Consider the following 121,896-nt stretch of genomic DNA (forward strand, 5'->3'; position numbering starts at 1 on the left):
GAGGATTTTGTAGGTGAACTAGACCTCGAGGTCTTATTGACAAGGATTCACCATTTAGATTAGGGTCCAGAACCTATGCTAAAAATAAAAGAGGATGGACGGATGACATACCTTGATCCTGCTATACCCTGCATGGTTAGTATATTGGAATTTAAAGCATTCATGGCAATATGGGAATGTAAGTCCTACGCTAAGCATGTTGGAAATCACGTACATACATGCTAGAAATTACAGAATTGACATCCATAATACCAAAGCATGGAAATAGGCATTGACAAGCATAGAGCATGGAAATCGTGGCAGGCATAGTAGAAATGAATATGAGCATTCTAAACATGATAAAAAGAATGTAGAACATCAAGAATAATGGGGTTAAATTCATGCATGGAAAATTACTTATATACCCCTAGTGCTAAATTATCATTAGTCATATGAGGACTTTTTGGCTAATGAGCGCCTTCAGCATAAGGCAATTCATGATAAATGGCTGAACGATAGCATTCAAATGGTTACTCAGATCCTCCATTTACAAAGAATGAAAAAGCAAATGCAAAAGTAATTGCTTAAGTAAAGGCGAGTGCGCTTGAGTTGATTAAAAAAAGTATGAGGAAGAACAAAGTAAGCACTTGCCCCGGCGTGTTGGGTTTCCTTTCCTTCAGCCTCCCCCCAGACGTTCCCAAACCGATCGAATTCCTTATTAATTCAGTGAGATTAGGGTAATGAAGCGTCGATCACCAACTCAACCTCAAGTTCAGCCGCCTCATCCAACATGGACGGCTCTTTCAATCTCAGCTGATCAACATTGAAGATGGGATGGCGGTTGTCTGTTGATATTGATTGAGGAGTTTGATGGAGTTTAGCTTAGAGAATCCATAAACCCTCAAAGTCACTGTAAGTCCAACTTTGAGAAGTACCTAGCTCCTCCAAGTCGGTCGAAGAGATCAGCTATCAAACCCTCTGGATCCCCCGATAGAGTACTAGGGGAGCTTAGATACAAGTGTATTTCTATTGCTGAAAGGTACGCACTTGTTATGTTCACCATTCCTATGGATGTTGGCTTCAGATGGTGACCTCAATGGTCATCTTCTCCTGTTAGGAGTTTGACTTCTGGCAAGATTCACAAGTTATGGACTCCCCTACACCGCATGGAGTGGGATATTTTCTCTCTATGCGTGTGGGGTTGAGACATGCTTTTAGGCGCGGATGGTATGACTCAAAATGACTTTCTATCTCGCCCTTGGCCATTTAAGCATGAATTACTTGAGTGGGCAATCAACTTCTTCACTCCACTGTTCGCTTATTTCTTCTTTCCTTGGATCATCTACCCTCAAAAGGGTGAGATGGATCCTGATGATGTAAACTTTCCATGGTCAATGTATACTCAGGTTACAAACCTGGAATCAGTTTACTGTTGCAGCTGCTGCTCAAGCAGGTATTTTTGAGTATATTTGGAAATCCTGTAGGAGAGTAGCCGAGGTCATCAGGAGATCGCTAATCGCATTACCAATCAGTTGCAACAAACTACAAGTAGTCAAGATCGTGAAAAGGAGCTAAAGGAAATCCTACTAGTTGTTTTAGTTGTGGAAACCAAGGGCATCGAGCTTACGAATGTCCTAAACGTCGACTAGAAGCTCAAGTCCACCTAGCTGAAGTAGGTAGAGAAGGGAATGGTTTGGAAGAAGAAGATCCCCGCAAATACATATTGTGGTGGACAGGAGTGTACACTGATTTAACAATTCTTGTCAGTGTAATACGTCACCCTCCGCTTGTCTCTTTCGAACCCAAACACATGGATTAGATGCGCGAGCTATAGCGCCATGGTTTAATGTATAGGGTTTATGGTATGATACGAGCGCAAGAGGCCCAAGCCCGATCAAGCCTTTGGGTTGACCTATTACCGACGTTGTCAGTGTTGATCTTTGGTTATATCGCTGAGTTGGTTACTCGGTGAGACGGTAACCACGTGCTTCATGGGGTGCTACCTTCTGTTGACTATAACACACCTGCACTATGAGCATGCTATGCGAAAAAAAAAGAAGCATTTAGCAAGGCAAGGAGTCTAGACATTGTTAGCTACAATCTCTGCCCTTCTCCCACGGCCAAAGGCATCTTTCAGTTAATGCTTCGACCATGGCCTTCTTTTCCTCCAAGCTTTCATCCGCTTCTACTTCAACCTCCTCCCCAGGAGAAGGGCACAGAAGAGTTCATGTGGTGGGGCAGGGGCACCAACGGTAGATCAGCAAAGGCAAGCGGAGTGAGTTCATTTTTCACAAAAACCTTGTCTCGATGCACCAGCATAGAGGTTATTTTTTTTGTTTTGTAAAGGAATCAATTTATCTTAACAAAAAATGGATTTTGATCGATCTCATCTTCACCTGAAAAGCATGATCAACATGGTAACAAAGCCCCCTATCTTGCTACCCTTTGGAGAGCATTTTCGAGTTTGTCGCGTAGCAAGAGATCGAAAGCATGAGGTTTGATCAACCAATGAAGCAAGCCAAGCTTTTAGTCCACGTAGACTTGACGAGAACTTGTTAGACGAGTTCCATGTATCCGGTGAGTATGAGTATAGCCTATGAAACAAGCTTTGAGTTCCGTTGTTCAGGGTACTCTAGAATAGCAAAATGGTTTGGGCTAACTAAGTCCAGTTGGGTCATTCCACTAGCACAACTAGTGTCTAGGCCCCCCCCTTTGCCATTGTCACTACTGGTACCTGACCCCGTTGGCTCGACATTCGAAAAACCACAATGATTCCAAACTTGACTTCAATAGTCTCGTATCCATGTTGCCCTGACTCCAAACTCGATGTTTGTTAACAAAGTGGGACACTCCCAAACTCTTTCTTATGAAACCTCCATTGCCCTAATCAACAAGAATTTCGCTTTTTTTACCAACTTGATGTTGAAAAATCCATGGTCTAGAAATTCATTTCGGACAATTGAACCTTCTCAAATTGTTTCTTTTTAAGAACAATCTAAAAAGCATGAAAAACATGAAAAAGTAAGGGGTGAGGGGTCTAAATCCTAAAATGAAGAAAAACGATTGCAATGATAAAAACATTTAAAATCAATCCAAACAAATTGGGAACAATAAAATCAAAAGATGCAAAAAGTGCTAAAAACGGTGGAAACTCTAATAATGAAAATGGTGGAAAAAAATTGAAGACAATCATAGTTGCAATGAAAAATCAAAGAAAAGTGACAAGCTAATCCTAGAGGAACAAAAATGGATGGGAAATATTCCTAACCTATTGGAGAAGAGGGTGATGGATAGGGTTTATGAAGAAAACTAACCCAAAAATCATATGGCTTGCACAATACCGTTGCTCCATGGAGGGCAGCAGTGAGGTGTGCTCAGAATAAGAAATATAAAAAATCACAAAAAAAATCAGAACAATACAAAGTAAAAACAAGATGAAAGAGGATTTATTTACTTACAACTTTTGTGAAGGAAGGAAAATCGTTTGAGTGGCCTAGACATAGGTTAGAGGGCTTCAAGTCAGAGTTGACATAGTAGCACAACAACTTATGCTCCAAAATACTTCAATACTCTTGGGACTGATTGATCTCCATATCGGAATTTGTTGGAATTGTATAGGAATCCCCCAAAACGTGTAAGGGATCACCTATTTATAGTGCAAGGGGTCCCAAAATCGTGCAAGTTATGGGTTCTCAACTTCTATTAAAGGGAAATCTTCTTACCATAAGAGAAGGATTTGATCTTGCTTGGGATGGAAGAAAATCACTTTGATCAATCCAAGGAAGGTTTCTAGAGTCTTGTGAAGGTCTTTTGAGTCCTAAAAGGTGTCTAAGATTGTGCTAAGGTCGAAAGATTGGGGATCAAATTGAATCTGCACTGAGATTGACCAAATCCCTGGGTTTTTGCCAAAACAGCATAGGATGGGAGTTCAAATGGCACCGACTGAGATGCATCGGATGCCATTTTGATGGCATCAGGTTCTATTTTGGAGTAGGATGTACCTAGTCCATATGCAGTACCAGGGGGTATTGTAGCTGGTTCTAAGCCTATTCCAGCTAAGGTCTAGGTTTGTAGGGTTAGTTTGGGTCTACCTAAGTGTGTCAAAATCGTTGATCATTATTTTAAAAATCATTTGGGTTCATTTAACCACTTATACCAAAATGAGGTGTCTACACTCATGTACGTGGGTAGATTTTCAATCACATCCTAGGAATTCACTGTTCTCGCTATCTTGAGTTAATCAGTTACTAAATGGGGGATATGTGTGAGCTTGGAGACGTTGATGACCAACATGACTATATGTGAAGTTACTTGAAATTATTGATTCTTGTGACATTATTATATATGTTTATTTCTGATATGACTGTATCTTGGATTTCTCTTACTAGGCTAGTGAGCTCATTCCTTACTTTATTTTATAGAGTTGTTGGGTGTACATTCAAGTTTATCATTTGCATTGTACAAACTTGCATAATTTTACTTATTGTTGTTTGTCTTTCGAAGGTTTATCAAGGTAAAATTTTTATATTAATTTATCTATCATTTAGAAGAATGAGCACCTTATATTATTGAAAACGCTTCCGCACTCTTGACCTCACTTTTTGCCTAATTGGTAAATGTGTTTCTTTGCGCACTCTGATGTACATGTAATTTTGTATTGAGTCGATTGTGATTTGAACCACTGCATTGAGATCTTGGTGATTTTTTAGGATGGCACGTGTCGTCCTAGTCATACCACATGCTTACTATTATCTTATCCCTTGTTGGGATGGGGGTGTGACAAATTCTCGGGCTTGATGTCCTACATGTTGATACATTGATTTATGTATTTTTGGTACAGTCTCATTTTCATGTATTAATTCTTGAATGTAATTAATACATATATTTGTAATTAAACATTTATATGAACTTGGATAAATTGACACAGTACAATATATGATATAACACTTAGCTTCCGCTTTCTGATTTTGTTATAAATGTTCTATCTTCTGCAACTCTAATTGATTTAATGATTGTTAACTGTGGGGGCTATACACTACATCTATAATCCTAGTGGTTGAGTAGGGTGTCAGTGTACATCCTAGTCACACTGCCATAGTAATAGGGAGTGGGGTGTGACAAAAAGGAGTGTTTGGAAGCACAATTTTGAGAGGGAAAACATATGTTGCTGCCATAGAACTCAATTGGTTTCTAACCTAGGGGTTAGATAGTAATTTTAATGGTTGTGAGGAGTAATTTAGAGCTCAACATACATCATTGTAGTCTTGCTTTCGAAAGAAACAAGAAGGGATGTGAAACTCATAGTTAGGGTTTGATAATAAGTTCCAACACAAGGAGAAATCCTTGGGTTGAAGGTTAGATTTAAGTTCCTTTACTTGATTAATGTTTTAAAACATGTATGTGTGTGTGTGGTGTATTTCGTATATAAGGTGTGGGAATATCATGTTTAAGGGTTTGGAGTGACAACCCCCCAAAATCTCTCAGCTGAATTGCTCTCGACTAGCTGCTAGGCTACATCTGGTGAGCTGGCAAAATCATCTGGTGTGCCGTTTGTTAGTCAACGACACCGGTTGTGAATGGAATCTTTTATTATGTTTAGACTTTAATCGGTAATGTCTTCCGGTATAGGTGTCGACAAGGTTGGCAAAGAGACTGACTGTGATCCGGCGAGCCCGACAGGGATTCGGCGAGCCTGGATCACCTCTATTTGTATATTTTTCCTATTTTGACTGGCTGGACCCAATGGGAATGAGATCTTTGACTTATTTAAGTGTTGTGACACATTTTCGGTGGTTGTTTGACTACAGGTGTCGAATCGGTTGAAAAACCTCGAACGTTCAAGCATGGACAACCTATCTTTAGAGATGTAAACGGATCAAATACGAATCAGATACAATTCGGATGTGATCGGATCCGAATATTCCATAGCCAAATACGGATATCCCTAAATGGATAAAAATGTGATTCAGATTTGGATTTTCAACTATCCGTTTACATCCCAGACTTGTGTAACCCATACCTTCCTCCCTCTGACATATATGATTCACTCTCAATCCATGTATTTCAGTTGTTGAAGTCTCAGGATTCTCATTTCCTCATTCCTTAGAACTTGATGAATCTTAAAAAACCCTCAAGATCTTTAGGTATTTAATTTTTTTTACTATTAATTGGATATTTATTCGGATCGGATAAAACTTTCCTGGATTATTTGAATATTTTTTCCAGATATCCTTAAATAGATATAGATACCACCAAACGAATACAAGTGCGAATCGAATTCGGATTTTCAAATATCCATTTACATCCCTACTAGGGTTCTTGGGTTTTGTAATATTGTGAGTGGATTCTACTTTGGGACCTCTCATCAAATCTGAATGATATCATGTTTATTTATCCGAGATGTTAAAATTTTTGAAATTACAAATTGTGTGAATTCATATTTGTTAGATGGTAGTATCGGAATGATTGTAATTGCTATTATGTGATTTAGAGTGCAATTGTAAGTACACTTTTTAATGCGTGAAAAGTGGTGAATGAATTCATGTGCGTGATTACTACTACTATGGTGTGTTATGACCTAGTGAAATAGGGAATGTAATGACAGTGATTACGAAACTTAAATGATTGTGCCAAACATATGAATGCTAATTTATGAAAAGGTATGACATTGGGAAAATTGAGTGATGCGATTGAAAATGTTGCGTTATGTATGGTAAATGTGGTAAGATGTGAAATATAGGTGTTTGTCTATGTGGATTATGTGTGTGGAGTACCTCATTTAGCCAGGGGGAGAAGGAGTGAGTGTGTGAGATATATTTTGGTGTCTCACTTAGCGGGGGGATAAGGAGTGAATGTATGAGATGATTATGGCGTGCCTCACTTAGCAGGGGGATAAGGAGTGAATGTATGGGTTACCCCATAGTTACCCATGGGACCCTACGGATAATCCCATAGTTGTCCATGGGAACCCTAAACGAAAAACTGGGTTTTCCATGGTTGCCCATGGGAATCCTATTGAATCCCAATTAGGGTTTGGTATAAAAATTTTACACCAAATCCTCTCTTTTCTTGTCCCATAATATGGGATCCACAAGAATAGAAGAGGTCATCTCCTTTCCATCCCATACCCGAATGCGCAGCGAAAAATAGATTGATTCAGGTTTCTTTCACATCCCATGATTACCAAATAATTAATAACTTAATGAATGAAAATAATCATCAAGATTGACTAACCTTTTGAGCCTCAAGTGTTGCTCCTCCAACAAATAATGGTTCTTCCCCTAACAAGCTCTTCAAGGTAGCCCCAACTTGAATCTCCTTGATGCAGTAGAAGATCCTCAAGCTAAACCAGAATTTCTTCTCCAAAAAACACTGGATCCAATCCAAAAACCTAGGGTTTCCAAACCCTAACCAGTCTCACAACTCTAGAGAGTAAGAGAGAAGAGAGGGGAGAGATAGAGGCAGTGGGCAATTTTTTTGTTGTGGGGGAGCAGAAATTTCGTCCAGGGTGCAGTGCTTTCTATGCTCCCCTTGGTGGTCTTATTATATAAGCCACACTCCCAGTGAGAGTCTGACACTCTCTCTCCTATTTGACTTAAAACCCTGATGGGCTTCTAATTAGTGAAGAAGCATAATCTAAAACGAAAAATTATAATTAATAAATTTAAACATTAATGGGTCTTAAATAATTAGCACAAGTCAATACTAGTTTAAGTAAATTAATTATTAATTACTAAATCCCAAAAATACCCCTACATAATAAATATGCACTAACCCTCCACTAAACAACATTGCCATCATGGAATCTAGCGCATGTACACTTGTACTGCCAAATCCCATTCCTTGGTACATGTCTGTATTGGAGCGTTTGTGTACGTGATCAGAATCCGCAAAACATAATTAAATTCTTTAATCAAATACATAAATATAATACATCATTTTATGTGAAAATAAGTTTTGCAAAACCATTTACGAAATGGTACAGGATCCTGATTCTTATTCGACCATTCATAGACTCACTCCCCTTGATGTTCCTCAATCGAGCATTAGAAACCATGTCGAGTGACGCTTTTTTTTTTTTTTAACCCTAACTTAACTGGGACCCGGGGCAGCCCCTAGAGTTTTATTAAACAATTCAAAGAATCAAAGAATACAAAAAGGGGGGGACATCCCGCCTTACCCCTTTCCCGATCATATAAACACTCAAGTACGACCTCATTGGACCAGCCCATACAAGCAAACAGTAGACCTGCTAGGACCTGAACACCGGCAACCCAGCCTTGTCTTCCCTAATGATCCTTGCAATGCTCCCCCCAGGTAGGCTGTCCTGGAAGAAAGTGCGAGAAGCGCTTGTATCACAAGCTTCTCTAGCCAGCCAATCTGCCGCTCTATTGCTTTCCCGAAAGGCGAAGGACACTGTGGCCCGAGTCTGAATGACCAGTACCAAAATCTCCTGGAACCAGTACCATCCTTTCCATAAGTTACATCTCTTGAGGCTAACCATACTTATAGTAGAAGCCGAGTCGGAGTTTAGCACCACGTCTGCATGTCCTAGCTCCTGGCATAATTTCAAGCCATCCCTTAAAGCTCTGAGCTCTGCTATGGCATTAGTGCACTCCCCATAGAAATTTGCAAAGGCAGCTAGCACCACACCATCGTGGTCCCTAATCACCCCTGCTCCCACACCAAGCCCCAGGTTTCCTTTACAAGCTCCATCTACATTTAATTTCACAGACCGCAAAGGGGAACGCCAATAGATCGGAAGGGGCTGTTTCAACCTTGCCCCAGGGGCCACTAGACCAAAGCACTGGAGAATTAAGGTATCCCTAGGGGACCCCAATCCACCAATCTTAGGGGGATATTGAACCTCCCTTACCCATCCCTTGATACGCTCAATGATGGAGGCTGCACTATGACGTTTCTCCTCATGCCTTCTGTTATTCCTCTCTTTCCAAAGCTCCCAGACAAGCAGCGCCGGCAAAATGCCAATGATGTAGTCACTGAGGCTCTTGTGACTTCCTGCGCCTCGCCAGAATAAAATCCGACTTCTGACCTCCTGTGTGGGCAAATAAGGGAGGTCCAAAAGCCATGAGAAATACTTCCACACCTTCGTTATCGTTCCGCCAGCACCCAAACAGTGGTCTACGGTTTCCCTCCTTGGCTGTCCACAACAATTGCATCTTGATGCTAAGGGGATGCCCAGGGCCATAAGAGCATCATCAGTGGGAATTTTACCAATAAGAAGCTACCACACAAAAAACCCCACTTTCAAAAGCACCAATTGATTCCAGATCCATTTAGCAAAGGATCTATCAGGGTCCCTCTGCCTGACTTCATTCCATGCTGATCTAAAAGAGAAATGACTATCACTCACCAGAGTCCAAACCAACAAGTCATCCCTGTTAGAGAGCGTAAAGTCCCCAGACCTGAAGCTATCCCTGATTGCCTCTGAATCGATGAGGTTCAAGATTTCCTCCTTCTAAGCCCCGTCCTCATTAACTGCATCTTTAACACTCAGGTTCACATCCACAAGCAAGCCGTTATCCACGAAGTCTATGAGAGGGCCAACTCCCACCCAGTTATCTAGCCAGAAGGAGATGTTGCCAACCCCAATTAACCACCTAGACCTCTTGATAACAAACCCCTTGAACTCCATGGTGCTGCGCCAGGATTTAGACCCTGTCCCAATCCGCCCTGCCAAGGTGACATGCAAATTTTTGAAGTACTTGGCCTTGAAAATTTCACTCCATAGTGTTTGCTCAGATAAAACCTTCCAAAACCTTTCATCCTGAGAGCAGTCCCTGCATCCTGTAGCAGTCTAACACCAAGACCCCCTTCTGCCATAGGCCTACAAACCTTCTTCCAACTTACCAAGTGCCTGCGATTGCCCCATTCAGAGCTACCCCAAAGGATGTTAGCAAAGATCTTGTACAGATTGCGTAAGACCGCTTTCGAAGGGTTCAGAGTAGCCAAGACATAAATTGGAATGGACGAGAGCACATGCTTCAAGAGCGTCACACTGCCTCCAGAGGACAGCAACCTACCCTTCCACCCCTCCACCTTACTTCTGATCTTCCCTATTAGCCCATCAAAGAGGTTAATCTTCATTCTTCCCGAACACAGGGGGCTCCAAGGTAGTTGATCGGAAGGGACTTCCTGGGGAACCCAGTTACTACCCCCAGCATATGTGTTGCAGCCATCGAAGCTTTGTCGCCCAGGACATAGCAGCTCTTCTGCCTATTGACCAGCTGGCCAGAGAACCCTTCATACCTGGTGATGAAGCCCATAATCTGCTTGAGCGAGCTCTTCAATCCCCTGAAAAAAATAATGGTATCATCAGCAAAGAGACTATGTGAAATTCCTGGACATCCCCTCGGAAGCCTATAATAGGCTGCCAGGCCATCAACAACCAATCCCTTTAAACCCCTGCTAAGCACCTCCTCTGCAAGAATAAAAAGTGTGGGGGAAAGGGGGTCTTCCTGTCGCACCCCCTGGAAGATTAAAGAAACCCGACTGTTTGCCACCCAAAATAATTGAGAACCAGCAGTTCTCAACCGTCTTCTTAATTAGGGATATCCACGTCTCATTAAAGCCAAACCTTTCCAAGATAAGCCAGAGGAACTCCCACTCCAGGCGATCATAGGCCTTGGCCATATCCAGTTTAAGAAACACATTGCCACCCCTTGCTTTTCGGTTCAAGTCCTGAACCATCTCCTGGACAATTGCAATGTTGTCATGAATGCATCGTCCCTGCACAAAAGTACCCTGCTCCTCTGACAGCAGAGCTGGAAGTAGCCCTGCTAGTCTGGTGGTAATAATCTTTGCCAGGATCTTGTAGGAGAAGTTACACAAACTAATCGGCTAAAAATCTTCCATCACCTTCGGATTCTCCTTTTTAGGGATGAGCACCAAATTGGCAGACGTAAAGCTTCTTGGGAGGACCCCGCCAGTGAAAAAATCTCGAACAGCCTCCCACACATCATGCCCCACTAACTCCTAGCAGGTTGAGAAGAAAATCCCTGAGAAGCCGTCGGGGCCTGGAGCACTGTCCCCAGACAATGCAAACATTGTCGTCCTCACCTCCTCCACTAAAGGGATCCCCAAGAGGAAGGAGTTGTTCGCATCAGAGAGCACCCTGGAAATTAGAGCCAACAACCCCTCATCCACCACACACCCCTGAGAAGCAAAAATCCCCGAGAAGTGTTGCACAACCTCCGCTTGAATCACATCAGGGTCTGAGATCCACTCACCCCCACCTCCTATAATTTTGTGGACACCAACTTTCCTTCATCTTAGCTTCACCAAAGAATGGAAGAACTTCGTGTTTCAATCTCCCTCCTTCAACCAGGTTGCCCTAGAATTTTGCCTCCAAAAAATTTCCTCTTGTAACAGAACCCCCTGAAGAGCCTCCCTGTCTGCCTGCAAAGCCCCCCTAGCCTCCTCACTGTTGCACTGGTCTGATTCTGCCTCTGCCCTGCTAACACAGTCCTCCGCCTCCCTGACCCTTTGTTGGATGTTGCCAAACACCTCTTTGTTCCAACGGCACAGTACACTGCGAAGACCTTTAAGCTTCAGAAACAAAACACAGAGTGGAGAACCCACAACTGGCATCTCCCACTAGCTCTTGACAAACTCCATGAAATTCGGATGCAACAGCCACATATGCTGGAACTTAAAAGACGAGTAGCCCCGATCGCCACTGGCTACAAAGGACACACCCCAATAGGGGCATGATCAGAACAAGTCCAATTAAAATGAGTAACCTCAGTCATTAGGAAAGTCCCAACCCACTCTGCATTAACAAGAAAGCGATCCAACCTGGCCAAAACCCTCCTGGTGCCCTCCTGGTTATTTGACCAGGCGAAAATACTGCCCGTGTGCATCTATGAGACCAGCCCCACTAACAAAGCTGCCAAACTCCTCCAGGGAATGAGAACAAGCAAGGCGACCCCCCGTTTTTCCATCGGAGCAGCCACAACATTAAAATCGCCCCTACCACCCAAGGCTCAGCAATAGATCTGGAGAAAGTATCCAAGCTAGACCACAACTCCCTCCTCTCAACTGCCGTGCATAGCCTATGGACAAAGGAAATGAAAAACCTTCCCACCTCTACATCCACACACCTAAGAGTGACATACTGGTTGTGCTCCTCCACCACTGTTACCTGCACAGACCCCCTCCAAAAAATCCATAGTCTGTCCTGGATATGCATGGAATCCAACCCAATCCTTCTCATAACCTTCTGGCCCTTAGTCTTCTGCCCTTTAGGTTCTGCAATTGCAACCACGTCAAACTTGTGCTGACTCACTAAAGCTTTCAGCTGCCTTGAAGTTGGCTTGTTTCCTATTCCTCGAGCATTCATAAACAAGCAATTCATTGGGAAATAGTTTGGATTGGCTCTACCGATCCCATAGACCTTGTGATACGTTGGCTTGGCTCCACCCTGCCTGGCCTACCCCGCCTTGTCTTCTTGATTTTCTTCCTCTTGTAAAGCTTTTCCGCCCCGAGCAGCGTAGCACGAGTAGATACCTGCCTTGTACGTCTCCCTGCCCATGCCCCCGAAGGCTATCTATTCTCCTCCCCCAGTTTCTCAACTGTTCGTTGAACTCTGCTTTCGAGCACAGCGTTAAATCTTCAAAAACTTTCCAACAGGGCCTCACGATCCAAAGTGGGAGCAGGCAGCTCCTCTACCTGGGAATCGTCCCTGGTGTGCCTAGCCAGATCCCTATGTCAAAATAAAATTACAGAGAGCTCCCCCCTAGATTGCGAACAACCTCCACTAGCATCTGACCCCCTGGCAGCCCACTCCGAGACACCTTCAAGCACCCCTAAGTCCTCCTGAGATTACATCTCCAACCCTACCTCACTGTCCAACTCACACTGCCCATCAATGACAACTCCAGCATTACCGATTGGAGCCCCCTCTAAGGGAATAGCACCCTTCTCAAAAGGCTGAACCCCCGTTACCTCCTTCGGCGCTGGCAGCTCAATAATCCCTTCTGTCATTCCTTCCTCGGCCACCCTTGGCTCTGTACTGGTCGGGACACTCACCAGAAGTGCACTACAATCCTCCTCAACACCACCCATTGCACCCTCCCTGGCTGTTGCAATGGCACCAGGTTGCCTCCATCGGCTAGATCGTCGTTGAGGTCCTTGTCGCTGGGCAGTCATCGACGGCCTCCTCTCCTCTTCCTATGAAGTTTCTTCCCTAGCCGGAACATAAACTCCATTGTTGTCCCTGATTCTTGTCTGAGCAAGGAGCGTTGGACCCTCCTCACGCTGTTCCTACAAGCTCGCAGTGACTACCGGCTGAGTTACAACCCCTCCTGAATTTTGACCTTTCCTGCATACTTCCTTTACGTGGCCCAACTTTGAACACATAGCGCAGTACACAGGCAGCTTCTCATAAACCACCCTCTGGTAGAAGCCCTCTGCTCCACACCCGATCCACACCTTTGACGGCAGCTCATGCTTGAGATCAACCTCCATGCAAAACCTAGCTTCCACTGTCCTTGTAACAGCAGCGGTTGCGCCATCTACCTTCAATAGCTTCCTTATTGCACCAATGATTGAAGCCAAGAAATTTCCTTAGTAGAAGTTAATGGGCAGGCTTGGCAGCGAGATCCACACTGGAACCAGGGGTGACTCCCAACTAGAAACGAAGGAAGATGACCACTTCAGGAATCGAAAAAGAAACCCCTGAATGTACACTTGCTCCTTTAGCCATACCTTCACGAAGTCTGCCATCGTCGAGAACCGTAGCAAAATGTGACACCTATCCAAAGTCAAGACTACCACATTACCCTGCACAAAAAGGATTTTATGGAGGAAGGACTGAATCGCGTGAAGGGAAGGTCTTCCATGGCTGCATTTGGCGATCAGAGAAGTCGAGAAAGCCTGCCCTGAGAGATCGACTTCCTCCTTCGAGAAGAACACCGCAGGCTCTCCTTAGTATAACGATGGCTGCTTCAAAGAGATGTCCACTTGGGGTTTTGCAGAGAAAGATGGGGCCAATGAGCGAGACACCACTGTCGCGAAAAAGAGAGCAGACCCATTCGAGATGACCCCACGACGAGAAGGATCAGGTGGGTACTCCTCCTGAGGAGAGGGACCCTCCATAACGTAGATCGCAAAACTCCAAACCCTAGCCTACACCACCAGAGCCTAACGTGCGCACCCCTTGTTCTTGATGCATATTGTCGAGTGACCCTTTTACTCACATAATATTTATGAATTTCTAGAACACCGGCTTTAGCTCTCTTGAACCGCAGTCATTGGTAAACCAAAGAATACACTCACACCATGCAGTAATAAGGCCCTCTCAGGCATTAGGTCTTGGTGACACATGTCTATCCCAAACCTACATTTGGCAATAATACATGAGGGAATCAACAAAATAAGATTCTTCAGCAATACACACATCAACATGTGCATACTTGCATTCGTACCCCCAACATCAAACATGTCTAGGCATACCCAATGCGATGACCATATGATTCCCAACCCAAACCCTAGTCGTGACTACCAATTTAAAGTAATACTTATGGATATTGCTCAAAAGTTTATATCGCATGTGATCATATTAAACAAAAATGTATGAAATATTTAATACATAATAAATCGAGTCAAACCGACATGAACTGGGTTTGATGGACACCCATATCCAACAGGGTATAGAATGGATTATGGATGCCTCACTTAGCGGGGGAGGAGTGGGGGTATGAAATGAGTTATGATTATAGTGTACCTCACTTAGCGGGGGGAGTGGGGGGTACAATGATGTAGTTGATCTCAATTAGCTGGGGAGGAGTGGAGATTCAATGTGAAGGCCAAGTGTGTTGGCATTTGATAAGATTGGAATAGAAGTGAAGTGATTGAGTCCATTCCACCTTGTGCTTGTTGATATGGTAATGATGGTAATGAGAGATGTGTATGTGATACCATTGTGAGTCCATTCCACCGTGAGTGAGAGTATGATATTAAATTGGGTCATGGTACCAAATTGTGGTGTGAAATGTGCATAATATTATTGTAAGTCCATTTTACCCCGTGTGAGTGTGAGTATGATAATGATGGTATTAGGAGTTGTCTGTGATATCATAGTGAGTCCATTCCACCATAAGTGTGGGAATGGTATCGATTTGGGTTGTGGCATAGAATTAGAGAATGAACAATATGGATTTCTATATGAAATAATATTATTATGAAATTGGCATGAGCATGAGTATGTTAATGTTAGTGTGTATATTATGAGATAACCATGTCTAGTGACATGTGTGATGATGGTAAATGTGTTTTGAAGTAGTTTTTACTCACTAGGCTGTTGTAGCATATCCCTTTGTGGACAATATTTTTCAGAGTCTGCAAGACAGAGATATGGAGTGTTTGTTGACCGAGGAACATCGAAAGAGATGTTTATAGTGATTTTGTGCAGGTCTTACAAATGCTAGCAAGGGGAGCATCTATGTTGTACATGTTTGGGTTCTCATTTTGGAAATGCCATTAGACAGGAAATTTATGTAATGCTTTCAGACTTGGTGCACTCTGACTATTGTATTCGCTATCAGATGATGGGATGTAGTATGTTTTTATGTCGCAGTTCAATTATAACTAAATCAGGTTATTCAAAGATCTTACGATCTCTGCTCGTGGGGGTTGCACCCTCCCTTATCCCCTGATGTGTGGCGTGTTGGATGTAACATTTATGTGTCCATCAAACCCAATTTAATTTGATTAAATTAATTAATTTAGTTTTATTTAATTATGTGCTTGTCATAATTGTATATTGCATCTGCCCAATTCAAACCATTTTGTTCACAACTACAGATAGATTTGAGCAATTTGTTCTATGGTTGCTATATTTTACATTTGTACAATAGTGATTGGACCAAAATGTAAATATAGGTAGATTTCATGTTGAACATGATCCACGAGGATTCCTGAATTATTCACCGTCAAGTTATAGTTGCAATGGGAATCTCCAATAGTTATTTTCTTTATACTTGAGAGACACTTGCCATTTTATTTATGTTCTGTACATTTGTGGTGTGTCAATGGTTGATGTCTACCAAAAGGGCTGACTAAATATCAGTTGCTCAGTGCGCATAATGTAAATAGTTATGGATGTGATGCTCAATAAAGTTTCCACTGCCCGTAAAGGGAGAACACCAAAAAGAGAGTGAACAGAATTGATTGTGCCAAATCCAAGGCCTTGGTATTTTGTAAAGTGTTTGCAAAGAGTATTTTATTTTATTAATATTAAATTAAATGTATTTTGGAAAAGAGTTTTCAAAGAGTTTTATGGCCAATCAAAGTCCTCCATACTCTTGTGATAAATTATAATGGACCGGAATTGTGGCGGTGACATTTATTCTATAGTTGCAATGGCCCATTATAGGTGTTAGTAGTGTGAGGAGAAAATGTAATAAAATTACCTACCACAAGGGGTTTTTCAGGTTACGCCCTGGTAGGATCGTCCTTTACTATGATTTTGGATAAGTTTTATCCTTATGTGCCATTTAGGATAATCTTATGGGCTACCCTCTAAGATCACACCACTTGGGTAGATCTAGACCGTTGGTTTGCCACCTCCTCAATTAGGTCTTTATATATATAAAGAGACCTAAGGCCAAAGATGATTGATGATGATAGAGAAAAAATCATTAGAACAATTTACACAAAATTGTGAGAGAGCTTAGAGAGAGAAAAAGAGAATCTTCTTCTTCCTCAAGCACTATTGGCCATTAGAGGTAAAGCAAACTTGGGAGATCTTCTTCAAGTGTTGCATTCCTTTAGAGGAACACATTATTTGAGGGTTCTAGGTGACCTTGCTCTCCCCTTGAGGTTAGTATATTAATGTGTTTATTAAGATCCTTGCATGCTCATAAAATTTTGTGATTACATGAGAATCCCATCGCTTCTGCCGCCACTAACATGGTGTTATACTAGAAATGTAATGGTTCAACCATAATTAATTTCTATTCTCTACTACTAATAGTGGAGACGAGATCTTGGAGAGACGAGAAGTGAGGAGAGTAGAGAGCAAGGATTCAAAACATAAAATCAAGGACAAAATCAATCGAAATCTGTCCCCAAAACCCTAGAATTGGCCCTTAGATATGAAAACTCAACGATTCTAGGGTTTTAGATCAACAATCAGCTGTAATCAGATTGGTCACGAGACTCACGAACGGTTTTGATATGAATTCAAGATATGAATTCCAGTTTTTGAAATGATGGTAGAGAGAAAGCGATTAAAACATGGTATGAGAAAAAGGATGGCGATAAAGCCAAAATTACAAAAGGGAAAAGGCTAGGCACACCACCCATGTACCATAAGCTAGTGTCTGTGTCTATCTCTCTCTTCACCTTTGAAATGACTCCCTTGCCCCTCTTATATGATAACCTGTCCCACGCCCCTATTGGTGTCGTCCGCTAACTAACCGCACAGGGGCGATGCGCCTATCCCTGTCCCATTACAAAATTTCTTTCACAAACTAACAACTATTGATGGTAAAAATGTAAAGGACTAAGTTTTCCTTCACCCACGATGAATCAGAATCCATTCACCACGGGCTTAGGATGGGTGGGAGAAGGTATGGGGAGGGCATTTTTGTCTTCGTCATAGGCTTTAGGACCCTCTGTTGTGATTAAGATCACTAATCAATCATATACAATCACATATAGATTTGGAAGACAATGAAAAAGCAAAAGAATAAATGATACACCCTTTTGGTTGATAGCTGTAGTTGATCCCCAAGCTTTTCGAGCTTCCCAATAGCCTTCCATAGCCTTTCTCTTGAATCTCCAGTAAGTAGGAATTTTAGCAAAAATCAAATGACGGTTGTGGGGACCTTAGGTTGAATATATAATATTCAACTTGACCCAAACATACTCCCACAATGTGTAAGGTCAGAAATACCCTTGAGTAACTTAGAGTGGGTAACCTATATTGTGGGCCCAATAATTGAAGTGTGTATTAATGTAGCCCAAAAACCCAACAATCTCCCACTTGGGCAAAATTAATACACATATCTTTTATTGGATTTGGCCAGAGTCCCAATCTTCCACTCGAAATTACTTTGATTCTATTAACAGCCATTGGTGTCGAACGACAGCAGAAGACATGCCTCAACATACAGCATACAACTTTCTGTCATCACAGCCACAAATGATCTATCAACGCGAACTGTTTTGGGTATATGTATAAATAAGGAAACAGAAGCATAACAAGTGATCACCAAGTAAATGTTCTTTCCTTGTAGGTCCTCTACCTTGAAAATCCTCATAGGTAGTACACTTTGACATTAACTCATACTTGGGCAAAACTACCGTGAACTTGAGTTAATACCATACTTTGGCTCACCGCCCATGGCTTACCGCCATTTTAGAATCTTTGGCTAAATACCGCCTATGGCTAATTGCCATTTTAGAATCCTTAACTAAATACCGCCTATAATTAACCGCTATTTCGTAAGACATGTCATATAAGAATAAATAATGAAACCATAACCAGTAAATGTATTAAGATGGCAAAAGAATACAAAAACCACTAGTCAAACAAAGAGCTCAAATAATAGTCAAAAAGGGAAAAAACAAACTCCCACTAAACAAAATATCAAAAGACTATATGAGTCCCATGCTAGTAACATGACCCCTGAAAACGCCCACTAAAAGAGCCTTAGTGAGAGGATCGGCCATCATTTTCTCAGTAGAGATGTATACAACATCAACCTCTCCCTCAGTTACCTTCTCTCTGACAAGAAGATACTTTATCTCAATGTACTTTAAGTTGTTGGACTTTTTTTTGTTCTTTGAGAAGATGACTATAGAATTGTTGCCACATCATAGCCTCAAGGGTTTAGAGATGGAGTCAACAACCTTCAGTTCCGTAATAAAATTTCTCAACCATACTGCCAGCTTGGTCACCTCAAAAAGTGCCACAAATTCCGCCTGCATGGTGGATGAAGGTATGATCTCTGCTTGACACTTTTCCATGTAACGGCTCCTCCACCCATCAAGAAGACATAACCTGAAGTTTACTTCATGTCATCAGTATAACCACTGAAGTCTGAATCTAAGTATCCATCCACTTCAAGTTTGTCATCTCTTCTGTAGACTAGCCTAAAGTCCCTAGTCCTCAGTAAGTACCACATTACCTTCTTAGCTACAGTCCAGTGAGCCAATCCTGCATCAGAATGATATCTCCCAAGCACACTAACTGCAAAAGCAATGTCAGGTCGAGTGCACACCTGTGCATACATCAAGCTTCCCATAGCTGAAGCATAGGGCTTGTCCTTCATAGAGTCTCTCTCAAGGTTATTCTTCGGACATTGCTGCTTGTTCAACTTATCCCCTTTGTTAATGGGTGCATCATTCCCAGAACATTGGGACATGTTAACCTCTTCAAGATTTTGTCAATATAAGCCCTCTGTGATAAACCAAGAAGACCTCGCTTTCTATCACAACTTATCTCAATGCCAAGGACATAGGTGCTCTCACCCATCTCCTTCATCTCAAAATTACTGGACAGAAACTGCTTGGTCTCCTGAAGTAGACCAAGATCACTACTGACTAGCAGAATATCATCTACATAAAGTACCAAGAAGATGAACCTGCCCCTAGTAGTCTTTAGATAGATGCAATTGTCAATTACATTCTCAACAAACCATATGAAGTCACTATCTGATCGAACTTCAAGTACCACTGTCTTGAAGCCTGTTTCAGTCCATACAGTGATTTCTTCAGCTTGCAAACTTGATGCTCCTTCCCTTTCTCCTCAAAACCCTCGGGCTGACGCAAGTAAACTTGCTCAGCTAGATCACCATTCAGAAAGGTCGTCTTCACATCCATCTAATGTAGTTCAAGGTCAAAGTGTGCTACAATGGCCATGATGATTCTGAACGAGTCTTTCGAAGACACTGGAGAAAAGGTCTCCTTGTAATCTATGCCTTCTCTCCGTGTGAAACCCTTCGCTACAAGTCTGGCCATGTAGCACTCTATCTTTCCTTGAGAATCAGTCTTGGTCTTGAAGACCCATTTTGATGCAAAGGCTTTGTAATCCTGTAGAATATACACTAGCTCCCAAACACCACTGTTGTGCATGGATTGTAACTCTTCCTTCATAGCTTTCACCCATTTGTCAGAATCCCTACTGTTGATTGCCTGCAAAAAGGTAACAGGATCTTCCTCCTTACTGATGTCGAACTCACATTCATTCAGATATGTGACATAATCTGAGTGAATGGTAGACCTACGAGTTCTGGTAGATCTCCTTAAAGGCTCAGGGTCTGCATCGGTGACTGTGTCAACTGGTAACGGATCATCGAATATAGGTAGTGGCTCATCCACAACTGCAGTGGCCATGATGATAGGATCTGTGGGCACATTCACATCAACATCCATATGAGAACCACCATCCATGATCAACAAGGGCTCGCTCGACTCTGGTGCTACAGCAGATGTTCCAATCCTTCCTTCATCAAAACATAAGTTTCGGGGCATAGACTGATCTCCTTCTGTCTCAAGGAACTTGGCATGGGTGGTCTCTACTATTCTATTCTCTGAACCTGGGCAATAGAATCTATAGCCCTTAGACTTTTCTGGCTCCCCCATAAAGAAACAACTCACAGATTTTGGGTCCCAAACTTTCTGCTGAGGATTGAAAAGTTTTGCTTCAACAGGATATCCCCAGACTCGTAGATGTCTAAGGCTGGGTTTCTTACCAGTCCAGAGTTCATAGAGAGTTTTGCTTATAGACTTACTTGGCACTCTGTTAAGAATGTAAGCTGTAGTTTTGAGTGCTTCTCCCCATAAGGACTCTGGAAGACTGGTGTTACTGACCATGGTTCGGACCATGTTCTTCAGAGTATGATTCTTTCTCTCTGCTACACCATTTTGTTGAGGTGTACCTGGCATGGAGTATTGTGGAGCTATCCCTTGTTCCTATAGATACTTGGCAAAAGGCCCAACTTGCTGTCTTATATCACCTACTCTTCCATAATATTCTCTACCCCTATTAGACCTGATAGATCTTATCTTTCTGGAATGGAAGAGTTCTACTTCAGCCTTGAATATCATAAAGGCATTCAAAGCGTTCGATTTCTCAGCAAGCTGGAAGATGTAACTGTATCTAGACCAGTCATCTATGAAGGTGATGAAGTAGTGCTGGCCTCCAAGTATAGGTTTCAGGAAAGGTCCACATATGTCAGTGTGGATGAGGTCTAGGGCCTCAGTTTGGCAAAAAGCATCCTTCTTTATAGAAGAAGTCATCTTCCCCATTATGCAATCAACACATGTTTCCATGTCCTGGAAATCCATGTCATCAAATACCTTCTCCTTGATCAACCTATCAATTCTCTTCCTAGAGATATGGCTCAACCTTCTGTGCTAGAATACAGGAGACTTCTCATCCATAAGTTGGCATTTAGTGCCAGCACTCATAACCCAAGAGGAGGCACAATTCAATCTATACAACCCATCAAAACAATAGCTAGAACCAACAATAATAGAATTCATAACCAAAGTGAAGCCATCTTTATTGAAATTAACAGAATATCCATATGAAACTAATCCAGAAACTGAAATTGAGTTCTTCCTCATAGAGAGAATAAAAACAACATCCTTCAACTCAATAAAATTGTCTGAACTATCTGATTTTAAAAATAATCTAATAGTTCCTATGGCCTTCACTTGTACCTCCGCTTCATTCCCAACGAACACTGGCACCTCACACTTGCTTGGCTCCCTCCTGCTTGTGAACCCCTACAAGGAATGAGTCACATGAATGGATGACCCAGAATCTAACCACCAAGTGTCTATTGGTGTATCTATAAGAGCAGATTCATAACAGACCAGAGATGTATTTTTACCAATGTCCTTTTTCTTATCAAGATAAGCCTTCCACTTGAAGTAGTCCTTCTTCATGTGCCCTTTCTTCTTACATAAGAAGCATTCAACACTGTTCGAATCCTTGTGCCCTGTGTTCTCTCTGTTGCCCTGCTCATTGTGATTCCTTCCAGTTCGATAAGGTGTGTACCTGCCCTTCTTGGAAAACCTTCTGTGAGGTCCTCCAGATGAAGACCCCTTGCCCTGGATGAGATTGGCACATTCAATTCTGTCCCTATGCATTCTTGCCTCTTCCTACCCAACTATGGTAATCAACTAATCCATATTCCATTTATCCTTCAAGGCATTGTAGGTGCCATGAAGATGCTTATATTGCCGTGGGAGTGAATTCAGTGCAATGGTTACTAGGAAGTCATCATCAAAATTTATTTCCAGCTCCCTAATTTTGTTTCCCAAGGAAACTAGACCCAGAAGGTGTTCCTTGGTGCTGCCATTTCCATCAAACTTGATAGTTGTCAGCTTACTTATTAGATCACCTGACTGATCCTTCTTTGAAGATTTAAACTTGACTTTAATAACCTCCAAGTATTTTGTTGCAGTCGCCTTCATGGTAATGCTATCTTTCATGGTCTCAGGGATAGCATGCTTTATGATCTTCAGACATTTCCTATTAGCATTGTCCCACTTTTTATGGTCAGTTTTCTTAGCCTGAGTACTAGCTAAGGTGAGGTTAGCTGGCTTAAATTCTTTCAGACAAAGATCTAGGTCTCTAAGGCATAGATAGACCTCCAAATCCTCATTCCAACTTCTATAGTTCTCACCAGAAAGCTTGGGAATATCCAATAAACCATGGCCTAGAGACATCTGCCATAAGGATATAATAAAATCATACATTCATCATAGGAAAGTAAAAATATAAAATCGGGTATTTTAATACCTATAACCCATGCTAGTTGTACAAACTAATGAAATAGCCCATAAAATAAAAGTATCAACCGAAACTACATCCCCAACCTTTGGGTTTTGAAATGCACTGGTCCTCTCAACACTTTACAATTACTGCGGGATAGCACCAACCTTTGAAAAATTACCACCTTTGGATAAACAATTATTCCTAGGTTAGTCTCTCCCTGTATGTGTGTGTATATTACCTTTTAGTCTTTGATGATGCTACTTTTGGGTGAGCATCTAGAGGTTGATCCTACGGTCCATGGGATCATGGTGGTTCACCTTGGGAAACCAATAAAATTATATGTTTCGAGTTCCCTGTTTTAGGGAACTCCAGGGTTGTCCCTAGGGAACCCTAGGGTTGCCCTAGGGCACCCTAAACTGGCTTGGGCATCATATTTTCAATTTTAGGGTTTTTCATGGTTGCCCATGGTGCCCTACTTGAACCCTATTAGGGTTTGGTATGACAAACCAATGCCCAGACCATCTCTTTGACATCCCATAAAATTATTGGGATCCATGTCATAGAGAATAATCATCCCTATTCCATCTCATGGATAGAGGGATCCATCCCACACCCGAATGCACAGCGGAAAATAATCGATTCATGTTACTTTTACATCCCATGAATAATCAATATAATTAAATCAACAGGTATTAACATAGAATTGCTAACTTGATGAGCCTCAAGTGTTGCTCCTCCAATAGACAATGGTTCTTCCTCCGATGAGCACTCTAAGCAAACAGATCTAAACTTCCAATGGTGCAGCCAAGGTTCTTCAACCCAATCCTAAGTGCTCTTCAGTTCTTCAAGCATAAATCTGGGTTTCCAAAACCCTAACTCTCAAACAAAGTAGAGAGCAAGAAGAAGGAGAAGAAGAGATCACAAGAGAAAGAGGGGAACCAAAAACCATCCAAGAGGGGGGGCAGCCAAAAACATGGAGCACTGCTGCCTCTGCGTTTTTGGTTGTTTATATAACACTAGGGTTTCCAAAATCCTAGATGGGAAAAAAATAAAATCCCAGTGAGAGTCAGACTCTCTCTCCTTGTTTGGCTGCCCTGTTTAAACTCAAAGTGCTTCTAATTGGTGAGGAAGCAAAATCAAATAGGAATGTTATAATTAATTAATTATTTTAATTTATGGATAATTACAATTTGCATCATATCCATTAATTAAATAAAGAATTAATTATTTTAGCAAATTCTAAATAACTCCCTACATGATAATAAATTATCATGTACAACCCCCCCACTAATCAACACCATCATTATGGAATCTAGGGCATGTACACTTGTACTGCCAAACCCCATTCCATAATACATGTCCATATAAGAGTGTTTGTGTATCTGATCGGGTCCCACAAAATTCGACAAAACACTTTATTCAAATAACTACATATAATCTATTATTTCATGTAAAATAGGTTTTGCAAAAACCATTTCCAAAACCGGACTAGATCCAGATTCTGATCTGACCATACATAGACAACTTCAATCTCGGTGTTCCCCAATCGGGCAATGGTGACCATGTTGAGTAACTCCTTTACTCATAAAGTGTTCGCGCACTCCTAGAACACCGGCTTTGACTCACTTGAGTCTTAGTCATTGATGAACCAAAGAATGCGGTCACACTTTGCAGTGACAGGGTTCCCTCAGGTAAAGGGTCTCGGTGACACATGTCTATCCCTTCCTACATCTGGTAGTAATACATGAGGGAATCGACAAAGTAGATTCTTCGACAATACACACATTGAACATGTGAGTACTCGCATTCGTACCCTAACATCACATGTCTAAGCATACCCAATGCGACGACCATATGATAAGGGTGCCCATCCCAAACCCTAGTCATGACTACCATTTTAAGTAAAACTTATGGGCACATAATGCTCAAAAAGTTTATATCGCATGTGATAATATTAAACCAAAATGTATATAGGTTCAATACAAAGTAAAATCGGATTGAACCAGATCGAATCGGGTTTGATGGACACATAAATCCAATAATCTTCCACTTGTACATTAAATCTAATTTCTTATACATTTTAAAACCATGCCCTCCATATGTTTTTCAAACACTCCAGGAGACAAACCCTTTGTCATGGCATCTGACACATTTTCAGTTGTGTCCACTTTGGAGATACTCACGTCGCCTTGCTGGATAATCTTTCTGATGAGGTGATACTTTTGTTGCACGTGCTTGTTCCTCTGATGAGCCCTAGGCTCCTTAGCTTGTGCAATGGCCCCTCTATTATCACATAACGAGGGAATAGGGCCCTTGATAAGGTTAAGGACAACCTCCAAATTTGATAGGAATTTCCTCAGCCAAACACCTTCTTTTGCTGCATTACAAGCTGCAAGGTATTTTGCTTCGGTAGTGGAATCGATTGTAGATTTCTATTTTACATTCTGCCACACAATGGCACCTCTACCCATTAGATATACCATCCCAGACGTGGATTTTCTGTCATCCTTGTCAGTTTGGAAATCTGAGTCTGTGTAACCCAGAACTAACAACTGATCAGATAAAAAACCAAGAAGTAGTCATTAGTCCTTCTCAGGTACTTGAGGATATTCTTGATAGCACTCCAATGCTCTCGTCCAGGGTTAGACTGGTAACGACTTACGATACCTGCTGCATAGAAAATGTCCAGCCTCGTACATAACATAGCGTACATAAGACTCCCTACTGCAGAGGCATAGGTAATCCTCTTCATCTCTTCAATGTCCGTCTGAGATTGAAGACACTAACATCTAGAAAGACTGACTCTATGTCGGAAAGGGACACTTCCCAATTTGGAGTCCTCCATGCTAAATATGGCCAAGACTTTGTCTATATAGGTAGCCTGTAACAAGCCTAGCATCCTTTTCTAGCAATCTCTTACGAGTTTGATCCCAAGGATATAACTAGCTTCACCAAGGTCTTTCATCAAGAACGTTGTGGACAACCATTGTTTCACTAATGAAAGAAACCCTACATCGTTACCCATCAGCAATATGTCATCTATGTATAAAACAAGAAAACATACTGCACTCCCACTAATCTTCTTGTAAATGCATGGTTCATCCATGTTTTGATCAAAACCAAAAGATTTGATTAATTGATCAAACCTGATGTTCTAGCTTCTGGAAGTCTGCTTCAGTCCATAAATGGACATCTGCAATTTGCATACTTTTCTTTCTTCCTCTAAGGAAGAGAACCCCTCTGGCTGTTGCAAGTAGATTTCTTCTTGAAGAAATCCATTCAGAAATACAGTTTGCACATCCATTTGCCAGATCTCATAATCAAAGTATGCGACAATAGCCAATAAAATCCTGATGGACTTTATCATTACCACTGGTGAAAAGGTTTCCTCATAGTCTATACCCTCTTTCTGGGTATATCCCTTTGCCACCAGTCTCTCTTTGAATCTTTTGACCTTTCCATCCATGTCCTTCTTCCTCTTAAAGATCCATTTACATCCAATCGGCTTAACGCCAAGTGGTGGATCGTCTAGAGTCCAGACCTTGTTGGAATGCATCGAATCAATTTCAAAACGCATTGCCTCCAGCCACCTAGTGGCATCAACATCCTTAAGAGCCTCAGAGTATGTTATCGGATCATCATCCGATTCAACAGACACCATGTGGAACTCTTCCACTATTTGCTCATCTTCGATAAGAAAAGTAAGCCTAGTGGGTGTCTAACAATCCTCCCACTACATCTAGGTTCTTGAGGTGTTGGTATTTTAGCGGATATGTCCATTGGTCTCACTTTTGGAAGTGAAGTTCTTGAGTTATCTAATAACTCTTTAATGACGTGTTTACTTACAATGACCTTTTGGTCAACCAGGTCATAGAAGTAGTGACCTATCGTGCCTTAAGGATAGCCTAACAAAAAGCATCTCGAAGTCCTAGATTCCAACTTGTCTGTCTATTACTTTCGCACGTGTGTTATACAACCCCATACCCTAAGGTGTTGAATGTTGGGCTTACGCCCTTTCCACAACTCAAAGGGTGTCTTAGCTACAGGCTTGGATGGAACCCTATTCAAGATATAAATAGTCATTTTTAAAGCGTACCCCCAAAAAGAGAGAGGTAGCTCACTATAAGTGAGCATCGTCCGAATCATATCCAATAGAGTCTGATTGCGTTGTTCGGATACATTATTTTATTGTGGTGTTCTTGGATTAGTTAGTTGACTAACTATCCCTTGCGATATGAGATACTCTTTAAATTCATCTGATAGATACTCCCCTCCACGATCTGATCCTAAGGACTTGACGTGTTTATCGAGCTGTCTTTCGACCTCTACTTGGAACTCTTTGAATTTATCAAAGGTTTCCGATTTTTTACGCATTAAGTATATGTAATCATATTTAGAGTAATCATCGATGAAAGTTATGAAATACTCATATCCATACCTTGTTTGCATATTTATGGGCCCACACACGTCAGGATGTATTAACTCTAATAGATCTGTGGCTCTAGTACCTTTATTGCTAAAGGATTTCTTGGTCATTTTGCCTTGAAGGCATGACTCACAAGTAGAGAATGGTTCCACTCTCAAACACTCTAAGGGCCCATCCCTTACCAATCTACAGATTCGGTCAAAATTAATGTGACCCAATTTTAGATGCCATAGATATGTTGAGTTCACTAGAGTTGCTTTCTGTTTCAAATCAACATTTGAAACATCAATTGTTCTAATAGGGCAATCTAGGAAATACAATCCACTTTGTATGTATCCAAATGCCACAAAAGAATTATTAAAACTAAAAATCAATTTAGAATTAAAGGAAAAACTATATCTGTCCAAAACGAGTTTTGAAACAGAAATGATCTTCCTCTTAAAAAAGGGTACATAGTAACAATCCTTTAAAATTAAATTAACAGAACTATAATTTAAAATAAAAGTTCCCACAGCCATCACCATGATTTCAGCTCCAGTGTCCATTCGAAGATGTACCTCATTTCTTTTCAGATTCCTTGTCTACTTGAACCCCTACAAATCATTGCAAATGTGAACAGTGGAACCACTATCCACCAACCAAGAATTGGCCAGTTCAAAGGATAAATTAGACTCATAAAGAACGTAAACATCACATGTACCTTCTTTAGCAACCTCAGTATCATTTGACTTTTTGTCTTTCACAATAGCCAAGAATGCACGACAGTTCCTTTTCCAGTGACCCTCCTTGCAAAAGAAGCACTTACCTTTAGCTTTCTTATTGCCAGACTTCCCACCCTTGGGTTTCAGGGGCTTACCCTTATTTCCCTTTTTTTTTTTTCTTTCCATTTGAAGAAAGCTTCACATCAATAGCATGAACCTTATCCTCATCCTTTTTCAAGGTGGCCTCCGCTTCAATCAGTGCATTAACAAGCTCAGTGAGCTCCAGTTCCTTATCTGGCATCTTAAAGGATGCATAGGCGAAGGTGAGTGATGCTAAGATCAGATTAGTTTTGTACCACAGCTCAAACCTGGTCCCCATGGCTTCCAATTTCTTGAATAAATTAATCATTTTTATGACATGGTCCATCATTGGAGTCCCCTGGGACATCTTGTAGTTATGGATCTGATTCACTACATCGGAGTGTGCATGTGTCAGCTGACTGTTGAACAATTCAGCAAGCTTATCCATTTTACCGCCTGAGGTACGTACATCCTTGACTGAGTCCAATGCTGACTTCTCCAATGATCCTAGGATATAAAGCGATGCCTTGGAGTCCCTCTTAAGGAAATCATGCATCTCCTCATATGCCTCAAAATCATTCGGGTCGGGTTAAGGAGGAACTTGTTCATCAAGAACTGTGTATAGTCCTTCTACAGTCAGGAGCAATTTAATGCTCCGGTACCAATCGACATAATTTGTACCATTTAATTTGTATTCACTAATGAGTGTGAATAGTTTGGAATTAACGGCAACCATTGAGTAATAATCTACACATGTACAAGTAAAAACACATGCATATTAATAACCATTGATAAAAATTGAGCATACACATCAATGGTCTTTCATGATTTAGGTCTCCCTCATGACCCAAAAAATGAATTGGATACCTACAACCCTTGCATGCATAACTTACCCTGCCGAGAGTTATTATACACACCGTGGTAATGTGGACTAATCTGTCCGCCTCATAGGCTTCCAATATTTTCTGCCACCTGGGTGTCATACCCAAATCCTGTCGGCTGATATACACCCAAGTCATGCATTTATCTATTGCATAAGTTCAAATGATGGAATCATGAAAGATGGTCCACTGTCGTAGTGCCAGCTCACTAGTCATATCCTAACGTATCTAGATAGAGGTAAATATAGATAACCATGTGATAATGAGCTTAGCAATGTCCTGTCGGCGAATGCGGAGTCATATCACACAATCTCTAGATTTATTTTCAATATGAGGTCATGGACATGTCTACTAACTTAGACTAGTCCATATCATACATGTATTATAATTAAAGAAGGATTAAGTAACTCTCACATATATATCATGGATGGAATCAAATAATATAATTAACCAACATTAATTAAAAGCGATTATGGGATGGCGGCATTTTTATCAGAAGCAATTCAAGAACCCTCCCAATAAAAATAAAACTAATAACTTTATTTCAATTATGGGTGCATCAATCATGCTATGGATGCCACGCCTCAATCATCTCCTCCGCCCGATCACATCTTCAAAGTAGGTGACTTGTATCTTCATAAGCTTTAAGCGTCACATGTGGGTCATCATCAACATGCCTTGGGAGTCGTAACTCCTCTAAAATTACAATGAAAACCTAGGAAAAATATTTTATACACTTTCCTTTCCAGAATAAAGAAACCCTGCATGGAGAAACCAACCCACCATTTTGGGCTGCCCATGTACATTTATTTATAAAAAAGAAAGGGGGAGAGAGAGAAAGAGAGAGAAGCATCACATCTAGCCATAATTCCAATGCATCACATACATCAAATTACCATCTATTTTATTAGAAATCCAATCCCATAATCACATCATAATATAACATCATGCATGGGCATCATTAAAGTAAGCAAGCATGACACTGGATTTCTTCAATTATTGAACCACCACATCACATGTGATAACATGTATCAAAGCCCATTACCAATTAAAATCTCATTTTAATTCTAAGTGGGTGGAGAGAAAAATCTCTTCACCCATCTTCTTCCTCTATAACAAAACAAATAAAATTTTCTATTTTATAAAAACCCTTTTTTTTTTTTTTATTAAAACTAAGAGGGAAAAGCACTGTAGAAAAAATCTGCTCAAAATCACAAGGGCAAAAGGGCACAAGCCACGGGCAGCACCCACAGGCTGCGTGCAGCCCACACTGGGAAGTCCACGCTCACGCGTGGTGCTGCCTATGGCTTGCTGCAGGCGGCTACAGTGCGCCAAGCGCACAAGCCACAGGCAGCAGCCTACGCATAGGCCACACACTCGTAGCTTGTGCGCTAGCTATTGTCCGCTCGCCTTGCTCGCTGTGGGCTGGTGGCATGGGCAGGGGCATTAATACGGGGATGGTTGGCAGCGTGTGCTCCATCACCACATCCATAAAAAAAAATTAATTAAATAAAATTTTCCTTCCCTTTTTATGGATACAATTTTTCAATAATTGGAATAATAGAATCAATCAAATCCATGGTCAATATAACCAACCACATGGGCAAGTTGCTAGATTCTAACAACCATGTAATTACCTATGTGCACATGGGAAGGTTGTTATAACAGCCATATAACCACCCATATGCATGTTCAACAAACTCAATCAAGAATTTGACAACTTGCATCCCATACATGATAATTACATTAAAACATTAATTATATGATATCCATGGGTGAGAAAGGTGGCTCTGAAACCACACTATAGCTTGATCTTACAGTCCATGGGATCATGGTGGTTCACCTTGGGAAACCAATAAAAATATATGTTTCGAGTTCCCTATTTTAGGGAACTCCAGGGTTGCCCTAGGGCACCCTAAACTGGCTTAGGCATCCTATTTTCAATTTTAGGGTTTTCCATGGTTACCCATGGTGTCCTACTTGAATCCTATTAGGGTTTGGTGTGACAAACCAACGCCCAATCCATCTCTTTGACGTCCCATAAAATTATTGGGATCCATGTCATAGAGAATAATCATCCCTATTCCATCTCATGGATGGAGGGATCCATCCCACACCCGAATGCGCAGAAGAAAATAATCGATTCAGATTACTTTCACATCCCATGACTAATCAATATAATCAAATCAACAGGAATTAACATAGAATTGCTAACCTGATGAGCCTCAAGTGTTGCTCCTCCAATAGACAATAGTTCTTGCTCCGATGAGCACTCTAAGCAAATAGATCTGAACCTCCAATGTTGCAACCAAGGTTCTTTAAGCCAATCCCAGATGCTCTTCAGTTTTTTAAGCATAAATCTGGGTTTTCAAAACCATAACTCTCAAACAAAGTAGAGAGCAAGAAGAAGGAGAAGAAGAGATCACAAGAGAGAGAGGGGAACCAAAAACCATCCAAGAGGGGGGGCAGCCAAAAACGTGGAGCACTGCTGCCTCTGCATTTTTGGTTGTTTATATAACACTAGGATTTCCAAAATCCTAGATGGGAAAAAAATAAAATCCCAGTGAGAGTCAGACTCTCTTTCTCTCCTTGTTTGGTTGTCCTGTTTAAACTCAAAGTGCTTCTAATTGGTGAAGAAGCAAAATCTAATAGGGAATGTTATAATTAATTAATTATTTTAATTTATGGATAATTACAATTAGCACTATATTTATTAATTAAATAAAGAACCAATTATTTTAGCAAATTCCAAATAACTCCCTATATGATAATAAATTATCATGTACAACTCCCCCCCCAACTAATCAACACCATCGTTTTGGAATCTAGGGCATGTACACTTGTACTGCCAAACCCCATTCCATAGTACATGTTCAGATAAGAGTGTCGGTGTATCTAATCGGGTCCTGCAAAACTCGACAAAACACTTTATTCAAATAACTACATATAATCAACTATTTTATATAAAATAGGTTTTGCAAAAACCATTTCATAAATGGCACTGGATCCAGACTCCGATCCGACCACACACAGACAACTTCAATCTCGGTGTTCCTCAATCGGGCAGTGGTGACCATGTTGAGTAACTCCTTCACTCATAAAGTGTTTGCGCATTCCAAGAACATTGGCTTTGACTCACTTGAGTCTCAGTCATTAATGAACCAAAGAATGCGGTCACACTTTGCAGCGATAGGGTTCCCTCAGGTAAAGGGTATCGCTGACACATGTCTATCCCTTCCTACATTTGGCAGTAATACATGAGGGAATCGACAAAGTAGATTCTTTGCCAATACACACATCGAACATGTGAGTACTCACATTTGTACCCTGACGTCACATGTCTAGGCATACCCAATATGCGATGACCATATGATAAGGGTGTCTAGCCCAAACCCTAGTTGTGATTATCATTTTAAGTAAAACTTACGGACACATAATGCTCAAAAAATTATATCGCATGTGATAATATTAAACCAAAATATATAAAGGTTCAATACAAAGTAAAACCGGATTGAACCGGATCGAACCGGGTTTGATGGACACTTAAATCCAACAACATCACCTTTCTTTGCAGCCATTATAGTGAACCTTGAGTTATGAGTATTACAATAAAATCAGGTTTTACCACTTTGGCGGGTTCCAACTGACCTTATTATAATACCCAATAACCCATGATGCAGCTATGGGATGCTTTCATTCACAGATTTGAACAACTCAATTTATGAAACCTTTTCACACATAGTAATTTAATGAAATAGTGCTACTATTCTACATTACATCATGTCATAGCATTATAAGCATTTATCTTATGATCATTTGGAATCAAAGAATGTATGAACACATATTTCAAAAAATGGAAAACACAAAAATATGTTCATTGTGGGCCCTAGAAGTGATATTTGAAGCAAGTGAGACATACCAGTGTGTAGGTCTCAAAAAATCAAACACGGCAGAAAAAATCGGGACTCAAAACTCCCTCAAGTGGCGCGTGATATCACTCCTTGGCCGGTTGAACCGGCAAAAGCAATCGGTTCAACTGGTCTAAATCAGACGGTCAAATACGATTCGAATCGGACCGGTTTAACCTGGTTTGGGTTGACCCATTCAAGGCGAGTTTGGGTTGACCCACTTGAGTCAGGTTCAGACTGGACCAACTGGTTTGGGCTCATACTGGCCCAACTAGATCGGGCTTGGGCTGGCCCAACTAGATCAGGTCTAGCCCAAATTGTCAAACCTGCCCCAGATTGACTGGACTTTGAATGAAGGACAGGAAACTGTGACCAGTCACCCAAACACACTGTGGAGCATCACTCCAATGGTTGAATTTAGTGGAGAACCTCCGAGGATATCATCCTATATACTTATTAGAAGATGGGTTGCAAACCCATGCAACTGCTTTGCTCACAGCCTGATGTACAGATCTAGCTCTAGGTAATCTCTCTCCTACCCAAGAATGTGGGGCCCACACTTGTTCAAATGTGCGTCTGGTCTTGGAAAGGGTGTTGGTGCAGTGCCCAAATCATAGGCCTAACACCTGTGCAAGCCCAAGACAAAAACAACAAGATTGCATTCTCTGGGCGATGCATTGAGCGATTGGCCCAAAGGCCCAGTGAAACGCCCAGAGTATCTGAAATTGATTTATTGGACTCCAAACACCAGGGGACCATCCATACAGCCTGTGAACACCCCCTAGAGGTAGATGGAAATTTTGGAAACCATTACCCACCTCTGGAATCATGTGGACCCCACCAATGCATCCAGAATGCACTCAAAAATGCATTCTTAGGAATAGGGACCTAAGGCCAAACAAGCCTTAGTTATCCTAAAACTATAAATAGGAAGGGACCAGCTCCCATTTCGTTTCCTACTGCTGCTACTAAAATAGAAAGAGAGAAAGTGAAGAAGAAGGAAGAAGAAGAGAAGGAAAGAGGAGGTAGGAGAGACCAGAGCTGCCTCTGATATTGATCGCAGCCTACATACAAGATCAAAGGTAAGATCTTTGTCTCTGTACACTGCTATTCACTTTGATAGACCACAGTTCTTTGGTCTGATTGTTGTGTCTCTGGCCAGTAGTGCTCAGAACACCACATGGATGCCTAGGGAAGCTTGGGATCTTGCATGCATGAGCATTGCTTGCAAGATCTGACCATCAAATGGACTGATATGCTGTGGCTACTGCAATTGACACTGAAATCAGTCTCTGAGATGAGTTGCATTGTAGACTTGCACCCTGAGCATGCAGTCTGGGCATGGATCTCTGCATGCAATGAGATTCTTTCACACCATAGCATAAGACCAGTATTATTTCATGTAAATATATGTAAATCAAGCCTTGCATGCAGCCAAAGCTAGATCCAAAGCCTGAGCTCAGCCTGGACAGCCATTCTCTGTGCTGTCAGAGCTCACCCCAGCTTCCAAATGGGAAAGCCAAGCTTGAATCCATTTGGTCCAATGCATTTGGCCTTATTTTTGGTCCATGATCATCCCATTTGCATCCCTGATCGAAACCATGGCTGGCCCTGCTGTAGAATCCAAGAATTTGAGCTAAACTTATGTTAAACAGGCTTTAGGCGATGCACGATGCACTGGGCGATTGCCCAAACGCACAATGAAACGCCCAAAGATGGCATTTGGGCTCAGATGTGAATTCTGCCTTTTGAATCTTCACCAATGGACCTAGGACAGCATGGGAAGGATGTAAATGACCAAAATATCCCTCTCCATTAATCCTTGCTGTCATCCATACCTCGGATGCTCAAGTGGACCCTACAGGGCCAGGTAACCATAAAAAGAATTGGTTTTAGCTGGGTTATAAACCTTTGCATTGGTTTATGAAGTTGATAGGGCCATGCATAGGCAGGCTATGCTATGGAAATACCGAGACAAGTGAACCCTTTATCTCTGGATGATACACTGGGAGATAGACCCGAAAGCCCAGTGCAAGACTCAGAGGATTCAAAGTAATATCTGTATAAATACAAAGTCAGTATAATTAAGCCTAGACCAACTCTAAGACACTAATGTAATCTTAAACTTTGTTTGACACATTTTTATGATCCATTAAACTAGGTTTTGATCCCGAGCTCGAGGTGCAGTGCCAATTACCAACCGGGACCGAGCCAACAGCTGAGCTAGTAGAACTAGAGCCAGGTGAGTGAAAGTACACCGTGTGTGTAAATGTAACATGGCTAACGAGTCATGACTAATACAACGATGTTTTTTATTCTATTCACTTATTTCAATTACTGTATATTTTGTTAAGTAAGGAATGCTTGATTGGTGAATACTGAGAATGAACAATGAATGCTTGTATGTGAATTGCTAGACTAGATGCCACAGCCGGCTTGGAAATGAGGCCTGTGGTAGCCCGTAGAATGGGATACGGTTGACACCACCCGACTCATACTATGCCATATAGAATGCATTGGGCTAGAGTATCATCATTTGTGTTACGCACCCTTGCCAACAGGGGTTAAGGTGTTGGATGCCTGTGAGAGTAACTATATGAAAGAGAAAAAGGAAAAAAAAAAGAAAAAGAAATGAAAAGAGAAAAGAGATGGAAATGTTATGCACCGAAAAGGTGGTTATGAGGCTATATGCCAGCAAAAGAAATATGTTATGTTGAAATGAGGATGGACGCCTCACAGGTTAATCCCAGAGGGCTGGTCGGGCTGACCTTGGTGACTGATGCGAGAGCTGATTGGTCCTCTCCCACAACTCAATGGGTGTATCACAGGAAGGGGTTAAAAGCCCGCACCAGGGATACATGTATTGGAGATTGTAGTAGCACTTACCCACCTTAGTTGTGATGTTAGGTGGCTAATAAATAAAATGAACTGCACATCATGTAGGACTCGTATGGTTGTGCTTGCATGTGCATGCATGATGATATTTCATTCACGGGTTTGGTGGAGCTCACACTCTTTTGTATATGCTTTTATTAGATGATCCTGCAAGTGGATGTTTCTGTGGTGGAGAGGCTCATCTCACGGAAATGGGCTTTGGTTATTATGATAATATTGGTGTGGACTTGGACGGAGGTCATACCATTGGTGCAGCTGACTCTATTTCTGACTGTGGGATTCTTTTGGTTGTGTTAGGGATTCCTCTTTTGTTTAGCTTTGTTTTGGGGTTCGGGTTGCCTTGCCCTGTATATTCTTTCGTAAAGCTGGGTAGGGTAGAGTTGGGACTGTAATGTTGAGAGAGAGAGAGAGAACTAAATCAAATGATGGTTATATATATATACACTCTAAATGAATAGGCTCATGATATTGTGCCTAGACTTCCTTTACACCTGCACGTTGCCCTTCTGGGTGGGACGAGACTGATAGTACCTAGCACTGAACCGTCTAAACGACCGACGGAGTGTAAGTCCGGGAGACGAGGGTATAACACTAGGTACTGCCTTTTTCCATTTCAAAAAGGTAAAATGCACTTTTAAAGGGGGGATAGTACCTGTATCATGGACCATTTAGACAGGACGATGTCTTCAAGTACCTTAGGGGACTGGAGCTCCAACTGTAGTGTAATAAGTAATGAAGAATAAAAGAGAGACGAAAGTCTCAAAAAATGGACCATCCCCAAAGTCCCGACCAAAGATGTCTACAAACAAGACCTTGTCGACTTTGCTGAAACTATCAACACCGTCGAGCAAACCACAGATTACAGTCCAAATATGCAAGAAATCTGCCTACTTAACCCCAAAAGTCTTGAACAACTAAAGCAAAAATATAATTACATCCATATAGGACTCATCCAAGTAGCAATCAAACCCCTTCACAGGGAAGGACTAAATACATCAATCCTCTTAGCTCTAAGAGACACAAGGTTCCTCAAATTTGATGACTCCCTCATCGGAGCCATAGAAACTAGCATGTGTTATGGACCAGTCCATTTCAATTGCTACCCAGATATCAGTTTACCCCTCAAAGACGAAAATATCATTGATGCTCTCAGAATCAACCTCAAAACCCATGGCTACAATATGAAGCCTGGATCTATACCAATTGCAATAGTTCATAGAATCCAATATAAGGCCATGAAGAAAATCTCTTGTCCTAGAGCCTTAAGAAAATCCGAGAAAGGCCAAACTAGGTACATTGAAACGGACTTTGCCCATGCAAGGACCACTCTCCCAAGAATCTCAAGATGGGATGAAATTTCATTCCCTGATGAATGGAAGTTGTAGTGTCAGATTTCGATCCCCCAAATAGACAACAGAGAGGTCAAGTATATCACCCAGACCATCAACAGAGAAGTCTCGATCAAATTCAATAGGACCCAAGGTACCCAGAAAGGGAAGGAACCTGTAGGATCCTCAAAGCCCAAAGAACAACCTGCCAGAGCTTCATACTCCGACACACCTTCAAACTTTAGTTACCAAACAGCAAGTAGTCGCCTAACTGGCCTTAGGCAACAGGGTAACATTCTACAAGGAATGTACCAAGACTATAAGACTGAGACTCAAAACTCAGACTCAACTCCAACACCTCCTAAATCACCATCGTATTCTCAGATGGAAACCCTAATACCAGATGCCAGGATAGGAGTCATTCTCTTAGAAGAAGACTTCCAAATAAATAAACCAATGCTAAGGGAAGACTTTGAGTCTTCAAAAAACAAAGAAAAGAAAGACTGGTTCTTTGGAGCTACTTCTGAGGACCAACGAACAAAGATCAGAGAACACTGGTATACTTTTATGACCAGTCAAAAAATTAATATAAAATTCTTTACATACTTAGAAATTCATGCCAAACATCACAAGATAGACTACCCATTTGTAAGTCTAAACACAAACCAGAGAACAACAAAATCTTGGAAGACAGATACAAATGAAACGTTCATCCTCCTTTAGCAAATCTCAAGTTAACAATAAATGAAGCAGAGATCTCTGCTACACCATTTAGATCAACACATGGAGCCGCTGAGGGAGAGAAGAAACTCATTGGCTTAAGTAATTATGCAAACCAACATCTCCTAACTTTAGGAAGACAATTATCTAGGGTTGAGGCCTTAGTTCAACCAAGGTTAGATCCTCCTGATCCAAGCCCAGGAATTAATTCAAAACAAGACCTCCCAAGTTCCTCAACAAAACCATTATTCACGCCTCACAACATAAATCAATGAAACATAAAAGCTTTAAGCAAAATCGATGCCCTAAGAGAAATCGAACAAAGACTAAGCTCCTTAGTCATCCCTGAAACTCCTCAAAAGGAAATTCAAAACCAATCCCAAGTTTCAGACAATACAAAAACTGTAGGAGTCATAAACCTACAAGAAAAACCCAACACCATAAATGTAATTGAAGAGAACTTCCAGAGATCTTATCCAAAATCAACCTTCCCAGATTTGCAAATGGAGAACCGAGGAATTTATTCCCAGGCCTCTTACCAAAGCGGTGTTATCTATGAATGGAACATAGATGGCATGTCTGAGTATATTATTATCAACAAACTACAAGAAATGACCATGGTAGCAAATGCCTACCGGATTAAAGAAACTTCAGACCAAGCTGTGGCCGATCTCCTGGTTTCAGGGTTCACAGGCCAACTTAAAGGATGGTGGGACTATGTCCTAACCATTAACCAAAAAACTGAAATCCTAACAGCAATACAAACCAATGAAGATGGGACCATAATAGTAGATAATGGAAGAGTCGTTGAAGATGCTATCAACACTCTTATCTTCAGTATAACCAAATATTTCTTAGGAGACCCTTCAAGATTAAAAGACAGGTCCTCTGAACAATTAACAAACTTTAGGTGCAGAAAACTGCATGATTTCAAATGGTATAAAGATATCTTTATGACCAAAGTCTTAACCAGGGAAGATGCAAATTCTCCCTTCTGGAAAGAGAAGTTCATCATTGGACTACCAAATATTTTCTCAGAAAAAATAAAACAAAGACTTAGAAAAGAAAACAACGATGAAATCCCATATGAAAACCTCACCTATGGAGATTTAATCAACACCATACATGAAGAAGGCATAGCCCTTTGTACAGACCTAAAACTAGCAAAACAAATGAAGAAAGAGACAAAATCCTACAAGGAACTAGGAGGATTGTGAACAATATGGGTTCCCATTCCCAAAACCTCCATCAAATAAAAAACATAAGAAATATTTCAAAGATAAAACCAAAAAACGTTCTAAGGAACATTACAAAGACAACCCATAAAAGTTCTATACAAAACCTAGGTTCTCTAAGAAGAAAAAATTTCATCCTAGAAAACCCCAAGAAGAAACAAAGTAAGATAAGCCTTCAATAAGCTCCGATAAAAGAAAATGTTTCAACTGCGGCAAATTAGGCCACATTGCCAAATACTGCAAGGTTGCAAAGAAAGTAAGCCTGCTAAAATTAGACCATGAAACCCATGAACAGATATTCAAAATATTCGCTGAGTCCGACTCAGACACAGAGGACTCCGATGATGAAGTTTTTTATGAAGTTAACCAAGTAAATCAAGAAACTGAGTCCAGCAGTGACTCTGAACCTGATGCAGTTGCATGCAACTGTATCACTAATGCTATAAAAACCTATTGCTCCTCAGAGGAATATTCCAAAACCAAAAGCATCAATATGATACGTCAATCATTTTTTGATGCAATAGAACAAATTGCTAATGTTCAGATCAGAAAACAATGTTTAGAAGCAGCTAAACAAGCCTTAGAGGAAAACAAGGAAAGACAAAAATCTTATGACCTCAATCAAGTTTTCAAAAGATTCGACAAGCAAAAACCCTAGAAAAACCCGAAAAGATCAGAATTACAAATCTTGAAGTAACAACGCAAGAATTAAAAAGAGAAATTAAGGAAATTAAAGAAGAATTGGTTAGACTCAAAGGAAAATCCCCACAAAACCCAGAAGCAGAAACTAGCCAAAGCTATGTCGAAAGTATTTCCCCTCAAAAGTGGTTTGTCAAAGTCAACTTGACAATAGACTCGTCTTATAAGTTCACCTCTGTGGCCCTGATTGATTCAAGAGCATAATTAAATTGTATTCAAGAGGGACTTGTCCCTACCCAATATTTCTAAAGGACTAAACAGAGGCTAACCACAACCAGTGGAGCCTATCTGGATGTCCAATACAAATTACCAGAAGTCCACATCTGTAACCAAGGGGTATGTTTTAAACAACCCTTCATCCTCGTCAAAGACATGGATAGCCAAGTAATTTTGGGACAACCCTTCATAGAATTGATAAAGCCTTTCAAAGTAACAAATTTAGGGTTAACCACAAAGATAGGAGGACAAAAGATAAGCTTTGAATTCTTAGAACCCTCCGACATAGAACAAATAAAAAATTCAAAAGCTCTAGCAATAACAAAAGATCCTTCTATAAATAGAATCAAATCCAAAGAGAAACATTTGAAACACCTAAAAAAAGGAGATTATGTACATAAAAACTGTAGAAATCCTACAGAAGAAAGAAACTCAAAACCAAATAAGTCAGTTAAAAACACAAATGGAAAATAACCTTTGTTCAAAATTTCCTGATGCCTTTTGGCATCGCAAAAGACACATTGTCAAACTTCCCTATGAAAAGGAATTTTCTGAGAAGAACATTCCAACCAAAGCAAGACCAATTCAAATGAGCCAAGAACTCCAAGAAACCTGTAAAAAAGAAATCCAAGATCTCCTGGATAAAAAACTAATTAGAAAGAGCCGATCACCTTGGAGTTGTGCGGCCTTCTATGTAAACAAAAATTCAGAAATAGAAAGAGGGACCCCTCGACTGGTTATCAATTATAAACCCTTAAATGAGGTTCTCCAATGGATTAGGTATCCTATCCCAAACAAAAGAGACCTACTCCAGAAAATACACCAAGCCAAGATATTTCAAAGTTTGACATGAAATCTGGGTTCTGGCAAGTCCAATCCATGAAGAAGACCGGTACAAGACCGCCTTTACCACCCCATTTGGACATTATGAGTGGAATGTAATGCCCTTTGGGTTAAAAAATGCACAAAGTTAATGATATCTTCAATCTTTATGGCCATTATGCCATAGTCTATATTGATGATGTCCTGATCTTCTTAGAATCAATAGATCAACACTTCAAACACTTAAGAAGTTTATACCAAGTAGTCAAGACCAACGGACTTGTCCTCTCAAAGAAGAAGATGGACTTGTTTCGAACCAAAATTAGATTCCTAGGGCATTACATCCACAAAGGGATTATCATCCCAATTGAAAGAACTATAGTCTTTGCAGAAAAATTTCCTGATCAAATCTCAGAGAAAAAACAATTGCAAATGTTCTTAGGAAGCTTAAACTATGTTAGGGACTTTCTACCCTCAATAAACAAGATTTGTGAACCCTTATACCAGAGGCTTAAAAAGAAAGCTCCTGCTTGGGCTGAGCCACAAACAAAAGCAGTCCAAGAAATCAAAAAATTAGTCAAGGAAATTTCTTGCTTGACCTTAGCAAACCCAGAACTGCCCAAAATCGTAGAAACTGACGCCTCGGACCTTGGTTATGGAGGTATCCTCAAACAAGTAGACCAAGGAAAAGAAAATTTAGTCCAGTATACCTCTGGACTATGGAACACCCCACAGAAGAATTATAGCACTATCAAAAAAGAAATTTTATCAGTTGTTTTATGTATCCAAAAGTTTCAAGGAGATTTGCTAAACAAAAAATTTTTAGTTAGAGTTGACTGCAATGCTGCAAAACAAGTTTTAAAAAATGATGTTCAAAATATTGCATCAAAACAAATTTTTGCAAGATGGTAAGCTCTTTTATCAAGTTTTGATTTCGAAATCGAATACATAAAAGGAGAGCTAAACTCAATCCCTGATTTTCTTACCCGGGAATTTCTACAGGTAGCGAAGGCTATTAACCGCATTTGCATCATGCCTCCCAAAGAAGACAACCCCCTCTCAAAAATCAAATCCAAGAGCACCTATGCCAAGACTCCACCCCAAAAACAAATAGCAAGCTCTTCCCAAAATACTTCAATTGTCCCCTTCTCCTATGTTGTTGCAGGGACATCCCAAACAGTGACAAAACCAAGTTCCTCCCAGTCAGTGGCCAATCTCCCCACTCAAAGACTCACCCAACAAATACTAAAACAAAAGAGCCAATACATTAACAAAGGAATCTCCCAAGACCTGCTTATCCTAGAGGACTATTATACTCATAAATGTACCTCAGCAAATGATATTGCCAAAAGACTCTTCTATCAAGACTGGCATTTTTACTCCCCAAACCATATGAAGACTCAAGAATTCTATGAATTTATCCTCGTAGATACTGACTTCATTAGAATCAAACAGAATTTTGATAAAGAAGATAAGACCCTTGTGACCCACTCTTCGGTCACTATTCTCAAAATCATCAATGCTGAAGAATGGGGGATGTCTCCCCTTCACCACAAAGACTTCTCCTAAATCTATAACCCCAAAAGTTACAACTATTTTGATTACGTGGATGCCTGACACCACACATTTCTTTGGAAAAATTCGAAGGGAAGGCACTCTTGGTTCTTCTGCTTCGACTACAAGTTCAAAAGCAACATTCCAAACTGGTTCTCCAGGTGGTGGCACTCCTATGGACCAATAGAAGAAGTGCTTCCCACATCTCTTATGGAAGTATTTGCAAAATTTTGTGAACTTACCCAGAAGGTACCAAGCCAGTCAGACCTGTTCAGGTTTTTCCTACAGTGCCACTTGGCATGGATCATGTACTGGGAATATCAAGTTCAACATTTCGAACCTCATGAAGTCACCTTGCCAATTTTGGCCAGGATCTTCTATGTCAAATGGTGGGATGGGTGCAATATCACCCATTGCACCACAGACAAGATCATCAAAGCTATCACTGGGCTAAAGCCCATCCCAAAGGTTACTCAATCCCAAGGATCCAACGAAGAAATCCGTCTCAGGCGAAAATAGTTAGAGGCAGAACTCGCCCAACTCGGCCCAGCCGGTGAAGAAGAAGATGAAGAGGACGAGAGATTCAACATGGACTCCCTGTCTCACCATCTCCACGAGGGACAGTTCTCCCAAGACCCTTATGATCAAGATGACCTACTTACCCAACAGGCAGAGTCAGTCTCCTCAACAAACAGAAGCAAAGGAAGGGGTCGGGGCAACATTGCCGCCCATCTGACCCGACGATCAAACAGGACCCGATAAGGGCCCCATAAAAAATTAAAAAAAAAGGCTATTTACAAAACCCGTGGACCCGGGTCCGGGATCCTAGCCAAAGGACAATCTGGGCAACCCATTTGGGAAAAGGATGTCTACGTTGGTGTGACGTAAGGATGATTCCTATCATACTATTGCCACAACTCGGCAATTAAATAATTGAGTTCAAATAGTGCGCGCACACTGTGGAAAACAGTCTGTCCCCTAGACATGGAATGCCACGTGCCCCCACTAATTTCCAAGACCACTACAAGACGAATAAACTTTCGGTGCCTTTGCCCCTTAAGTCAAAAGATTTCTTTCACTTTCAGTGTGTAGGCTCCACTTACCACCGAAGTCTAAAAGCAGCCGACAAATTCAGTCGACAGTCCCATGTGACTTCGAAGATTCCCTTCAAATAAGGTTGAAGCCAAGCACCAAGCCTCCTTTAAGAAGACCTCTTCACCTCAGTTGAAGGAGGAGGAAGTTTTTCGAAGAAGAGAAGCAACGTCTGCAACTCTCTTCAAACTTCGAACAAAAATCAAAAGATCTAAGTAGATCTTCCAAGTTTTTAATTTTATTTCAAATTGTAATTCAAGTCCAAGTCTGTAATCAAAGATCTGCAACTAAGATCTACAAGTGTTCGTCCAAAGTTCTGTATCAAGTCTGAAGCTTTTATCTCAAGCTTTCAAGTCTGCAACCATACCTGTAAGTTACCTATTCCAGCAACCTTACTTGTACCCAAGTCCATGTCTCCAAGCTTACCTTTGTAATCAAGATCTCTCCATAAATATAAGATCAAATTTATTTTTCAAATATATCATCTTCTTTATTTGGCCGGCTCAGCCGCCTTCAAAGCATAGCAGAAGACTACCCCACAAAACGACAGATCGATTAGGGTTACCCCCTCTGAGTGCAGCGACCGGTCCATTCTTGGATCGCAGCACCTGCTAAGCACACTAACACCTTATTTATTTCAAGTATCATTTTATTTTCTGCTGTTTTCTCTACATGTTCATCACACACTTTGCACAATATAGTTAAGATCCTTTGTGAGCTCCAACTGTAGTGTAATAAGTAATGAAGAACAAAAGAGAGACGGAAGTCTAAAAAAATGGACCTTCCTCAAAGTCCCGACCAAAGATGTCTACAAACAAGACCTTGTCAACTTTGCTGAAACTATCAACACCATTGAGCAAACCATAGATTACAGTCCAAATATGCAGGAAATCTGCCTACTTAACCCCAAAAGTCTTGAACAACTAAAGCAAAAATATAATTACATCCATATAGGACTCATCCAAGTAGCAATCAAACCCCTTCATAGGAAAGGATTAAATACATCAATCCTCTTAGCTCTAAGAGACACAAGGTTCCTCAAATTTGATGACTCCCTCATCGGAGCCATAGAAACCAACATGTGTTATGGACCAGTCCATTTCAACTGCTACCCAGATATCAGTTTACCCCTCAAAGACGAGAATATCTTTGATGCTCTCAGAATCAACCTCAAAACCCATGGCTACAATATGAAGCCTGGATCTATACCAATTGCAATAGTTCATAGAATCCAATATAAGGCCATGAAGAAAATCATATATATATATATATATGTGTGTGTGTGTGTGTTTTTTTCTTTTGTTTCCTTAAATGCTTAATGTAAATATTAGTTTTTCGCAGCATTCTGTGTTATACATCTTGTATTATTGTAGTTGTGTGTGTTTGTGAATGGATTAATAGTTTCTAGATCCTTGGAGGTATGGCGGATTGCTACTGTGCAATTCGGATCACCTACCTAATCCTCCCAAAGGGTGGTTTGGGGTGTGACACGAATAGAAAAATCCGGGTTTGATTGAGTCAAACCCCCCTGCTCAGCAGATTGACTCGGAAACTCTACCGAGTCGACCTGGCAATGAATCGCCAGCCGCCATAAAAATCATTTTAAAAAAAAAAATGAAAATCAGGCTCATAAGATGCACGCGCTTTTTTCGATAGCGCATGCCGGCGCGTGGAGCTGTTTCCGGTGAAACGTCTTATATGCCCATGACCGCCCTGACCTCTTCTACAACCCCATATAAAATTTTTTAATTTTTGGTGGTCGTACACCACCGGCAGCGACCATGCAAAGTCGATCCAAAACCCAAAAAAATTCAAAAAATTGGTTTTAATCAAGAACATTGATTCCAAATCCATATGGGTTGACTCTGATGCCACTTGTTGTGATTAAGATCACTAATCAATCATATACAATCCCATATAGATTTGGAAGACAATGAAAAAGCAAAAAAATAAATGACATACCCTTTTGATTGATAGCTGTAGTCGATCCCTAAATTTTTAGAGCTTCCCAATAACATTCTACAGTCTTTCTCTTGAATCTCCCGTGAATAGGAATTTTAGTAAAAATCAAGTGACAGTTGTGGGAACCTTGGATTGAATATATGATATTCAACCAGACCCTAACACACTTCCACAATGTGTTAGGTCAAAAATACCCCTGACTAAACTTTAAGTGGATATATATTATATGCCCAATAATTGAAATCTGTATTAATGTAACCCAAAAACCCAACACTCTCACCCGTCATGACAACATCCTCTCCGTAAACTCTCCAAATGTAAAATTCCCAAGTAATTTCGCGGTTTAAACTTTAAAGAAGATTTTCCAAATTCTAATTTGTTTTTGCATTTAGTCTACGTGCCAAGAGAGGATTGGTGGATAAGAAGCGTATTGTGTTCCTTTTTCGCGCCACTCGTGCGCGTTTGTGAAAAAAAAAAGTGCTAAGCGCTAACCACTCCACCTTACACAGAACAAACTACGAAGTGCAAGATAGAGACCGAAAAGAGCATTTCTCTCGCTGCTCGGAGCCTCGTTCAGCGGAGACGTCTCTTTGCGTTGTCGAATATGTGGGTCTTATCATGCAACGCCTCTGTTTATTCTTTACGGCTACGCAAGCCTTCAACAGCTTTGGTTTCAGTTCGTTCGAGCTCTCTAGTGTCCGCTCCTTTGAACCATCATCATCCCTTCGTTCCAGAGGTGAGAGTTCTTAGGTTCGTCACGAAACTCAACTCGATTACCATTTGATGTTAGAAGGACCAAACTCTTCTTTCTCTTCAAATAATCCCGGGAATTCCTTCAAATAGTACAAATTTAGTTTAATCTTATCGCCCTCATTATACGTATTTCCAATTTCTCCCGGCGAGCCATTGGCTCCAACCTGATGCTGCTGCGGTTCAAGTATAATCCTAATAGCTTAGCAGCTTTCGCCAATCTATATTATCTTGTTTAAATATTGTAGCACGAGATACCTAAAATCTCTTGCCGAACACTCGCAGTAGTTTCTTGACTCTTGATGCTTAATCCATTTTATTATTTTTGGCTGGATTTCAGGTTGCAAAAGCCGTTGATTCCTTGTACTCAGAGTTCAAAACTGTGGATAATTTGGTGGCGCACAATACAGTCCGTGTTCTTAAAGCTTACCAGAATGCTCGGGTTGGATCTCATGTAAGTGCGAATGTTCGAAGCATTATCCTTGGATTATGAAAGTAGGACTTCAAGATTCTTCTAGTTCAGGTTCATTGTAACTCTATTTATTCAGAATGCCCCCAAATATCGCCTTGTGCATCTTATTTGGATAACTTCTTGGATATACCCTTGCAAATATTGCCTTTTGCATCTTATTCGGATTTTATTGTACCAATATTGCATTATATTCAATATTCATGATATGCACGGCATATCATCAAATCGATTGTTTGACCCTTGCTGATATTATACGTCGTGTTGTAGTTTTCCAACATTTTTTTTTGATTAATTAATTAACTTAATTGTGTGAAATAAACATCTTTAATCTTGGACTCCACTAAGGATAAAGTAAGGAATGATCATATAAGAGCTGATTGGGGAGTAGCTCTGATACATGATAAGCTACGAGAATCTGTTTGAGGTGGCATGGCCATGTTCAATGGAGGCCTTTGGATGATTCAGTACGGAGGAGTGATTTGATTCAGATTGAAGGAACTAAAAGAGCCATGGGCAGACCTAAAATGACCTTAGGCGAAGTGGTGAGGGAAGATATGCATAGCTTAGGCCTTGTATCATGTATGACCTTGAATAAAGCTGATGGAGGGTAAGGATCCATGTAGCCGACCCCGTTTAGTTGGTATAACGCTGAGTTGTTGTTCTAATCTTGGAACTCCACTAAAATCCCTTTACTTACTATGATGTAATGAAACATCCACAATTGACTTTAAACTTGGGTGTGCTAGAAAATGCCTTTAAGGTCTGCTGTTTCTATTGTAGGAAGCATGTGAGAAGCGAGACGAGTAAAGTTCCAAGGAAATAATATGCCGGAAGAAATAGTGGAAATAAATAGGAGATATTTTGTAGAGAGATAGACTTGATTGGTAAGTAAAAGTGAAGTGACTATGAAAGGTGACTGGAAAGTGAAATGAAAGTGTATAATACTAGGTGCAATTGTATAATACTAAGACAACCATGTTGCAGTAAAAACAAAGTGGTTTGATGTTTTACCGTGCAAACAGAATTGAATTAGCTTTTGGTTGATAAATATTGGCTACACCTAAAAGAAAAAAATGTTTAATAATCATGTCTTTGTAAAATTAGTCTTGCCTTGTAACAAAGATTCAAAATTACGGTACCATTTATTTTTTCAACTTCAAATTGTTTGATGATTCAGGTTATCAGGAAGAATAGAATCTCTAATCTTTGATTGTAATTGTATTACTTGCTGCTTGTTTCCCATACTGTTCCCTAGCAAGATTTTTACTTCTTAATGACTTCCATGGAAACAAGATCAATCTGAGTTCCCAACATGCTTCTCAAAAAGTGAGCTGCTCTCCCTTTTTGTGGCTTCTATGCAATTATATTGGTCTGGAGAAAAGGATGATGGGATAGGTGGCATGGTGTGTTTTGTCCTTGGGCGATATTTTAATGAGACTTCAAAGAAGAAACTAGGAGAAAGTGTAATGGGGATAGGTGACACATTGTGTTCTGTCATCAGGAGATGATGTAATGAGACTCCAAAGGAACAAATGGAAAGTGAAAAAATAGGGTATGTATTTCATTTCCTTATTTTAGTAAATATATTGGGTGTGCGGGTGTGTGTGTTTTAATAAGTTGGCATGAGTACTGCCATTTCCTTTGGACATCTCAAACATTAGAGAAATTTGGGGAAAGCTCTCCCCCCCTAAAGGAAGATCTCTCTCTCTCTTTTTAAAGTCTTATTAAAGAGTGGGGTATGGAGTGTGATGGTGAGCTTTTATTCCAAGTCTTCAGGGGCCATTTTACTTGTGACATGTAATGTGTTGTTTTTTAACGTTAAGGTGTTTCTTTTGTAGGAGAGCTCAAACCTGCTTAGTACCATATTTTATGTCATTTAATAAAATGTACATAAAATATTAGATGGTCCAGCCAATGGTCTGACCATCTGGTTCTGAAGAATCGAAAGGTTTGACTGTCCAGTTGAATAATCTGTCATGAGAGTTTACATGCCAAACATCCATAAACCCTCTGTAAATGGTCCAGATGGTTCCAACCTCAACTGCGGTCCTGCTGCTAAAAATTGTTTGGTAGTCCTCTTTGTTTCTATTATTGTTCCTGCCTTCTGGATTGTAAATGACATCTTGTTTGATAATGTTTGTTTTTCTTGTTGCTTAGATGGTTTTGCTTTCAAATATTGTGCATTTTCTCTTTCTCTCCTCTTTTACTTGGGATATACAACCTTTTCTTTTGAATAAATGGTCATTCCAATGATTGTTTCTTTGAATTGAAAGGTTCCTTGGGAATCAAGGTGCTTGTCATAAAATTCATCCTTCCTGGTGCTTTAAATGGAGCTTGTTACTTCAGCATGGAGACTTCATACTAATCTTTTCTGTTAATTTATAATGTGGTATAAAGTTATAGTCTAGAAATCCATATTTCATAGGTAGTGGTCATAATGTTCAGATCTGATACTTGTTAGTCATGGCTAAGATAACCTGTTAGAAGGAGAGGGGGAGGAGAAGAAACTTCTCTCTTTCCTGTCAAAGATCTCAAGAGATATAGTCCATGATATAACTGTGTAATTGGAAGCCATCAGCAATATGAGCTATCGGTGTCACTTGTGCCTGAGCTGCATAGACAACAGCTTTAATAGAAAATAAGCACCTAATGTTGGCATCATCTCTGGCCGTTGTTTTTATATTTAATCCAGTGGTAGAAATGTAGAATGATCATGCCCTTGGCTTTTCATAAGCGTATGCTTTTTCAGAGTTTTGTATGACGATTAGTTGAAACAACTTGTAATGATATGCAGGATTTGGTCCTTTGGATTCTATGATTTGTGAATGTATGCGACACCATAATTGGCTGTCATTATTGTGCCACTAGCACTCCAATTTGAATCTTGATTTTGGTATGTGTTTTGCCTCTGGACAAATTCCTTAGGCATTTGCATTTTCTTGTTGATTATAGTCGTCATAATTTTGTTTGCGTCAGCACTTTGCAGGATCCACTGGCTATGGTCATGACGAAGCTGGGGGACGTGAAGCACTTGACAAAGCTTTTGCAGAAATTGTTGGGGCAGAGTCAGCAATAGTTCGATCACAGGTCTGGAATATGCTATTACTATTCTATTATAAATTGCACTGTTTTGGAAAATGCGAGTCATTTGGTTGAAACTTCTTTTTTCTTGGTTTACAGTTTTTCTCTGGTACTCATGCCATCTCTTGTGCTTTATTTGCTTTTCTTAGGCCGGGGGATGAGGTGAGTTTTTCATAGTAATCACTGAATAGAATATCTGTATTTTGTGGGTTTTATCATGTTCTCAGCCATTTTGTTGCTATAATTTTTTCTTTTTATTGGATTAACAGCTTTTAGCAGTTGCCGGTGCTCCTTATGACACATTAGAGGAAGTTCTTGGAATTCGGGACTCTCAAGGTCTTGGTTCCCTCAAAGATTTTGGAGTGAAATACCGAGAAGTTCCAGTTAATTACTCATGATGCTAAATATTTTTGGGATGTCTCTTAACTTTGTGTTACTGTCTCCCCCCCTCCCCCCTTTTTTCTGATAAAATTCATGTTACAGCTTGCAGAAGATGGTGGACTTGACTGGAAAGCACTTGCCTTTGCTTTGAGACCGCAAACAAAATGTGCCCTCATACAGAGGTCTTGTGGTTATTCTTGGCGTCGTAGTTTGAGTGTAAATGAGATAGGGAGAGCAATAAAGATGATTAAGGTAAGCCTTTTTAACATGGGCTGTAATAGATGGTTAAAAGTGTATCTTTTATTTATTATCTGTTTCCCACTGTAACTCTTTGCAAATGACCATGCTGTTGGGTCATGAAGTGGATTATTGCAAATAGGGGATTGGTGTATTGGATGGGGATCTGGCTGATGCACCATTGCGTGCTCAAGTCTGCTATTCCCTAGGCTTAAAGATTACCAATTCAGAAGTGATGATGCTGCAATTACGTTAACTTGGAATGGAGGAATTGAAATCTTCTTATGTTTAAAATCTTATTGAGTTCTATATACTTAAGTTTACTTGGGATTTTTTTGACAAGTTTTCTTATACTCTTGCATATTCTAGTCCTTTGTCTACCCTCTTACTTTGACTAAATTTAGTCAACATATCAAGAAGTCGAGATGCTTTGAGGTACATCTAGAGTTTTTTTGGTCATAATGGAAAATGAAAATGATGAATAAAAATGAAAAGAGAAAGTATCTTGCAGATCCATCAGTGCAATCAACCTTGCCACTTTTTCTTCACTATTTTTGTCCTATACTGGTCTTCATTAGTTACTTAAATTTAATTTCTGGTCATTTTCTTTCTTTTTTTAATAAATAAAAGTAGAGCATGATGCAAAGAGTCGGCTTATTTTAGTGGAAATAAGCCTTGGGTTGGGCCTTTGGTCTAGTGGGTTTTCATTGTAATAGACCACTTTAATGGGCTTAAAATAAGGGTAGGATAGGAAGATGGGATTTACTTTATTATTTAGTTTAAGTTGGAGTCTTAGTTAGAAGAGGAGTTGTTTTAAGTCTTTTATTGGCCAATTAAGTAGCTAGTTTGATTCCTAGTTGGTTTAGACTATTTCTAGTCGTATTAGGAGTCAGATTTTGAGAGTTTATGTAACCTATGTAGCCAGAGATTCAGGTACACGATTTATGAAATATTTTAGTCTTCAGTTTTCCTGAAACTTTTGCAGCTATGGATTCAGTTTTCCATCAGCAATCTTAACTTTGTCCTTACCAGAAGCAGGAAAGTAAGTGTTAAAAATACTGGAGGAACCTGTCATGTGATCAGTAGCTCCGGAGTCTATAATCCAAGGAGTGGAAACTACTGATGCACAGTGACCAGCAAAGGAAATACCTGCACGGGCAAAGAAGGAACCTGAATTGGCAGCAGATGTAGTAGAGGCAGCAGATGAAGTCAACAGACGCCGGAGAGCTTGAAGTTCTTCCTGGGAGAAACCGATGTCAGTAGTGGGAGCTGGAGCTACACTTTCAGTGTGATTGGCTTTATTTTTAGACTTAGCACGACCTCTTTTGCTCTCAAAATCAGCAGGCTTCCCATGAAGCTTCCAACACTGAGCCTTAGTGTGATAGGGTTTGTGGCAATGGTCACACTTCACAGGCTCTTTAGCAGTAGCATTAGCAGCAACAGTATCAGCAGAAGTATCAATAGTGGAACCAACAGTCTGTAAGGCTGATCTTTCAACCTTAGGAGTAATCTTCATAGCAGCCCTCCTTGTCTCTTCACTGTGGACATAGGAAAAAGTTTCCTCCAAAGTGGGGAAAGGAACCCGTCCAAGAACCTGCACCCGAAACTGATCTACATATGTGTGGTAGGCAGTAATATCCGCAGCAGTAGTAGGCTGAAACCTAGCATAGTGATCCAGCTGTTGCCATAAGCACTTGAGGGCAGCATAATACTTAGTGACTGTCATCCCCTTCTGAGTAGTGTTTTGAAGAGTTTTCCTGATCTCATAAACCTGAGCACCACTCCCTGAACGACCATAAGTACCCTTGACAGCAGTCCATATCTGAGTAGCAGTGTCAAGGAGAAGATACTAACTAGAGAGGTCAGTTGTCATGGAGTTCAGAACAAAGGACATCACCATTGCATCATTGGCAGCCCATTTAGTACGGGCAGCACCTTCTTCAGTGGGCTGTTTGGTGGTACCAGTAAGATGGTCAGTGAGTCCCCTACCAGCCACAGTCAGGGATAATGATATGGCCCAAATTAGGTAGTTGGTACCATCAAGCTTGATGGCTGCAGCATAAGGAAGGAAGTCATTCCTAGTCTGATCTCCTCCAGAAGTAGCCGAGGTTATCTCTGAGTCACCCATAGGACAGCTAGACAGATGTCGAACCTTGAGGTGAACAAAAAAAACTGATCTTCAAAAAAACCTTGCTAGGCTGAAATCGATTATGAATTCTAAAATTCTGATCTGTAGGAAAAAAACTGCACTAATTGGTGTGAAACAGTGGTCGATTGCAGCAGTATGAGTAGGGAATTAACCCACAAAAAAACTCCCCAAACAGCAGCCCAAAAATTCCAAATCGATAATGTGTCAGGGTTTTACAAAACCCTGACAGTTGAGATCGATAAGAAGGGAAAAAAAGGGGCTGAAGCTTTGAGGTCTTCAATTGATAATAATCCAAGTATGATAGATGCTGTTTGAAGCCCTGCCAATGATGCTCCAAAAGAAGTAATCGATCTTCCAAGAGTTGTGAGATCGATTTCCAAAAAAAGGTTGAAGCAGTCCAAATCGCAGAGAGATAATTGCAGCAGCTATCGATCAACTTTTAGGGCATTAAAATTGAGGTGGATTGGAGGGCAGCACTCGAACCATAATTGGATCACCTCATTAGTGCTGCCCTTGAAGGGTTGAGAGAACCAAGCAAAGAGAAAGGAGAGAGAGAGAGGAAGTCAATGAAAAGAAGGGAAGAGAAGGAATCGATGGAGAGGGGAGAGTTTTGAAAACCCTAGATCAGAGAAGCTGCTCTGATACCATGTTATCAAAACCTGAATTCTGAGAATGCTTGAATGATCAATGAGATCAGTCAAGCTCTCTATTTATAATAATAATAATAAAAGAGATTACAAAAAGGAAACACTGTTCACGATACTGTTCACGTGAACAGTGTCACAGCCCAAATTACAACTCTACCCTTATTCAAAAGTACATAAATAAAGCATAAATAAAATACCAAAAGTACCCTTATAATATTGGGTAACACATCTCAACACAACCATTATGACCTAGTTGATTTTTTCTATAAAACCTGAGATTGGTAAGAGGTTTTTGTGAAAGGAGGATTGCCAAGGATATTTGGGATAGTGTCTCTAAGATTTTTGACTGAGTGGGTGACTCGGCTAAGGTCTACCAACTCCTCCAAAAGATGATCACAATAAAGCAGGGAGACATGACTATCTCAGAGTATTATAACGCAATTATTGGTCTCTGGTAAGGGTGTCAATTTGGTACCGAAATCGTATACAGCAACCGATACCACATCGTACTACCGTACAGTACCGAATACAATTCGGTATGGTACCGGTATGGAAAAATGGTACTATACTCGGTACGGTACGGTATCGGTATGAAGGTTAAAACCGTCGGTACATACCGATACCGTACCGTTTTACCGAATACCAGTACCGTACCGAATTAAAAGCTATATATATACAATTATATGTCTATATATAAGTATATATGCATTTTATATATATAATAATTTATATATACAATATAACATATGAAATATAATATATTTCAATATTTCATATTATATGTAATAATTTTATTAATTTATATATAAAAAATAACATATTGAATACCATATATAGGTATAATACCGAATACTGTACCGAATACCATACCGCATAAAAACCGTACCGAGTCGGTACGGTATCGGTATGGGAAATTCACCATTTATCTAGTACGGTACGGTAACGGTATGCGGTATTTGACTTCTGTACCATACCGAAACTGTACCGAATACCGGTACCATACCGGATTGACACCCTTAGTCTCTGGGAGGAGTATGATTACTATAGGGACCTCTAGCTGTCCAATCCCGAGGACGAAGCGAAGGTCTATAGAACATTTGAGAAGGAAAGTGTTTTGATTATTCTTGGCTGGCTGAACCCAGAATATGAACTAATCTGGGTGCAAATCTTGTGCCAATCGCCCCTTCCATCTTTAGATGATGTGTGTAGCTATTTGCAAAGTGAAGAAACTAGAAGAGTGGCTATGGAAACTACACCATCACTTGAGAGATTTGCTCTTGCCTCTAGCTCCCATAGAGATTGGTGTGGTAGGGGAAGAGGTCAAGGGCCAAACCGTGGGGATGACAAAGATAGGCTAATATCTGACTATTTGTGGCAAACCCAGACATACCAGGAAACCTGTTGGGTACTTCATGGGCACCCTCTAGAACTACTCCTACTGGTATGCATGGTGGAAGGAGAGGGGGAGCTATAGCACATTCCCTGATGGCTTAAACTGAACCCATGAGGTATCCATCTGGACTACAGGCTAACAACAGTTCCCTTTCATGGGAAGATCTTTCAGCTTTTCGACGGGTTATGTCACAGTTGAGTAGCTCCTCTTCTGCAACTACTGTGTTAGATCCTACGGCTTCAGCCTTGTAGGCCCCTACCTTCGCCATTTCCACTTTTTGGGTTATTGATTCTGGAGCCACTAATCACATGACTGGTATGTCTCAGTGTTATGATTCATATTATGCCTGCTCTTATAGGGATAATGTTAGAATTGCTGATGGTTCTCTTTCCTCTCTCTGGTAAGGGTAGTATACAGGTTACCTCTTTAATATCTTTTGACTCTCTTCTTCGTATTCCAAACTTTGCCACAGACCTCCTATCTATGAGTCATGTAAACCAAAATCCTTGAATTGTTGTATCACATTCTTTCCTTCTCATTGTATTTTTTAGGATTTGGTGACTAAGTGGATAATAGACAATGGACTGGGGACATGAGGAGAAACGACTCTATCTTTTTGAATGCATGCCATCTTTTTTTACTACTGCTCAATCATATGTGTGTAGGCATAGTGACAACAACTGTTGATTATATGATGCTTTGGCATCAACGTTTAGGCCATCCATCTTTTGGTGTTAGGAAAAAATAGTTTCCATACTTGTTTTCTTCTCTTTTTACTTCACATGTATTTCAATGCGAACTATGTTTGTTTGCTAAACACTGTCATTCTTCTTATCCTTACCATGGTAATCGGTCTATTGTTCCTTTTCATATTATGCATTCTGATGTTTGGGCACCTGCTCCCACCACTTCTTTATTTGGTTATTGCTATTTTGTTTCATTTGTTGATGATTGCTCCCGTACCACGTGTTTTTTTTGTTGAAACATGTAAGTGACCAGATGATTTGCATTCAGTTTGATATTAGACATAAAATCGTTCGCTCTTATAAAGGGGGAGAGTATCAGTTCAGAATCAGAGTTTTAGGAATGATTTGACTTGTCATTAAAGACAGAAGTTCACTTTATTTATAATGAGAATACAACCCAATGGGAAAAATAATAAAGGAGGGAAAAATAATAAAACCCTCATGTAACCTAAAGTAAAGCAATAATATTCCTATCCCACGGTTCTCAACACTCCCCCTCAAGTTGGTGCAAATATATCAAACATGCCCAACTTGGAGATTAGTGGGTAGAACATCTTACAATTCAAGCCCTTGGTGAATACATCAGCTAATTGATTGACAGAACTAACAAATGGAATGTAAATGACCCCTTGTTCAAGTTTCTCTTTGATGAAGTGTCTGTCAACCTCAACATGTTTGGTCCTGTCATGCTGGACAGGATTGTAGCAATACTAATGGCAGCCCTGTTGTCATAGTAGAGGCGCATAGGATCTTCAGAAGCAAGTCCCAAATCACTCAATAACCCATTGAGCCACATAAGCTCGCAAATCCCTTGTGCCGTGGCATGAAATTCGGCTTCTGCATTGGAGTGGGAGACAACTGACTGTTTCTTACTACGCCATGTGACAAGATTTCCTCCAAGGAAGGAACAATAACCAGAGGTAGATCGCCAATCATCAATGGATCCAGCCCAATCAGCATCGGTGAACATTTCCAGCCTTAGGTTTCCATTTTTGGGGAAAAAAATCCCCTTGCCAGGAGCAGATTTCAAGTACTTCAGTATACGATTCACAGCCTCAAGGGATGTCCTGGGATCATGGAGAAATCTATTGGCGATGCCCACAGTGTAAGCAATTGCGGGTCTAGTGTGAGATAGGTAGATCCATCGTCCAACAAGTCTTTGGTATTGTTCTTTGTCAATAGGATCATCCATGTCACTATACAACTGATGATTGAAGAAAGGCAATAACAATTGCTTAATGAAATTAAACACACACTTTAAACTAATAAAGTAAATCCCGTATTCCTGCCTCCTACTCATATTTTAGGCCCGTTAAAGTGGCATATTACAAATAAAACCCATTCGACCAAAGGCCCAACATGTAAAGAACCCAATCCAAGGTTTATTTCCACTAAAATAAGCTTACTTTTTCTGATTTATCTGCATCACTAAACCTATAAAAAATGAACTGGCATTGCCAAGAAAACATTCATTGAAGTTCAGGATGACCACACCTGGAGAGGGCTTTGACGCAGGTTTATAGTCCTAGGTTAGCCTTTCTCTTCAAACACTGTAAATTGGTGGAAGATCTTTTTGGTTTATGCCATTGTAAAGATTTTTTTTAAGATTGAGTCCTGATGTGGACTGATTGCAACTATACAGCAATCCTGAGTGTACAGGACTACAGATTGCTTTAAATTTACCTGGTCATTGTGCTCTTTTGCGCGTCTACAGATGCAGGATCCAAACTGCTTGGTTATGGTGGATAATTGCTATGGTGAATTTGTAGAGAGCATGGAACCTCCTATGGTGGTAAGTAGTGGGTATGTTTTTCACCCCTTCCATCTGTAAAGGGCATAACAGAATCTTGTTAATGATGAGCAGGGTGCAGATTTAATTGCAGGCAGCTTGATAAAAAATCCAGGTGGAACTATTGCACCATGTGGTGGATACATTGCAGGGAGGGAAAAGTGGGTGAAAGCAGCAGCAGCTCGTCTTTCTGCCCCAGGTCTTGGGGTAGATTGTGGGTCAACCCCTGGGGATATAATGCGGGCATTTTTTCAGGGCTTGTTCCTTTCACCCCAAATGGTTGGGGAAGCAATCAAGGTACAGGATTGATTGCTTCATGACTTGAGTTTGTCTACCTGTTTCTTGTATTTGGCAATGAGTTCTTCTCCTCCCTTTTTCTATGTTATCAGGGAAGTCTTCTTATTGCTGAAGTTATGGCATCTAGAGGATATAAAGTACAGCCACTTCCTCGAGTTCCCCGCCACGATACAGTCCAGGTTTCCTCAGACTATCCTGTGTTTAATTTTCACTGCTATGATGAGTTTTGTTTATTACGCTGTGAGATTCGCTTAGCTTTTTAAACCGTTGCATTAGTTATTGATCCAATTAATTAGGGTGGATTAAAATGTTTTGCATTGTTAGTGATAATGAATATGATGCCTTGCATCGAATGGTTGGATTATATGTATGTTGAAGCTTTGGTCATTGATGTTGTCGGTTTTGTCAACATGATCAGATTGTCAACACACTCACACAGTGGTTCTGGTGTAGCATAGTGTGTGGCAATGGCAGTGTCAGTGAGACGACTTACTTGGCATAGCTGGAGAGTTGGCTGACAGTAGGCTGTAGGGCTGGTACAATTGGCATCATCATGAGCTGGCAGTTGTCAAATGTGTTTATCATTATGAGGATGCATATGCAAGTTCTAGATTGCATTAAGTGGCGTTGTCAATGTGAAGGAGAACACAAACTGCAAGGGAAGTGTGAAAAGCTGGAAACTGCAAGGTTCGTGGTGAGGGCATTGAATAGATTGCATCATATCTTCACACTGGTTCTTCAGATGGTGAAGTATAAATCATGAGACTTATAGCATTTTGAGTCAGCCTTTATGTGGCTCAATTATTCAGTAAATCCCAGTCTGGAAGAGGAAGTCATGTGCTGAAGAACAGTTGTTGTACACATTATTCAATATCCTATTTTTGCAAATGCAGTACCTTTGCGGATTTTTTTAGCTGTCCTTTAGTTGAAATCTGTTGGAGCTCAAAACATAAGTTCTCTGGGTTTTCCATTAAAATTTGAATCAGATCATTTTGATATCTGAGTGGAAAGTTGTGACTTGCCTATCAGGCAAGGCGTGTTGTTGAAGGAAGCTGTGTTTCGACAAGTGTCAGATTGGAGCTCATTTTTGGAATCCGTGCACTGATGTTGGGTTGATAGTTAAAATATGGAAGTTGTAGCTCCCATTGAGTCAACTTTCATATGCAAGAAGAATCAAGTCAACTGGAGTTCAGATGAGAGAGTTATGGCCATTGAGTGAGCAGAGGTTGGGCTGACTGCAAGCAGTTGACCGGATTCACATCCGACTATTGGGGTCATACTTCCCAAGAGCACCTTAAGCTCAAGGGGTCTATCCATTGCTCGTGGCTGTTGACCAGAAACGCCTAGAAACATGATTTGGGGCTTTTATGTGGTTCTTTTGATTGAGGGTTACATATATGACCTTGGGCTTCAAGAGAGAAAAAGTTAGAGACATCTTTGAGTTTGAGAAGAGTGATTTATGAGGAGAGGAAGCTACATTGATGTGTAACCTAAGAATCTCCAAATTTTCTATGCTCCATCGTTGATTTAAGCATTCAAGTGAAGATTTGATAAAATGCATTCAAGAACACATTCAAGGGTTTGAAGAAAGCTCCAGATTGAGAGAAGAGAGAGTCTCCAAGGAGAACCCTAGAAGAGTTCCAAGATTCCCATTGTTTGAGCACAACAAGGGAAGGATTCTTCAAGAGCATCAAGCATCATCAAGGGTTTCGGTTTGAAAGAAGAGAAAGAGAAGATGGGAAGAAGAAGAGGAACAAAGTCAACAAACCTGGGGCTTGTGTGAAGCTTCAAGAATCTCCAAGCGACAACTTGGTTGAAGCGTTGGCAACGTAGAGGCATTAGTTGATATGAGCTGCACAAGAGGGAATCGACATAGGTTGGAGGTAGCTATTACTATCGTATTCAAGGTTTGAAGTATCGGTATTGGGTATTGTATTGGAAGGGTGATATTAATAGATGTATCGTATCGGAGAGACGCAAGATACGATAAAGATATGGATGGAATAGTCAAATAACGTATGGAATTGCTTAGGATATTCAAATTACAGTTTTGAAGCATAAAACACTAAATAAGTAATATGTAAAATATATCATGTATAAAAAGGAGAACCAAGTACGACAAGACAAGTGCATTTAATTGATTATATATTAAGAATGAGGTTTCTTACATGTACTAGTACCAATTTTTTATTAGGTATCGTATCGGTACCTTAAAGATATGATACGTATCAGTTAGTATCGGAGGATATGGAAGGATAATTAAAACCTTGGTTGTATTCCATGCATATGTATCCTAGGCATGGACAATGTGTATGATGTAATGTGTAGGTTAGATTGAGCTTTATTGGGACGTTGTAATAGTCCATTTGATTGTAACCAGGGGTTGTAGCTCCTTGACAGTTGTGGCTGTCTACCCATTCCCTTCTTTTTACCATTAATGTTCTGAAATTTTATTGGGGGATGCTGTCCTCACTGCGGTGTATCTTATAAACAGGGTCCCTTCCAGCGTTCTGGACTTTATAACCCCTGTTAACTGCCTTCCAGATCCTCCCATCTCCTTCCTCGGGTATTTTGCTGTGTCTGTTATTCTCACAACTCTACACCATCCCAGTCGGAACTTTACCCCAGTGCTTTGTATACTCCTTGGCTATTCTGCCTCCCAGAAGGGCTACAAGTAGGGCTGTAAACGGATCAGATTCGGCTCGGATAGTGCTATATCCGCATCCGCATCCGCATCCGATTAGCTATCGGACGGATTCGGATAGTGCTAAACAGATGCGGACACGGATACGGATCGGATATTTTATCCGTTTACATGTAAATATAGCTTTTCGGATAGTTATAACCTATCCGTATCCGCATTCATTTAGCTTTCGGACGGATTCGGATAGTGCTAAACGGATACGGACACGAATTCGGAAACGGATTTCGGCTATTCATTTACACCCCTAGCTACAAGTGCTATCATCTTCCCTCCCATCGACTCTTTGTTACCATTGATGTTTCGTTCCATGAATCAGAACCTTGCTACTAGTCAACTTTGAGGGGGAGAGTATATTGCTAAAGACTCCTTCATAACCTTTTGTTATTGACATTGTTCATATTGAGGAGAAGAAACCTCAAACAATGGGGGAGAATGTTTCAATTCTGGAAGTACCAATCCAGACTTGCTCACATACTCAAGACAGAAAGATCAGACTAAGCAGCTTGCGACTGACCTACCATGTCCATCAGTACTCCCTGATCCACCTCCATTTGAAGTCAGGTAATACGGATCCTCCCATTGATACTGATGACATTAATATCCCTATTTCTATTAGGAAAGGAGTTAGAACTTATACTAAATATGCCATTTCTAACTTTGTTTCGTATGAATTTTTGTCTCTATCCTATTGGGCCTTTGTTTTTCCATATCCTCTGTTTCTATTCCACAAGGTTGGAAAGATGCTATGTCTGATTCTAAGTAGAAGGACAGTATGTTAGAGGAAATGCAGGCTCTGAGGAAGAATGGCACTTGGGAGCTTGTTCCCCATCCAGAAGGGAAGAAGCTAGTAGGCTACAAATGGGTATACACCGTGAAGCATAAAGCGGATGGAACCATTGAGAGGGACAAAGCAAGATTGGTTGCCAAGGGCTTTACACGAACCTGTGGCATTGACTAATACTTTCACTCCTGTTGCTAAAATGAGCTCAGTTTGTGCCCTATGATCATGTGTTGCCAATCTGGGATGAAACCTTGAGCAGTTAGATGTCAAGAATGCCTTCCTGAATGGCAACTTGGAAGAGGAAGTATACATGGACACCATAGTTGTCATGGCGTCTTGGCGACCCTAGGCGTTGGAGAGGGTCCAAATTTAAGGCGACACCACTAAGGAATCAAGACGAACAAGACACCCGCCTAGGCGACCAAGGCGCCTGGACGCCTAGGCATCGACGAGTCGTCGACGCCTTGACAACTATGATGGACACTCTCCTAGGTTTTGAAGCATCATCCACAGCCGAGAAGGTGTGCTGGTTAAGGAAATTCCTCTATGGCTTGAAACAGTCTCCAAGGGCTTGGTTTGTTCGGTTTCTGAAGGCTATGCAAAAATTTGGCTACATGAAAAGCCAGGCTGATAACACATTGTTCGTCAAACATAGGGGATAGTAAGGTCACTGCTCTCATTGTGTATGTTGATGGCATAGTAGTGACAGGTAGTGATGATGCCTAAATCTCCAAGATAAAAGCTCAATTAATAGAGGAGTTTGAGATTAAGGATTTGAGAGTTCTCAAATACTTCCTCGGAATAGAAGTTGCCCGATCCAGTAAGGGTATCTTTATTTCCCAAAGGATGTATGTCCTACATCTTCTCAGTGAGATAGATATGCTCGGATGTAAGCCAACCGACTCTCTGACTGAGGGTAACCATCATCTCAGCAACAAAGGTGGTGATCCAGTTGACAGAGAGAGTTATCAGAGACTTGTTGGTAGACTAATATTATGGGGACATCAGTCCCATTCCTGAAGACTTTCGAAGAGTTTACCAACGAAGATTGCGCAGACATCTTCAGCTTGGATCAGGCTCGCTTTGGTTGGATGGAGATTTCTTTCGTAATGGACTGTGGTGCTGATCTAGAGGGCTACTTTTTGCTGGCCTAAGTTATTTTAATCTTTTATCGTAATTTGGATCATATGTAATTTTGGTTCAGTTTGGTTCAGTTTTTGGTTCAATTTGTGGTTCTCTTGTAATGTTGGTCCAAGCCCAGGCCCACTTGGACTAGTTTTTTAAGTTCTTTGAGTCAAAGACTGTTGGGCTTTGTAATTTTGGTCCAGGCCTAGGCCCACTTGGACCAGCCCTTTAAGTTGTTTGACTCAAAGACTAGTGGACTTCTTGGAACTTGTGTTCCATTAGTTTTAGGAAACAGCTTAGCTGTTGGGTGTGTTTCCCTATGTGTTGGTCTTCCCAAGGGGAGGTCAATAATTTTCTATTGTTTTGTTTCTTTATTTAAGCTGTGTACAGGCCATTCGGCCATGTTATGTTCAATGAAAATGAAAACCTTTTTGGATTCTTGAAAGCTCCTCTTCCTTCTTGCGTGAAGCAGTCTCCCCCCTCCCCTTCATCTCTCTCTCAAGTGGATTAGCATCTTCTTCTTCTCTCCTTCTTTGTTTCAGCAGCACAACAAGTAAGTGATTTCTGTTCTTTCCCCCCCCTTCTTCTTCCCCTCTTCTCCGGCCAGGCCTGCTCAAATTTATTTATTTATTTATTTTTTCTTTCTGTTTATCACATCACCTACCCTACCCTATTCCCCTACCCGAATGCATTCTCTTCACCACCCTTCCCCTCGCTGTTGTATTTACTAATAAAGAATCTGGAACCCTTTTATTTTCTGACTTGATATGCACTTATACTGTTGTTAGCTTTGGTGCATCTTCTTCATACTTATGTCTTATTCTCTATTGGAATGCATGTCTAGGACTAGTGCAGCATGAATTCTTTTTAGAGTATTGAAAGGTCTCTGCACTTGATTTGGTAATTTATGTATTGTTTCCCCTTCCCCATTTTGCCTATCAAATGTTTGTGGAAATGATGCTATGAGTTCTATACTGTATTGTTCATTATTCTATAGACTTTTCAATGTTTTATTCATGCATATGAGTCTGTATATGCTGCTGCTACCTATTTCTGTTACCTGCTGTCCTATGAGTTTTAACCCATTGGTTGTCCTAAGTAGCAACCCATGTAGGAGCCCTAGTTTCTAGGTATCCCCCTGCATCATAATGTGTCTATCTTACACCTGGCCCGACATTGCATATGTTGTAGGAATGTCAGCCGGTTCCTTCATGATCCACAGATTGCTCATCTCGAGGCAGTGTATCGGATCTTGAGATACTTAAAATCTGCTTCTAGAAAAGGAATTTTATTCTTCAACAATGGTAATCTCAGTCTCGAAGCCTTTATAGATGCTTTATTAGAGTGGCTCAGTTGATGATCGGCATTCGACTTCAGGATATTTGCACATTCGTTGGAGGTAACCTGGTTATTTGGAGAAGGAAGAAGTAATCAGCGGCCTCTAGATCCAGTGCTGAGCAGAATACTGAGCAATGGCACAAGGTGTCTGTGAACTTGTATGGCTCAAGGTATTACTTAGTGATCTTAGGATAACTATTGATGAGCCTATGCGTCTTTAGTGTGACAATAAAGCCGCCATCAATATAGCTCATAACCCGGTACAACATGACTTGACGAAGCATATTGAGATCGACCAACATTTCATCAAGGAGAAGCTTGGGTAAGGCTCCATTTGTATTCCTTTTGTCACCTTGGAGAATTAGTTAGCTGATGTGTTTACGAAGGGCTTACATTGTAAAGTTTTTCACCTTGTTATATGCAAGTTGGGCGTGCATGATATATATGCACCAACTTGAGGGGGAGTGTTTAAGCGTCTAGATACAATGTATGTGTTAAAGCGTCTAGATACATTGTGCACATGTTACACATGTTAGGATAAGGATTGTGACTCATCCTTACCTAACATTTCATAATTGTAATCCTTTCTCCCATCTATAAATAAATGTGGCCTCTGTCATTCTTGACGGGCCAAATAAATTTCTAAATATTCTTTTCTCAACTTTGTGTAAGTTGGGTTGTAGCCCTAGCCTTTGTAGTAGCAAGGGTGGAAACAGGGATGGGTGTTCCTGTATTGTTGTAGCGATCAAAATCTTAGTAGAGAATTGAGAAATATACGAAGCCTGATCAAGGCATTGCTCCATGGAAATAGGCAACTTGGCTGAACCACGCAAATTCCTATTTGTGTGTGTTTGCTTGTTGATTGTATGTGTGAATATATGGAGAAACTTTTCTGTAGAGAATGGATGTGCACACCGGGTAGACCTTGCCACAAGGTTTTGTGTGCCTGTGGTTGAGAGGCAAGGTGTGTCACAATTGGTTGTGTGTGATTGGTAAAAAGGCCAGCACCAATCAATTTGTTTTTGACAGCCCTGTGTGTGTGTGTGTGTGTTCCTGTATAGTTGAGTAACTGAGAATCTATGATGCTGACGAGTGAGTTGAGAAACGAACAAGTTGGGCTGAGTTTTTGAGGGTCACTGATTCACCCCCATCTCAGAGCCACTTTGGGACCAACGATGTACGATTTGTTTTTATTATAAGAAGATCCTCAAATTGGGCTAAGGTTTCTTGGTCTGCTTTGCAGGGAAAACTTTCTCAAGGGCTCAAATATCTTCCTGTGGCAGCTTTCAGTAGTCAAATTTTGTGAACATAATATCCATTTCATCATCTATGGCCTTGGAGATTCTGACAAGAATGGACCTAGTAACGTATAAACGAGGTATAGGTTAATTCAGTCAATTCCGATCCTCTTCTTTCAGGCTTGGTCGAAGCATTCGTTGAAGAAAATTTCTCACGAATCCGTTTCCCCCTTAATTCTTTCTTTTATGACTATTTTTCCCAATCCGAAAGTGCCTTTAAGTGTTAGGGGGGCAGCTGGGACATGAAGGAATGCTGGTGGTCTAGGAAGCTTCAGCCAGATTCGATTTTCTCACATAGCTTAAAACTTTAGAAATTGGTTGAAAATTCAACTTCGGTACCATTGGGCAACTTGGGTTCATCCATCGAAATTGAAATAATGGAATTCCTAATATGGTGGGCCTTACAATAGAGATGTGAGTCAAAACTTGACACGTGGCTTATAACCAAGAGGTTTGACCAAAGGAGCCCCCCACATGGGTCAAGAAGGATGGACTGTCAGGGAAAGGTTTCCTTGATGGAGGGGGGCTTGTTTTTGGTACTTTTCCCTTTTTAAATCTTTAGCAGCTATATAGTGGTCACTTAGAGTTTTAATGCAGCATAACATTTATCTTATGTGTTAGCTCAGTCATTTAACTTCAGGTAATAGAAAAAATAAGAAGATCAGAATTCTTGACTACTTAAAGTAAGTTGAGGACAATGCGTAGAAGTGGGGAATCAAATATCCTTGGTAGAAGCAACCAAACCATTTTATTATCTTCTTTTGGTAATAATGACATTGATATTTTGCTATAACTTTATGCTCTTTCTGGCTCAGTTTTTTGTTCGTTGATGATTCTGGAGAATATAATGAAAATTTTATGTAATTCATAATTTTTTGGAAGGTCACTTTGGTCCACTTAATGTCAGCTCATTCACCCAACAAGAGGGATTAAAGAGGAAATCCCTGAAGGAAAAAAAGATAGAAAAAAGAGAATGAAAAAGAAACACTAGAAATAGTACTAAGGTTACTTTTGCTTCAATGTAATTGAGTGAACTATTTTTAGAAATTCTTTAATGGAGGTACTTGGTATTATAGCTTATACAAGCTATTTTTTCTGGAAAATGACATTGACATACAAAATTGTAGACTGTATGTCATTTCCCCTAAAAATCAGAGAACAAAAGCTCTTGGGTTCTAAAGTTTATCTTATTCATAAACTTATAATGCTGATCTAGGTCTAGTATGACACTAAAATAATTTCAATATTTTTGTCTTATATTCAATATTTTACATTAAAACAATTGATGCCTAAATTTCTCCCCAGATTTGCATCAACATTTCAGAGCTTAAACTGAGCAAGTCTTTTCAACTTGAATACACATAATTGGTCTTGAAGTGGTTTTTTCAACAAGCAGAATATCTCCCAAGATGGACATGGGAGCACAAAATTTTACTACCCAGAGGAAATAGCACTGATTCTTAGCATATGCAAATCAGTTTGGTGATGATCTCCCCCTCGCCTGGTCTCCATAATAAACTGTAAACTGCTTGTCTGCCGTTTTTAGATAGAGTTGACGGCATTGCTGGTGCATTGGTTTTAGCTAGTTCAATGAGAGTATTCTCAGAAGAGACTCAATTATTGGGCATATCTTTTCTAAATTTTGAGCATCATCTCTTTGTTTGACAAGACTACGTTAATAGCATTACTGGTTATTAATTTTGATTTAGTCTATTTATTATCAACCTAGGCAAGAGTTGTCAAGAAGAGACACATTTATTCTGCTGCTTTTCAGGCGGTACAACTTGGAAAGCGTGAGCTTCTACTTGCTTTCTGTGAGGCTGTACAACGAAGCTGCCCAGTGGGTTCTTTTATCAAACCAGTTGCTGGTTCAACTCCTGGATATGCATCAGAGGTTTGTCCATGTTGACTTCTTTATTTAGTAAAACATCTGTGTTTTTTTTTTGTTACAACCACTTATCCCAAAAGCTCGAGTTGTTAGGAAAGGACCACAAAAATAGATATCAACACAACACCCCCCAGCACATGCAGGATAATGTAGAAAGGCTAGGCTGCAAGAGAACAACATTAACAATCATACAGAAAATCAGGATCGCAACGAACTAATACACAGAATCTCAGCAAAGCTCCTTGGAAAACTGAACTGCAAGGGGCTTTTTTGTACCCTCTAATTAGTAACTGTTGCAGCCACAGCATGGTCCAGGAGCGTCTTCTGAATACCACTGATACGGCTTGGGACCATTCTGGTGTCCTGAATCATCATCTTTTGGACACAATAATTAACTACCATGTGGAATTGCTGATGAACCAAGATGTGCTTAGCTGGCACTATTCTGATTGACCATGGCCCACAATAATGGAGTGTCTTTTGTTTTAGTGTGTTTTTAAGGATAGAAGGGGAATTGAGTCTCTCACTCTCACCTCAAAGGAATCTCTCCCAATCGACTGCATCTTTCAGCTCTCACAGTTGTTAAACAACCCCTTTTACTCATCAAATCATTGGCTGTATTCAGCCTCGTGCTTTATTTATAGAATCAATTACAACCTAATGCAAATTCTAGAAATAAAAAAACTCCAAAGAGAACCTAACTCCTAAACTGTCTCTAATTACATGACTGAATAAATCCTAATTAGAAACAAATATTTAATTATCTAACAGCCCTCACGCACTAGCATAAAAATCCCTAAAATCTAGGACTAACCTATTAGCTATTACTAGTGGCCTTCTACCGCAAGGAGGAAACTGCTCCAGCCAATATTCCACGCAACTGCCTAGCTGATATCCTGAAATATCTCCCATATGAGCTGGTCAATCACCTTTATAGGACAAATCGATATGGACTGATTGGCTGAATGTGGTCCAAACCATGGACCAGGTACACAATCAAATCTACATCCCAGGCCCACACACACAACTCTGCACGTGATACCATCACATGGCACCCAGGGACACGAGCTCACAGTTGTTAGTTGCCTTGGTCGCTTTATTGGTGTCGCCTTGTGTGCAGGCCCTCCCCAACACCTTGGGTTGCCTAGATGTTGTGACGACTATGCATGAGGTGTAGGGGCACAACAACACACAACACAAAACTCTTGCAATTACCAGGGATCAAACACTTGACCAAAGCTTGAGCTGTTAGGAGAGGACCACAACAATGGATATCAACACATCAACATTTTTTGGAAGCCTTAAAACATTTTATTTGCTTTTTTGGTTCTCCACTTTAGTTACACTAGGACGGATAATGACGTGGTGCAAATTGATGAGAGGGAGATTCCGCAAAGTGATTAGTTTTGTATCTGAGCTCAATCATAAATAAAGAAGGTGACATAGAAGATAGAAGAAGAAGAGATGGGAAGAAAAGAAGAGAACTCGATGCACTAAGTTCCTCTCCCACAGTTTGTATTTATAATAATAACCAATTACATCAAAATAGGAAACTCATTCCTTGACAACCATGAAACTAAATATAATAAGAAGCTAACCCTAACTAGGAAACTAACATAAAACAGTGGAAACAAACTAAGAAACCAAGATAGGGACAATCCCCCTATTCATAGTAAATTACCCAAATTACCCTTGTACCCCCACGGCACAAGGGCCCATTCTCAACACTCTTTGGAGCCACATCCTGAGTCAGGTGACATCCCTTCTCTTACCTCTGATTTAGACCTTCCTATTGCTGTTAGGAAAGGCAAAAGAACTTGTACTAATCCTATAGCCCAGTTTATTTCCTATGATGCTCTCTCAACTACAGGTCTTGCCTTTACAGCTGCCCTCTCTTCTGGTTCTATCCCCAAGACTGTTAATGAGGCTATGTTTGACCCAAAGTGGAAATAAGCTATGGTTGAGGAGATGATGGCACTTAAGAAAAATGGTACTTGACAATTGGTGGATCTTCCCAGGGGACGAGTTCCAGTTGGATGCAGATGGGTCTACACAGTCAAGTATCACCCTGATGGTACAGTTGAAAGGTACAAGGTAAGATTGGTGGCCAAGGGATACAACCAAATCTATAGAATTGACTATGAGGAAACATTTGCTCCTGTAGCCAGGCACAACTCTATTCGAGTTCTATTATCATTCGTAGCCAATAAAGATTGGCCATTATATCAGTTAGATGTCAAGAATGCCTTCCTTCATGGTGACTTGGAAGAGGAAGTATACATGCAAACTCCACCAGGTTTCAAAATACCTTCAGTTGAAGGGAAAGTGTGTCTTCTTAAGAAGGCACTATATGGTCTCAAACAGTCACCAAAGGCATGGTTTGAGTGCTTCTGGCAGGCTATTCTGAAGAATGGATATTCCCAGAGCCAAGCTGACCACACTCCACCAAGCAGGGCAATGGTACCATCACAGATTCACAGGCCTTATTGTCTATGTTGATGATATTGTGGTCACTGGAGATGATACAGCTGAGATAAATAAACTGAAGATCTACTTGGCTTAACAGTTTGAAATCAAAGATCTGGGTCCCTTGAAGTACTTCTTAGGAATGGAAGTATCAAGGTCCAAGTGAGGAATCAACATATGTCAACGAAAAATTGTTCTTGATTTGTTGACAGAGACCGGGATGTCAGGCTGCAAACCAGCAAATTCTCCTATTGAGCAGAACCACAAACTAGGAGAACATTGTGGTCCCTACCTTGTTGATGCGGGAAAGTACCAGAGGCTAGTGGGGAAGCTTATCTATCTTTCTATGATACGCTCAGATATTTCCTATGCAATGGGAGTAGTGAGCCAATTTATGCATGCCCCCAAGAATAGTCACTTGAATGCTGTGTATCGTATTTTCAGATATTTAAGTCTTCTCCAGGGAAAGGACTGTTGTATGCCAGGCACGATCACTTGAGAGTGGAAGGTTTCACTGATGCCGATTGGGTTGGATCCATCACAGACAGGAGGTCTTCCTCCGACTTTTGTACCTTTGTGGGAGGTAATTTGGTTACATGGAGAAGCAAAAAGCAGCCTGTTATAGCTAGATCCAGTGTAGAGGCAGAATTTAGGGTTATCGCTTAGGAAGTGTGTGAACTCATATGGTTGAAAAGACTAGTTCAGGAATTGGGGTTTGACACTGAAGGCCCTATAAGGTTCTACTGTGATAACAAGGCAGTCATCAGTATTGCTCACAATCTAGTGCAACATGATAGACATTGGACTGTGAGCAATAAAACACAATTACCCCATTTATTTTCTCTAATATCTAGTTCTTGTTTGTTTCCACGTGAATCTTGTCAATTTGTAAAACATTGCAAATCTCATCACTCTGTCATGGTAATAGATCCAATCCTCCATTTAACATCATCAGTTTTGATGTTTGGGGACCAGCTCTCAATACTTCCTTGTTTGGTTATCATTATTTTGCCACTTTTGTTGATGATTATTCTCGCAATACCTTGGTCTATCTCTTGAAACAGAAGAGTGATGTGTATGATGCCTTCAAAAATTTTATCAGATGGTCTTTACTCAGTTTGACACAACTCAAATTTTATGGTCTGATAGAGGGGTAAAATACATGTTTGGAATTACAAAATTTTTCAGTGAATATTATTCTCTACCAGCTTGCCTGCGTGGGCACTAATGAGCACATTTATGTGTGAAATCTTAGGGTATAAAGCATTCATTTTACCACATTGAACAGTGCTACTCGGGTACTTTTTGTCATTTTTCAGGTTTAGGGGCATTTTGGTCAAAGTGGAGAATACATGTCTAATTGGACAGCCAAACGCCAGGTTACAAGGTTGAAGACTTCAGTCGGGCTAGCTTTCCAATGCGCAACATCGGAAGTCACTTGATTAGAGCCGATTTAAGTTTAGAAGAAGAAGAAGAGAGAAAAATCATGCATAGGGGCATAACGGTAATTTTGGAGAATCAAGAATCTTTCAAAAGATATTGGATATTGGGCTCATATTTTCTGGAATTTAAAATGGTGTAACTTTAATTCTCGGGTTAGTTCCATCTGGACCTAGGATAAAAAGATATAGCCCAAAAACGAATATTAGTGAAGTTGGAATTTAGGATAAAAAAATATAATAAAAAAAAATGAGAAAAATATCTTTTCTCTCTAATCTCTCTCGTAACTCTCTCGGATTGTATCTCTTTTATTTTGGTAAATTCGGTTTCTATATCTTCTCTCTCCCACTTCCTCTTAAATTCCCTCATCTCTCCTATCTCCTTCCCATCTCCCTTTCACGAGCTCTCTCTCCCCCATATAAAACCCATCTTGACCGCACTCCAGCCGCTCTCTCCCTTCAGTCCTTCATTTTTTCTTTTTCAGTTTTAATTTTCTATTCTAGAATGATAATAGCAGCAGTAGTGCCGTTCCTCTTCGTTATACCCGATCTCTCATCCTCTTCTTTTTATTTTTAGTTTTTTGATCTTATGTAATTAGATTATCATATGTAATTTTATTTTTTTTTAGAATCATTGTTAGGATAAATTTTATTTCCCCATCCCTTCGATCATATGTGTAATCTTCATTATACACTTTGGTAATTTGTTCTTCAATATTGGATGCGGCTTCAAGTGATGAGATTCAAGTGACGGAATCATCTTCATTGGAGTTATTCGAATCAGCTAAGTTCTTCTTCTTATAAATTTTAGTTTTAATAATTTCTATGTCTTTTTCTCCATCAATCCTTCCTTCCCTCTTCATTGTTTTCATGGCTAGCTAAACCTCTCCTTTTGGGAGTGGGTGAAACCATGAGAGAAGGAAGAATTGATGGCTAGCATTGTCTATGTGATTAATGGACATGATCAATATTGGACTTACGATAGATGACCACCCACAGCTTGTATGTCATTCCAAGGGGAACTATATACATGTTCGTTAGCCGTATCCATTGTGACACCATTATGTTCATGTATTTTTTTTTGTTTACATTGTATGTTGTATGAGCACTGTTTTCATAGGATATGTTAGCCGTATATGAGCCGTGCCGCATATCTTATAGACTTAGGCCGTATGCATGCTTTGCCCTAATATGCTAGTCATTGATCTGCCCTAATTCTCATGGTGGAACTCATTCCCAAGCGACTTTCTTATTTTAAATTCATTCATTACCGTAGTGGTTGCCCTAGTTTCTATTTTTAATTTGTTATTTTTGGTAATTTAGTTGTTTCTATATTTGCTAGTTTCCATAATTGGTAGTTTCTATATATAGGTTGTTTCCATATTTGGTAAGTTGTACACTTCGCGTTAATTAAAAGTGGAAATTTATTCAAGGTTGACCTCCTCGTGTTTGACCCCATAGCTACGATTGACCCGTACACTTGCGGTTATTATTTTAAACTCAAACAGACACCTCTCAACAAAATGGGATGGCTGAACGGAAGAATTGACATTTATTAAAAATACTTGGAATCTGTTGTTTGGCATGCATGTTTCCAAAACCTTTTGGTTTGAACCTTGCTTGCAGCCACATATCTTATGAATTGTATGCTTTCGAGTATCCTTGGCTCCAAATCTCCATTGGAAGTCTTATCTCCCCGTGTCTATGCTTCTACTATTCCTCCTAAAGTGTTGGGATGTGTGTGTGCTATGTTCATATCTGTAAATCTGATTGTACCAAATTGGATCCTCGAGTTCTTAAATGTATCTTTCTTGGCTACTCCCTTACTGAAAACGGTTAAATTGTTAGCATCCTCTTTTCCGAAACCGACTTGTACCTGTGAATGTTACCTTGTTCGAGTCCATACATTTTTTTCCCCTCATTTGTTTCACTTCTTCAGGTGGAGAGTCAAGATTGAAGAGGTGGTTCTTATCCAACCTTTACTTGTTTCACCTTTTGTCTTTGTGATGCAGGTCCAAGCACAAGGAAGAAGATGAAACCTTGAAGATGGCTATTGATTTTAAGGTTTTTCATTGGAGCCTTTTTCCCATAGTTTTTTTTTTTTTACAGCCTCTAAGAACTGATTCTTATTGGCTGGATTTTGTTTTATTTTGATTGGCTCATTAGGAATCTTTTGAGCTAAGTAAATTTAGTAGTTTTATTTGACTTTTACTTCCCCTCCACGATTTCTATTAGGAGGGTTGATTTGTTTGTGTTGAATAATGTAAACCAGAATACCGTGGGGATATTCTGGTCTTTTGGGTCTATTTATCTTATGTTTTAAGCTGTTTCACTTACTGCCTAGTTATGTCGACTATGGCAGGGGTATTTTTGTCCTTTTTCATTATTTACCTTCATATATATAAAGGGCTTGACTGATCAGAATTGATCATTCAAGCATTCTCAGCATTCTGGTTTTGTTAACATGGTATCAGAGCAGGCATGGGTCACAGTATCGAGTCCCCCTGGGAGCGGGCAGGTGTTAAAAAATTATTTATCCACCCATGTCCCCCTTTGGATAGTCCACCGTGTTAAAATCTCTTGTGTGATATACATACTGTTTCCTCCCTTTCCTACAAGGTCGGCCTTTTAGAGGAAGCGGCATCAGAGCCATCTTCTCTGATCTAGGTTATTTCAAAACCTTCCCCCCCCTTCTTCTTCTTCTCTTTCCACTTCTCTATCGATCTCTTCTCTCTCCTTTTTTTCTCCCTTGGTTCCTTCCATTCTTCAAGGGCAGCACTGCTGAGGTGATCCTATAATGGTTTAAGTGCTGCCCTCCATCACACCTCATCTCTTTATGCCCTAATTCAGATTCACGATTGCTGCTGTTCTCTCTCTGCGATTTGGACTGCTTCAGTTTTTTGAAGATCGACATCAGTGCTATGGAAAGTTGATTCTTCACCTTCGAGCTCCACCTGCAGGCCTCTGGACAACAGCTATTACATCTGCAATTTTCAGAAACAGAAGACTCCAAGATCCAGCCCCGCTTTTCCCTTTATTGATCTCAATTGTCAGGGTTTTTCAAAACCCTGACACTTTATCGATCTTGGCTTTCTGGGCTGTCGATTGGAAAGATTTTTAGGGGTTTATTCCCTTGGTTTACTGCTGCACTCGACCTCTATTTCAGCCCTACCTGCTGCCATTTTTTGAAGATCTGATTTTTTACAAGTTCAAGGATCGATTTTCTTCCTGGCTGCACTATGGGTGACTCAGAGATTACTTCAACTACTTCTGGAGGAGATCAGAATAGGACTGAATTTCTTCCCTATGCTGCTGCAATTAAACTTGATGGCACAAACTACTTAATCTGGGCCAGATCATTATCCCTGACCGTGGCTAGTAGGGGACTTACTGGCAATCTCACTGGCACTACCACTCAACCAACTGAAGCAGGGGCTGCTCATAATAAGTGGGCTGCCAATGATGCAATGGTGTTGTCTTTTATTACAAACTCCGTGCTACTGACATCTCTAGTCAGTATATTTTCCTTGACACTGCTACTCAGATATGGACAGCTGTCAAAGGCACTTATGGTCGGTCAAGGGGTGGTGCCCAAGTTTATGAGATCCGGAAAACTCTCCAAAATACTACTCAGAAGGAGATGACTGTTACCAAGTACTATGCTGCCCTGAAGTGTTTATGGTAGTAATTGGATCACTATGCTCGATTTCTGCCTACCACTGCTGCTGACATCACTGCCTACCACACCTATGTCGATCAGTTTCGGGTGTATAACTTTCTGGCTGGACTCAATGATGAGTATGATCCTATTCGGGTACAGGTCCTTGGTCGGGTTCCTTTTCCTACTTTGGAGGAAACTTTTTCCTATGTACGCAGTGAAGAGACAAGGAGGGCTGCTATGATGATTACTCCTAAGGTTGAAAGATCAGCATTACAGACTGCCAGTACTGACACTTCTGCTGATATTGTTGCTACTGCTGCCACTACTAAGGAGCCTGTGAAGTGTGAACATTGCCACAAACCCTATCACACTGAGGCTCAATGTTGGAAACTTCATGGGAAGCCTGCTGATTTTGAGAGTAAACGGGGTCGTACCAAGCCTAAAAACAAAGCCAATCACACTGGAAGTGTAGCTCCAGCTCCCACTACTGACATCGGCTTCTCTCAGGAAGAACTTCAAGCTCTTCGGCGCTTGTTAAATACATCTGCTGCCTCCACTACATCTGCTGCCAATTCAGGTTCCTTCTTTTCCCATACAGGTATTTTTTTTACTGGACATTGTGCATCAGTAGTTTCCACTCCTTGGATAATTGATTCCGGAGCTACTGATCACATGACAGGTTCCTCCAGTCTTTTTACCACATATTTTCCTGCTTCTGGTAAGGACAAAGTTAAAATTGCTGATGGGTCCCTCTCCTCCATATCTGGGAAAGGATCCATTGGTTGTTCTCCTTCCTTGACATTAACTTCAGTTTTGCATATTCCTAAGTTTACCACTAACCTTCTCTCCATTAGCAGTATCACCAAATCTTTGAACTGTAAAGTGACCTTCTTTCCTACTCATTGTGTTTTTCAGGAACTGGACTCGGGGAAGACGATTGGATCAGGTAAAGTGCATGACGGATTGTACCTGCTTGATGGAGATCCTGCACCTACTCAGGCTTTACCTTCTAGGCTTTGTTCACCAACATCCTTTTCCTCTGAATTACACATATGACACTCTAGACTAGGACATCCCCCATTAGGTACCCTATCTACTTTATTTCCAGCATTAAGTACTACTTGTAATAAAGGAGATTTCTTTTGTGAGCCATGTGTCTTGGCCAAATAGACACGTTCAAATTATCCTGTTTCTAATAGACGATCTTCTTCTTTATTTCATGTTGGTCATTCTGATGTGTGGGGTCCTAGTAGAAAAGTGTCTATTTCGGGTCATCGGTGGTATGTTACCTTTATTGATTGCTACTCTAGGTTCACTTGGGTCTACCTTATGCACACTAAAAGTGAAGTTTTTTCGTGCTTTCAGCACTTCCACCAGTTGGTTAAGACTCAATATAATGCCACTGTTCAGATCTTACGGAGTGATAATGGGCGAGAATATTTGGAAGGTCAGTTCCAACAATACTTGGCTGCCCATGGTATCCTCCATCAGACCAGTTGTGTTGATACTCCAGCCCAAAATGGTGTGGCTGAGAGGAAGAACCGCCACCTCTTGGAGGTTGCTCGGGCCCTTTTGTTCGCCGTCATGCCCCTTCTACTTATTGGGGGGATGCTGTCCTTACTGCAGCTTATTTGATTAATAGGCTGCCCAGTCGGGTCCTTAATTCCAGACCCCCTGCTGAGCTGTTACTTGGCTCTTCCTCCTTTGTTGTTCCTCCTAAGGTTTTTGGCTGCGTTTGCTATGCCCGGGATACAAAGTCCCCTGGCAAACTTGACCCACGCAGCCTTCGTTGCATTTTCTTATGGTACTCTGCTACTCAGAAGGGGTACAAGTGCTATCACCCTCCATCCCGCAGGACTTTTGTCAGCATGGATGTTGTGTTTCATGAGAGTGTCTCCTACTATGTGTCCCCACCTCTTTAGGGGGAGAGTGTTAGTAAAGATGTGTTGACTATGGACTCTCCTCCTCCTCTCCAGTATGTTTATAATGAGTCTGAACCTGTGCAACCTACTTCTCTTCTGCCTCCTCAGCCTACTCCTTGTCCTCCACCTGAGTCAGGGGGAGAGGTTCCTGTGTAAGGGGAGACAACCTCCATTCAGGGGGAGCAAACTACTCCAGCCCGGACTCCTATCCAGAGAACCATTAGTGAATTTCAGAGGCGGATTGATGCAAGTAATACAAAGACCTATGCAAGGAAACACAAGCAGGTTCAATCAACTGTTGCTCCCGTGCCCATCCAATTGCCGAACTTGGATCCAGAACCTGCCTCTCGACCTGGTAATGTTCCTTGTCCTGAGTTACCTATTTCCCTTCGCAAAGGTGTCAGGTCTTGTACTCAGCATCCCATATCTCATGTTGTTTTATATGACTCCCTTTCCTCATCATTTCGTGCTTTTATTTCTTCCCTTTCTTCTGTCCATGTTCCTAACAATTGGCAGGAAGCTCTATCAGATGGAAAGTGGAAGGCAACCATGATGGAAGAAATGGAGGCTTTAAAGAAAAATGACACATGGGAGGTTGTGGTCCTTCCACCTGGGAAGAAAACCGTTGGATGTAAATGGGTGTTTGTGGTGAAACAGAAGGTGGATGGCACTGTGGATAGGTATAAGGCACGACTAGTGGCCAAGGGCTTTACTCAGACATACGACATTGATTATCAGGAGACCTTTGCACCTGTTGCAAAGTTGAATACAATTCGTGTGTTGTTATCATGTGCAGTCAACCTTGGTTGGGATCTGCAGCAGCTAGATGTCAAAAATGCCTTCCTGAATGGAGCATTGGAGGAAGAGGTATATATGGACATCCAACCAGGTTCTCTTGTGATAGAAATAAAGGAAAAGTGTGCAAGCTGAAGCGGGCACTATATGGGCTGAAACAGTCACCCAGGGCGTGGTTTGGTCAATTCCATAAGGCCATGATTTCTGTAGGCTATAAGCAGAGTAATGCTGATCACACTCTCTTTATCAAGAGAGTTGGTGAAAAACTCACTGTTCTTATAGTCTATGTTGATGACATAGTGGTTACGGGTAATGATGGTGATGAGATCAGACGGTTGAAAACCTTTCTTGGCCAAGAATTTGAGATTAAGGATCCAGGGAAACTGAGATATTTTCTTGGGATTGAAGTGGCCAGATCTTCGAAGAGAATATTTCTCTCCCAAAGGAAGTATGTCCTAGACTTGTTGGCTGAAACTAGTTCGCTAGGCTGTTACCCTTCGGATACTCCTATGGATCCCACGGTTCAACTCGGGGAAAAAGAGGGTGAACTTGTTAATAAAGGCCGGTACCAAAGACTTGTAGGGAAGCTGATTTACCTTTCACACACTCGTCCGGACATTCTTTTTCTTGTGAGTCTTTGTAAGTCGGTTTATGCATGATCCCTACACCTCTCATATGGAGGCTGTGCTTCGCATTTTTCACTATTTGAAGTCAGCCCCCGGAAAAGGCATTCTTTTGTCTTCACATGGTCACCTACGGATAGAAGCATACACCAATGTTGATTGGGCTGGTTCAGCAGATCGGAAATCTATTTCTGGGTATTGCTCCTTTGTAGGTGGAAATCTTGTCACCTGGCGTAGCAAGAAGCAAAATGTAGTTGCTCTTTCTAGTGCCGAGGCTGAGTTTCGAGCTATGGCACAAGGGATTTGTGAGTTACTTTGGCTTAAAGGGCTGCTAAAAGACCTGGGTATTCCTATTTGACTTCCTATGCTACTATACTGTGATAACAAGGCGGCAATCAGCATAGCACACAACCCGGTACAGCATGACCGTACCAAGCATGTTGAAGTGGATAGGCATTTTATCGAGGAGAAGTTAGAAATTGGGCAGATTTGTATTCCCTTTGTGACTTCGTCTGATCAGCTTGCTGACATCTTTACCAAGGGCCTGCCTGGAAAGACTTTTCATCCTAATCTAGTCAAGTTGGGCATGATCGACATCTTTGCTCCAACTTGAGGGGGAGTGTTGAATAATGTAAACCAGAATATCGTGGGGGTATTCTAGTCTTTTGGGTCTATTTATCTTATGTTTTAAGCTGTTTTAATTACTGCCTAGTTATGTCGACTATGGCAGGGGTATTTTTGTCCTTTTTCATTATTTACCTTCATATATATAAAGGGCTTGACTGATCACAATCGATCATTCAAGCATTCTCAGCTTTCTGGTTTTGTTAACAGTTTGTAATTAGAATCAGATTTGGGATTTGATTTGAATCCTAATCTGAATAGGACTTGGACTTTAGCCTTGTTTAATAAATAGCTCTATCGTGGGAGGCTCCCCCACAGTTCAATTTTCAAAATTCTGCTTCTTAGCGTTGCTGCATTTGCTGCTGATTGCTCTTTGAGTGCTTGCATCCTTGTGGATCTCAAGGTGGATAGGGTAGGTGGACTCTTACGACTCCTTGCATCATGAAGATCAGGAGGTTTCTCCCAATTGTTCAAGCTGCTGCCTTTGGAGATCCGTCAAACCAGTAAGCCAATTTAAAATTCTGTTTACACCCTTCTATTTCTCCTCCTCCAACCTAAACCTACCCTCCCCCATCGATCTCCATCAGACCATAGAACCAGTGTTCCAGCCCCTCCATTAAACCTGCAAATTTCCATTGAAACCATAGCTTGGTTTTCAAGCAACCAAGTTCCAGCCACCTGCTCCCCTCCAAACTCCCATCGAGTCCCTTACTTATTCCCCCCTACACTCGATCCAAATTTCAGCCCTTCATTCCATCTCTAACCCCCTCATCACCACACTCCATTAAAACCCAAAACCCAGAGATCGATAGATCAGTTCTGCCCTAATTTTGCAGATTTTTCAAACCTATCCAAACCTTGATGTTTTTATACAATAATAACCCCCTAGACCTGCCTATTAAAACCATGTAAACCTTACCATCAATATCTCACCCTAACCCTAGTTTTGACCTAAATTACCCAATCCTACTCCAATTGGCTGGCATTGTTAGAGATCCTGTCCACTGGTTTCTAGTGGGAGTTAATCCTATCTGGAACTACATTAAATTGGTATCAAAGCCATGGATGAACATGGCAACTCTGTAGTGGGTCCAACCCTACCACCCCCACCTGACCCCATGGCTGCAATCATGGATATGCTCCACAAGCTCTCAACAGATCAGAAAGCTATTAGTGATTGATTGTTGGTGATGGAACAAAAGCAGACTCCACCTCTTAGGGACAGCAACCTTCCCTTAGAAGAGGACAGATTTCAAGTTAATTCTGAGGTACATGGAACTCTGGGAAGGAATGGACATCATTGAGATCATTCCAAAAGTCACAGGGACCATAGAGATCATTCCAGACCCCACAGAGATCACAGAGATTGACGTAGATATGACATGGATGACTACAGAGAAGACAGGGACAGAAACAGAGAAGACCCTCGAAGACCTAACTTTGAGGAATATCTGAGATCGTACTTCACTACATATGAAGCCACTGACAGAAGGTATGACACACAGAAGGTTAAACTTGAGCTGAAAGAGTTTGATGGAACTCATGAACCTCAAGTTTTTTATGACTGGGTTGCTGCCCTAGATGATTACTTTGATTAGTATGACTTGCCTGAAGATCGAAATAGGAGATTGGCACATACCAAGGTGGTTGGCCCTACCTGGGAATGGTGGCGAAATGCGGAGAGGGACTTGGAACTTGATGGCCATGCACCTACTACCTGGGAAGACATGAGGTATGATTTGAGGGAGAAATGCTTGCCCATGCACTACAGAGCTCAGATTCAAGATCAATTCAACTACCTGCGACAAGGGACTATGACTATAGCTGAGTACATGCAGAAGTTCGATGCTCTTTCTTCTCGTACTGGCACTAGAGAAGGAGCTACTCAGATGTTGTCTCGGTTTCGGCTGGGATTGAGATAAGATATTGTTAGGGCTATTGGAGTAGGTGATGTTAGAGACATCAAGGACTGTTTTGAGAAAGCTCTGAAGGCTGAAGACCTATTGAATACCAATAGAAGGTTTGGTTCCTCTTTTGTCGACACCAAGAAATCTTTTCCAGCATCCAAGCTTGCTAATGGTTACAATAGAGGTAACACTTATACTGCTGGTCCTACACGATCAGGTTACTCTACAAGCAGCTCTTCTAGTCCTACACCCCCTTCATGTGTAGACAACAAGGGCAAAGCTCCCATGACCAGCAATGATCTTCACAAGTGCTACTACTGCAACGAAAAGGGCCAATATGCCAAGGACTGCCTCCAAAAGCATAGGCAAGTTCATGTGGCTGAAAAGGAAGATGACAACCCTAATGATGATGATGATGATGATGATTCTGATGATGATTCTGATGACGGGGCTGATTACTATGAAGACTTGGGTGATGATTATGAAGAAACTAAAGGTGAGGATTGGCAGCATAGTTGTATTTTCTACACTCGTATGCGAACTGGAGAACGCACTACCCTGTTGATAGGGGTAGTTGTGTTAGTGATTTCTGAAGGCTTTGTGAAGAAGGCTAATCTGAAGTTTGAGAAACACCCGTCGCCTTACAAACTCTCTTTGCTGAACGGTAACAAATTGGAAGTGAACAAGAGATGCAATGTTCCTTTACAGCTGCAAGCCTACAAAGAAGAGGTATGGTGCGACATTATTCCAATGAAGATGACTGATGTTTTATTGGGAAGACTTTGGCTATATGATAATGATGTTGCTATCCTTGGGAGGAAGAATCAGTGTATGTTCCAACACAAGGGACAACAAGTTATTTTTAACCCTCTTAATCTACCCTTAGAGATGTGCAAACCAAAAGGGGACAGATTGCGAGAAAAGAGTATTAGCTGTTCCACAAAAGGAGTTTGAGTAGACCAGCCACGACTCAGGTCTGATCTTAGCCGTGGTGACTCAAGAAGTCGCTGCCCAGCCAGAAGTGAAGCTTGTATAGCCCATTAAGGACTTATTAGTTATTACATGACTTCTCTGATGTGGTGTCAGAGGAACTGCCTAATGAACTGCCCCCATTGAGGGATATTCAACATGCTATTGACTTGCTACCTGGCTCTATATTACCAAAGCTGCCCGCCTATAGAATGAGTCCTACAGAGCATGAAGAACTCAAGAAGCAAGTTGGAGAGCTGCTCCAAAAGGGATTCATTGAAGAGAGTCTAAGCCCTTGTGCTGTTCCAGCCTTTTTGACTCCAAAGAAAGATGGTTTGTGGCGTATGTGTATGGACAATGGAGCCATCAACAGAATTACCATTAAGTACATGTTTCCAATTCCAAGGCTTGATGATATGTTGGACATGTTGTCCGGCTCTATGATCTTTTCTAAGATTGGTCTTCGAAGTGGTTGTCATCAGACTCGTATCCGGCCTAGAGATGAATGGAAGACAACCTTCAAGACTAAAGATGGACTGTTCGAATGGAAGGTTATGCCCTTTGGTTTAACGAATGCACCTAGCACATTCATGAGAGTCATGACACAGGTACTTCGTCCTTTTATTGGTAAATTTCTGGTTGTTTACTTTGACGACATTTTGGTGTATAGTAAGCAGCCAGATGACCATATTGACCACTTGAAACAAGTTCTTAGAGTACTTGGGCAGGTGAAGTTATACATCAATTTGAAGAAGTGTTCCTTCATGCTGCCCAAGGTTGTTTTCCTTGGTTTTATTATATCTTCAGAGGATGTTGAAGCTGATCCGGAAAAGGTCAGAAGCATTGTTGATTGGCCCACTCCGACGACATTCACTGAAGTAAGAAGTTTCCATGGTTTGGCATCTTTCTACAGGCGATTTGTTCGCAATTTTAGTGCCATCATGACACCCATCACTGAGTGCACCAAACAAAGCAAAGGAAAGTTCGAATGGACAGCAGCAACCCATAAAGCTTTCCAAGTGATCAAGAAAAGGATGACTGAAGCTCTAGTGTTACGCCTCCCAAACTTTGACCTAATATTCAAAGTTGCTATTGATGCTTCCCATATTGGTCTAGGCGGAGTTCTTATGCAGATTGGGCATCCTATTGCTTTCTACAGTGTGAAGCTCAATGATGCCAAAACTAGGTACTCTACTTATGACATTGAGCTCTATGCTATTGTTCAGGTGTTGCGACATTGGAGGGACTATCTTATTGGTAAAGAATTTGTCCTGTACACGGATCATGAGGCCCTCAAGCACCTCCACTCCCAAAAGTCCATTAGCACCCGACATGCTAAATGGGTTGCTTATTTATAGGAATTTCACTTTGCCCTCAAATACAAGTCAGGAAAGGAGAACATAGTGGCTGATGCACTGAGCAGAAAAGTCCTGACTTTGAACACATTCTCAGCCCATGCACTTAGCATCGAACAGATTAGAGAAGAGTATGCTAGTGACAAAGACTTTCATGTCCTATATGTTGATTTGAAGCAGGGTGGACAACACCCTAAGTATTCTTTACATGATGGTTATTTGTTTTTAGGAACACGACTCTACATTCCTAACTCGTCCCTACGCCATCACTTTATTAGGGAACTACATGGAGGAGGCCTAGGAGGACACTTTGGGAAAGACAAAACCATCTTGCAGGTGATTGATTGGTACTATTGGCCTCACTTGGCCAAGGATGTAGAGCATGTAATCAGGAGCTGTCGAGTTTGCCAGTTAGCTAAAGGTGCCAAGCAGAACACGGGTCTCTATTCACCATTGTCGATTCCTCACTAGCCCTGGTTTGACATCAGTATGGATTTTGTACTTGGGCTGCCCCTACTAGAGAGAGATTCGACTCCATCATGGTGGTTGTTGACAGATTCACCAAGATGCCTCACTTTATCCCCTGCCAAAAAACACTTGATGCTTCCCACATTGCCAAGTTGTTTTTTAAGGAGATAGTTCGCATCCATGGACTGCCGAGTACTATAGTCTCTGATAGAGATGTGAAGTTTATGAGCTACTTCTGGAAGACTTTATGGCTGAAGATAAACACCAAGCTTCTGTTCAATACTTGTTAAAAAATTATTTATCCACCCGTGTCCCCCTTTGGATAGTCCGCCGTGTTAGAGCTCCTGTATGATATACATATTGTCTCCTCCCTTTCCTATAAGGTCGGCCTTTTAGAGGAAGCGGTTTCTACATGGTATCAGAGCTAGGCAACCAGTGATTGATTCTCTCCAAGATTGCCGTTTTGAGAGTCGTTTAGGGTTTCCTGTTTTTAGAAAGAAACCTTAGTTCATCGAAGAAGAAGAAGAAGGGAGAAGAAGAAGAAGAAGAAGAAGTAGGGTTTTGTACATTGAGTTGTTGATTCGATTTGCTACAAGTGCTCCCTGTTTTGAAGATTGATTCTTCCCTTTTGAGGAGATTAAAATCCTGCATCGGTTCTTTCTTTTTTCCCAGATTCAATTTGGTTTTTTTTCATTGAAGACACAGGATCTGTTTCTGATTTGTAGACGTATTTATCTCCTGGCCAGCCAATGAAGATTGATGAACGCATGGTTTTTGAAGATTATTCTGCCTTATCAAGAATCGATTCTTCCCTCTTGAAGATCGACTTCTGCAGATTATCTCAAGTTGCTGATCATGGTTGTTCAGATTCGAAGTTTTTTTCTTCAGTTTGTGGAGATTGATTCTGGTCATCATTCTATAGATCAGATTTAAATTTCTACCCTACCGCCAGATTCAGTTGCAGGGAGTCAATTTTTTATGGTTTCTTGGTTACTGCCAGGTTTGTTTTGAATATGGCTGGGAAGAAATCGTGAGGAAGAAGCAGTCTTCTCCTACACGAACCCTGCCTTGGTCCACAATTCTATAAAATCCTTCCCTTGTATCGTTGCTACAATCAACCTCAAGGAGGAGATGCTGTTTCCGCCTTTGGTTCTACATCTCTGGCTGCCGCTGTTATGGCTCTGGTATTTCCTAGTTTGAAGGATTGGTTGATGACTACTACTGATGATCTGGTTTCAAGGGTTGCTTCTGGTTGGCTTCGATTCCCTCCACACTTACTACTTTGGTTACCGCCCCCAATCTTACTGTCGTGGTGTTCAAGCCTCTGTTCCAGCAAAGTGTTTGGGTTTGCCTTGGGTGTTATGTTGTGGAGAAGAAGGGTACTTCAGCATAATGACAAGTATGCCCATTTTCACTATGAGTAGAGTCCTATGCACCCTCTTATGGTATTAGATTTACGTAGTTAACCACTAATCCATTAGTTATTTGGTTTCCCCTTTATTGTTTGGTTAATTACTACTATGCCATCCCTTTTTAACTGTGCTATTTACAAGTCTGCCATCTTCACTTATCCTCCCTTGTCCTTATTTTACTTTTCATTCCCACTTTACCCTTTTGCCTAGTTGGGTTTATAATTGGATTTCAATTTAATTGCAATTCTGCCATTCCCCAACTAATAAATGTTAATTCCCTTCATGTCCCCGTGCTTCATTATTTTCCAATAACCCCTTGACAATTCTGGTAATTTACCAAATTGCCATTCTCCATAGCCATTATTTTACTTATTGCATCCCATTGCTTTTTGTTTACCAAAAAGCCCTTGCAAAATTCTGATTATTTATGGGACTGCCATTACTTTTTCATACTTCCCCTATTTGACTACCCAATTGACCCTTGAAAATTCTGGTTTATTACCAGTTTGCCCTTTGGCTTGGATTGTATTTAAAAGTGGATTTCCACCAAATTACACCCATGCCATCCTTTTTTTCCAACACCATTCCCTTTCAATAATTCTAATTCCCTTCATATCCCATACTTTTGGCATATACCCATAACCACTTTGGACAATAATGGTATTCTCTAATTTGCCATTTCTTCCTTTTCCATTACCCTTAGCACCTCTTGGAAAATTCTGGAATATTATGTTTTTGCCCTATCTCTTACATCATCTTTGTTATGTCCACGTGTACTACACGTGAGGGGGGGATTATGTATAATACACCTGCAGACATTGCAGAATGCAGAACTTGCAGGAACATTGGTGCAAAACATAGAAGATCAGTTTTCTCCACCATTGCCATTGGGTATCCTTCACTATTGGGTTGAGTTTGTCGTAAGGGTGAGATTGAAGTATTGAAGAGTATTGAAGATATTTGGTTGTTGCCTATTTGAGGACTTTCGGTTGGGGAAAAGAAAAAAAGAAAAAAGAACTCCTAATAATGCTAACACTCCCCCTCAAGTTGGCGCATACAAGGTACTAATGGCCAACTTGAACAAAAATGGAAAAAAAAACTTGCAGCAGAATCCAGCTTGACATATGAATGTAGCTCCCAAATAAACCTTCAAGAACTTGAAAAAATAGATCTTCAAAACTTGGACAGACATGATTAGCAAACCGGGACTGGAATGTCTTCCAAAAAAGGCAGCTTTCAACGATCTTCAATAGCTATCCAGTGATGAATCTCAGATTGTCATAGTGACATAGAATCTTGAAGTGAAATAACTAGAGCAGCAAGTAGCGAAAACAAACTGAATCAGGCAGCGAAAAAAAAACTGTATCAACCCAACCGAAAGTCCTCAAATAGGCAACAACCAAATATCTTCAATACTCTTCAATACTTCAAACTCCCCCTTAGGACAAACTCAACCCAATAGCGAAGGATACCCAATGGCAATGGTGGAGAAAACCTAGGACTTGTAACCAATAACTTGAGAGAGAAGAGAAGAGAGAAATAGAGAGAAAATAATGGTTTAGAATAATATCATTGATAGGTAAGCCCCTTTATTTATAATAGAGGGGAAATTACAAAGAGACTAAACTAGGCGATGTGGGACTAAAATCCACATAGCCGACTGTACCTAATAACATAATAAATAAACTAACCCCAAAAAGACCAGAATACCCTCATGGTATTTTGGATTACATATTCCAATAATACTGCATTCCACTCACAGACTGATGGGCAAACAGAGGTGGTAAACAGGAGCCTTGGTAACTTATTGAGATGTTTGGTCAGAGATTATGAGAAGACATGGCCCTCCATCCTTGACATTGCTGAGTTTGCATACAACAGTTCTGTGAACAGAACCATTGGACGTATCCCTTTCAAGATTCTCATTGGGATACAGCCCAAGCGTCCCATTGATCTTGTCCCTTTACCTCCTCAAGCTAGGATAAGTGTGGAAGCCGATGAGTTCCTCCGTCACATCACCGAGGTACACGTTGATGTTCGAAGGAAGATAGCACTCAGTACCATGGTACTAAATCTCGTTTCGTTTCGGTGTTTCGGTCTGACCGAAATTTCCACGATACCGAAATTTCGTCGAAATATGGTATTTTTCTGTGGGTGTAAAATGCCAAAATGACCGAGATTTCCGAAATTTTCGAACCGAGATTACCGAAATTACCGAGATTTCCGAAATTTTCGAAATGAGATGACTGAAATATTCGAAATATTGCACGTGACTTTTTCAATATCTCGTGATATATCGTGAGTCCACGATATTTCGTCGATATCTCACGAGATATCGTCGAAATATGATATTTTTCCATTTCGGATTGGTATCGTATCTCGGACAGCTCGAGATATACGAAATTTGGCGAAATATCACTGAAATTTCGCGAGATTTTGAACTATGCTCAGTACTGATCATTATAAGGCTATTGCTGATAAGCATTGCCGATTTGTTGAATTCAAGCCTGAAGATATGGTCATGGTCAGGGTTAATCCAGAGAGACACCAACCTGGTGTCCACAGTATGCTCCATCCAAAGAAGATGGGTCCATACAAAGTGCTGAAACGTATTGGACCCAATGCTTATGTTCTCGAGTTTCCTGTTGATATGGGCATAAGCAATGTGTTTAATGTAGCTGATCTCTAATTTTACACGGGACATCACTTAGACGATGGTGATTCGGAGCATATGCTGAGGCTGCCCCAACTAAAGCCACCTGCTGCAAATGTGATCGAGGAGGTTCTAGATGACATGTACAAGACCACTCGACATGGCACAGGTTACCATTCCTTTTTTGTCAAATGGAAAGGTCGCCCACGCCAGGACAGTACTTGGATCCATGCAGACGACTTCAAGAAGCTTGATCCCGAGTTGTATGATCGATACATGGACTTCACTCATTCATCGGAGATGAATGTTTCTAAGCTGGGAAGAGCTGATGTAATGTAGTCCTCGGTAGGAGTAATCCCACTAGGAACCAGGGTAATGGGGTCACACACAAGGGCTGGCCGATTGGGTTAGGGTTCAAAAATCTAGGTCAAAACTAGGGTTAGGGTTGGACAATGGCAATGGGGTTTATGGGGTTTTAATGTGCAGGTCTAGGGTGCTTTTATGGCATATAAATAATAGGATTTGGGAAGGTTTTAAGATTCTGCAATTTTGGACAGAATTGTGTTGCAGGCTTTGGGTTTTAATGGAGTGAAGGAATGGAGGGGATAGAGTGGGAGTTATGAGCTGGGTTTTGGATCGAGTGTAGGGAGAAGTGTGGGGGATGTAATGATGTATGTTGGAAGTTTGGTTTGAAACTAATGGACAGATTTGAAGTTATGGAGGAATCCTAGTTAGGGTAGGAGTGAGAAGAAGAAGGTTTAAACTAAGTTCAGATTTAAACTTACTGGATTTGAAGAGATCTTCAATGGCAGCAGCTTTGAAGATGAACAATGGGGTCTCCCGATCTTCACGATGCAAGGAGATAAGTAGCAGTCCTCCCGATCTTCACGATGCAAGGAGTCGATTGGAGATCCACCAATCCCTTCCACCTTGATAAATCCACAAGGATGCAACACTCTAAAGGAGCAACAGCAACAACAAAGGCAGCAAGCATAAAGCTGAGTTTTTATTAATCAAATTCGTACTCAATGCTGGCCTCCCTTGCAAATTTATATAGAAGACTCAAAAATTGACTGAGACACTAAAAAGGAATGGCCTAACCCAATCCTTAACCTATTAGCTAACTTAAACTGACTAGGAAACTGAAATAGACTCAAAATAGAGTCCTAATCCAGTCCAACTAAACAACTAAAAGAAAAACTAATAAAATCACTTAAATTGAACCATTGGTTGAACCGGTTCAATTTAAAACACTAAATAAAAAGCTAAGTATGGAAATAAAACTAAGTATGGGAGCTAATCCCGTATGCAACCTATTTACCCATAATTTAGGCCCATAAAAGTGGCCTATTACATTAGAAACCCATGGGATCAAAGGCCCAATATGTATGTAACCCAACCCTAGACTTATTCCTAAAGAAATAAGCCCATTTCGATGATGAATTTGCATCATGATGCAGGTCCAAGCACAAGGAAGAAGAAGAAGCCTTGAAGATGGCTGCTGATTTTAACTTTTTTGGTTGGAGCCTTTTTCCCATACCTAGTTTTTTTTACAGCCTCTGAGAATTGATTCTTATTGGCTGGATTTTGTTTTGTTTTGATTGGCTCATTCGAAATCTTTTGAGCTAACTTAATTTAGTAGTTTTATTTAACTTTTACTTCCCCTCCATGATTTCTATTTGGAGGGTTGATTTGTTTGTAATTAGAATCAGATTTGGGATTTCATTTGAATCCTAATCTGAATCGGATTTGGGCTTTAGCCTTGTTTAATAAATAGCTCTATCGTGGGAGGCTCCCCCTCCACAGTTCAATATTCAAAATTCTGCTTCTTAGCGTTGCTGCCTTTGCTGCTGATTGCTCTTTGAGTACTTGCATCCTTGTGGATCTCAAGGTGGATAGGGTAGGTGGACTCCTGCGACTCCTTGCATCGTGAAGATCAGGAGGTTTCTCTCTACTGTTCAAGCTGCTGCCTTTGTAGATCCTTCAAACCAGTAAGTTTATTTAAAATTCTGTCTACACCCTTCTATTTCTCCTCCTCCAACCTAAACCTACCCTCCCCCATTGATCTCCATTAGGCCATAGAACCAGTGTTCCAGGCTCTCCATTAAACCTGCAAATTTCCATTGAAACCATAGCTTCGTTTTCAAGCAACCAAGTTCCAGCCACCTGATCCCCTCCAAACTCCCATCGAGTTCCTTATTCCCCCCTATGCTCGATCCAAATTTCAGCCCTTCATTCCATCTGTAACCCCCTCATCACCACACTGCATTAGAACCCAAAACCCAGAGATCGATAGATCAGTTCTGCTCTAATTTTGCAGAATTTTCAAACCTATCCAAACCCTGATATTTTTATACAATAATAACCCCCTAGACCTGCCTATTAAAACCATATAAACCTTACCATCAATATCTCACCCTAACCCTAGTTTTGACCTAAATTACCCAATCCTACTCCAATCGGCTGGCATTGTTAGAGATCCTGATCCACTGGTTTCTAGTGGGAGTTAATCCTATCTGAAACTACAGTACTTTGTTGTTGGGAAGACCATGGATATAGTGGGAGATGTGCAAGAATCTGATGCAGGCAGACGGACAGAAGAAGCGGAGCTGGACAAAATTGAGGAAGATGGAAAGGAGAAGCAGTTGATTGTGTACAAAATAAGAGAGGAAGAAGACCTGCTGCCAACAACCCTCCGTGGATCCTCATCTTGAACCTCAATCCCCTGACTCAGGTAATATCCCATCTTGTGCTCCAGAGTTGGATATTCCTATTGCTGTTAGGAAAGGGAGAAGTCTTGTACTAATTAATGTAGAAGGGGTTCAAGTAAGAACCACTCTACAGTAGGATCGATGATAGGTTGCAGCAGAACATCAAAATAGCGACAAAATCAGAATTAGTAACTTAGAGAAATAAAACCAAATCAGCCAGCAGTTTGGATCCAGACTTGGATCGAGTGGAGGGTATGAGGAGAGGGCATTGTGCTCCAAATTTCAGCCTATTATGATGGCTGGTTGCTGAGATATGAACTGGAATCAAAATTAGAAAGTTTGTTGAGATCTTGCAAACCAGCAGCAACTTGGACTCCAAACAGGGATCGAGTGTAGCTCTCCTTGATAGGGTTCAGCCCTCCAAAGCCCTACTGAAACAAGGCTCAGGTTGCAGAGAAGTGTAGGCTCGAAGTTGCTGGAGAATTTTGGGTAGACAACTGATCTGCCGGGGTGACTCGATCCTTCTGTGGTTGTGATCAGCAGCAGCAACAGTTTCTAGTTGAATATGGGGATGTATTCTGGTCCTTCACTGATGCAGCAGCAGCACTTGATTATGGTCTCAAACAACAGAGAATGTGGAGTTCGAGTGGGGGAAGAAGAGAAGATAGAAGAGAAGAGGGTAGGGGAATGCCTCTCTCAGCTTGGGTCTCTCACCCACTGCTATCTCAACTGTTGAAACAAGGAGGATCTCCCATAATTCGATGGCTAAGCTGGCAAGAAAATTCTTTTCTCAAATTCTGTTCCTTCATTACGATGTGTGGCCTATTAATAGCTTAGGCTAGCTCACAATAAAATAGAAACTTTCCAAAATAGAAACTCATCTAAAATAGACACTTAGGAAAATAGAAACTACTAAATCCTAACTAAAGTTAGAAACGACTAGACTTTGTAGTTCAGCCTTCTAAACAAGCAAGGAAACAAAAATAGAAACAAACTGAAATTAGAAACTACCTAATACACTTTCTAAAACTGAAAGTAGAATCTAAACTATGACAGCATCTGGATAGAATCTTTCTCCACTTGATGGGCCCACAAAACCTTCTAAAAAATATCTGCACACAAGGAAAATATGGGCTGTGAGTCTGTGATACTATTCACATGGACTGTAACATGACCAGTGTTTTGACCTATTCTTCTTCATGTGTTGTCCTACATCACTAATTCTATAGCCAAGTTTGTTTCCTATATTTCAATCTCTCTTACAAGTGTTACTTAGTTGTCCTGTCTTCAACCCTTATTTTAAGAATGTCACCAAGGCCAAGACTGATCTGAAATGGAAGGAAGCCATGTGTGAGGAGATGAGGGAACTTGAGAAGAATAGTACTTGAGAGCTTGTTGATCTTCCAAACAGATGAGTGCTTGTTGGCTACAGATGGGTCTTCTCAGATGGTACTGTTGAGAGACATTAGGCCAGGCTGGTGGTTGATGGTTACAACAGCCAAGTGTATGGAGTTGACTATCAAGAGACACTTGCTCTAATGGCTAAATTCAATTCAGTAAGAGTTCTCGTCCTTAGCAGCGAATCAAAACTGGCCCTTATACTAGTTCGATGTGAAGAATGCCTTTCTTCATAGCGACATAGAAAAGGAAGTATATATGCAAATTCCTCCCAACTTCAAAATTTCCATAGTTGAAGGCAAGGTATGCCTGCTTAAGAAGGCTCTCTATGGTCTTAAATTGTCACCAAAAGTTTGTTTTGAAAAATTTAGACTGGCCATATTAAGAAATGGGTACACTCAAAGTCAATTAGACCACACCTTGTTCACCAGACAAGTCAATGGTAGAATTACAGCACTAATTGTTTATGTGGACAATATTATAGTGAGTAGTGACTGGAAAGCTAAAAAAAAAGTGATAAAGAGGCTTAAGATTTATTTAACTCAACCATTTGAAATCAAGGATCTAGGTGCCTTAAAGTACTTCTTGGGAATTGAGGTGTCAAGGTCAAGAAAAGGAGTTCACATTTATGAAAAAAAGTATGTGTTGGACCTTTTGAAGGAAACATGGATGCTGAGTTTCAAATAATATGTGTTAGACCTTTTGAAGGTAACATGGATGCTGAGTTGCAAATAATATGTGTTGGACCTTTTGAAGGAAACAAGGATGTTGGGTTGTAAACCTGCGGACTCCCCTATTGATCAAAATCATAAACTGGGATAAGATAATGTCTATCCCATGATTGATGCAGGAAGGTATCAAATACTTGGTGGAAAGTTCATTTGCAATGTGTATTCCTGAATAATCTCATTTTTCAATTACTCAACCATTTCATTTTACCAAGTTCAACGTTAGCCAGATTAGTCAACCTTTCTCTTACTTGTCCAGATATTGTGTATGTAGTTAGAGTGGTTAGCCATTTTATGTATGCTCCTAGAATGTGTCATATGGAGGCTATATACCATATTCTCAAGTATTTAAAATCTAGTCCAGGAAAGGGGCTGTTGTACACCAAGCATAACGAATAGATGGTCTACATCAGGCTACTGCACCTTTGTACGTGGAAACTTGGTTACTTGGGGAAGCAAGATACAATCTATTTTTGCAAGACAAGTGTAGAAGCATAAATTAGGGCCATGGCACATGAGTCTGTGAAGTTTTGTGTTGTTGCAAGATAAGTGCATAAGCAGAATTTAGGGCCATGGCACATGGAGTCTTTGAACTTCTCAAGTTGGTGTTTGAAATTAATAGTTCCATGAGACTACATTGTGATAACAAGGCTGCTATCAATATTGCCCACAATCTTGTGTAACCTGATTGCACAAAACATATTAAGGTTGATCGCCATTTCATAAAGGAGAAAATTGAATCCAAATGTATTTGCACACCCTTAGTAAAGTTAGGAGATTAGTTGGCTAATATGTTAACCAAAGGGATCATTCCATACAATTTTATACCCTCTAAAGCAAGCTGGTTATGTATGATATTTACTCACCAGCTTGAGGGGGAGTATTGGAATATAGTTTTACAGGTATAATGGGAAACAATTTGTAATAGGGTCATGTGGGCATATATGTGAGAATGTAACGGTACTCTTGTAATTTGGCTTTCTAAGTATTAATAATATCATTGAGTAGAGAGAGGTCGTAACTCTCTAACTCATTCTTGCAATCTTCTCATCTCTTCTCCTCTCATCTCTTTCTACACAACTCATAACTGAAACTATATTCTCCTATGTCAAAATCAAACATAACCCTTTAGTTTCTCAGATAGAGTTGGGCCATCAAAAAAGTTGACAAATGGTCCAAAAGGGTTGTCTAACATCAGTGTGTCTTGGTTATCTGATTTGCTTGATCTTATGTACTCAGAGTTATCCTTGTTTCCCTAAGTGGTAGACTGGTAGGACCATTTCTGGGTACAAGTTGAAGACTAGAAGACTGGGTTAATTATGAAAATTGCCCTTCTACTTTCTTGACTTTTTGTTGTTTTTCGACTATTTACATGTTAGATATTATGCCGATTATTTGAGGTTGGTAAATGAACCTGTTACAGAATTTTTCTATCCATGGCTAAATATTTTTCTAAAGTGTGAGTTCTCAAATCCTGCCTGTAGTCTTTGTCTCATCCTTTTTATGGGGATCAGGGATCAGCTTTTCCTTTTATTGCCTTCATCTTGCACCAAATTCAGTTCTCGCTGGTTCAGTCATTGGTCCCTTCCCCCCTTTTCCACTCCCTGCATTTAGACCATGTAATTTGGCTTCTCCTTCATTGTGCCACTTGTTGGGGCTGCTCTAAGTTCTTATGCATCATTTATCATTTCAGTATTCTTGCCACTCATCCATCTCAAGATCCTGGTCTCAGATATGCTCACTTATTGGGATTTGTTGTTTATTGGATGCCGGAACTATTTTCTGCATAAGTATTGCTGATCATATGATTCTCTTATAAATTATTCTTCTACTTTATTTCTGCCTCTTTCACCACTTTGGAGGCATAGTCCAGTTCTGATTCTGTTGACAATCTTCGTAGTCTCATACTCCTTGACAATTAAACCAAGTTAAGGAATTATAACTTTGGGTGTCTTTTGGCATCAATCTCAACTATGTTCTTGTTAGCAGTCGAGAATGTGCTTCTCGGCATTAGCGCTAGGCACTAATACCGAGAATGGTATAAGTGAGGGTATTTTGGACTTTTTGGTCTTCTCTTTGTAATTTGATTGCCCTACTATATATATAAGTGAGAGGAGATAATAATACTATAATTTTGATTCTCCCCAAAGAGTTGCAGTTCAGCTTTCTCTTCTTCTCTCTTTTCTCTCTTTTCTTAATCTAACTCACTGTTATTTACATGGTATTCGAGATAGGCTCTTAAGAATCAATTTAATTTCTTAAGACCTACTCTATTTCTCTTTCTCAGAGAAAATATGTTCTTGACCTGATTAAAGAAACAGGTATGCTTGGGTCTAAACCTTTGGATACTTCAATGGACTCGAATTTGAAGTTGACAAGTGACAGTGGTGATGCTCTTGATGATCCGGAAAAATATTGAAGACTTGTTGGTAAATTGAATTATCTCACCGTGACTCGCCTAGACATTGCCTTTCTAGTCAGCGTAGTGAGTCAGTTTCTGTCCTCTCCCAGGGCATCTCATTGGGATGATGTGATTCGGATTTTGAGGTACCTCAAGAAGGCTCCAGGCCGTGGTTTGCTCTACACTGATCATGGTCATGGACGTGTTGAGGGATTTTATAATGTTGATTGGGCCAGGTCCCCTGTGGATAGGAGATCTACTACTGGATATTGTGTCGTTGTGGGATGAAACTTGGTGTCTTGGAAGGGCAAGAAGCAGCCAGTAGTAGCCAGGTCGAGTGCAGAGTCAGAGTATCGGGCAATGGCCCAACTCCCAAGTTACTTGTGAATTGATATGGATAAAACAGTTGTTGGCTGAATTGAAGTTCGTAGACAAATCTCCTACACAGTTATGGTGTGACGATCAAGCTGCTATCCATAGTGCTTCCAACCCTGTGTTCCATGAAAGGACAAAACACATAGAGGTTGATTGTTATTTTGTTTGAAAAAAACTACAAGAACGTCTTATTGCTCCACAACATGTTCGTAGCGGAGAGCAACTTGCTGATGTTTTTACTAAGTCTTTGGGGAGTGTGAGAATTGATTATATTTGTAACAAGCTGGGCATGATTAACATCTATGCTCCAGCTTGAGGGGGAGTGTTAAAAGTCAAGAATGTGCTTCTCAGTATTTGCGCTTGACGCTAATACCGAGAATGGTTTAAGTGCGGATATTTTGGGATTTTTGGTCTTCTCTTTGTAATTTGATTGCCCTACTATATATATAAGTGAGAGGGGAGAATAATACGATAATTTTGATTCTCTCCTAAGAGTTGCAGTTCAGCTTTCTCTTCTTCTCTCTTTTCTCTCTTTTCTTAATCTAACTCACTGTTATTTACAGTTCTGATCTCTACTGTCCTGACTAATATTGCTTTGAATGCATGTTATATTATTATTATTGTTGGGGGGTTGGTTATTATAGTCTGATCACTACTGTCCTGACTAGTATTATGTTCTGATCTCTACTATCCTGACTAAAGTTGCTTTGCGTGTGTGTGTGTGTGTGGCATAGTTCAAAATCTTGCCGAAATTTCTGAAATTTCGGCCAGGCCCAAACGAGATGCTATGTCGAAATGAAAAAATGCAATATTTCGGAAATTTCGGTCACTTGTTTCTTAAAAGTCGGTCTAAAAAATGCACCGTTTCGTCGAAATTTCGGTTATTTTGTTTCAGGTATTCGGTTTTTACACCCATAAATGGCCAAGAAAAACTCATAGAAAAAAATACAATATTTCGGCAAAATTTCGGTATCTCGGAAATTTTGGTCTGGCCGAAATGGCCTTCTGAAACGAGATTTAATACTATGGTGTGTGTGTGTGTGTGGGGTGGGGGGGGTGTTATGGATTTGGCTCTATCTGTAAAAATACTGTTTTCAAAGATAGAAAATAACAATCTGATTAAGCAAATAAATATAAATCTTACCCAGATGTCAGTATTTTGGCAAAACAGAGTTTTCTTTTCTATCACTATTACAAGGAACCCAGATACTCGCATGTCTGATATGTCATGAATTAGGTGGTATTTGCGCATGGAACCTTTATCGATGGGAGTACTAGTGAGCTTTCATGCGATGGACCATTGAGGGAACCATTCTCGGTGTTCTGCCAGGTGTGTGTTTCACTTCATATTTGCATTTTTTTTGTCTCTGGTCAAGGCTTCTGTTGCCAAAGGTGGGAACTGAGAAGAAGCATATATTTTTTTTCTTAACTTTTTCTATTGAGCTGCTGTCTCTAGGAATGTTTAGATTCTGAGGAATTGTTGTGCAAATAGAAAAGGTAATTGTTAGGAATGCATGATAAATACTTTGTCAAGACCAAGTGCCAATTTCCTCTTTTGGGATTCGTGTGTTGTGAACCATCCAATCAATGTCCTAAAACTACATTTTCTTTAGGTCATTGATGCAGTTGAGTAGAAATTGTTCTACTGTCCTAAATAATTTATAGCCAAGGACGCAAATTGGGCTAGGTCAGCCGGAGCCTGCATTGGCCTCATCCCACCCAAAAATTTGGCCCACCTGGCCAAGGGTTTGAGGGCATAAGTGAAGTTAATACTGACTACAGTGGCCTTGGCCCTGCTTAAGCCTGAATTTAAACTCTATCTCAAATATGTAGGTTATTTTATATTGCATAAAATGTAAAATGTTGTTTTTTTTTTTTTTGATGAAATGTACAATGTTGTTTAGTAAAACAATAAAAAATTTTGTTTACAATATATGTTACATATGTTATCCGAAAAGGCCTCATCATTACCCCGCCAAGAGAAATGTCTGAGAGTCAGTTTTTGATTTCTGATCCGTTGAATTTGCCAGACATCTCTAATATATGCGGACATATGCTAAAGTTTGCTGACGTCTGCTAAAGTTAGTGGACATCACTTGACTCAAAGACCACAATGAAAAGCGCAACATACACCACTTTAGGTGTCTGGTTAATTAGCTTTCTTATTCAAATGAGGAAGCTAAAAACAATTGGAAACTAAATATCCTAGTAGCTAACTTCTAAAATAAAGAGAGTAGAATAAATTAAAAACAATATTTCCCCAAATAACATAAATTCCTAAAATCCTACTAGATCCAAACACTCAAACTGAACTCGGTTCATCTCCGTCTGATAGGCAACTGGGTTTGGATCAGTCCAAGGTGGTGCACCCGTTGGGTCGGCCCGGTCCAAGATTCTCCTGCATGGCTGCATCAGACCAACCACTGACAAAGGACATACATATTTATCTTTGATTTTCAAACATTCTTCACTCAGCAGACTGTTGTCGGGTAGATTTAATCCAGATTTCTGAAAGCCATTCTAAGTAAAAGTATACCAATTAAGGTCATTAGAGGCTTTTAGTGGGATTTACTATCTAGGTTAGCGACAATACATAGGTTACAAACATATGCAATAAACACAAAAACCTATGCACGGATGATGCCTATCTTCATGATGCTCCAAGCTCAAGTTCTTCTCATCTTGACTTGAGGACTCTCAGTTCAGGTTCAAGATAACCATCGATCTTCTCTTTTGCTCCATTTCAGCTTGAATACACTCTTCTAAGTATTCTTGCTGTCTTCATAGTACTGTGAGATTGTAATAGCCTTTCACGGTAACACACAATTTTGGTAAACACAACATCATCATCCAAGCTATTTCATCACCAAAACATGGAGGCATGGATCTCTGATCAACAGACACTTATTTTTCAAGACTAGAGTTTGTTTGACCAATGGAAGGACCTTTTCCCTATTCATGGTAAATGGCATAATGAGAATCTTGTCTTGCAGTCTGTGATAGAGTTGTTGTCAAAGACATATGAGATCATCGTTGAATTTAATGATGATGTTTTCATCTAATCTTTAGTTTCTTTCTACTTTGATGGTGCTAGATGTCATGTATTTCCTTCTTTCAAACATGTCATCATGGTTGGTCAACCGTGGGTGGAAGAACTGAAGGTTGTTCTTGATAGTGCAGGAAACTTATATACGTTAAAGCCATCTCATCTAAAACAAACTATTGTCTTGAAAGGGTTGCAACGTGATAGCTCTTTAAAGCCGATTGAAGTGAGTCAGTGACCCCAGCAGTGTTGTCACAGAAGGAGTTGAAGGGGGGTTAAACAAGATGAACTTGTTTCTTCTAAGCCTATCGAGGAAATTTCAGTACCTTAGAGCAGAAAATGAGCTTGTGAAAGTTCCTATTGCAACGAAAGTTGTTCCATATCATAAGTTCATTCTTTTTCACACGTTTCACGACAAGGATATGCGGTTACAGCTTTATATAGGTTTGTTTGATTTGTAGACAAAGAGCTACAATCACATGTCAAACGTAAGTTTTTTAACTGAGGGGAAATACTGCTTTTTAACTAAGGGGAAATACTGCTGGCCCAGTCCAAAATTGGCCATATTTTAATATCTATGGGGTATGAGCCTTTAATTTGCTGGGTTTTATTTGTAATGGGCTGGATTATGAGGCCCAAAAGTGGGGGTAGAGGAGTGTACGAAAATAGATATTTAAATAGTAGTGCGCTCCATCAGGTAGTATGGTTGGATTTAACCAAGTCATTAAAGAGTCCTATTTTGGTTAGTTGTGGAGTTTAAGTTATCAAGAATACTTAGGCAGTTAGGCTTCACCATTTTTAATTAGTTAAGTATTTTTAGAGTCCCCTGTTATTTAAGTTAGACTAGCTACCCAAGAGTTCTAAATTTAGAAAAAAAATATATTTTTTTTGTTTTCTCATAAATATATTACCACCTCCCCATTATATAATGGAATAGAATACAGAATTTGGATTTGAATTTTGTAGCCAAAAAGGCTTCCTCTTAACTTCACAGGTATCGTTCATCGTCTCATAACAGTCCCTATCACTTCTCTTCTCTCTTTCTTTCCACTATGCAGGCTATTGAAACCAGGAAATCACCAAGCCTTTTTCAACCTTGTTTTATCAGGAAAATATTTCAAATCTGGGTCTATGGAGCAGCCGATTTGATCTTTGATTCCCAATCTAGGATCTAGGTTGGTTGCTGCATTGGTTTCCAGCTTGGGACAGGCCGGTCCATTCATGCAACGGCATCAGTGCTCTTGCTCTCAAAAGAACTCAACCTTGTTGAGTGAGATTGCAAACCCAAAATTCCTTTGTAGTGATCTCAATGCTAAGGTGGCACACATAGTTGTCAAGGTGTCGCCTAGGCGTCCAGGCACCTTGGTAGCCTTGGAGGCCGTGCATCCAAGCCCCCTCCAACGCCTGGAACCACCTAGATGCCGTGACAACTATGGTGGAACATGTCTTAGGGAAGACGGTCAGTTTGCAACTCCATGCGTGATAGACTGGTTCATAGCTGGACGAGAGAATTGTTGTTGTTGAGGCATATCCGTCAATGTGTGAGGCAACAACAAATATGTTCACCCTCGTTTTACCATGATGGTGTTATGTGCACTATTGTAGAGAATATCAGCCTTTCGCTGCCATGGTCTCCTTAAGAGAATGTCATAATGTGCTAAGTGGCTGACTAGGCAAGGCACCTAGTAGTGAAGCGGCCCAAACTGTATATGAACTCGTACAACTGCATGGGTATCTTCTCTAGCATTAGTACCAAAAAGCTCACACATAAACTTTCTTGAAAAGTTGCTTCCATGGGAGGTTAGGTGCTCGAACTAAGTCTGTAGAGATAAGGTTGGTTTCCGCTCCTATGTCAACTATATTGTATGCACTATCATAGGATCCTCGTCATATAGTAGAGTACCTTTCTATTGAAATGGGGAGACTTCTTTACTAGTCCATTGGAGAATGGAATAAGAGTAACTGAGTTAACTGCAACCTCGCCATCAAGACCTTAATCGGAGTCATCATCTAGATCAGGACGAACATGTTCATGAATATGTACTTGTTAAAATAAGTGGGAGTATTTTGAGCAAGGGTAGAATTGTAATGAGGGTCGTGAAAGGGTAGAATTGTAATTAGGGCCGTGACACCGTTCATGTGAACAGTGTCGGTGAACAGTATTGGGTAAGTTATTGAGAGCATAAAATCTTGGGTGAAGAATCTTCCTTATTCCCCCAAGGTTAGGAGTGCGACCTCTCATAGAGAAGCTTTAATTCTTCAATGTTTGGGCTTATCGGAACCCCCTCTCAGGGTGAACCGTCTGCATCCTGTCTATTGGTGTCCCCCCTTTGTCACGGTTAAGCTTAACGTGAATGGTGCTTGTAAGGGCAACCCTGGCATTGGAGGGGGTGGAGGGGTAATCGGGGATAAGGACGGTGTGATGTTGGCGGCCTTTTCCAACTTTTATGGAGAATGCACTAACTCGGTTGCTGAGTTGCGTGCGTTGAGAGATGGCTTGAAGCTGTGATTTGACTTAGGCTTCACTGACTTTGTGGTCAACTCTGATTCTGCTGTCACGGTGAGAATGGTTAATCATCAGAGGTGTAATCTCTGGAGGGGTTGGTATTGGTTCCAGGATACGGTGGTTTTGATGCACTCTACTCGACCTCTCTTATACTTTGCCTACAGGGAAAGTAATAGGGCTACCGACTGCCTGGCCAACTTAGCTTGTGCTACAAGATCTTTTGTCGTCTTCAATCAGGGCAGCCTGCCACGGGGGAAGCTTCAGTGTATTCTTCGGGAGGAAAGTGCAGGGTTGCCCATTCTCTGTAAGTAGAGACTGTTTTCCTTTCATTATTGGTTGTAGGGGTTTGGGCCAAGTGTTTTGCAGAGAGTTATTCTCCTTGGGTTGGGGTTAGGTGGTACGTCCCCCCTTGTATTCTTTTTCCAAATGTTGATTTTAATAAAGTTCTAGGGGCTGTCCGGGTCCCAGGTAATATTCGGGTAAAAAAAAAATAAAAAATGGCATCAGAGCAGGTTTGAGTGTGGGTTCAAATCCCTCTTCTCTTTCTCCCATTTTTTCTCCCTAATTTTTTCTCTCGATCTTTCTCTTTCTCCTTTTTTACTCTGGTTTCTTCCATTGTTATAGGGCAACACTAATGAGGTGATCCATGGATCTAGTTGCTACCCCTCAATACCTCATTCATTGATGACCTAATTTAAGATCGATAACAGCTATGCCACTTCCTGCGATTTTTGAAGCTTCAGCTTGGGGACTGCTTCCTTCTCTAGCAATGAGGATAAATTCTCTTTTTTCTTAGAAGATTAAGAACAACAGGGATTTCTTGGACAAGCTACTATTTTTCAGCCTCTTCCCTTCATCGATATCAGCCAAATTTTTGGGTTTTTTTCAAAACCCTGACAAGATCGATCTAGGGTTTATGGGCTTCTGTTGCTGCTGATTTTTGGAGGAGTGTTTCACCATCAACTAAGGAGCACTCGATCTATTTCTTGGCCACATCAGCTTTGTTTTTTTGGTTCTCTTCTATTGTGCCCTAATGTCTGACGACACTTCCACTGTTACTTCTGGCCTTGATGGACAGCCACGACAAGAGTATCATCCCTTTTCTTCCTACATCAAACTTGATGGAATTAATTACCTGATGTGGTCCAGGTCTACATATCTCACTATTGCTGGCCGTGGTCTCACTAGACATTGCACTAGCACTGTTGAGAAACCATCTATTGCTGGTCCTCTTTAGGATCGATGGATCTCCAATGACTCTCAAGTCATGTCTTTTTTTCTTAACTCCATGCAACCAGATCTGGCCAATGGTTATTTGCTACTCGAAACTGCTGCTCAGATTTGGCTGGCTGCGAAGGAAACTTATGGACAGGTTGGAAACGATTCCCAGGTTTATGAACTCCGCAAGAAGATTCATGACACCACTCAGAAATACCTTTCCATCTCAAAGTATTATGCTGTCCTTTGTAGTCTATGGCAACATCTGGACCACTACTCCGATTATCACCCCACTAATGCAACCGATATTGCTGCATATTGCAAGCATGACAAGATTCAGGTTTATGACTTCTTGGCTGGTTTAAATGTTGAATATGACTAGATTCGAGTTTAGGTTTTGGGCAAGGTTCCATTCCCTACCTTAGAGCAGTCCTTTGCTTTAGTTCTTTCTGAAGAAAATCGTAGGGCAGCCATGCTACATACTCTAATCACTGACCGATCTGCTCTACAGACTCCTGCCACTGCTGCTCCCATATTTGCTGCTCCTACTGCTCCTAGTTATTCTTCTAAAGGGATTGTGAGATGTGAACACTGCAATAAACCCTATCACACCAAAGGCACTTGCTGGAAGCTTCATGGTAAACCAGCTGATTTTGAGGCCAAGCGTGCTGCTCGTGGGAAATCGAAAAACAAAGCCTATCATACCGAGACTATTCCCACGGCTCCTTCTACTGACATTAGTCTCTCCTAGGATGAACTTCAGGCGTTCCGTTGTATGTTACAGGCCTCTGCTGCATCTACTACATCGACTCCTACCAATCAATCCGCCATTTCAGGTTCCCATTTTGTCCACTCAGGTAGTCCGTTTGCTGGTCATTGTGCATCAGTAGTCTCCGCCCCTTGGATTATAGACTCTGGTGTCACTGATCACATGATCAGATCCTTTAGCCTCTTTTATCGCTATTTACCCACTTTTGGGAAAGACAAAGTTTGGGTGGCTGATGGTTCTCTCTGTTATCTCTGGGAAAGGCTCTATCAGTTGCTCTCCGTCTATCTCTTTATCCGCTATTTTATGTATACCTAATTTTACTACTAACATTCTGTCCATTAGTAGTCTTACTTGTGACTTGAACTATAAAGTGATTTTTTTTTTCCTTCCCACTGTGTTTTTTAGGATCTGGCAACTAGAGCAATGATTGGATGGGGTAAAGTGCATGGTGGATTGTATTTGCTCAATGATGGTCGTCCTCCTTCACCACCACCACCATCTCCCCTTCATCAAACTTCATTGGTCTCTTCTGAACTTCAACAATGGCATAATCAATTAGGTCACCCCCGTTTAGGAATATTATCTCATTTATTTCCAGCATTCGTTTAACAATAATAAGGATGACCTTTTTTGTGAGGCTTGTGTTCTGGCCAAACAGACTCGTTCAACTTATTCTATTTTTAATAAAAGAAGTCTTTCCCTTTTTAATCTGGTTCATATTGATGTGTGGGGTCCTAGTCGGAAACCTTCTATTTCTAGCCATCATTGGTTTGTTTCCTTTATTGATTGCCACTCTAGGAGTACCTGGGTGTATTTGATGTATAATAAATGTGATGTTTTATCATGTTTTCAGCATTTTCATAAATTGTTTCAGACCCAATACAATGTCACTCACAAAATTCTGAGGAGTGACAATGGCAAAGAGTATATGGAAGGTCAGTTCCAAAACTATCTTACTGCGCATGGGATCCTCCACCAGACCAGTTGTGTGGATACTCTTGCCTAGAATGGAGTGGCTGACAAAAAAAATTGCCACCTGTTAGAGGTGGCTTGAGCACTTATGTTTACCTGTAATGTTCTTCCCCAATATTGGGGGGATGCTGTTCTTATTGCAGCATACCTTATTAATAGGCTGCTTACCCGAGTCCTTGACTCCTGTACCCCTGCTACCCGTTTAAATGGCTCCTCAACCTTTATAATTCGACCTAAAGTTTTTGGCTATGTTTGTTATGCTAGGGATACTCGGCCCCTTAGTAAACTTGAACCCCGTGGCCTTCGATGCATTTTCTTGGGTTATTCTCCCTACCAAAAGGGTTATAAATGTTACCATCCACCCACCCAACGTACCATGGTGAGTTTGGATGTCATTTCTATGAAACCCTTTCCTATTATCCCATTACACCTCTTCAGGGGGAGAATTCCAGTAAAGAGGTGTCGACTCTTGGGGCCCTTCTCCCTCTTGAGGCTCCCGTGTATATCTAGCCTAACCTACTCTTGTCCCTCATATACCATCTAATGAAGAGGATTCCACACAGGGGGAGACCTTGGTTACTTGTAATGACACAGTTCCTATTCAGAGGGAGCTTACTCCAGTCCAGAAAACCATTGGAGAATTTCAGAAGAGAATTAATGACTCAAATCTCAAAACATATCAGAGATGATGTTCCACATACAAGTAGCTTCCATCCACTACGGCACCAATACCTATTTAGTTGCCGACTCAGGATCCGGATCATCTTCCCACTCCAGGTAAATCCCCTTCTCCTGAGTTACCTATTGCTCGTCACAAAGGTACTAGGACTTATAATCAGCATCCTATATCTCATGTTGTTTCATATAATTCCCTTTCTCCATCCTTTCGTGCCTTTGTTTCTTCCCTTTCTTCTGTTTGTATTCCCCAGAATTAGCAGGAAGCTCTTGCAGATGGAAAGTAGAAGGTAGCAATGATGGAAGAAATGAGAGCCTTGCAAGAAAATGATACATGGGATAATGTGGTTCTTCCTCCAAGGAAAAGACTAGTTGGATGTAAATGGGTGTTTGTAGTGAAACAGAAGGTTGATGACACTGTGGATTGATACAAGGCACGGTTGGTGGCAAAGGGGTTCACTTAGACATTTGGGATTGACTGACTACCAGGAGACTTTTGCACCTGTTGCTAAACTAAACATTGTTAGAGTGTTACTATCTTGTGCAGTAAATCTGGGATAGGATTTACAGCAGTTGGATGTGACGAATGCCTTCTTCTATAGAGAGCTTGAAGAGGAGGTATATATGGACATTCCACCTAGGTTCTCATGTGACAAAACCAGTAAACAAGATATGTAAGTTGAAGCGTGCTTTATATGGGTTAAAACAATCACCTCGTGCCTGGTTTGGAAGATTTCATAAGGCTGTGGTTTATGTGGGATATAAGCAGAGCAATGCTGACCATACTCTGTTTATCAAAAGGAATGGTGATAAAGTAACCATTTTCATAGTTTGTGTGGATGATATTGTGGTGGCAGGGAATAAAGGTGATGAGATCAACAAGTTGGAGACTTTCTTTGGCCGTGAATTTGAAATAAAGGATCTGGGAAAGCTGAAGTATTTTCCAGGGATAGAGGTTGCACGATCTTCAAAGGGTATCTTTCTTTCTCAAAGGAAGTATATCCTAGATCTATTATCTGAGACTGGCATGTTAGGGTGTCACCCTACTGATACACCTATGGAGGCTACTACAAGACTCTAGGAAAAGAGGGTGAACCGTTGACAAAGGTCGTTACCAGCAGCTGGTAGGGATACTTATTTACCTCTCTCACACACAACCAGACATAGCCATTGCCGTGAGTTTGGTAAGTCAGTTCATGCATGATCCTTATTCCTCTTATATGGATGTTGTTCTTCATATTCTTCGTTATTTGAACTCAGCCCGGGGAAAAGGAATTCTCTTATCTCCTCATGACCATCTACGAGTTGAAGTGTATACTGATGCTGATTAGGCTGGATCTTCTGATAGAAAGTCCATATCTGGTTATTGCTCCTTTGTAGGTGGAAATCTTGTCACTTGGCGTAGCAAGAAACAGAACGTGATAGTAAGGTCCAGTGCTGAAGCAGAATTTCGTACTATGGCACAAGGCATTTGTGAGCTGTTATGGCATAAAGGTTTATGACATGATCTTGGTGTTCCTGTCTGTCTCCCTATGATGTTGTATTGTAACACCAAGGCTGCCATTAGCATTGCTCACAATCCGGTTCAGCATGATCGTACCAAGCATGTGGAGGTTGATAGGCATTTCATCAAAGAGAAGCTGGAAGGACTGATCTGTGTTCCTTTTGTGAAGTCTGCTGATCAACTGGCTAATGTGTTCACTAAAGGGTTGAGTGGGAAAGTCTTTCATCCTATTTTAGTCAAGTTGGGCGTGTTTGATATTTATGCTCCAACTTGAGTGGGAGTATTTTGAGCAAAGGTAGAATTGTAATTAGGGCTGGGACACTGTTCATGTGAATAGTATCGGTAAACAGTGACGGCGAAGTGTTGGGTCAATTCTGTAATTTTTCTCTCCCCTATTCTATAATAAATAAAGGGGCTTGGATGTTCATTAAAACATCCAAGCATTGAGCTCTATTCTTTCCTGTTAACAGTACTTCGTCTTTGTTGTCTGTATTAGCCAACAACTTCTCGACTATTGTCAGAGAACGGGTCTTGTTGGGACACTTGGTGCCGAAGTGATCTTTCTCGCCACAATTGTGACAAACAATGTTTTAGCCCCTCATTACCCTTGGAGAACTTGAGATTTTTTTTCATCCACTATGTGAGTCTCAATTTTCCTTTTTCAGTAGTATGCTTTAAGTATTGTACTTTTCTTCTGCTGTCTTAGCATATGCAGCTGCCGTATCGACATCTGAAATCCCCATTAGCAAGCTCTTATAAGATCTCTGTGTTTAGCCCACCGATATATCTCAATACGCATTGTTAATTTGTCTCCTGAAGTCTGCATCTAGAAGACAACTTGTGGAATTCCATGGTTTAGGTAGTATCCACATTTTTACTGCCTTGATGGAAGTTGATCATCTTGTGGAACAACACCTTCTCATTAGTAACGAGGAATGGATTTTTTGTTCAATATTTGCATCATCACCTCCCAATTCGTGATGGGTCCAAGCCGCCTGATAAATTCTCGAATGTAGCACATCATCCCACCAAGAATATACATACCCAGTGAATTTGGTGAGGATAAGCTCACACGTGTCATTTGGAAAGGATTTGTAGGCGATAATCCTCTCGAATTTAGTCAACCAGTCAAAGAAAGCTTCGGTCCCTTCCTGCTGTTGAATTCTGAAACATCAACTTTGTCACCATAATCTTTGTCTGAGAACTATTGTGTGATGTCCTGGAGAATAGCAGACTCTGGTGGTGGTGTCAGAGGTGAATCCATAAGCTGTAAAGTACCCAGCTTGGTAGCTGGTGTAGATGACCCTGCATCATCTCGCTTGTCGTTTCGCCTTACAAAGGTAAAAACATCCAAGCTTTGAGCTCTATTCTATATCTACAATTAACTTGTGCCTTCCATAATCCTCTTAAGCCTAACTTCCGTTCTCTGCTGGGTTTCTAGTAAGTCCTTGTACAACTTGCGGAGCTTAGGAATGGTGATGTGAGAGTCTTGTCATGGTCAGAATAGCCCCAAGAACTTCAGCTCTATTACCACTTAATGTGACCTAGGGTTCTGAAACCCTAATTTCGGCCCCTATGAGCCCAGAAAATTTGTAAATTTGAGACTAATTTTGGACATTTTTGAGTAAGATAAATAGAATTTTGGGACATAAAATTAAGTTTAGCAAGGGGCTTTTCTGAATTTAAATATTAGCAGTGAGTGAAATATAAAAGAACTCAGAACGGCAGGGTTTTTTTTTATAGCAAATATCAGTTAATTTGGCAGAAGAATTAATGTTCATCTTCCTTACATTAAAACAGGTCATGTGGTAGCTCTTCGATCATTTTTCAGGGCGCACGTTAGTTTTTTCTTCATATGGGGATTAGGTTATGGCGATTCCTCCTCCTCGGGAGGAACGCCCCCCTGATCCTCGTCCAGGGGTTGTTGCTAGTGGGGTTGTAGCTGTTTCCTTTGCCGCCGTGGTGTCTAAGTCGCTGGCCACACCACCTGTCAAATTGGAGATTAAGAAACCGTCATATTTTTTTGAGGAGCCTGTGGTTATTTTCTCCAGGGAGGAGGTGGAGTTGTTTGAGAGGGCTTTCTCTATTGTGCTGATTGCCAAGTGCAGTTATGGGAAACCTTCTCTATTCTTGATCAAGGATCTACATAAATCTCTGTTCCTGGAAGGGGTTGTTATCGTTTCGATGTTAGACCCTAGACATGTGCTCCTTCGTTTCTCTATTCAGGCAGATTTTGTCAAGGTCTGGTTGAAAGAACAAGTTCACGTCCAGGGTTTCCTTTTGCGGCTTATGAAATGGACTTCTGAAATTGTTTCAAGCTGGGAATCTCCTTTTGCGCCAATTTGGGTTTCCTTGATAGGGCTGCCTGTAAATTTCTATCAGGGGAATGTTTTGGTGTCAATTGCTGGGACAATTGGAAGGGTCCTGAAGGTGGATGATGCAACGGCCAACTGCACTCGAACTATGGCGGCCCGTGTTTGCATTGAGGTGGATCTAAGAGCCTCGCTTCCGATGAAGGTGTGGATTGGTTGTGGTTTGGATGGCTTTCACCTGAAAGTCGTCTATGAGAGAGACTTCCCTCTTATTGTGAGGTTTGCTCGAAGATTGGATACCCTAAGGAGTCTTGTAGAAATTCTCTAAGAGGAAATCTGCCGTTGCTATCAAGATTCTGCCAGTTTGAATGGTGTGAAAGGAAACTACTGTACAGGAATTGCGGCTATAGGTGCTGGGGAGGGGGACAGAACTAGTGACGGTGCCATTATCCCTAAGGGAGAGGGCTCTTCGCGTGGTGGCGCTGGAGGGTGTGCAGGTGCGCCTGGATAGGAAAAACCTGCGGTGGCCTGTTGTGCAGCAGGTTGCTGCTACTCGCACTTTGTTGGTCGTAGGTGAGGGTCCGAGCGCTAATATTCCTACTGAAGCTTTGGCCTCTGGAATGAGGGTGTAGTCCGTGAGGAAGGGGACCTAGTAGCGTTGGAGAAGGCAGGTGCTGAGGTTGCTCCTCATCCCTTGGTAGAGGGGGAAATCCCTTGCGTGGCGGTGGGAGTCTGAGAAACCGAGAATGTAGGTGTCGTCAAGAGCAAGGATTTATTGCTGGATGCGCCTGAGTTTTTGAGGTTGGAGTCGTTGGATGAAGGGGACATTGAGGTTGCCGCTGGCTACGGTTTGGAAGGAGACTGTTCGCAGTCTGTGAGTGGTCTATCGTTACCTTATTTTAAAGACAAGGCTGGGCCCCTTGGGACTAAAGATGATTTTCATGTGTCAGGTACGGCTGTCACGCTCTTGGGCCCTGAGGCTTTGCTGGAGAGCTTTAAGGTTTTTAATGCTTCTATTGAAGGGAGGATACGCAGAACTTTTGAGAGAATTGGTGAGGAGAATAACGTCGCCAGCTGACCCTCGTGTAAGGAAGTGGTTGCCCTCTCGTTTTGCGGTTTTCAGTGCTGCCCAAGTGTACAAGAGGAAGAAAATTAAGAAGGTTAAGCGAGGGCGACCAGGTAGGAAGGGGTCCCTACGGCGTGTTACAAGATCAATGAGACTGTGGACTCAACTCTTTACAGTTCCAAATGAGTTGCTTATTTTGGAATGCTCTGGGTATTGGGAATAAGCCTACTACTGGGCGGCTGAAAACTTTAGTAAATCTGTATAACGTTGACGTTGTTGCTATTGCTAAACCTAAAGCGCAAGTTTCTAAGGCGCGAATGGTGTTGCGAAGGGTTGGTTTGGATTCGGTGCATACTTTAGAGAGAATTTGGGTGTTTTGGAGGGCTTCGTTGCAGATTAGAGTGGCCGAGGAACACCGTCAGTTTGTTACACTAGAGTGTGTGGATACCTGTGCTGGTACTTTTTTTTATCACTTTTGTCCATGGGCTTTGCTCGGTGGTTCAGAGGAGGGAGATGTGGGAGAGGCTTGAGCTTTTCTCCAGGTCTATCTCTTTGCCATGGTCGGTGAGGGGTGATTTCAATGCTGTTGCGTCCCCCTTGGAAAAAGCTGGTGGCAAAACTGCTTGTTCAATATCTCTGCAGGAGTTTGGGAATTTTGTGAGCGGTGCTGTGGACTTATTGATGCAGGTTATGTTGGTAATATCTTTACTTGGTCGAATAATCAGGCTAGTGCAGGAAGGGTCTTGGCCAAGTTGGATCGGTTTCTGGTGAATTCTTCTTGGGTTGGTGCTTTTCCCAAATGTGAAGTTACCCACTTTAATAGAACCTGTTCTGATCATGCGCCTATTGGGCTCTCTTTTTCTATTTCTTGCAACCATTCCTTCTCAGCCTTTTAATTCCAGCAAATGTGGTTGCTGCACCTGGCCTTTCTTGATTTTGTTAAGGGTCAATGGGAAAAGCCTGTGTTCGGCTCACTTCTCTTTATGTTGTTCATGAAGCTTAAAGGGCTTCGCTGTGCTCTCCGTAAGTGGAACAAGGAGGTGTTTGGCAATATACACCAGAAGGTTAGGGATGCTGAGGACTCGGTTAGCAGGGTGGAAATGGACTTTGACCAGCGTGCTGATGATGAGTCCAAGGAGACTCTAGTGGAGGCCAGGAAATTTCTGCAGGAGGAAATTTTCCAGAAGCAAAAGTCCAGAGTTAATTGGTTAAAGGGGGCGGGATCAAAACACGAAGTTTTTTCATTCCATGGTTAATGTCAGAAGAAGGCAGGCTGGTGTTCATAGAATAGAAGGAGGGGATGGTGCTTGGATTTCTGACCTTGATGGGTTGCAGGCTGAGGCAGTGCGACATTTCTCCCCTCTCAGGGTTGTTTGGTTGATGAGGAGCTACTGTCTTTGATTCCCAAGGTGGTGACTGAAGCTAAGAATTCTTCTCTTCTGTTAATACCCTCTTTGGAGGAGGTGAAGGGGGCTATCTTCTCCTTGTCATGTGACAGTGCGCCAGGCCCAAATGTTTTTTCAGGGTATTTTTTCACGGCTTGCTGGGAGGTGGTATGCAATAATGTATGGGCAGTTGTAAAGGATTTCTTTGAAGGTGGTACCGTCCCTAGAAGCTTCACTTCGGCTAATCTGGTACTTATTCCTAAAAAGGATAACCCTGAGGTAATGACTGATTTTCGGCCAATTATCCTTTGTAATTCTTATAAAATTATTGCCAAAATCATTGTTTCTAGACTGGCGGGGCTGCTTCCTTCCTTGGTAGCAGAAGAACAAGGTGCTTTTGTGTAGGGCAGGTGTATACTTGACAATATTTCCATTGTCCAAGAGGTGGCTCAAGACTTAAACAGGAAGACTCGGGGGGGGCAACCTGATCCTCAAACTGGATATGGCAAAGGCCTATGACCGTTTGGAATGGAAGTTCCTTTGGTTGGTCCTCTCCAAATTTGGTTTTAGCATGCCTGGAATTAGAAAGATTGTGGAGAACTATTGGTTTTCTATAGTCTTTGGGGGGCAGCCAGTCGGGTTTCTTCAAGTCTACCAAGGGAGTGAAGCAGGGGGATCCCTTATCTCCTACTCTTTTTATTTTGGCGGAGGAGGTTCTTAGCAGGGGCATTAAAGGTCTGTTTGTAGCATAGTTGTCATGGCGCCGCCATGGCGTCCTGGAGCTGGAGGTCTGTGCATATCGACCTACGCCATGGTGTCCTGTCTCTCTTTCCCTCTTCGATTTCTTCTTCCTGCCTCTCTTTCCCTCATCGATTTCTTCTTCTTTAATTTTTTGTTTCTTCCCCAACCTTAGACCCACTCCCTGCTTCCTAAAATCTCCTATTTTAGCCTTGGTTTAGTAACCTGCAACTAAGACATTCGCCAGATCTGATTTCAGATCTCACCATTCGGTTGCCAGTAGAATTTTGGGGCTATTTCTCGTTGGGATCGGGAGACCTTGGTGCTACGATTTTGTTCTAGAAATTGCAGGGAGAATCGTCTTCATAAGGAGTTTCCTCTGCTGGAACTACTCCAGTTCACTGCCTCTCTGCCTCTCTTTCTATCGTGTTATTGCAAGGTTGAAGAAGACATTAAGTCTTTAAAATTGTAAGTAAGGACAACTTATATTATTTATATAAAACCCCTTATATTCTCTAGTGCTATTCTGTTTAACCCATTCAGTTTTCTCTTTAACTCCATTAAATTACAGTTCTGCCACTCCTTTACAACTTCAGATTAATTACAATTCTGCCATTGCTCTTATAAATCTTGATTTATCTACTAGTTTGCCATTCAACTTTGCCATTCAACTTTGGATTTAATTCCAATTCTACCATTGCTCTTATAAATCTTGATTTATCTACTAGTTTGCCATTCAACTTTGGATTTAATTACAATTCTGCCATGGTCGACATGATCGCCATGGCAAAGCCAAGGCGGGCGACATGTCAATATATCGACTAGACATCCCTCCACCGATTTGGATCGCCATGACGCTGTGACAACTATGGTTTGTAGAGGAGCATGTATCTTATTTCAGGCTTCTGAGAGGATGCCCTGGGATCTCTCATTGCCTATTTGCAGATGACACCATTATTTTCACTAGGGGTTTGAAGAGCTCGCTCAAACAAATAATGGGTTTTATAAGCAGAGATGAAGGTTTTTCGGAGCAGCTAGTCAATAGGCAAAAAAGCTGCTTTATGTTGGGTGACAAAGTCTCACTGGCTAGAGCCCGTATGGTAGGGGCAGTTATTGGGTTCTCTAGGAAGTCGCTCCCAATCACCTATTTAGGGGCCCCTCTCTACTCAGGAAGACTCAAAATTTGTTTTTTTGATGGTCTTGTCGATTAAATAAGGAACAAGGTTGCAGGCTGGAAAGGGAGGCTTTTATCTTCGGGGGGACGTGTTACACTCTTAAAACATGTTCTCTCTTCTATTCCCATCCATGTTCTCGCTACGTTGGATCCGCCTAAAGCAGTCATTCGCAGGCTATATGGGATTTTTGTTGATTTCCTTTGGGGAAGTTCGGAATGGGGAAAACGCAGACACTGGGTGTGTTGGCGGAAGGTCTGCATGCCACTTGAGGAAGGAGGGTTAGGGGTTAGGCTTCTGGAGGATGTTAGCCCCTCTCTCAGGCTAAAGGGCCTTTGAAGGGTCCTTTCTGACCATTCACTATGGAGTGGTTTTTTCAGGGCAAAGTTTTTTAAAAATATTCATGTTGCTTTGGCTCGAAGTCTTGGCATAATACACTGGCATATAAGGGGTTCTTGATGGACAAATCAAGATGGTTGCTTGGCTCTGGCAATATGTCTTTCTGACTTGATAATTGGACTGGGGCTGGCCCTTTGATTGACGCTGTTGACAATGACCTTCTGGTTGATACAGAGTTGTGTGTCAAGGATGCGTTTGGGGAGGACGGTTCTTGGAGGCAGGACATTGTAGACCACATTGATTCAGCAGCAATAAAAAATAACATTACTCTTGGTAACTTTTCTCTTTCAGATAGAGATGATGTTTGGTGTGGACCCCTTCTAGTAATGGTTGTTTCTCAACTAAGTCGGCTTGGAATGAAGTGCGGTGTGTGTCACCTGTGATCTCCTATGCTAAGTGGATCTGGAATCAATCTTTGCCCTTGAAAGTGGCCTTTTTTTCTTGGTAGCTTCTTAATGGAAAGATCCCTACAGATGAGTCTTTAATGTCGGTTGGTATTCCCCTGGTTTCCAAATACAGTTGTTGCGGGAGTCCAAGGAGGGAGACTACTGATCATTGCCTGGTTTCTGGTGGAACGGCTTCCAAGGGTTAGGGATATTTTTCAAGTATTTTTGACATAGCTACTCTTCCCTCACAGGATGCCAGAAGTCGGACTTCCTTTGGCAGGAATCGACGAGCTGCAACAGCCTAAGTGCTTATATCACAAGGATCTTGCCTTCTCTGATTGTTTGGGAACTATGGAAGGAGAGAAATAATAGAAGGCATGGGGAAAAAAGGCATTCTGCTGGCTATATAGTTGAGTGCATTAAAGTCTGGGTGAAAGACATTCCGTTGCCCTCCAAGGTTGGTCGACTGGGGTCATCTAGAGACAGTTTAATTCTTCAGTGTTTGGCCTCTTAGCACCAACCCCCAAGCTGAGACGCCCTCTCCCAGTTTATTGGTGTCCACCGTTCGCCTTAGTAAAGCTTAATGTGGATGGTGCTTGTAGGGGTAACCCTGGCTATGGGGGGGGGGGTGGAGGAGTCATTAGGGACTCGAATGGTGTGGTCCTGGCAGCTTTCTCCAACTTTTATGGTGCTTGCACTAACTCGATTGCAGAGCTAAGGGCCTTAAGGGACGGTTTGTTTCTATGCTAGGAGTTAAGTTTTTTGATTTGACGGTAAACTCGGACGCTGCGTCCACTGTCAGAATGATTAACCACAAGAGGAGTAACTTATGGAAGGGTTGGTACTGGTTTCAGGAGGTCTTGGCTCTAGTGTCCTCTACTCGGGCTTACATATCCTTTGCTTTTCGAGAAAGTAACAGGGCGGCTGATTGGTTGGCTAACCTTGCTTGTGATACTGGGTCCTCTATCACTCTCCAGCAGGGTAGTCTGCCAATGGGAGTTTTACAGGGTATTCTAAGGGAGGACAAGGCTGGACTGCCTGTTCTCAGAAAATAGTGCTTGAGGTCCTCTTTTCAAAGCTGTATGGGTTTGGATAGGAATTGTTTTGAGAGTGTATGAGTGATTTTGCTCCTTGGATTGGGGCAAGATGGAATGTCCCTCCCTTGTATTCTTTTATTATTTTTGGAAATTAATAAGATTCTAGGGGCTGGATCGGGTCCCAGGTAATATTTGGGTTAAAAGAAAAAAAAGGTCCTGTGGTAAATCAATACCTATATCGATTGAGAGAACTCTCTCAAAAAATCTCCAATCCATCTGAAAATAAGGAGATCTCTAACTTACAAACCTCTTGAGTGCATGCAACGATGGGTCTGATAATGAACTGAAAAAATCAAGCACAATCTCTGAAATCTGGTAAGGGTTGTAAGAACAGAACCAGTCCCAAAGATGGGTTCAGTTCTCACAAGTGAGAGGGTCAGACAGATCCAAACTATGGGGGTTAGGTTGCCCCTAGGATTATGTTCACCACATGGAAATTCAGGGTGAAAGAAAGACAAGGGAGAAAATCCCTAACTATTTGGCTGCTGGTATCACCCAGAAACAAGAGTATGGTAGAAAAGGTTTTAAGAATTGAAACAGGAAAAAGAGACGATAGAAAAAAAAATGAGGAGATTAGAATATGAAAAAATTGACCTGAGTAGGAAGAACCTAAGGAGAAGTTGGTCTGGAAGAAAGATCAAACAGACCAACCTTGGCTCCAATAAGCCGTGGTAACAGCAAGTTCATTTTTTTTCCCCATTTGAATCTGAGAATTGAATAATTTATAGCTTACATCACAGAAAGAGACTTAAACTGAGAAATTCCTAGTCATAATTTGCAAACAGAATTTGAACTTTACTCAACTTCCTAAATCCTACTACGATAACTAATAATAATAATAAAATGAAACTACAAAATAACCCCAATACTTAAATAAACTCATAACTATCCCTACTGTACTACAACCCAGGTTTGGGCCTGATTCTTCTCAGCCGCCTAGCTTTCCAGCCTGGATGGCGTAGATCCCTTCACTGGGCACCAGCACCAGGACCAGCAGCTGGTCCATCCGAGGCTGGTTTAGGTTGGGCCAGCTCAGCCCTTTTAGAAGACCCAAGTTGAAGATCAAATCTGTCATCTGTTTTGTCTTATTAAGAAACCAAATCAGAAGCAAGGAGGGGAGATCAACTACAGCTTCTAGGAGGCTGATTTACTTCTATTTTTATTTGCCATGTTGAATGCTCAGCAAGTTAGTTTTAGTAAGTCTTTGTTTTAGTAGGTCCTTGTTAGGGAAGTAGTTTCCTATTTTGAGTACTTTCTAATTTTGTGCTATTTCCCTTTTGGTTGTAAGCTTATTTTTTCAACTTTCTATTTTTGAGAAGCCTAGCCAATCTATATAAAGGGGCCATCAGTTGTAATGTTAACAGTTGAAATCAATGAAATTGCAGTTGCTTGCTTGAGATCTGAGAGAGATCTTTGTTTCAACAGGTAAGATAGTTGTGGGTGAGAGGCCCAAGGTGGAGATAGCCTATCCCACCCACAACTTCCTCCGTCAATTTCTCCATACCCTATCATCTTCTTCTTTACTTCCCTTGCTTCTACTATGAGTTGAGTTATTGTTTCAGTCCTGTGAAAGCTCTCATGACTAGCCCAACATCAACCATAGTTTGAACTTTGAAGACAAGAGACAGGCCTGCTGCCCAGATCGATCCACCTTCCTGTTAAGGTTTTGGTCTGTTGTTAGATTTCCATTTGATGGAATATTTGGGGAATTGAACTTGTGTCAATGAGACACAGGCTCTCTCAATTTATAATATTATGATGAGATACAAGATTACAATAATACCCTTAGGGCAACACAGACAAAACCATACTAGACCATTATACCCTTGTACCCATATTATAACACTCCCCTTTAAGTTGGTGCATCAATATCAACCATGTCCAACTTGCTGACAACTGAAACAAAGTTTTTATCAGGCAAACCCTTAGTAAGAACATCAGCCAACTGATCCCCTGAAGGAACAATGGAAATACAAACAAGACCCTATTCGAGTTTTTCCTTGATGAAGTGACGATCAATCTCCACATGTTTGGTGCGTTCATGTTGAACTGGGTTATGAGCAATGTTGATCGCAGACTTACTATCTGAGTAGAGACGCGTAGGCAATTCAGGTGACACTCCAAGATCCTGAAGTAAGCCCTTCAACCAAAGTAATTCACAAATGCCATGGGCCATGGCCTAAATTCTGCTTCGGCATTAGAATGAGCCACAACAGACTGTTTCTTACTCCTCCAAGTGATAAGGTTGCCACCAACATAGGTGCAGTAGCCAGAGGTAGATCTCCTATCAGCAGGACAGCCTGCCCAATCAGCATCTGTATATGACTCAATGCGAAGTTGATTGTGGGATGAAATGAGAACACCTTTTTCCAGGGACAGCCTTTAAATAGCGCAAAATCCGATACACTGCATCCAAATGAGTTGAATGGGGATCCTGCAGATATTGACTCACCATACTTATAGCAAAAGCAATGTTTGGGCGTGTATGAGCCAAATAAATGAGTCTCCCAACAAGTCTCTGATAGCTGGTCTTGTCAACCGGTTCTCCTTCCTTGCTTCAAAGATGAGAGTTGGGCTCTACAGGGGTGTCAACCGGCTTGCAGCCCAACATTCCTGTATCAGTCAACAGATCAATGGTGTATTTTCTTTGTGAGAGAGAAATACCCTTTGCAGAATGTGCCACTTCTATACCCAGGAAATATCTCAATTTTCCCAAGTGATAATGATGTCATCGACATAAACAATCAAAATAGTGACATGTGTAGGAGTTCTCTTGATGAAGAGAGTGTGATCTACATTGCTTTACTTGAATCCGATTGACACCATTGCTTTATGGAACTTTCCAAACCACGTCTTGGGAGATTTTTTCAAGCCATACAAGGCACGATTAAGTTTGCATACCTTTCCCTGAGTCTGCTGAGATTTAAAGCCTAGAGGGATATCCATATAGACCTCTTCTTCTAGTTCACCATGCAAGAATGCATTTTTTACATCAAGTTGGTGAAGGTCCCATCCTTGATTCACAGCGTTCATCTTGGCTACTGGTGCAAATGTCTCCTGGTAGTCAATCCCATAAGTTTGGGTAAATCCTCTAGCAACCAGCCGGGCTTTGTTTCTATCTACAGTCCCATCAGCTTTGTGTTTCACAACAAACACCCATTTGCACCCTACTACTTTCTTCCCTGAAGGAAGAGGAACTAGAGTCCATGTATTATTTTTCCCAAGAGCTTGCATTTCTTCATTCATAGTCACTTTCCACTTCAAATGAGCCAGTGCTTCCTGCCACATGTTAGGGATAGAAACAGACACAGAGAAGAAATAAAGGCAAGAAAGGAAGGAGACAAAGAGTCATAGGACACAACATTAGAAATAGGATGTTGAGTGCAAGATCTCTTTGGTTTTCTAACAGCAATGGGTAAATTAAGAGACGGATCACTAGGAGAAATGGACTTACTAGGCACACTTGGAACAAGTGAATGACCTGAATTTGGGGAGTCCGATTGGTGAGGAGAGATGGTGGTGGTCTTAGTGTTCTGCTCCTTATTTTTCTTCTTAGTACGAACAAACACCTTTAATGGAGAAAGAACCTTGGGCTGAGATGGCTTCCCCTGAACCGTGGGCTGAGGTGGCTCCCCCTGAACCGTTGGCTGAGGTGGCTCTCCTTAAACCGTGGGCTGGAAAGGAGCAGGTTCTTCTTCTACTCTTTGTTGCTGCTCTTGACTAGTAATGCCATCAGAAATTTCAACATCATCTTCCATCGTAGGCACTTCCATGGGGTAATCACAAATGGCACCTCTTCACCTAAAGACTCCCCCTGAAGAGGTGTAGTATAGTATGGGATAGCCTCTTAAAGAGTCACATCCATGGTAACAAACAACCGATGGGAAGGAGGATGGTAGCACTTGTAACCTTTCTATGTAGTAGAGTAGCCCAAGAAAATACATTTAATGCCCTTGGATCAGGCTTACCATGTAGATGCTGATTGCAAGCAAAGGCCACACATCCAAACACCTTTGGAGGAACAACAAATGAGGAAGATCCCATAAAAAGATCAAGAGGGCAGCGATCATCTAACATACGAGATGGCAACCGATTAATCAGATAAGCAGCCACCAACACTGCATCAGCCCAAAAACGTGGGGGAACATTCATAGCAAACATCAAGGATCGAATCACTTCCAACAGATGTCAGTTCTTTCACTCTGCAAGGCCATTCTGGGCAGGATTATCAACACAACTGGTCTGGTGTATAATCCCTTCATTAGAAAGATAGGATTGAAGATTACTAACCATGTATTCCCACCCATTATCTGTGAAGGATTTTTTCTTGACATCAAACTGGGTTTGCACCATCTTATGGAAGGTCTTGAAACAATGAGAGACATCACCTTTTGGATGGAGCACATACACCCAAGTAGTGCGACTAAAGCAATCAATAAATGTCACAAACCAGTGAAATCCAGAAACAGACACACAACGGCAGGGTCCCATACATCAGAATGAAATAATGAATAACACAAAAAGGAATCAAACTTCGATTATCAGAACTAGGAAATGAATGTCTAGTTTGCTTTGCCAAAGTGCAAGCATCACAAATAAATCTGTCTGGATTACATTATTTCAATAAAGAAGGAAAAAGCTTAGGTAAAACTCCTAAGGGAGGATGGCCCAAATGTCGATCACATGTGAAGCTTAGACAAGGCACGGGTAGATGCATCAGGGAGAGAAGCCACAATAGATAATGCAAAAGAACTGTCCAGCAGATAAAGACCACCAGTCATCCTACCATAGCCAATATTACTTCCTGTGTTCAGGTCCTGAAACACACAATGAGAAGTATAGAAAGTTACTTTGCAGTTTAAAACCCGAGTAAGGCTACTACTAATAGACAAGAGATTAGTCGAAAATTTAGGTTTTTGGAGAACTGAAGAAAGAGAAATATTAGAACATGTAATAGACCCTGTTCCTGAAACAGAGGACAGGGATCCATCAGCTACACGAACTCGGTAAGTATTTGACAATGGAGAATATTGAGAAAAATTGGAGGGTGAGCTGGTCATGTGGTTAGTGGCTCCGGAATCAATTATCCAAGAATCAGGAAAACCATCCGAGAAACACTGGCCACCGAAAAAATACCCGAGGAATCATGGGTAGGTGGCACAGGAAGAACAGCAGCAGAGGCAGCACTGGCACTGGGAGAAGCTCAAGAAGTAGTCTCCAATCGGGTCATAAAGCGACGAAGGTGATGAAGCTCATCAGAAGAGAGGGGGCATCCCCAATGGGTTCATCAGTAGCCAAGAGATGGGCAGTAGCTGTAGTATGTCCCTTACCACGACCACGAGTGGAAGGAGGTTTACTATGTAACTTCCAGCATCGATCCCGAGTATGCCTCTCCTTCCCACAGTACTCACATTTCAAAGGAGGCTTGTCAGAAGATGATCCATCTGTCCCACATGTAGAAGATCCCGGAGTAATAGTCCCACGGGAAGAATTGCCAGAGGTGTAAAGGGCAGATTTTTCCACGGGAATGGTGTGAACCATAGCACTACGACGGCTATCTTCAGAAGCTACAATAGCATCTGCCTGCTCAAGAGAGGGAAAGGGATCACGATTGAGCACATGAGCCCGAATCTGATCAAACTCCATGTGAAGCCCTACTAAAAAATCATAGACTCGTAACTTGTCTTCCTATTTGCGAAAGGCAACAATGTCTATCTCACAAGTAGTAGAGAATTTTCAATAAAAGTCCAAGGTTTTCCAATAACCACACATGGTGTTGTAATACTTGGAAACGGAGAGATCCTTCTGTTGCAAGTTATGAATCTTGCGTCGAATATCATAGCATTGGGTATCATTGCCCACCTGAGAAAAAGTAGGCCTTTGCAACTCTCCATATAGCAGCAGCAAAATCAAGGAGAAGGTAGGCTTGTGCAATGTTGGGATCAATGGATTGAAGAAGATAAGACATGACCAAGCATTTACCGGTTTCCCATTTTGGTGAGAGCAGGACCATCAACAAAGGGCTTCATAGTGGTTCCAGTGAGATGTCCCTTAAGACCACGAGAACCTACAGCCAGAGAACAAGACCTTGACCACATCAGATAATTACTGCCATCAAGCTTGACTTCACGCTGCTGGACTACTCCCTATCCAGTGGTTATGGTAGACTCGTCTTGATCCAACATAATGGTTGATGTGCTCAAAAAATAGGGAAAAAATCACCGCATAAAGTCTTCACAAAACTAGAAGACCATCTAGATCATAGGAAGAGCAAAGAAGAACCCTTGGTGGGAGAAACACCTCACCACCAAGGGAGAAGAAAACGAGAAAGCAAGGCGGCGGTAAAAGGAGTCGAGAAGAGGAGGCGGAGAAAGTGGTGGTGATGGAGGGCTGTCGCGAGAGGAAGAAGAAGGCGGAGGGAAGGTGGTGGTGTGGGGCTGCTTCCGCGAGAGAGAGAGAGAGGAGGCAGAAGTGTAGCGGTGGTGGTGGTGTTAGGCTAGAGAGAGAGAGAGAGTTGGCGGCGGCGGTGGTGTTAGGTGAGAAAGAGGAGAGAAGGAGAGAGCCAGCGGGAGCTTGATGATTTTCCTCCCTAGCTTTGATGCCATGATGGAATATTTGGGGAATTGAACTTGTGTCATTGAGACACAGGCTCTCTCAATTTATAATATTATGATGAGATACAAGATTACAATAATACCCTTAGGGCAACATAGACAAAACCCTACTGGACCATTATACCCTTGTGCCCATATTACAACACCATTCGATACTCAGCTGTTGTAGCCCTTTTCTGGGTTTATTCAGCCATCTGAAAGGACTACTCGATCAAGGAGTTGAGGCCATCTGAGACCTGCTGCTGCTGCAACCAGAAATCTCCAGAAATCTCCATCTGAGCCCAGCTATTTATTGTGGTGAGGTCTCCTCAACTTATGACCTGTTGAAGCTGTCATTCCAGGGTTTTATTGGGCCTTCCAGGAACCCCACTCGACCCTAGTTTCAACCTCAACTGAGCTCTGTTCGGTTTCTCAATAAGACAAAATAGAGGACATTTTTTATCTTCAACTTGGATCTTCTAAAAGGGCTGAGCTGGGCCAACCTAAACCAGGCTCGGTTGGACCAGCTGCTGGTCCTGGTGCTGGTGCTTCTTCCTCCTGCGGTATTGTAGCCCAGTGAAGGGATCTAGATCATGGGGCAGACTGGTCCAGCCATGCAACTGCAGCAGATGTGGCTAAAATCCAAGGGGCATATTGCCCAATGGTTGACCAGGTCTACCATCTACATGGCTCAAAAAAGTTGACTGTGAAGGCAAGGTGGCTGTACAAGGCCATGTAATGGACATTGTCCTATATTGTATTGTTTTGTCTAGTAGAAAATATATTTAATTCTTATATAGATTGTGTTATACAATGTTTTTATGCACTTCATATTTTCGGTATTATTAATAGACATATATCCTGAAAAAACACATGCACAAAATCACATGATTATCTACTCCTGATGGGAAAAGAAAGAAAGAGGGGAAAATAAAGAAGAGAGAATTACATTTGAACTGGCGTTGTACAATTCATGTCCATCTTGCTTGCCCTTGTTCAGCCCTACCTGATTCATCACATGCTTTGGCCAGCCAGCTCAAGTGCAGCCCTATGTATAACTTTTATGCATTATTTAGAAAAATTCATGCATCTTTGAACCTTTATTGATTGAGTTTATGGTGCAGGGTGGTACCCATTGGACTCAGTGGGGACTAGTTCTCGGAGAGGTTTTGAAATCTGTATAATCTTACGTTGAACCTGGGAGAACTACCAGGTACTGTTTTGATCTTCATCCCGGAAATAATGTGCTCCAAAAAAATCTATGGAAGGCTGTTTGTTGAGCTATTTCATGATTTGGGAAGAGTCCATTTTTGAAAGTTCTCATTACTGCAAAGGGGAATTCCAATAGACTATCAATCTTCAAATCCAGGTGGTCACAGATTTGAGTCCGCCCCAATATTGGGTTCAAGGTAATCAGATGTACCTTTTAGATACCAACTTTTGTGCTCAGCCAGACATGTTGGATTAATAGTGTAAACTATAAAATAGTAAAGACCAATTGAGCAAAAAGAATGAATTGATTTTGAGAGAGGATCTGGGTGCAAACAATTATGGCTTAGCAAAATTTGGGTGATGTCCAAGTTGCCTAGTAAATTTTGATGTTTGTGTAACACATTTTTTTCCCTGAATAGCTGTTTAGGAAAGTTGTTGCTAGACTGCTAGTTTATGTTGCAGAGAATAAACTAAAGGCTCTATATATCTACCAAAGAAGTAAATGTAGGTTCTTGAGATGTGAGGGCTCTGTCTGGTTGCAAGTATTGGAAATGAAAGGGAAGTGAAATTAATTTACAAAATAAAATGAAAAAATGTTGTAATCATGA

The 121,896-nt window shown here is 41.1% G+C and overlaps 1 protein-coding gene across 1 annotated transcript; it reads left to right on the forward strand.

Moving 5' to 3' along the window:
- The first annotated feature begins 45,753 nt into the window (after nucleotides 1–45,753).
- LOC122648714 (uncharacterized protein YnbB-like) lies at nucleotides 45,754–121,609 on the forward strand. The gene is made up of 12 exons (XM_043841938.1): nucleotides 45,754–45,994; nucleotides 46,349–46,462; nucleotides 49,457–49,567; nucleotides 49,661–49,723; nucleotides 49,831–49,944; nucleotides 50,045–50,194; nucleotides 56,829–56,906; nucleotides 56,979–57,200; nucleotides 57,293–57,379; nucleotides 66,221–66,340; nucleotides 95,479–95,571; nucleotides 121,201–121,609. The coding sequence occupies exons 1-12, from the start codon at nucleotides 45,863–45,865 to the stop codon at nucleotides 121,258–121,260; spliced, it is 1,344 nt and encodes a 447-aa protein (XP_043697873.1). The 5' UTR covers nucleotides 45,754–45,862; the 3' UTR covers nucleotides 121,261–121,609.
- The last annotated feature ends 287 nt before the right edge of the window (nucleotides 121,610–121,896 follow it).

This window comes from Telopea speciosissima, chromosome 1 (genome assembly GCF_018873765.1).
Source record: "Telopea speciosissima isolate NSW1024214 ecotype Mountain lineage chromosome 1, Tspe_v1, whole genome shotgun sequence".
Lineage (NCBI taxonomy): Eukaryota > Viridiplantae > Streptophyta > Magnoliopsida > Proteales > Proteaceae > Telopea > Telopea speciosissima.

Excerpts from the sequence above, each read along its gene's own strand:
- LOC122648714 (XM_043841938.1), top strand. The coding sequence starts at position 45,863 with ATGTGGGTCTTATCATGCAACGCCTCTGTTTATTCTTTACGGCTACGC. Across the intron at positions 56,907-56,978 it reads GCATGGAACCTCCTATGGTG|GGTGCAGATTTAATTGCAGG; the intron begins GTAAGTAGTGGG and ends AATGATGAGCAG. Across the intron at positions 57,380-66,220 it reads CCCGCCACGATACAGTCCAG|GCGGTACAACTTGGAAAGCG; the intron begins GTTTCCTCAGAC and ends GCTGCTTTTCAG.